The following is a 128,934-nucleotide window of genomic DNA, read 5'->3' as shown; positions in this document are numbered from 1 at the left end:
CACAGCAGTCACTTTATACTCAGCTCAGATGTCAAGTTCTCCGAAAGTGATGAAAGCTATATCTCTATATATAATTTTACCAGATAGGGTGCATAAAAATTCCCCACCGTTGAACTGCCATGGATGTGAGATCTATTTATGAATATTAAAACCATTCTTTGAGTAAATATGGGTATTGGGGGTTAAAAAAGATTGACTCACTTTTAAAGATGCCCCCTGGTGGTCATTTAATGAGCTGCAATTTCCCAACTTCCATAAATACGTCGGGCTCCGTGATCATAAACTAGTTTGCTAGGTTTGCAGGGTACAACTGTAATTCACATTTACATCAAATCATAAACGTAAATAAAACTGCAATGAGTACATTAGTTGAGTTACTGAAGTGGAACAGCAGCAAATGGCGGTAGAACTGGACGTACATCCTTTAGATGCACAAAAACACCTACGTTTTAGGATTGAGGCATGGACTGTTGCGTGAGCAGACGGGCCTGTCATCACAGCCAGGGACTGTATTAACTGAGCCCTGACTGAACTCCCAACACCCTGACCAGACACAGCCCCGTCACCTGTCGGAGTCAAGCTCTGCTTCCCGTCTGAACGTTAACCTTGACCCCGCCACCTGAGCGTTGTTCAGCTGTGCCAGGCAAACACCATTTCCTCCCCAAGCAGGTTTATGTTACAAGACACACTGATTCAATTACCCAGAGCCAAAGTAACCCTCTCCTCATTTCCTTTCAGCCAATCAGGAAGCTCCTTTACAGCTCCTTTCTAATCAGCAGGCTGCCCCTGAGCTTGTCCTGTCACACAGATTTTGGCTTAGTTGAATCTGTCAGGGTATTGGACAGATTCTCCCACACTGGAGGGAACAGGAAAGGGGGCGAGCGCCTGGAGGTCAAAGACACACAACTGTGAGCCAGACTGACTGGAAAACGGACACAGATCCCTTCAACCCTGATAAGAATTTAAGTGGGGGATAAAATCTTCTTTTTACTCAAAAGCTTAGCTTACAACATCCACTGCTTCCTTTTCACAGGCCAGTAGCTTGTGTTAGTTTGAATTAGCTGTGAATTTGAGTCAGCTTACACTTTGTTTGTTATTTCATCCAGGATGTTGATGTCTGAAAGCAAATAAAGGCAATCCATTGTATAGACGACAGACATATTTATCTGCAGGATGTTAAATTGTGGTTTGCAAGCATGAGTGTCATACATGAGTGCACATTAACCACAACGATATATCAGCCGTCCAAGCCTCAATAAGCATGCAGAAGGAAATCCACTGAATGCATTAATTACTGTTTAGCATTTCCTTACATATTTCCTAAAGCAGCCGTTCCCAGACTGGGGTCTCAACCCATGAAAGAGGATTAAAGATTACTTGCAAGGCTTTAACTGCACAGAGGTTGTTCAAATTATGTGCAACATTATAATGCATTTTCTGAAGTATGACATATCTGTGTGAGGATGAAACCTTCAGTCGCCGTTGTTCCACCCAGAGAGATGTAGCTCTGCACAAACAGCTGGCTGATGTGTTTTCAGTTAAAACAGCATAAGACGTGGTCACATTTCACCCTCGACAAACAGGCTGAGTTAAACATCACGGGGCGCAAAAGCATAAAAGCATAAACCGGACTACAGGGTTGGAAAAAATGTCAAACAAGAATAAACAAGGATAGGATAGTGCATGAGTCTTGTCCAACACGTTTAGGACGCATTGGGGTTTCCATTTATGTTCTTGGTGCTTCGTTCAGCTCTACCAACACGTCTACCTGTGAAATAATTTCCCTGCCAGTTGGTGGACGGCTCAAAAATGTATGAAACAATCTCTGCTGATGGATACTCAAGCTTGTCTCCAAGGAATACTTGATGTTGGCTCGTTGTGGGACGACCTGGCGCCCCACCAGCGTTGGTTGAATACTCAAAATCCTTTACTTTGCAAAACATTCCCTAGCGTCAGACCTCGCTGGACTTAGTTTAAACGTACTGCTGGACAGAAATAAAAGACATTTCTGTGTGTCATTATAAAGCTCAGATGACCGACCCACACCGCTTCACCACTGTGCCTGACGAGGTGCTGTTATGTCCAAGCACTCCCACTTTGGTCTCATCTGTCCGGTCTTTGACTTTGGTTTGTTCAGATGCACACTTTAGCCCTGTTGGCATAATCTTTTTAAAGAGCAGAGACCTTCCCTTAGCAACCTTTCCAAACAAACTGAACCAGACTGTCATGAACTTTCAGATTTAGCTTTCTCACTGAGGCTTGTAATATAAAACCGAGGAGTTTAAGCTCAGACATTACGATTCTTTAAGTCAACTTTTATATTTTCCACTTGTGAATATCTACATCATTGTAAACTGATGGACTCCAGATTCTTTTTTGAAATGGCCTTATAATCATAATCATAATCATTTGCTGGTGTAGACTCTGAGCCATCGTCATGGTAACTATTAAAGGATTAAAACAAGGCAACTGGATTTCCTTTTCTTTTGTTCTTGAAGACATTTCACCTTTTATCCTGAACACTGTCAGCTGAAAATAAAGTCTTCAGGATAAAAGGTGAAACGTGTTCAATAACAAAGGAAAAGGAAGCCCAGCTACCTTGTTTCAAGCAGTTTAGGGCCTTATAGCCTTTAAAGAGCAGACTGCAGGTTGGAGACCCCTGTGAATCAATGTGTAGGAAAATAATGTAGGAACTGAATTTTCATTGAAATACGCATAAATATATACTACAGTGACCTCCGGAGTTGTTTTTGTGAGAGTATTTTACTTCTGCATCTGAAAAAGCTGAACCGGAAGTAACGTATCGGGAGGGAGTGCGGTGAATTTCAACAATAGGAAAAATAATGGATCTTAATGTTAGTTGTGACACTGAAGAGGTTGTGAATGTGTATTCACACCAATATGACGGGCCACAGCCTTATAATTACGAACCCGTTAGGGCCCCCACGTTCTTTTGATTGACAGCTGAAACTTGCTTTTTAAAAGGCTGATTTATGGGTCCGCGTTACACCAACGCAGACCCTACGGCGTAGGTTATGCGGCGCACGCACCGAACGCTGCGTGCGCCGCGTAACCTACGCCGTAGGCTACGCCGTCGTTTTTACGCGGAACCATAAATCAGCCTTTATTCACCGCAGCACCCGCCCGTGCGCTCCTGAAAGAAACTCTGAAAATAACTCCTAAAAGATGGGTGAGTACTTGTAATCTGTCTACGTTTGTACTTTCTAAACAGAAAACAAGCGTATTATTTGGTGGAATAAGTGGGGAAAAAACCGAACAATTAATAACGGCGTGTGATTGCACAATCAAACAGCGAACAGCGTGAGTGAGGGGCGTGTGGTGTTAAATGCAGCAAACATGTCAGCATGTCAGATCATTACTGGGATGTGGGGAAAAAGCAGAGGACACGAGAAATGATCCAGGCTGAGTATGACGCGGTGTTCGAAAAAAAAGCGGTTTTAGGAGCTTTGCTAAAATCAGCCACTTTTTCCTCTGAATACGTGCCCTTATGTCTTGTAAAACATATTAAATCCTACATTAACTTCTCACATAGTCATTTTCACATAAGGTCAGGTATAATTTTTGAAAAAACCCTAACCTGCAATCTGCTCTTTAACAGATTGATGGACAGCAGCTGTTTCTCTAAAATCATTGCTGATGTCTTTCCTTCTCAGCAGTGTATTAAAACGTACATCTGAAAGCTCCCAACAAAAAAAGGACATAACTTCTGTTTTTATAGAGATGCTCACACTTGCTGATGATCAAGTAATCAAGTTACCATCATAATTCCTATAGATGTTTTCTGAGTTTTTACAGTATAAATAACGTTTATTACTGCAGTAATGTGAGCAGAATGTTATTTGGGTTATCCTTTCACAAGCCCTTCTTAATTGCGAGATGACTCTTTGAAGGGGACCCAACCCACAGCAAGGTTTAATTAACAAAAGCAGATAAAAATAGCTCGGCCTCAGGGAGTTTTGTTGCTGCCGGTAAAACTTCACCACTTTTGTGCTTTTCCGTGAAAGGTGAAACTATTTCAACAAGGAACCTTTTAACAAGACATGACTGATTTACACAAGCTTCAGTCTCATTCCCATGTACTGCTTATTTCTACAACCCCTTTATCTGTTTAAACCAGACTATCTTTATTTGTCTTGATCCCTAACAATCTCATTTGCGTGCGTGCGTGCGTGCGTGCGTGCGTGCGTGCGTGCGTGCGTGCGTGCGTGCGTGCGTGCGTGCGTGCGTGCGTGCGTGCGTGCGTGCGTGTGTTCTCTCTGTTTATCGCGCTTGCTCTTCCCGACTCCACAGTCAGGGGGTTGCATGGCCATAAAAGTTAAAAGGTACGCTCGAGCTTGCTGGAGCTTACTGGAGACAGTCTGCAAATGTAACCTTGAAAACCTTTGGGGATTTCTGCACAAATGATTCTAGTTACTCAGCACCAACAAAGATGAAAAAAAAAAAAGTAAAACTTGTATAGCAGAATCAAAGATAATGAGACTGACTTCTTAAAGGAGATAGCAGGCGCACACAGCAGTGCAGCTGAGCAAGGAGAGGTCCAATACGGGTCCCTGAGAGGGGAGGGGGCGATGAAGAAGTGGAGACAGAGATGTGGAAGGGAGGCTGTGCCACACAAGTTGCCCCTGGGGCCTGAGTGGTCGTGTTGGCTTGACAGGAAGTGGGAGGAAGCACGGAGGCAGAGGAGGAGTGTTGCATGTGTGGGAGAGGGGCCGTTCAGGGCAGATTTTGGTGCCACGTTTGCACCACAGAACTGAGATTCCTTTCACCTTAGAGTAGAGCCGAGCTGGAGCAGGGGCTGCTTCACTTCTCGTGTGACCTGCGTCAGCCCGCGGCCACCCACTGATACACAGAGCAACGAGTTAACAAAGGGCTGTCATTAGTTTTTATTATTGCAGTTTTATAGCCGTTACATGTGCTTTTTTTTATTTATTAAGTTCCAGATTTTTAATGATAGCTATCAAGCATTCTTTGATTGAATGCCAGTAATACCCCTTTTCCACCAAACCGGTTCCAGGGCTGGTTCAGAGCCAGTGTTGGTGCTGGTTCACAGCTCGTTCAAATTGCAGCCAGCTGAGAACCCGGTTTGCTTTTCCACAGCTCGGGGTGCCATTACGTCACTGCAAACGTCAGTTACGTCGCTGTAAATGTCAGTTACGTCGCTGCGTTTGCATTGGCGCGAACATCGAAGCAACAACAACTATGGACGACCTTGTGATTGTGCAGCTGCTGCTTCTGGCTTTACGCTGCTTCATTAGGATAGGAAAAACGGCAGATTCGATGTCTTTGTCATCATTGACAGGTTTTCAGTGCAGAGCGCTTATTTGAAAATGGCACTGCTATTGCCATTGGTCTTAACAACTCCGCCCCCCGGCTTAAATAAGCAGTTCTTTCCTCTAGCCAAGCAAAGAGTTGGTGCTACCCTGGAACCTGTTTTTCTGGCCAGTTCTGGCCAGAGCCAGTTCTTTCTCAGTGGAAACAGAAAGCCTGGTTCCAAACTAAGCACTGGCCCAGAACCAGCCTTGGAACCAATTTGGTGGAAAAGGGGTATGAGTGACCAGTGGAAGCCAGTATTGACATTTAAATGATCCAGCTGTACTTAGCAGAGAAAAATTCCACTGAGTTTTCAGAGGCAACTGGACAGGCCATATTACACACGGTGATACTTGACCTGGGGCACAACTTAGCAAACACTGCTACTGTACTTAGCAATGTGAGGCTACAATAACACTCAAACAGCAGCAGCAATGGGGAATATGAGACTTGTTCTACTGCACGTGTCTCATGGAAACAAACAGGTATAAACTTTATTTTTTTATATTTAATTGTTCTTACAGAGGTTGTTACCCGGGGCTCTCACTTTGGTGGCAGACAGTATCAGACACTAGCTGTGACAGAGGCCAAGCCACCTTTGAAGCCATGTTGAGCAGCAGGACAGCTGGCTAGCCGATCCCGCTCTGCTGGGACACTCGCTGCACTGGGAGAGTTAGCCAACCAAGGTTGAGACCTTCGCCCTCCGAAGATGGCGACCTGACTGAGCTCTGGACCCAGACTCTGCAGGGACAGTTAGTCATGTGAGTGACCACAGGTCTCTACAAAGCTCAGCTGGAGCTCCGGCAATCCTTGTTTTAGCTTCCACCGTTCTGTACAAACATCTGAAATTAGCATGAGTGGAATAAGTGCAAGGTACCATTAGTAGGCGTCATAGATTACGCAAATTAAAAATATAACTCGTGAATGGTAACTGAAGTGGGCATGTTCCAACAAACATGGGACATGTTTGTTCTCTTCATTAGCTCAATTTTGGATTAAATAGGGTTTGGTGAAGTTGGCTCCTACTTATGTAGTCTGGGCCACGCCCCAAAAACTAGCATATGAACACACTCTTCACAATAGGCTACCTATGGTAGACATCACAGAGTTCATTTTATATAATAATATATGTCCTATACAAATAAAAAAGAAACTGATCTAGACTTATGAATCAATAAAACTGTAAAAGAAATTATAAATTAGTAAAAGAAATACAATTTTTGCACTTTTATAATAACAAACTTGCACTCCCACACTTTAAATGGAGCACAAAACCCGTGGTAACAGTAAGCTCAGCCATCTAACCAGCTAGCACAGTTTACAGAAATGTGAGCCAGCCGTGGTCTTCTAGGGAAGTTGTGACACTCAGGGGCTTTCCAAAATCCCCCACATCATCAGTGTTGGAAAAATACTGAAGAGCAACAAATATTTTGCTCAGAATTTATGCAAATTACCTGCATTTGAGGCCTGTCCCTGAGAAGTTTGCATGCTTTCTCTGGGTATTCTGGCCTTCTCCCACTTTCAGCCATACACCCTCTGTCATTATTCCGATTGCGTATCATGAAATTAGTCTTCAGCAGTCTTTTTAGATGTAATGTGATGCACAGTATTAAGAAAAGCCCCATGTGGAAGTATCTGCTGGATCAAGACCAGTGAATCGTAATAAATAAAACCACCAACGTGCTTACAGGACAGCTTTCTGAATTTCCAGCCTGGTGTTTGCACTCCGAACCATTACCATGGATACCAAGGGCATCAAAATACGGGCACAATGACAAATACCAACATCTGTGTGTGTGTGTGTGTGTGTGTGTGTGTGTGTGTGTGTGTGTGTGTGTGTGTGTGTGTGTGTGTGTGTGTGTGTGTGTGTGTGTGTGTGGTCAGTGAGGTTCAGTCTGGGCGGTAATGTGAGACCAAGATGAGACACTCAACCATCAGCACATTCCTACAGGCCTCGGTTTCTTCTGCCTAAAGAAAGACAAAGAAAAGCAGGCAAGAAAGAAAGCAAGCGGGAAAGACATAGATGCAAACAGATGTAAACATGCCATCGTTTCTAGATGATACAGTTGTGCCCAAGGTCATTTACAGCAGTCATAATTATGCAACAATAACCCCTCCATCCCTCATCAGAACTGTATATACAGTGGTGAAAAGTATGTTATTATAGATTTTATATAATAATATGTTTCGTAAAGCTTTTACAGAAATGTGTCTTCAACTTTGTCTCCTTCCTGGTTGTTGACTGGAGAAACTAACTTCCCACAAATTCTCTGAATATTTGCAAACCAGAACAGAAAGAGGGAGCTACAACTCAAAAATAATTGTTGTGGTGTGAGACTGCAGGACCAATATGCAGACATTTATGTCCGTGTGCTGCAAGACTTTTGATTCTTACTTCATTTTGGCTGTCAGTTTAACTTTGGGAGGAAAGGGGCGGGGGGTTTATAGAGGTCACAAAGTTTGACGAGTGCATTGTTGTAATCTGTACACAGATTCTCATGTAAAATTTAGGCAAAACCCTTTATAGCCCAGTTTATATTCTGTATGGGTTCATTAATTTAGATTATTGCACCATGCAAACATGTTATGTCCCATGATGACCAGGGGCCTCATTTATAAAAGAGTGCGTAGGATTCATACTAAAAGTGTACGTGCGCTTAAAAGCCGAAAATGGCGTGTGCACAAAAAAATCTGGATTTATAAAACCGTGTGCACGCACATTTGCACGCAATGTTCGCTTTATAAATCACAGTCCATCTGGAAGGTTGCGCACGTGAATTCGCCTCATACCCTGCCCTCTGCACGCCCACTTCATGCCATGTATGGGCAATGCAAACTACTTGATGACTGTATTTGCATGTAAATGAGCCTGCTGAGCATGCGCAGCGGCTTCCTGCAGCCTGTTTCTGCTGTGCATCAGGATGAATGAGACGTGTCGAGCCAGCGTGCCACTATTTTTCATGGAGACTGAGATCGAGATGTTGTGGATGAGGTGGAGGCCAGGAAAACAACATTATTTGGTGGTCACAGTAGTGGCATCACTAACAAAGATAAAGCGAGTGAGTGGCAGCAGGTCGTTGCTGCTGTAAACGCTGTTAGTGCCACGGACAGATCTGTGGCAGAAATAAAAAAGAAGTGGTGTGATTTGAAGGTGGAGGCCAAGAGAAGAGTGGCCCGGTGTCGTACAACAGGTGTCGTGCCAAAAAGTGACCAGAAATCCAGAATCTGATTTCTGGCCGCGGGAGCGCGCACAGCAGCCCGTTGAGCGATAGCGCTAAAACGTCAGATTTTCAGATTATGAAGCTCAAGAATGAGATCAAGTCATATTTAGGTACAAACAACCTTTCATTAATTGTATTTGGCCTTCAATCAATTTTTGGCAGGTAAAAAGACCCATTTTCAGGGGAGAAATCAGATTCTGGCAGGCAATCACTTTTTGGCACGTCACCGGCACGGCGTGTCCTGCACCGCGGCTGCAGCAGCAGCAGCACCAGAGCAATCCAAGCGCATGGCGCAGCTGGAAGTGGCCGCGTCCTGACTGACGCTTTGCTTCAAACACAGAGGGACACGATCAGCGCTATTATATTACAAGTCTGATATGTGATGACATTAAAAGTATGACATGAATCTGGCTTCATTTTACCACCTCACCGTCTGCGTCGCCAGTTCCCTATATCTTCAAAATGTTTGTGCGCTAGGATCAAAGTTTGCATAAAGATACGCACATTTTCCCGTTAGTTTTTTTTTCTTCTAAATCCCAACCTTTGCGTAGAAGGTGGCGTGCACATCTTTCAAGCCCTGTTTTGTGCGCACGCAAGCTTTATAAATGAGGCCACAGGCCGCTAACCTGGGCAGCCATCCTAATTCTTTTTTTCTTTGATACAAAAGGAAAGGCTTTCTGTTGACCAGTTGCTCTAGGTTCCTACCCTGAGCTACGGTCACGAGCTGTGAGTAGTGACTGAAAGAATAAGATTGTGGATGCAAGCTGGCAGAATGAGTTTCTCCGTAGGGTGGCGGGACTCTCCCTTAAAGATAGGGAGAGAAGTTCAGTCAAACAGGAGAGACTCGAGGTAGAGTCAATGCTCCTCCACATCGAGAGGAAAGACAGAAAAGGTGGTTCGGGCCCTGGATGCTTCCTTCGGGAGGTGTTTTGGGTATGTCCAACTGGGAGGAGGTCCCAGGCAAGACCCAGGACATACTGGAGAGATAATACACTCCTTGGCTGCTCTGGAGGAGATGGCTGCAGAGAGGGAGGCCTTGGCCTGTCCGCTGAGACGGCTTCCCCCCGCGACCCAACCTTGGATAAGCAGAAGTTAATGGATGCATGGATGAATGAATACAAAGAATTAATTTGGTTCCTCTAGACTTGTGACTTTGATTTCCAGAAGCCCAATTATAGACTGAGGTTGTGTCACGAAGGACATCCGACTATGTCAAACTACAACTGCAAATTACGAGACCCATAAACCCCACACCATATCAGTTGAGGCCTGGCTTTATGTAAAATCAATTCTGCTTTATTTTTATGGTGCAAAATCACAACAAATATCATCTTAAGGCACTTTAACAGTACAGTCAAACTCATTCCAAATGAGACCAATTAATACAGATTATCAATAATAATAATTATTTCTTTGTTAAGGAAACCAACAGATTGCATCAAAACTTTTCTCCGACACAATCTTAAGCAAGCACCAGGTGATTTTGGAAAGAAAACATCCCCTTGAACATTGAGAAACCTTTGGCGGGTCTATTTTGACCAGTTGGGGGCTGACAACGACCAACATTGGTGATGTTCACCGACAGGGTGCTGATGGAAATGCATTACAATTGGTCAAAGGAGAAGAGGAAGACGTGTCCGTAGGAAGACCTAAGAGGAGATTTATGGATGTAATGAAAGAGTACATGAAGTTATTCACTTTGATGAACCGAATGGAACAATCAAAGGGAAAAGAAGAAGAAGCCTATCAACCATAGACTGTATAATTACCGGATAAATCTTCTGTGACATCAACAGGTTCTCTGAACAGTGCTTTTGAAGCCTTTTTTTCCTCGTACCGCACAGTGCCATGTTGCAAATGAATAGGTCTAGGAAGTCAACTGCAGCACTCTCAACTTATGTCAGTCCGAGTTAGCCATTTTAGCTCGGCTGACTTAGGTTGTGCTAACTGCGATACTAAAAAATATAATTTTACATTCATTGTTATCAAATCTTAACCAGAGCCAGCGCTCAAATGAGGAATAGCAGAGCTCCACCTGGACACATTCTCTGTGAAGTCTTTTTTTTAAAGCCCAGAAGCTACTCCAGCGGCGGGCCCGTGTGAGAAACAGACGCCAGCTGAAATCTGGTTGGTTCCTGAAGTGTTGGCCTTTGCTTTATACAAGAACAACAATCAGATTTTAGGTGGATGTAATGTCATGGCTGAACAGTTAATGGCACCATTTACTGGTATGTCCACTGTCAATAAAGCTTACGGAAGAAAAAGAAAGGTTTGAAAGATTACCACAACAAAAGGAGAATTGGACACTAACCTACATTTGAACATTTAAACACTAATCATTAAATGGAAAACCCAATGAATGTTTTGTGGCATTTCTCATTGAATTGTTGATACCTATGTTGGGTGCCATTAATCTATGAAGGATCATTTTGAACTGGTGTCACTCAAACATTAAATCAGGGCACAGCAGCTAGAGCTAGCTATTTTGTCACATTAGGGAGAATTGAGGGAGAAATAACGGACAATCTTATCTTATCTTATCTTATCTTAACTTATTAACTGACTTGTGTTGCAGCATTAACATTAAAATGTTGCCATCGCGAATAAAGCTAATGCTTATCCAGGTAAAACCTATATTTGATACTAAAGCATGTCACTGGGTATGACATACAACCAACCAGAGAAATGAATCAAATGATGTGACAAAAGAAATAAAAAATGCTGTACAATGGAGTCAAAATGCAAGTGAATGACTGTTTGTTGGTTTGGCAGTAAAAACCTGTTGATACCCTCAGTTTGTGAACTTAGACAGTTCGGTTGTTGTACATTTGACCATTTTTCAGTTCAGTGGAACTTTGAGCTCAAATCACATGAATGTTAAATTAAAGCAAAAGACGGCGGAGTCACTGCAGGGACTGTAAAGGTGATGGGACATAGGGAGAGTCCCAGCTGCTGTTTTTCTGGCTTTTTTCTTTCTTAAGCTCCCTCCCTCATGTCTGCTCATAGGACTGACTGCCTCATTTTCTCCATTCTTTTCTCCATTTTTTTCTGATCCAGCCAACCCCTTTCAACATCCCACATCCTCCTCGGCAGAGGGGAAAAAACGCAGACTCCACAGTAATTATCATGCTGGAGCTGCTCTTTGGGGCTATTCTGGCTGTATCGAATTCATTACCAATCAGAGAAACAGATTTTGAACTCTCCCTGAGATCAGAATGTGTTCTCATGCACACTAACATACTAATGGGACACCCTTATTTGCTTGCTGCAGACTGGCATCCCGGGAACACATCGTGAGACTCACGAGTTCAGGTCTGGAAGTAGATGTAAAAAAAAAATAATCATTGGAAAACATTTTGCTGGTTCTGCCTTCCATAACAGGCGGACTTAACTTGCTGTAGTTTAGATCATGTAGTCCTAAAGCCAAACATAGTGTGCAACAATTTTCCAGTTCAACTATTAATTTTTTCAAGAATTCAATATCCTTATTCACCTTATTCTTGGTAGCGTTGTTGTACAACTGCTAATGTGTGCAACTTCTGGTGTGAGAGCAGAAGTAACAGTGAGCTAGCACTCAGTGGCTAAGCGTTATATTGTTAATTGTTATATAAAAGCAAATCTATATTGTTTAATCTAACGGTATAGCTATGCTATAACATTATAAAATGTCCTTGTAAAGTGTTGGCTCTTGTTACGTTGTTCACTTAAAGGAGCTTGAGGCAGGATTGAGGCAGGATTTATGAAAAAAATCTGTATACGTTTTAAGTTTTCTAGTAATAATGTCAGATGAAGCGTTCCAAACCCAAAAGAATGAGCCCTCTAGTGTATCTCTCCTTTGCCTTGAACAGGCTGTGTGCTGCAAAATGTGCTGCAATTCGGGCCCAAATTTCCCGCACTGCGCTGTGGATGTGACGTCACATGACGCTGCATGCGCATTCTCCCCGTTCTCCCCGTTCTCCCGTGCCGGCTTCGCTGTTGGCTGCAGTACCCCCGATGGCCGTCGTGGTGAAGGGTGGCGCTAGAGAGTCTCATTTCTTAAAAGGAGCCTCATGCTCCTTTAACTTTCTGTAGCAACTGAGTCTATTAAGTTGTTAACTATGCTAATATAAGTTATCTGAGGCAATTTCTTTAGGTCGTAGTCCCAATCCTTAACAGTATAGAGAGGTATGGACTAATTTTCTCATTGAGGTGTAACTGGGGATGCTCCCACACATTTTGTTTGCCAATCAATCCAAACTCTGTTACGAGCCACAGGTAGTAGACGCTGCACAGCTTTGCATATTAAGAGGCGGTTAATATGTATCTTTTTTTGCTTCATTTTCTTGTTGAGATAGCTTAAAAAACAGAGGTATTACTCATTTCCTTGGTCTCTAATCTTCCACAAACGCCTCAGTTTATCTAAGTATATTGATACAAAATATACCATGTAAATGGCCTGTTTTTGGTAATTAGGAGACTCTGGTACAGCATCAGGTTAAAATCAATTACTTAAACTAAACCAGATTTAGTTAGTGCAAAAAGCCTAGTATACACTGTTTAACTAGTTTTAATTGTTTATGCTGCAGGGATGTAACTACTAAATGATAATAACATAGGTATTTACATTGAAGAAAAAAAAAATCACAGATCTCCAGTAGAAGCTTAGGAGTCAACTTTTATTGATATAAAAAAAAAGTAATGTCAGCCAACATTAAAAAAAATCAAATGTCTTTTATATGTGCTTCAGTACTGCTTTGTATACTGTTCATGTAAAAATAACAAAGAAAAACAAAACAAAGCAAACTGAATAACGTAGCATACCTAATATACCAACATTGAAGAAGTTCCCTTCAAACTCTGTTTTAGCATCTACACTGAATGTCTTTTGTATTATACTCTTGATGTCAATTACCATAATGTCAAATTGTACCTCTTGACCGATGGTGCACCATTTAAAACACAATATAACTGTGCTTTTGAGTTGTGAAATCTGAAGACGAGGTGATTTCTTTAAGGGAAACAGTTCAAATATTACAGCAGGTACAGAATGTAAAACCCAAGTTTTTAAAGTTTGCAGGGGTTTTTGTTTTACAATCAAAAACAAATGCTGACTGCATAGTGAGATTACCATAAACACCCCACAAAAATCATTATCAGGAAAGAAAAGGAGTTTTTCTTCGATATTTGGCAACAATGATAAGTTGGATTCAGGCAGTTAGAAGCAAAATGTGGTGTCCGGTTGTTGTCCGGTTTGGTTACGGTGATACATTAAAAATTACAGATAATTTGATGATTTCTATATGTAGCACATTACAGTTTTGGTAACAAAAGTGACTTTTCAGAGGTCGATAGTGAATGTATGATGTTGCACAATGGTACAAGATTGATGTACATTACAAAAAAAACTACAAAAAAAAACATTAACTGGATAAGAAAATTTGAGAAGTCACTGAATATATAAGGAAAACCAGTGATTTCAACCTCTACATTACAAAGTCAAAATGTCATTATGGGATTTAGTGGCTTATGTTTGATCACTTTTAATTAGCCACTGCTAAAAAAAACTTCTGTTTGCTAAGGTGCTAACATATGTAATGTATGATATAAAATGTGGCGGGATCTCTTTATTTTTGAAATGATTGACTGAAATGTAAAATTGGTATGTCTTGCATGACTTTTAAATGGATCTTATTAGCTTCTTCTTAGACACAGAGGCTTGTTGCCTTTTTTTTTAACCCCTCCTAACAAACTAATTTCTTGTTAGCTGTGCCTTCTTATAGGCTAATAGAGGAGCCATATGTAAACGACATACTATGAACCTGAATCTCTTTAGTTCTTAGTAAAATGTTTTGTAGTGTTACTGAGGTGTCAAGAAATGCTGGTATGCCTTTTATATGACTTTTAGTTGGTTAGCTGTTTTGTTTCTAAACAGTGTCCATTTCGGTGGTGGGACACCTTGTCAATATTTAAGTACTCTCCTGCATTTCTGTCAGGGAGTAAAATAAATTAAATGCTCTCTGAACTGCCCTGCAGTTGCGATGTGACCGGTGATGATATAACTGAAGACATAAAATACATAAAATGCTACCAAAGTACAGTATCAAGATCAAGATTGTGTTTAAAAAAAAAAAAAAAAAAGGCATGAGAAGAGACCCGAACCTGATTTCTTGCTTAAGTTTCATATTCCTGATGCTAACAAAAACAAATGAACAAAAATGAAAAAAAGAGAAAAGAATAAAAACAGACAGTAAAAATCCAAGCAGATAAAAACTGATAAAAAAAAACAGCGAATCTAAACAAAAAAAAAGTTTGGCTATCAAAAGAAGAAAAACGTGAAAGGTTAAGTAGAAAAAAACAAAGCCTCAAAAACATCTTCCAACAAAGCACTGAAAAAATGTCGAACATACAACAAAAAAACATACCCTCCATAAAACCTCCATACCCGTCTCTGTCCTCCAAGGTTGTCTCCAATAACTGTGTTTAATGGTTACAATAAAAAAAGGACTAATCTTTCAAAAATGTTACATTTTTTATCTGTTATTGAACACCAAGTGGACATTCTTTGAAATTAATTTCCAAAAACCATCCATTCACCAAAAAGCAGTGGAGACATAAGCCAATCTCTTTTGTTAAACTTTAAACATAATTATCATGTTTTAGCTAATTCTCACTTAAGTTTTTGAAAAACAATGGCCTAACTCAGTAGTTAATAAAGCCAACAGAGAAATTTCATCCTTTGCAGAGTTCTTCTGTGGACTTCCTTTTCCTACATACTTTGCTGTCCAGCAACAATCCCCCCTGATCTGACAAACACCAACACTGAGTGAACATCCCCCCAAAATCACCCCATTTAGTCTGCATGGGACACAGTTTTAATAATCAAACCGCAACTAACTAAAACCAAACATATTTTTCTAGTTCACTGATACCCTGCAGAAAAGTCAACTTTCTTATCTTTACTTTACTCTTATGTTTGGTCATGTACACAATTATAGAAGGCACTGATGTCCAGAAAAAAAAATCATATAAAGGCATGCAAACACTTTCTTCCTCTTATTGATCATGTGGATGACAATACATGTAACCAGAATAATTTTGTGAGGTTCCAAGTTTAGTTCACACTATCCCAAACAAGAAGATGAACGTACGTCTGATCTTTGGCTTATGGCAGGAGCATCTTTGGCAGCGAGGACCATGGCCTTCAAACTGAAAGAACTGGTCAAGAGGGCGATAATATCAATGTGATATCAAAGCGTTTGCTTGGGAGGGTGGGAGGAGTTTGTCTTTGGGATTCAGGGTCTCAGGCTTGGTGGAGGACGAGATGGTGGTGGACAGGGGACCCCCGGGGGCGTGCGGGCTGGTGGTGGTCCCTGGGGCATTTGGACTGTTGGGGGTGATCTAGCAGGAGGGCTTGTGGAAGTTGGAGGTGGGGGGGTGCTGAGAGGGACGGGGCGGTAGTCTGGAGGTGGCGACGAAGGCTTGTGGATCGGGGTGCGTGGTTGCGCTTTGGCTGCCGCTGCCTCATCTTTTACTCTTGTGAAGTTGATGCATCGACCCTAGAAAGAGAGAAACAAACATGATTGTCAGTGTCAAAGACACAGTTGTCTTGAAGTCATGATGGTGAGTTCACATTATATGACTGAGTGGAGACACAGATTTCCCTTTCCTACCTCATGCCGTAACCTTGTACAAGAATTCACTTTAATTTATTAATCTTTGTACATTGCCACATTTGGACATTGCTCTTAATCTCTGCTGCACACTAATTTACTTAAATGTATATGATGTAAATATGTATAGACATTTTTAGATTTTATTTTGAGCTTGTTACTGTCTGCTCCTGGTATGTTATGCTGCTGCTGACCAATCATTTCCCAATCCTGGGATCAATAAAGTACATCTTATCTTATCTTAAGTAAATCCCCCCTTGTGTGGTATAAAAAAAATGGTTTTCTTCTCCATAACACTGCCAATTAACTTGGGGTCTGAAAAACGGGCTTCAAAACCCCCTTTCAGAAACATATAGGTGACCACACAGAGGGTTTACCCACTTCTCTTTATACAGTCTGTGGTTCTAGCTCCTAGAGATCCCTCACTCACCAGCTTCTCTCCTACCTGTCTTCCAGTCAGGTTTTAGACAGCACCACAGCACTGAGACTGCTCTGACCAATGTGTTTAAAGACATATGCTTGAATATAGACGGTGGGAAAGGTCAGTCTTAGTTTTACTGGGTCTCAGCACTGCATTTGATACAGTTGACCACAATAGATAACTCAAATGACTGGAGAACCGGGTCTTTCCGAACTGTACTAAACTGGTTCAAAGCGTACTTAGAGAACAGGAAGTACTTTGTGTTAATAGGTAACTTTACATCTAAGCAGACATGAATCACATGTGGAGTTCCCCAAGGTTCCATCCTAGGACCTCTTCTGTTTAACAACTACATGCTCCCACTGGCACAGATTAGAAAGAACAACAACATAAGTTACCATAGCTACGCAGATGACATGCAGATCAAAATGTCACCAGGAGACCGACGCCCTGTACAGACTCTTAGCAAATGCATTGAGAAGATTAATGAGTAGATATGCCATAACTTTCTCCAGCTAAACAAACACAAAACTGAGGTAATTGTCTTTGGAGCCAAAGAGAAACGATATCAGGTCACCACAGAGCTTCAATCTATACACCTAAAAACTACCAACCGGCCAGAACTTTGTTGGAAATTTGGAAAAACACATCAATGGAATAACAAGGTCAGCCAACTATCACCTTAAGAATATATCAAAAATAAAAGATCTGAAGTCTTAGCAGGACCTGGAAAAACATTTTTACAGGTTTACCTAAAAAGTCAGTTATACAACTGCAGCTCATTCAGAATTATGCTGCTTGAGTCCTCACTAAGACCAAAAAATTGGACCACATCAGTATACCTGTCCGTCAGGTGATAGACTTTAAAGGGGACCTATTATGAAAAACAAATTTTTTCTTGCTTTAACATGTATAAAGTGGTCTCCCCTCAGCCTGCCAACTCAGAGAAGGAGGAAAGCAACCAAATTCTGCAGTGTCTGTACAGCCGCCTGGATTAGCCATCCAGTGATGATGTGTGTGATGTGGCTTCTACGAACCGTTCAGATTCTGCTCCCGTCGTTACGTAACGACGGGAGCGATTTACATTCACTGATGCGTGAAACCACGCCCACAACTAACTCTGGCCGGAACAACAACAACAACAACTCTGCCGGCCGGAGCTTCCGCCATTTTTCCGTAGCGGTGTATCGTGATGGCGTCTGTTCGAGCTAGACGTGCAAATTGCTCTGTTGTTGTTGTTGTTGCGATGCTTTGTGCCCTCCCATGCTATGCGCTTCCGTCAGTCTGCCCCAGGGCAGCTGTGGCTACAAACGTAGTTTACCATCACCAGTGAGGATGTGTATGAATAAATAATGATCTCTGTAAAGCGCTCTGGGTGCCTTGAAGGGCGCTATATAAATCCAAGTTGTTATGCGTCATAATCAGCCCAGTGCCTCATCATCATAGCCTCCCCGCCCACTCAGAATCCCACATAGATAATGCGGTTAGAGAATGGGATGCTAAAGACATGGTTTAGATGCTGAATTTCTAATTTATTTAGCAAAAAAAAATCAAAAGCTTGTTTTTAAGACATTCAAGGCCTGTTTAAAATAGGTATTAGATGCCATAATAGGTCCCCTTTAAATTTCTAATGCTGCTCTATTAAGCTCTGAATGGTCTAGGACTAAAATACATCAGTGCCCTCCTGACCCAGTATGAACTTTCCAGACCCCCAGGTCATCAAGATCCAGTTTTTTATCAGTTCCTAGAGTCAGAACGAGATATTGAGAAGCTGCGTTCAGCTTCTATGTTTCACGTGTCTGGAACAAACTCCCAGAAAGTCCCAGATCAGCTGAAACACTCAATTTATTTAAATCTAGGTTGAAGACACACCTGTTCTCAGCTGCCTTTGTAAAGTTCCAAATCTGCCCTGATACTTTTAAGCTTGAGTTACAAATGTTTTCTACAGCCAAGAAAATCACTGGATCTGTTTAGTCTTGGCACCAAGTGTAAGGTCTTTTATTTTGCCCCCTGTCTGTCCCTAATATGAAGACCTAATTATTTAAAAAAATCAGACATCTAGGCCAATATGAGACATGCAAACAAAGGTGACTAATCTTGTGTACATCTGAGAAAAGAAGTCAGTTGATCTCAGGTCATGGTACAGTCACTGCTTTTTGTGTGTTCGCACAGCCAGCTGGTGTACCGGATTACATGTAAATCCTCACTTTAATGCCCCCATTCCAAATGATCCCAGCTAGGGAAATGTTCTGTACCAAGATCAGCGACTTGCTTAACAACATTACCATTACTCGTGAAAAAGATGGAGAAACATAATTGGGGTTAAAGGCCAGCGCTGTTGTGTGAATGCAGTTGAGGTTCAACATTTTGGCAATGGAATAAACTGTAAACCAAATGAATGTATTCACTTTCGAGCATTTCAAATCAACTAAAAGCTTGAGCAGGTTCACTGAGGTTGATGATGTATAGAAACTCAGCCAGCTCTGTAGCTGCATGTGGTTGGTAGCCAACATGGAGAGAAGTAATGCTAATCTGCTAATAAGCAGTGTGGGTGATTTGAGCCACAGAGCCATGGTTTTACAAAGTGGAAAATTGAAAACCGGGGTTTTAAGTCACTTATAAAGCTGTGTGGAATGACGACATCTGAGAAGATATTGTTTTGGGATCAATATTGTTCATATATTCCAGGGTTCAAGCAGATAAAGCCCTATAAGTACACTTATTAGTGGGGCAAACAACTAAACTTGTGCCTTCTTCTCATGGAGAGCCTCTCTTTTCTTTTCATATTTAGCGGAGATCCCTTTCTAACACTAATACATCAGATGAGAAGAATGTAAGACTGAAGGAGGAGCAGTAAGTTAAATATCTAAAAATGACCAGAAGCAGACTGAATTTCCTTCTGTAGCACACAGATGGTTAGATGTTGGAAGGAATTGGGAAGAGAAACAAAAAAACTGTGAAAAGAATCCATGAGGTTTCTGAATCACAAAATAGTTTATCTTAAATTATTTGACCTGTTTTTGTGCCTCATGGAAACATTTGTTGTGAAATGCATGTAGATTTTCTCCGGACTAGTGCTGCGCCGAGGCTCCATCCCAGACAGGTTTTATTGAGAAACAAATAATCTGTTTTGTACTGAGCTGATGGAGTTTACAGCTGAATTATGCAACTAGTTGAAACCAATAAAACTCTCATTTAGTCCCTCAGACCAGCTTCTCATTCGTATTATGCATTAAAGGCTTTGCCAGGAAACTAACATTTTTGAGGACATTTTGTGGACAAATTCAAATTTTATGATTTCAAAGAATTATAACGCATTATATAATATTAAAAAAAGAAAATGTGACCTAGAAGATGTTACTTTTGTGCCCTGCTTAGTTGCAGATCGTAGTTTTTCAAATGCTAGAGCAACATATATAATCTTTGGTTCATAGGTATTATTTTGTTCACTGCATTGTGGGCCTCTTAACATTTTCCTGCAGTAAAAATAAGAAGCCACACTGGCTTGTTCGTTCTCATTGACTTCCTCCACTGCCTGCAATCTTACCAAAGTCATAAAATTGTCTAGGTCTGGGCAAAATGTTTGTCTGGGTGCGTAACACTCAGTTGGTCAGTTAGTGGAGACAGGCCTGGCAGTTGCCTGCCATAGGTATTACCTCATGTCCTATAGCTAAGTGTCTCTCTGGGGATGCTCGTGTTTATGTGAATGAGAGGGGAACTGAGGCACCAGCTCTGCTGCAGGCTACACTCTGACATCAGTGTCACGGATGTGGTTTGGTGACACACAGTGTCATAGAGGCTAACGTCTTTGTCAAATGCAGACACTGTGATCCTTAACTCTTCTGCAGTATATCGAACTAGTATGCTGCAAATATAGAGCGACTCATATAACTGAGAACTCGCTTGTCAGCATGAATCTACTTTAAGATCCCTCATCCTGACCCAGCTTAGCACAAAAAAGAAAAAAAAAAAAGGGAAAAGGCTACTTTTCCTTCCACCAATCCAACCATCTACCCATCCATTTCCTGGTTCTGGTTGCAGGGCAGCAGCTAAAGCAAAGACAGCCAGACCTCCCTCTCCCCAGCTACCACCTGCAGGAATATCAAGGCCTTCCCAAGGCAGCCAAGAAATGTAATCTCTTCCAAATGCTGGAGCCCCTTAGCCTATCTCTAAGGGGTGATCCATATCCCCTTTGGAGGAAACTAATTTCATCTCCTTGTCTCAAGAGCCCTCATTCTTTTGGTGACTAACTACAGTTCATGACCGCAGATGACAGTAGGAAAATAAATCAGCCGGTAAATAGAAACCATTTCCTTTCGGCTCAACTCTCTTCACCACAACAGACTGGTCCACATTACTGCAGAGACGCTGCACCAATCCACCTGTTGACCTGCTGCTCCATTTTTCCCTCACCTTTAAATGAGACCCTGAGACCCTACGTAAAATCCTCCACTTGAGGAAACAAGTCATACCAAAGCCGGAGAGGGCATTCCACCCTTTTCCAGCTGAGAACTCAATGGAGCCAACATGACCTCCATCATCTGCAGAAAGCAGAGGTGAAACCCTCCGGCTACCTAACCCAACCCCTTCTACACCTAAAAATACTGTCCATAAAAGTTATGAACAGAGTCGTGACAAAACGCAGCCATGACAGAGTCCAAATCCCACTCACTCACTACTGGCAATGCAGAACGAACTCTACTTACAAAAGTAAGTACCAAAGCAAAAAAAACAAAACAAAAAAATTTGCTGTATGGAACCTTAAAGGAGCTGTATGTAAGAGCAATAATAAAACTAATCATAAAATGACCCCGATATGTCAACAGACATTTAAAAATCATGTTCATTTCAAATACTTATGTCACTGACAACAGCACTCAAGCCAGGATATTCCAGTTTAAAAAGAGGAGTTGCAGCCCTCAACTGATGTTTATGTTGTCATTTTTTGTTTTGGCCTGAAGCTCCACCCTCCACCTATCTCCCAATCACCAAGTCAGTATTGTTTCTGAAGCTCCACCCTCCACCATCTCCCAATCACCAAGTCAGTATTGTTTCTGAAGCTCCACCCTCCACCTATCTCCCAATCACCAAGTCAGTATTGTTTCGGCATCCGGGTTGCCAGCTCGGCTCTAATTATCGCAGCCATGGCAGCCTACGTTCCTGCTGCATTCTGCAGCCTACCTGGCAACCTCTGGTCGGGGGGAGGAGGGGGAGGGTACACGCCGCTCAACAATATTTTGAAAGTGACTGCAGTACCAGTTTTGGCCATTTCTTACAGATGGCTCCTTTAAATTTTATTTTCCTTAAAAAAAGAAAAAATGAATGAATAATGAATGTGTTTACACAGGACTTGATTATTTAATGTATTATTCATTTTTGTTCTAGTATTGATAGACGTATGTTAAATAATTTTGAATGATGTAATCTATTGACCATATGAGGGAGGGAAGGGGAGAGGGTGTGCTGTTGTTTTTTATTTTTATTTACTTTTTATTTTTATTATTATTATTATTATTATTATTATTATTATTATTATTATTATAATTATTATTATTATTATTTATTTATTTTGGTTTATTCTGGTTTAATTAATGTTATGAAAAGTAAAAAAAAGGGGGGAAAATATTGATAATTATATTATATATATATATATATATATATATATATATATATATATATATATATATATATATATATATATATATATATATATAATTTCTTTTTTTTAATGCCCTCAATAACATCTATACAAAAAAATGTCATGGTTCTTCATTCCGTCGTGGTTTTTGTTTTTAGGTTCATGTTTTATTTTGAAAACCCATGACCTTGTATTTAAGTTTTGTCTTGACTTCCCCTTCTGCCCTGATTGCTTGCACCTGTGTCTCATCAAGTCCTCTGTGTACGTCTTGTCTTGTCTTTCAGCTGCTCACTGCTGATTCATACTGTTCTTATCTTGGTGTGTCTCATCATGTTTAGTTCTGATTTATCAAGTTTGGGGTTTTAGTTTTGTTTTGTATCCTGTTCAGCTGTGCTTTTGTTGGATTAAACCACATTTGTCTTGGAACTCCAGCTGCATCTGGGTCCTACACGCCCAGCTCACACAAATCACTTCAGTTAAAAAAGTCATGTCAGATTTTACTGGTGTTGAATTAAAACGTTTGTTTGAAATCACAAGATCCTCAATTCCATCTATCTGTCACTCAGTGTCTTGTGGTTGAATTGCTTAAAACAATCACTCAAAAAATGTATTGTCTCTCGTGCCAAACAAACAAACAAACAAACTTACAAACAAAGCAAAAGCCCTCAGCTGAAATCTATAATTGCACATATGGAAGTGTTTCTCAAGTGAGACGTTCAGTTGTTGCATTAGCAGTCAGAAAAACTTAAACTCCATCAACAATCCTGGCTAAATGTATTTCTGTCCTCGTTATCTTGGAATTTATGGAGGATTTTTTGTGCCAAAATTAAATAAATAAATACATCATTAATTAATTAAAATGGGAATGAAATATATCATTAATTAATTAAATGTGTCATTAATTAATTAAAATTAGAAATAAATATGTCATTAATTAATCAAAATACAATTCATTTTAAGTAAAAATATATATTTATTATTTCAGCATTTAATTAATTAATGACACATTGTGACACATTATCATAGGAATTTGGATCAACTGCAATACAATGCCTCACCCCATTTTCCACTCTTTTCTCTTTAAAGGGGACCTATTATGGCATCTAATACCTATTTTAAACAGGCCTTGAATGTCTTAAAAACAAGCTTTAGATTTTTTTTTGCTAATTAAATTAGAAATTTAGCCTCTGAGCCATGTCTGCAGCTTCCCTTTCTCTAACCTCATTATCTATGCAGGATTCTGAGTGGGCGGGGCTATGATAATGAGGCTCTGTGCTGATTGGCTGCCTGAATGACGCGATACACCGCTACGAATAAATGGCGGAAGCTCCGGCCGGCAGAGTTAGTTGTGGGCGTGGTTTCACGCATCGGAGGCCAACCTTTGTGACTCGCATTTTGGTTACGTAACGAAAGGGAGCAGAATCTGAACGGCTCGTAGAAGCCACATCAGACTGGACGGCTCATCCGGGCGGCTGTACAGACACTGCACAATTTGGTTGCTTTCCTCCTTCTCTGAGTTGGCAGGCTGAGGGGAGACCACTTTATACATGTTAAAGCAAGAAAAAACGTGTTTTTCATAATAGGTCCCCTTTAAAATAAAACATTACACTGCCTGGAAGTGAGACGGCCCGCTGGCCCGTAAGACTCTGCTGTCTTCCTACAAACCGCAAATGACTTGAAGACGTCATTTAAGTGGAGAGAGGGCCGGGATGTCAGGAAAAGAGTATTTGCGCTGTGTAGCACTCAAGCAAGCGGCAATACTGTAAACTCCAAATTCTGTCTATGGTCCTCAAGTATCAATAACACCCTCTTAAATGTGTCATTTCTGTTACAAAACGTCATTGGTAATTTTCTGGCAATATTGCGAAAAGAAGAGGGGAGGTGTTGAAACTCCATCTAGAAAGATACCAGATGGAGAAACGGCACGTCACTAATGATGTAAACTGAAAACCCCATGAGGAGTAGTGGAGCTGGAAGTTACCAAAAACATATTAATTAAATAAAATGAAAATCTCCCTGAGGTATTTATGAGATCCCAGGAGAGCTTTGCAGCAACCTTCCTCACACATTCAGCCCCAACTGGTATTTTGTATTTTTTTGTGAGAGGCTCTGGGCATTAAAACGGAACCATATGGTTCATCTGTAAAGACGTGAGGGGAGGAAAACGCCCCCGCTGAGCTGCGAGGATGTGAACTGTGGTTCTGGTTTATATTTGATTCATGCTGTCTAATGTGAAGCAGGTGTGAGAGCAGGACCTTGCAGAGGGATGGATGGAGTGCTGGAACAAACACCCATGTCCATTTTAATTTACTCGATGGGGCATGGCCTGCCCCAAAGTCTTTATTAAGTAAATTTATTATAAAATAAACTACATCTAAACCGACACGACTGTCAGAGGCTTTATTAAGAGTTGGAGTAGAAAGTGAAGCATGGTCACACTGCAAAAACAGCCCCTCTAGATATAAGTCTATTATTTCATATTTAGACAAAATAGTGCTATTTTAAAATATATTTGCCAAGAAAAATGGTCTTAACTAGAATTCTTAAAACTAGCAATATAGTACAAAATAATTCTTTACATTTTCTCCAAAGGTTTGTTTTTTACTTTCTTAGACATGAGTCTTTGGTGTGCAGAAGAAAAGATAAAGACACAACAATGATAGAGCGACACTGAGCCACAGCCAGCTGTTCTTGTGCAGGGAACAACAAGCAAGGAACAGAAGCTGAAGTAAAAGCCTAAGGCACAAACAAAAAAAAGAAACATAAAATAGATAAAGAACAGAGCTCAGCTGGGGAACTGAAACATGTTTAAAGCAGCAAAAAGGACTGTTTTTATGTCAAAATATCAGCTTCATTTGGGTGGTATTTGTTTATCTCACATGTGCTGTCCCTATGATCTGCAAAAAGTTACTCATTTAATGTGACAACTGCATCACAGGACTACTTCACACACAAAGAAGACAGGATGTATGAGTCTGGGACTGATCAAGCGACCAAACGTCAGTAAATCTGACAGTATTGTAAAAGCGATGAGGTCTAGGCGCCTATAGGGGGACCCGCTAAGCTAAAAACTGCAAAAGTTCTTTGTACCGAAAGAAAAAAGATCCTGGGTGGTAGCATCTGAAATGGATAAAAAGGACAAGAGTATAAAATGTTGTGCTGTTTGGAGGCCATTACTCTATCTGGCTTGAAAATGCTTATTGTTTAAGTGTGCTGACATAATGTTGGATAAAACCAAATGTTGTATTAGTCCAGCTGAAATTGTAGTTATCTTTTTTTTCCCCTTGTCTGCATATATATTAATGGTTAATTCCAAGTTTGGTAAAATCTAAAGCATATATATGCACTTTAATCTTCAAATAAAGGTTGTTTTTTGGTGTGTGTGTGTGTGTGTTTCCTTCATCAGCCTTCTTGGCAAACTACTATATTTTATTGTTTTTCCCTCAAGTAACGGGGGGAGTGAAAAAGGAATTGGAAAAAAAAAGTCTGCCAGAGATGACTAAGATTGAAATCATAGTTATGAAATTCTTGTAAACATCTTAGTCTGTTTGATGTTGTATACAGCAAATATCTCATAGTTGGACTAAGATTAACGTTGAGCTAATCCCTGCATGTAAACGCTCAACTGGACGGAAACTGGATTCCCCAGTTTCCTCCCTGACCTGTAAGTACTGGAAAAATCTGATCCAGAGAAGGAAAAACAAAAGCATACAGAACGTATGAAGCTATGATGTTCTTTTCACCAGTTGTCATTGTCAATTAAGCCAAATTTAAGGTTTATTGTGTGTGTGTGTGGTGTAATTGGTCATCTGGAGAGTCCAATGCTAAAAAGTGTTGGAGTCTGACATACTTTGGTTGGTATATCGATTCCCAGTGTATTCATGTATAATGGGACGAAGAAAGGAGTTCAGTGAAACAGTTAAGCTCTATCCACTGGTCAACGAAAACATATCGAGTGTGATCACATCAAGCCAAAATTGCGTGAACATCTTCCAAGTTGGAGGAGCATTTCGGAAACTGGTTTCGGAAAAGGTTTCTTCCAGTTGTTATGCAGTTCCTTCAGCCCAAAACACTCCACGAGCCCCCAGACTGCTGCGAGTGACTCAATAATCCATCTCAAGATCCCCAAAGTTCCTTTTGTGTTTGGAGATCACATGTCCAGTTTTCCAGGTGACTGCAGTAGCGCCTAATGCCCTCTTGCAGAAAGATATGGATTCTGCACACCGTATAAGGTTGAGTATGGTGTAGGGATGGGCGGTATGGACTAAAAAATGTATCACGATAATTTCTGGCATTTATCCCGATAACGATAAAAATGACGATAAAAAATACCAATTCAACTCCACCTTTTTAACTATAAATCTATCACCACATTCAGTCTTTGGAGCCCCCAAAACACTGCTCACTAAATACTACTAAACTACACCAACGTATCAACGGGAATTTATCCTTCTTTCTTTCTTTCTTTCTTTCTTTCTTTCTTTCTTTCTTTCTTTCTTTCTTTCTTTCTTTCTTTCTTTCTTTCTTTCTTTCTTTCCTTCCTCCTTTCCTCCTGCTCTTTCCTTCCTTCTTCCCTTCCTCTTTTCTCCCTTCCTTCCTCCTTTCCTTGTTTTCTCCCTTCCTTCTCCCCTTTCCTTCCTTCCTTCCTTCCTTCCTTCCTTCCTTCCTTCCTTTCTTTCTTTCTTTCTTTCTTTCTTTCTTTCTTTCTTTCTTTCTTTCTTTCTTTCTTTCTTTCTTTCTTTCTTTCTTTCTTTCTTTCTTTCTTTCTGGCTCATTTCTCTTTCTTTCTTTCTTTCTTTCTGGCTCATTTCTCTTTCTTTCTTTCTTTCTTTCTTTCTTTCTTTCTGGCTCATTTCTCTTTCTTTCTTTCTTTCTTTCTTTCTTTCTTTCTTTCTTTCTTTCTTTCTTTCTTTCTTTCTTTCTTTCTTTCTTTCTTTCATTCTGGCTCATTTCTTCCTTCCTTCCGTCATCAATGGGAATTTATCATTTTTACAGCGAGATGAAAAATTCTTACCGTGGAGAATTTTTTTGACGGTATATCGTGAACGGTAAAATATCACCCATTCCTAGTATGGTGTTTGGAGAATAGATGTATAAAATGGTGGGCCTTGATTCCTCACCGAGGCCCCTGGAAGAGCGAGGAGGACGTATATGATGGTGGAACACAAGCAAGCTCACTTAATGCTGACCAGTCTTTCCAAACCGTGCAAGAGTGCTACATCACTGAAGTATTTAATTCTCCCCTTGAGCTTAAAAGTGGGGATAATTCCACATGGGAAATCTTAAATGCCTCCCAGTGTATGAAGGTGCCAGAAAACTGACAAACGGGAAGAATTTCAAGAGAGGGACTCCGAGCCGTAAACACGCTCTGCCAATTCTATAACTTTGAAGAGGAAGACAAATTGCAGACAGAAACTCAGGTCTTTCAAAGCGCAGAGTCATGTGCTCCACCAGTCACTGTAACAGCTGTTCTTGTAGTGGCTAAGCAAAACAATGTGTCTGGGTTTTTTTTTCAAGCGACTGAGCTGCATCATGTTCCACGTATACGGCCAACTTCCGCTGTCCTATGGAACACTTGTCCCTAAAGCCTAAATATAGTGTAAATCAAACTTTGTAGCCTTTTTATAAAGAGTAAGAGTTGTCAAACCTACTTTTATTGGTGCCCACAGAACAAAGGGAAACACAGCCCTCCCCCATCTCCCATTTTCAATGACCAGATGCAATACCAGAATATGATGCAGTTTTTACGCTGAAGAGTCCATGTCATCTGTTTGATCATAGGTTTCTCTTATTCAGTCATTTATAACCTAAATTATATTGGTGCATTAAAGCAAGAGGCCCTTTCTTAACTTTAGTCCCTCTAAACGTGTCTGAGCTTCCCTGTGTGAGAGAGAGATTGGTCCAGCAGCAGGGACTGGGGTAAGTGAGATGTTATCGAGCTCAATAATGCCACAACCAAATGAAGCGGAATGATAATGGAGGTAGAGAGGGAACAATGCGTAACTAGTACAAATTACGGAAGCACTTTTAGTGCTGTGGGCAGCACACGGGAGCTTTAAAACTGTGGCATTTTCCAACATAATGTTGTATTTCACCCTAAACTGGATGTCTAACTGTTTAGGAATTCTACCATTAAATCACAAATGTTGACATTTACCCAAAAAATAAGTTTGCTAAGCCCCTACAAGAACGGGGATACTTTAGACGGCTGATCATGGAGTAAAAGTTTGAAGGTGATCTTTAAATTTTTGTATTTTTAGACTTTCTACAAACAGAAGCATAATAAACTGGTGTTTATTGCATGTTTATATTCTCTAAAGTTGGTAACAAGATAACTTTATTCACTGCTGTGCAATAAACTGGTGTTAAACTAAACCAGTTCAGGATTGTGTGTGCATGAATCACCCAAAGCTGTAAACTGTGAGGTTCAGCTTGGTGTTGATCCCAGCCACCAACCCAAGTCCCTCAAATCCTGGTGTTTTTAGCCTTTTTGGCCACGTTTTTGTTTGGTAGGAGGACCATACCAGACTTTGCCACGTCTTTTTGAGGGTCTCGGTCTGACTGCTTTGGTCCTCACCTGAGTGCAATTAATGAACTGCAACAAGCGGGAAAATGACTTGGGTTTTAAGTGGATTAAAGGGGACCTATTATGAAAAACCCGTTTTTTCTTGCTTTAACATATATAAAGAGGTCTCCCCTCACCCTGCCAACTCAGAGAAGGAGGAAAGCAACCAAATGCTGCAGTGTCTGTACAGCCGCCCGGATGAGACATCCAGTGTGATGTGACTTTTACGAGCCGTTCAGATTCTGCTCCTGTCCTTACGTAACGACGGGAGCGATTTCCATAGGTCGGCCTCCGCTGCGTGAAACCACGCCAGCCATAGCGTCCGCCATTTTTCCGAAGCGGTGTATCGTGTGACTGTTTCAACAACGAGGGACGGTAAAAATCAGGTTTTGCATCGAAACTTACCCTCATAAAAGGATCAGTACCAACAGTACGGACCCGGCAACTGCACACGAGTCAGCGGTAAGCGATGTAAATTTTTTATGTTATTTATATTTGTCTACGGGTAACACCGGAGCTCCGATGAGTGGCTCCGGTGTTACCTAACGGAGCCACTCACTCGTTAGGTAACACCGGAACTCTATAAGTAATACACAGGGGTGGAAAGTAACAAATTACATTTACTCACGTTACTGTAATTGAGTACTTTTTAGGAGTAATTTGTAATTTTCTAAGTAGTTTTTGAAATATGTAATTTTTACTTTTACTCGAGTACATTTTGACCCAAGTATTTTACTTTGCTACATTTGAACCCCCTCACGTTACTGAGTACAAAATGGTGAAAAAATTAAATGCGGGCAGAAACCAGCCACAAAAACAACAAAAACCCTTGGCCAAACTTGGAAGACTTATTCGCGTTCAAACGCACAAAAGGCAACAACATTATAATGCAGTGTAAAATGTGCCTGCCCGGCAGAGCGGAGCTTTCAGCCTTCAAGACATCAACATCTAAAAAAATGTACTCGAACAAGTGTGGATGTGTACTTTAATATGCCTCGAAGTTGATTAATTTGATTCGTGACTCATCCTTTTTTTTGCATTAAATAACTGAAAGTAACTTTTACTCAAATTACATTTTAAATGAAGTACTTTTTTACTTTTACTCGAGTAAATTTTTAGATGAGTACTTTTACTTTTACTTTGAGTAGGATTTAAGCAAAGTAAAGATACTTTTACTCAATTACAATTTTTCAGTACTTTTTCCACCTCTGGTAATACATTTTTTTATGTCTATGGTTTCAGATCTTCCAAGCAATGCACCTGAAACTGTTCAACGACACCTTCAGAAGATGCACGGTCCTTCCTTGAGCCAGCAGTAGTGCATAAATGTCATTTATACACAACTTGGTGTATATAAACAGTGTGTGGTGTATATAAGTGGTGCATATAATGTGTACAAATGTTATTTTATTTTTTTCAACAATAAAGTTGCCATTTGTGAACATTCAGTGTTGTGATTTCTTTACAGTTAACATGATTCATTTGTCTTGTAACATAAGAAATGAAATTATGAGGAATTGGAGTAAATAACTGTGGTGTACCTGTTTAGAATTCAATTAAAACCTGTGTGAATTAGTGTGAAGATGAGGTGACCCGGATCCCTCTTCAGGGAACTAAAGGCTGATTTATGGTTCCGCGTTTCACCAACGCAGAGCCTACGGCGTAGGGTACGCATCGATTTAACGCAGAACCGTAATTCAGGCTTTAAGATCCGTTTACACCGTGTCATAAATGCATGCGAGCGTCCGACTATCACGTCGAGCTGCGTGACATCGGACGCTCTCTGTCCACACTGAAACCGTTAAACTCGCGGCCAGTTAGGACAGTCTAATAGAAAATAAAGCAATGGAATTGATTTTGTCGCTGACGCTCACTCGCATGGGACACGCTTTAATAGTGTCCCATGCTGCTCTTCTAACCCAGAGCGAGGCTTTGTGCCCTCCCCTGCTACACGTCCTTCAGGCAGCCAATCAGCACAGAGCCTCATTATCATAGCCTCCCCTCACCTCAGAATCCCTCATAGAGAAGGTTAGAAGCGGTAAAAATAAAGACATGGCCCAGAGGCTGAATTTCTCATTTATGTAGAAAAAACAAGCTTTTGATTGTTTTTAAGACATTCAAGGCCTGTTTAAAATATACATTAAATGCCATAATAGGTCCCCTTTAAAGCCTGTATGTGTGAAATCATCTCAAGTTTCTCAGTGACTAAACAAACAAAGCTTTAAAGGAAATACACATTACATGTCAGAATATAAAAAGCTAGTGAGAAAAACGGATAAACCTCTGCTGTGAGGACGAGCTGGAGAGACTTACATGATCACCTGGCTGGGGTCTCATCAGAGATACCTGGTCGTATCCACGGCGAAACAGAGCCCAGATAGCATCCAGCTTACCCTGAACAGGGAAGGAGAGAGAAGAGACATCTATCAGCTTTACATGTTACAATTTACTTTATTTTTTCCTGTATTTTGTTATGATTCCAGAGGTTCGTTTACTTGATCTTGTTTTACTGTAAGGATTTCTCTTGTACTTGTTTTGACTTCCCACCCCGTCTGCCTCTTCCTCCTGGTATTGTTTAGCAATAAAAGGTAGCTGCAGCAAATGTTGTTTATCTCAACCGCTCTCGTGAGTTTAGATAGTCTTGTTTTTATCCTGTCAGTTTTAATTCAGTTCGCCACCCTGTTGTGCTTCCTGTTCTGGTTCTCTGTCCTACTTGCCTTTTGTTGTGAATTAGCTGTTGATCTCTTTTGGCGGGAAATCCTGCTGGTTGCAGAACATTTGGTTCATACTTCTGTCTCCAAGTCTATTTACAGTAAATCAGATTCTGTATCTTAGTGCACACTAAACTTGTCCACATCACAATCTATAACGTCATGAAACCTTGTTGAGTCTGATCTGTCCGTACTTGCAACATTTGGCCTTTCATCCTTCTATCAAGTTTGCAGGTTTGAATCCTGATGAACTTACAGCCCAATTCTACTCATTACAGCTTTTGTCGGTTTTGTTTCCACCTGCCTGCGGTCCGTATGAATAATTAAACATCCCCCCCCGGTGTTAAATGAAAGGGCAGCATAGTTTATTTTATTAACATTTTATTAACATTTTATTATGGGTTGGCTCAATGCTAATGCTAATGTTGCACCTGCAGAAATGTTTAATGAATGCAAAGGAAATCATGAAAAACATCAGCTGGAGTTTTTCAACCACGTCAGCGATATCAGAGGTATAATGTATAATAATGTGTAATAAATGGACTTCCAGATGGATCAAACGACAGCACGGAAGCAAGTGAAAATCAGGCGTTACTCACTGGTTGGTCTTTGGTTAAGACATGAACCCTTCAGCCTTTTCCAAAGTAAGATTGTCTTACATTGAAGGGGTCTTCTAATAGCTCTATTCTTGTACAAGTTAGGCCTGTACTCAACTTTTTACAGCACTTCAGGACAGTTTTTTAGTTTTGAACCTGGATCTGCTTAAATAAATGAATTAGGAAGGTTTTTTTTTTCTATTTGACATGTGGCGATATAGAGGTTCATTGGATATGAATAAAAACACAGACAAAATCTTTAGCTGTAATGGCACATGGTTGAACAGCACAACTGAACTTTGGCATTGCAAATTTGTTGAAAAGAATTAGTACACGAAAGGACCTTCAGGTGAAGAGAAACAGAGAGAACCTGCTTTCCTGCATACTTGAGAGTATTCACTGCGTAGCTACTGCACGTAGGTTTGGGTCAGTGTGTGCATTCCTCTTTTTTTCTCATGTATGAACAGAGTAAAACTTCACTGTGAATCAATGGGGCGTCTCTCTCTGAAGCAGTAATATTTAAAATACAAACCTTGACAGCTTCGAGATACAGTACCAGTTTGTGCGGACAACAGTACTGCTTCTGTGTGAAGAGCTGTGCTGCTGGGTATGATCTAAGAGCAAACTGTGCTGGCGACTGGTTAATAATGTCTCACTGTCTGCAGTACATGGTAAATTACTTTGTTTGTAGTGCTTAAGCCACTGAATATACATATACCGAGCCAGAATGGGCTTTTTTTGTGAACTGTGACTCCATTTGTGGGATTTTTTCATTTTACCCTCCATTCAAGGGTCTCAACTACCCCGTGGGTTGGAAAGCTTCAGCTACCCCTTCTGAAAACTGGTGGGTCAGACTTCAATAGTGGTCAAACTGTAAACAAGGCAGATTCGTTGGTGTCTAAACGTCTTGAAAGCAAAGATGGATTCTTGACTGAATCATTTTCTTCCCATGGGCAGACTGAATTATTAAATATACAATATGTATTAGGAATAACAAAGGCTTTTAAATGCTGAGCCAGTGTTAAAGGCAGCTGTATTTACCCGGATGGGTGTGTACCACTTCCGGTTTTGAGGCGCCTTTTTGTTCTGAGGTTTCTTAGGTTTGGGCTCGAAGGGTTCGTACTCCTGCTCCGGCATTTTCACCACTGCATTCTTCGGCTTCTCCAGCTTGGCCCCCTCCTCAGTGGAGCCCTTCCCTCCCCAGCGCACCTGCAGACAGCAGACGGTTCAAGATCATCCAACAAAAATGGGGAAAAGGCACCGAAATCTGTAGAAATCATTGCGACTGCCTGCTGGTATCATTTTGTTCTGGCTTGTCACCTCCATCCTCTTGATTCCTCCGATTCCTCTTCCTCCATAATACGAGGCATCCACAGTGGGCCACTTCTTCTTGGGGAGGCCGTCTTCCTCATCTGACTCCTAGAAAACACACAAACACACTCATTTTAACTTCTTCCTCTCTTATACTGCAGACTTCGAGATACTAATGACATTTCACAATTACATGGTAAGCTTTATGTTTGAGTGATAAATCTGCTAGTCAACAAACCTTTTCTTTTGTCACAAAGACATTTTACAACTCATTGGTCCATACTTAAATAATGCAGATAATTTATGAAGTATAGGGTCTGGGATCCTGTCAACACACCACCTTGCACTCTGCCTTACGTGTTGTTCTGTACATCACTAATAATGGAGAGATGCCGTACATGTTGCTCTGTCAAGGGGGGGGTGACATACTGTTGTGTTAAGTGTAGAAGTTCTTCACATTGATGTACTTTAACACAAAAAAGAGGCCATTTATGTCAAAGGTGACAAAAACTAAGCAGTGACTGTACTGGGCTCTTTTAGAGCCCCCAGTGGTCTGTCGAGGAGCTGCAAATGTTCTTAGTTCTGTAGTTGCTACACCCTGAAGTCGGGATGTTGATGCTTGGTCTCAACAGAGGTAGCAGGTGGGCTCAAAGGTGCAGTCTTCTGTTGATCTAAACTTTTCAAAAGCCAGTCTTCTCCAAATGATGCTATGTTGCTTTGGTTGATAACTAGTACTCGCTTCTTCCTATTCAGGGTAACGGCGGTCTTCTGGAGATGATCTCAGCTCCCTTTGGATGAAGAGCAGGAGCTCCAGTCCATCACAGAGCCCTGTTTCCTTTTTTTCTTCTGCTTCTTGTAACTCTTCTTGTCTCACTTTCATGCTCACCATCCATTTCTGTACCTTTCCAACAAGGCCACCACATCCCATAATGCAATGGGTGTTCCCAATCCTTATTGGTTGCACTTTGGAGCTTGTTGGCCCTTTTTCTTTTTTTAAATACAAATTTAATTTGCAACTGACTCAAGTCATTCAGCCATATTTTTATTAGTATTACTTTGTTAGTGTGTATTTGTGTGTATTTGCATGTGTTTTTACTCACAGGCTCAGGAGGAGGTGGGGGAAGCGGCTCCTTGATCACCTGTTGATACATGGGAAATATGATCATGGGAGACGCCAACTCCGAGGAACTGCTAATAATAAAATGTAGTCGGTTCTTACCACAGTGCAGCAGAGAGGCCAGAACCACCACAGGAACAGGAGGGCCAGCAAGAGGAACAACACCAGCAGGGTGACGAGGAGGATGGTGCCATCAAACTGCAACGGCAGAGCGTTACTACTACTCGGCTCGATGGAGGTTTTGATTGAAGATGAACAGGACAGAACACACCAGTAACGGCACCAGAAGTGGCGCCGACAGCATTAACAGTTGTAGTGGAAAGACAGATTTAGGGGAAGACAGGGATAAGGTTCTGGAGAGCGACCCAATCTCACATTTGTCACAGCAGTATTTGTGCTTTTGTCTCAGAGACAGTGGTTGATGTATGTTGTGTGCGTGGTCCCTGAATGCATCCATCTGTTAACATCGCTGTCTTGAAGCGAGGCAGGCGTGCATGAGCCAAACATGGTTCCCATTACAGACCACAGATGAGGATCACATATGGTTAGACTTTCCCCTATCTATCTTGAGGGTACACTCTGCAAATCCCGAGAACCAAATGATTATTTCTCTGAAATCTTCCCGTTGTGTTTGCCTGTAAGAATAACTGACAGGTCACAGAGTGTGCAACCTAAGGTAAACGTATAACAAACAACTCTGACTACGGCAATCAGAACCACATCTGGATCTGTATGCGTTCTCTCAGAAATATGGTATTATTTAGCAGGCTGAAACCACCCAGACCTTTTGATAGAAGTTGGGATTGTTGTATCCTCTGTGTTTGTTTTCAACTTTGATCCATAGATTACGACGTGCGTGTTTACTGAACCAGGTTTGCCCATCGGTTCTGCTTTAATCGCGGTGTGACTCCACCCTACTGTGTACAGATGAGTGCCAACATGTCCAACTGAGGCCTACATATCATGCACCACAACAGAGCAGGTTTGAATTAGCGGCATCTTCGTGAAAATGTTATCACACGATCGGCTTCAAAAGAGTGACTCGTCTCGGCTGGATGGGGGTCCGCTGCGGTTTCGCTCCATCAATCCACTAAACGTCTTCTGTTAAATTGCTTGCAATTACAAAGCAGCACATCCACAAGGACGCTCCACCCGTCTTCCGACCAACAAAGCTTCACACATTCGCACACCGACAAAAGCTAGATTGTCCACAAGTGGCGCCATTAGCAGTTACGCCTCGGGGATAAAGGCATTTGCTAATGGATGCGTCTGGATCATTCCCTTCACGCTCCTGAACGTGCTTCTGTAACTTTTTGCGTTCCCATGCTCTGGGGGATTGGGTCTTTTATTCTGGGGTGAATCACTGCTACCAACCACAGCGGTTTGGCTCCCAGAAGAGGGGAAAGAAGCCGAGAAGTGGAAGATGAATTGGATAAAGGGGTCACTGCACAGCGTGAAAAACAGCCTTCTAGGAAAAGAGGGGAGGGGGATGAGAAGCAAGAAGAGTGGAAACCACACATGACACAAGAAGAAATGGAAATCTTTTCTTTGAACATGGTGACCTCTGAAAAGAAAAGGTCATTTTAAAGAAGGGAACCTTCCACTTACACACTCCGTGGTGGTGATGTGAACGTTGCTGCTGATGAAGGACAGACCGTCGTTCATGCTCACTTGAAGAAATATCACCCTGGAACAGACACATGCAGACCATGTGAACCGGGTGTAACATTACACCCAAAGTGATCAGTTTATTTAGTCTTGAACGTTTCCCTCTGAAGTGTTTTGAGTTTGTTTGAAAGAATGATGTCATCTGAACCTGGGTTCACACATAACGTCACCTTGCTGCCCGTGATGATGTGACGCTGTAATTTTAACCATAATTTACGGGAAGCAACCACCAAATACAGAGGGGTTATGGGTAGAAGCAGACACATTCGTAAACTAGCATCTACTTCTGAGTCCGGTGTGGACGGTCTGATATTTCAGAATCTGGGTTATTGTTGCGGCCGCCAAGACGTGTCTAATACATAAGCTAAACGGTGAGTCACATGATGTATTTACAAACCACATCTTGCTCTTAAGTTGAGCAATCTGAACCCAAATGAGACAAATACAAAGGTTTTCCAAAGTGGTTAAAGGAAAAAAAACCAACACCAACCAAACAATAACTATCAATTATGGTTTTGGACAAAATGCGTATTCTTCTAAGAGATTACATCATGCTAGTTGGACTCTGCAGAATGCTTTCATGCTTTCATGCCCCCTGGTAACTGCAGGCCTTGATCTCAATTTTATGCTACAACATAATCTTTTAGGTCTTGAAACATGCAGTAAAATGAGTTTTTTCTTCCCTCAAACATTGGGCCATGGCCACTCCCATTAGCTAATCCATGGGGTTTCTTCTGTTTCTTAATGTTTTTTTGTCTTCGTGGTCTGTTTTTATTGTTTTTTTTCTTTTATCGTTGCATCTCCACTGTAGGAGATTCACTCAAATTCCATTGTACATCTGTCCAATGACAATAAAGGCATTTGATAAATTAAATCAAAACTAAACACGATTTTGGTCTCCAAAGGCAAGGGAAGTTTATTTGTGGAGCGTATTACAGCGACAAGGCAGATTAAGATGAAAATGAAATGATGAAATGAAAACATGAAAGGTAAAGAGTGAGAAAGAGAGATTATGAGTTGCATAATAAAGAAAAGTTAGACTTAAGTTAGGGTTACAGTTCAGCATTCCTGCAGTTTTCTGGATTGGTTGGTTCCACATCCGTGGAGCCATAGCCACATTTAGCCAAATTAAAGGGGGTTAATTTCTATGTAACACATTATATACAGTCAGGCACGATTACGTAAAGCCACTAATCTATGCACAATTAGGGGTGGGGTCTTTTGATTGACAGCCTCCTATAACCACTTAAGCTACTTGGCACTTTTGTTGAACTTGACGTCATGCGCTGTGAATAAAAACATAACGGAGCATGGCACTATTAGCCGCTGGGCTGCCTGGGCCACTGGGCGGGGTGACCCCGGGGCAGCTGGGTCAACGGCCTGCAGCCACATGCACCTGCACCTGGCGACGCGCCAGAGCCTGCGATCAGCCAACCTAGCTAGCTAGTTCACAACACCTCATTACAGCTCTGGCAACACTCATTTTAAATTTGAGGGACTGAACTGAGGTGGGCATGCTGCGTCCAGGCCTGCTCATAATGCCCATTCACCCATTTTTGCGTTAATTAGTTGGGCAGTGTCAATTTTCTCCTGAAATTGCACCTCGCAGACCAAAAAGAGGTCCCGAAAGTGCTCTCAAGAAAACCTGTGGGTGACATTTCAGGGGGGTCCAGTTCTTTTTATATAGTCTATGGAAACAACATGTTGCTGAAGCACAATTGAGATTGGAGTAAAATGAGGGGGGCCTCAGTCGTGCCGGGGAACAGCACAGTACAACTTGGCAAGTGTGCCCTAAATCACTAAAGTAAACTTCTGCCCATGCTCCATTTCAAACCTCATCCGTGTCAAAAGTGCCCCCACACAAACTCCCTCCACGCGCCCCCTCTGCCCTCCAGACTCAGAAAAACAATTCTGAGAATCTTTAAGTGAACCCTGATGACCTCTGTGGGGCCCGATGTGGTTAAAGTTCCTAAAAATGGGGATGTGAGGCACGCTTGGGTGTAATGGTGTCTGGAAAATGGAAAGCAGACCATTTGATGAATAAACCTGTATTTGATCTGACTCACAGACCCACGTGGGTCCAGAAGAGGAGGGCAGAGAGAGGGGAGCTCTGGGTCAGTGGATGATGCTTGTCTGACTGTGATGCAAACAAGTCGCTGGGAAGCATCAAGATAAAGGCAAGATGGTGGTGTCAGCCGGATACTTAGTTCAACACGCTTTATGTGCTGTTAGGGTGTTATCATATTCTGGTAAAGGTGGTGATAACAGGGGGTGTTATCGGGGGAAGACGTCAGTCTGCCGACTGCTGCAGTTTAAATGCTGGCGTTCAGGTCAGGGTGTAAAGTAATAAAGCGTAGCAAACGCTGCGGAGACGGACCGTGCAAAGGCAATTAATGAGGAGGAAAAATTCCCAGAGAGGGCGGAGGAAGAGAAAACCAACCGATGAGAATGTGATGATCAAAAACAAAGTGGAAATGTGGCGCACGGTCGCAGACAGCTGTTTAGCAAGGAAAGGAAATGGTCTACGCAGACACACACAAGTTCACAGTTTTCCTTGAGGCAACCTAGTTCTTCCCCCAAACCAGGACTCCAGAAATAACTTTTTGCCTCAATGATACCAGGCTTTGGTCCAGATGGTGTTTAATATCAAAAAAAGGTCCCAATTAGGGTGATTAAAAAAAAATGATATTAACAGCCACAGATGACTCCACTCCCAATGGAAGAAAAGGAGGATTCAACATGACAAAAGCTGTATTTTTAAGCCCTTAATTACAAAAATGGTCAAACATATTAAGAGTAAGCACTTTCAAGACTCGAATGAGTCCAGAACCTCCTCGTTTGAACGTTAGGTGTACTTGGAAAACCTGATCCTGAGGTTTTTCTTCCCTGCTGAGCACGCAAACACGTGTCCGCAGTTAAAAGAGCCGGGCTAGCTGCGACAGGGCTTTGATCAGCCAAAAACCAGACGTGAAGACAGCCGAAGGAGAATGGAAGACTGATCGGGGATGAAAGAAGGAGCCCACGTGAAACAGAGATAAATAAAAGACAGATACTGTGAGAAGAAATGAGCAGGCAGACGGAGAAGCCAAGGCTGGAAAACAACTAGCGAGTTGTTAAAAAAAAAAGGAGCCACCGTGGCACTGAAAGTAAAAGATGGAGGTAGAGAGAAGGGAGGAAACGATGATGAAGGGATTGGACGGTTGGGATGTAAAATGTTTAGACATGTAAAATTTACAAGCACAAAAGGTATTTAGACAGAACTACAAGTCCAGGACGATTAAATCACTCCACACTATAGTTTGAATCAAAATCTCTCTCTTAATAACACTCCTTCCCTTAATGTGATTTATACCTCCCATTGGAGGATAGAATGAAGAAACCTGTTTCCAGAGTATAAATACCTCTAGAGAAACAACAAAGACGGACTCACAGTTCTTGTCATCTCTTTATTTGTCTGCGTGTTAAGTTCTTTGTTTTTTTTTGTTTTCTTTATACCACCATCCAGTCAACCTTGTATTTCTGCGGCACCAAGCACTTTTCTTCCCATGAAGGTTTGGGTCGGAGAGGTTTGAGGGTTGTTGGTGTTGGAACACGGTTGAACTCTAAAAGGAGAAAGCTGCCGACTGATGAGGAGCAGCTCTGGCAACCGCCGGGGTTACTCTGACAATTTGTAGGACTGTTTAGCGGTGAATGTTTGTTTGTGTGGACGTTCAAGCTGTCCTCAAAAACCCGTCAGTGGCCTTTCTGAACACTGATAGACATGACCTGTTTATACCCAGATCAGTTTACCCCTCATCTATTTCAGTATAAATATGCAACTGTTAAGACAACACCCATGAATGTTTTGAAAAGTTGATAAAAGACCAACACAGAACTATTTTGACCAACAGCACAAACCTTTTTTGCAAGGAACGATTGTGAACTTCCACAGAGGTCAAAGATACAGGGTAGATTAGGGACATTCGGTTTCTCGCAAACCGTTTACATAGCAGTTTATAGTGCAGAGGATCCCCCCCGCACACCGGGAAGACATATGAGGAGGTGTACCTCAGTTTAATTTACTTCAAGTCCTTTTTAATGTTGAATATTTCTACGGGGTGTAGATGTTTTTTATTTGTGCCTTTTACGGTGAAGTCACACTAAGCAACCTGTACCGTGCTGAAAGTTGACTTTCCCTCTCGTGTATGGTTGTATTTTTGTCTCTGGGTCTATATTCTGCCCCCTAGTGGAGACTTTCGGTATAACGTCTGCTGGCTGCATGGCACTGAGGCTGGAAACGTTTACAACGCTGGTCGTGCACGCTAGCGGATGTAAACCCTTGGTTAGACAGCAAGCATATCGCAGGCCTAACGCAATCATGTAAGTCAGTGGTCCCCAACCTTTTCTGAACCGCGGACCGGTTTAATGTCTGACAATATTTTCACGGCCCAATCTAAAGGTGTAGTTGATAAAAACTAAATAAATGACAAGATCAGCATTAAAAACTGTGGTATTTTCTCTATAGTAATAATAATAATGAATAATAAAAAAACATAATTTTCGAAAAAATTTAATAAAATAATGGAAATTGTAAATTACGTTTAATATGAGTATTTCTATAAATGTGTTTTTATGTCTCATTAACGTTATTTAAAGCCAGGCTTTTATTTTATTTATTAAGGAGACCGATATTTAGTGCTTTTATTTTGAAGGCGTCTCGTCGAGACCTTGTAAACATCCGGCGCTTCGGACTTTAATGGTAAAAGTTTAACGGTAGTAGAAAGTTTGTCTGAAAGACTAAACTAGTGTCGGGAATGCTAAAGTGGTGGCCAACTGACACAAAAAGCACCTTCTGATAAGATTTGTTTTCTTTGCAAATGTTATGCCGTATTTATGTACATATTGAGTTTGGCTGTCATGGTTACCCATGTATTGTGGTTAGCGGTAGGCCTGATTTATGGTTCTGCGTTAAATCGACGGCGTAGCCTACGGCGTAGGTTGCGCGGCGACGCACATCCTACGCCGTAGGCTACGCGTAGGTGTAACGCGGAACCATAAATCAGCCTATAGCTGTTATTAGCGAGCGAGCGAGCAGCTGCGTCAGTCTGTATTTAAGTTAAATGAAACTTATATGAATGTAGAAAGACTAACTCTATTTTATTGTATTCCTTTATAGCTCTTACAGTGTGTTTGCAGTGTATTTACATCCAAGGAATAAAAACATTGTGAACCATCAGTTTGAGAGTCATCCATCATCAGGGGATGCTACAGAAATAATTTTTTCTCTCTGTGCGGCCCGGTACCAGATGACCCACGGCCCGGTAGCGGGCCGGGGCCCGGGGGTTGGGGACCACTGATTTTTCTTTTTTTTTATTTCTGACTTTTTAGTCTTTTTACCCCTCCCCTGCATGTTTGTGCTAAGTGTACTGCTGCCATCAAAAATAAGTTTCCCCACTGAGGGAGAAAATAAAGGATATCTTATCTTATCTTATCTTATCTTATCTTATCTTATCTTATCTTATCTTATGTAAGTCACTAACAGTTGGCTAGTCTGACACCGGAGCTCTCTCGTCGTATTTAGAGCTCGGCTCATTCACGCAGAAGCTTGTGCAGCATCTATCCCTGCCGCTCAATTTAAAGTTGACAGTTTTGGCGATTAAAATGTTTCCCCTAAAAGTAGCAGTGGAACTGCATAACGCTTGTTTACCACGCTGGACATGGAGAGGAATGAGCAAAGGACCACCTGGTTCATAGAAAATGTCTCTTTGGTAGAACTGAAGCTTGACTGAGGAGGAATTTGATACCCGCACAAGGCTTTGAGACAGCACACTACTACTATATATGCTCACCAGCCACTTCATTAGGTGCACCTGGTATGTGAGTGTATTTTCATACATACGGTTTTAGTGTACATATACAGAAACTGCATGTTTACATTAAACAGAGCAGTATTAGGTTTAATTTAACTGCTCTTAAGAGCCCCATCGAGCTCTGTGAAAACATCACCACACGTTCTCATTAAAGCACATTCATGTACTCGTTTCTGCGTGTGCCAATGCGTACGTGCCAGCTCATGCTCTAACTCAGGACAGAAGCAGGACAAACACACCAAGACTCCTCCCCTACATGTGCTGGCATGACCGCAGGGTTTCTTATTTTGCTGGGGTAAGCTGGTATCTAGAAAAGAGGAATGTACCTTTGGACAGGGATCACAAAAATCACCCAACATATGGCAAGTTTATGTTTGAATGTATGTGGACGTATCCACATGATGCAAAGGGGGTGCATCCATGTGTGTCTTTGACTTAAGGCAAAGCGTGTGATATACGATACACGTAAATGCTCCTTGGCTTGAAATACAGGCCTGAAGAGAAGTTGAAACCAGATCAATAAGGATGGATGAAATCATGGTAGGCAGAAAAAAAAGACACTTACTTTCCAACTTCATCAATGACAGGAGCTGGACACAGTAAGAAAGTGTCTTTTACACCAGCTGGCTTTTCGTCTAGGAGGTAAAATATGATACATGAAAATAAAAAGACTGATACATTCCTCTCGTATCGTCATAAACTTAAATTCTTTTAGCAGATAGTAGGCAGAGAAGAGTTTGATCAATATTATACAGCTATTTCTGCAACAAAAGTAACAACTCAGAACAGCTTTGTCTAAACGATACACCTGATACCACAGATGGTAATACACTTTGTTGGGCCATTTTCTTGATGCTAAACGACAAGAACGCTGAAGATGTACTCACTGATTGTGATGGTGTCGTTGATTTTGAAGCTGCAGAGCACCTGGTCGATGTTCCTAGCGTGGAGGAAACCATTCCCTCTCACCACCACTTGAAAAGACTCTGGTTGCACAACACACAAAAGCATTTTTACCTTCTAGACACTGCAGAAAATCTCTGCCAAACAAAACCACTACAGATACAGCAGTATTTAATTATATCTGAAGATACTTGATCTACTTGTTACGATGTTGTCTGCAGGGTTGATCAATTCCTGGAAAGTTTGAAACTTCCCAGGGTAATTAGGAACTGGACATTTGCTCAATTGCAATTACACCTATAAGAAGCTTAAACCAACACTGATGTTTCTACATTGAAAGGAATATTTAATGGTTTTAATGCCATCTACCTCTTACAGTCTTTGTCCCTACTAAGCAACTATTGACCTCCATCCCGGTCATTTGCTCGGAAGTTACTGCAGACTCGGCTGAGGCATCTGACTGTAGTACGCATAAAAAAAGCATCCTCAGTGTTGGCAAATTGAATTGCAAGTTGGTGAACTTTTGACACTTCATCGTGATTGTCAGCCAATCAAATTTCAGCATAATCATGCCTAAAAAGAATTACATTTAATGTTAATTCATTTGAATTTCTACCGTATGCACAGATGATTTCCAGAATTACGATGACATCCACTTGTGGAGTTTTTATATTTCTGTGGTAAATATCTTTTGCTTTTGATCTATGGTATCAAAGTTTGACAAATACAACGAAACCTAATTTAAGCCTTGTGGGTTGTGGGATTTCCACAGAGATCCTCACGTCCCATCAGTTCTTCCAGCAGAAGAACATGGCATTGTAACGAGATGAGCAGCGCTGGCTCGTGTTATCCGTCACTCGTCATTATGTTGTGGCTGATAAGCGTGATCTGTGCACGGCATTGCGTAGATAGGACACTAATCTCACACTACGGATCAATGACACATACACCACTTCATTCTAAATTGAAAAATCCCCCAGTTTAACACGTACATGTACATTTTCTGGCGTTGTGAGAAGAGGCTGAACTGTGCAGTGAATATTGTATCGAGGGAAATTTATTTTTGTTTATTCACTGAAGAGTGAAACTAATTTACTGCTTCATAAAAGTCAAAGGCAGACATGAAAAACTAAATCCTTTTGCTTCTGCCAGAAAGAAAAAAATCATCCACTGCTTTAATCTTTTCATTTGTGCCTTCTTAAATGTTAATTTATTGCTGTTTTTAGCTGTCCTAATCTTTCTTTTGGCAGGACACAAAAGGATGCCGTCCACTTCACACTCCATCTACAGTTAATCTAGCAGCAATCACTCTCTCACGGCTGCTCCGATGAAGGCGACCTTTTAATGACATTCCTTCTGCGATACAGCGTCCCAGCAGATTTCCTGCAAGTGACCTGGAGACCCAAATGTGGTCATCTCTATCATAAGACCCCCGTTAATAAAGATGGACACATTTCAAGACTAGATGGGATTCAAGCATTTGTTTCAGTGACTCAAGGTGAACGCGCGCGCGCGTGTGTGTGTGTGTGTGTGTGTGTGTGTGTGTGTGTGTGTGTGTGTGTGTGTGTGTGTGTGTGTGTGTGTGTGTGTGTGTGTGTGTGTGTGTGTGTGTGTGTGTGTGTGTGTGTGTGTGTGTGTGTGACTGTAAAAGTGTGGTTTTCTAGCTACCCACCTCCGGCACACACACTGGAGGGCTCAGCAGCCAAAATTTCAATGCAGGATTTCTTGATGATCTGGAAAAGAAACGCCAGCTGTGAGTTTTAGCTGCAGCTTTGATTCAAGTTAAGGGGGGGGGGGGGGGGGTTGCTGCACAGATAGAATGAAATAATCAAATTTAGAATGCTTTTCACTCTTTCGAAGAAATACTTTGGAGTGTTTGGTATCACAGGTCCTTTTGTCGAAGTCAAAATACTGAAGTGTTAGGTATATAGGGTCATGCACTCATCTCAGCCCCGACCCCTTTTTTGGGTGTCGTGCCTGTTGTGGTGTGCACAACCCACTTCAGAGGTAAATGCTACAAGATGTGAAAGTGGGAGGAGAGGAAGATGGGGAAAACTGGAAAATTCAACTGATGTCATTGTACCTCGCAAAGCAGAGCGGCTCACAGTGGGACACGTTTTCAGGCATTTTTGCCACAAAGGTTGTCCTTTGTCAAACTCTTTGAGTTGGTAGTTAATTGTGACTTTCAAATAGATTCTTTTTTAAAGAACATTACAAAGGTAAATCCACCAAGTGTTTTGTGTAAAACATAAAGTTTCAGTTGGTTTAACAAAAGGTTCATTCAGAAGAGAAAAACAATGTCACCAGGTCAGCTGGTGAAAGATTTGTCCTCATTTATCACTGTTGTGCAGTGATGGACTAAAGTCATTGTACAGTGCGGGTGACTCAATTACAGGAAATCATGATGATATTAATGAAATAAAATAACCAAAGCTGTTGTAACAAAATACTGGACATCATATCATATCATGTTTAGTTAGTATTTGTGAGAATATCATACATTTAAGATGGTCCTGTACCAGTTATTTCCCTACGCTGACTTTTATAACATGAGAAAAAAGATTAGTTTGACAGTCACGACTGACGTTTATGTTGCTTTGGTCGTGTTTCAGTGTCTGTTTCAAACAGGGCTGCTTTTGAACTTTGGGGAGCTGTTAATTCTGTTTGATCTATCTGATACCGTCTCTTCTCAGCTGAAGTGTGTGTGTGGGGTGAGAACAGAGTGGACTGTGTGAATCTTGCGCTTGCAAAAAGTTGGCAGACCGGTCACGTTTCCATGCGCTGACATTTTTATTTACTCCTCGTAATACACCAGTTCCACTGGTCTCTCTCTCTTTGCTGCTGCCAGAGGCTTACGAATGGCAAAATGTTGTGTGACTTATATGCCACGACCCTCGCACTGCTTCCTAATATATTAATTGCTGTGCGATTTGTACAAAAAAATAGCAACATCCTCTATATAGAATGTAAATATTTAAGAAAAGGCCCGTGTGAGAGTGAAAAGTATCTTGAAGGCCTACGAAAGTCCGGACTATTAAACAGCAAATAAGAATTTATCAGTTTTGAAAAAGCAGGGCTTAAAGGTAGGGTAAGTGATTTACGGGAGGACATCACATCCGTTCATATTTCAAAGAAAACCTCAATAAAACGCAGAGATGCTCGGCAAGGATTTTCTATGAAGACAGCGTATTTACTGAATGTGACAGTGTTTTGTGTCTTAAATCACATTTTACACCTTACTCTATCTTAATTAATTATTTTAGGATCAGTGTCGTCTTGATCCCTCTAAAGTAATGGCTTGGATACACAAAGTTTGTGCATCTTGTGTGTTAAAAGAGCTGGAACTACATTTACTGAATAACTTTTCAGTGAATTTGTTTTGCACAGACTTTACTAATGAAGTTAGCTTATAATTTTAAAACAATGAGCAAAACAGAAGGCATAAGTGACTTCAGTGTTGCAAGGCAGATCCATGTACATGAGACTGAATGTCCTGTTTGAGAGTCTATGATAAAAGAAAGGGGGTTCTGTACAGAAAAGACTGTAGTTACCGAATCGATGACGCCCCTGAGGGCATGGAAACCACCCAACACAGGAAACACGTGCTCGATGGTGTCTGCAATAGTAGCCAGCTGCACATGGACAAAGATATGCAGAAAAGAGAGAAGAGCAGAAGAATCAATCCACAATACGAGTACAATTCAGTGTGAGAGTCAGATCAGAAAGACTATTTCTGGAGCTGCTTGATGAACTGCTGCCAGTGTTGGAACCAGACGGCGTACGACTGGATTACCTGCGTTTCATTGAAGTCTTTGACACCAACGCAGTACACAATAGCTCCCAGGGATCGGGCTTCCTCTGCCTGGTTGAGCACACGATCGACACGTCAACTCAACAAATCTAAAGTCAACAGGGATGTCTATGAGATTGAGGAGTTGGTTTTTGTTTTTAACCTGTTGTTGTGCGTTGATGAGCTGGTGCTCTTGCAGCTCTCCGTCCGTCAGTGCGATAATTACACTGGCTGTGCCTGAAAAACCCACAAGAATAAGATATAACTTCCACTTGCAATCGAGCCTGAAATAAAAACCACTTTTAAACTACAGGTTTTATTTGATCCTTACCAAAGTTCTCTCTGCGAATCTGCTCATTTGCCTTTGAGAGCAAAGAGCAAAGTTTTAGGTTTAAGTCAGTGAGTAAATCAGCTCCATCTAACTAGTTGTAGTGACTTGTAGTAAAAAGTTATCATAAAATGAGCTTACACTCTGCAGCCCAAGGTGCATGAAGGTGTCTCCACCAGGAATCTCTTTCCTCAATGCGTTGAGACCCTTTTTGATGTTCACTCTGTAGAGCAGAAAAAGGGTTTTGATGAAGGTGTTCATGCTAGTTTGTGTTTCTACTACACAAACTCACAGAGGGAAATGATACCCTTTCATAAAAACCACATGTTTAGTTAGTATCTGTGTTTTTAGCGCTAAGAAAAGGGGGTCAAACAGGCTTAGGAGGAACTTCCCGTTCTACTGTGGGCCCAAGGTGGAACACAATAATAGCAAATACGTTTAGATCAAATAAATAGATACCATAAATGCTTTTTGCAAATGTTTGTTGCATCATCAAAACCAAATTCAGAATTCTTTGAAGACCTTCAGGGGGAACAAAAAGCAGGTAGCAGGATCTGATTCTCCTTCCTTAGTGGTTAGTCAAAAACTTTTAAAAATGAGCTTTTACATCTAAACACGATTAGAGAAAAATAGCTGCTTCCTGTTAGCTGGTAGCGACATCATGACGCAAAGCTGGAAAGCTTGTGAATGTGCACAGCCCGTTCAGTCAATGGCAGAATATGATCACATAAGGCAATTTCCAGCTAATGAATTAGTAGTTAGTTGAAGTCCTAAATTAAAGTCTTGCAACACTGAGTTGACTTAAATACGCTGCATTTTAATTTTGAATAGAAATGCTCCTCAATACATTTCTTTCTTTCGTTCAAGCTATGGTTTAAAGTTTGACAGGCATGACTGAAGATTAACGCTCTTGCAAGGCAAATTAAGTGCATCGTACGAGAACTACAGCTGATGAATGTTGACCGAAAGTAATTTTTACTAACATTGTAGCAGAAATCTTTATACATGCTTCTGAAAATGGCTGATGAAAACTATCTGGGGACTTGTGGTGAAAATTCCACTGCAAATGACCTACCGTATTTCAGGAAACACCAAGGTCATGAGATCATTTTAATCCTGTCTGAAAGCACGCCAGTAATTCGGTGATGTGCAGGCTGGAATCTTTTAAAAAAAGTTCCTCTGGTCGCTTTTCAGCGTAATTGTTTGCAGCACATAGCGTGATATTATATTGAAACTTCCACCACTTATAGTCATATAAGTGGTGGATAATAATGATAATCTTATAATTTCAGATGATAAACACACAGAAATAAATCATCAATAAGCTTCACACAGAGACAGTGAGATGATGACGCGTGTGGCTCCATCACGCATAAAGAAACTTTTTATCTGCAAGCTCTTTTAATAACCAAAAATATATTAAACAGTAACACTGTAAACGTTATAAGACCCAACTTCCTTCACCTGTTTTCTGTCAGTTTCATGATGGTGGACGATCTGGAGGAGAACGTTATGAAGGACATCCTCAGCATGGGACTAGAACAGGAAAGAAAAAAGCACAAACATCAAGACACAGAGACGGATACTAACAAGAGTAGAATCCATAGTTTGTCCGTTGGCTATAACAGAGAAGAGAAACACGTTGTTTTCACCAGAACCATGAAGGATCTTGAAGTAACTGTTATGAGCTCCAGCTTTAGCTCTTCTGGCAAAGCATCATTAATTCATGTTTGGTTTTTTTATTTACCAGAAATAGCTAATTGGACTCCTATCAAACTTTTATTTTGAAAAAAAAAAGTTCTAAACAAGCAAAACAATTGTTCACATGTATGACGACGACACGGTGTTGAGTCAAACGTCTCTGAATCCTTAGATGTGCATGACTGTTATTTATTTATGGATTCAGTTTAGGAGGGGTTTTCACACATGTTCACACATCTTCAGTGAAGCTTGTGCTGTTTTCAACAGGGGGTAAGTCAAGATGGGTCTGTGTTGTTTAAAACTCTCTCTTGTTTGTTTAAAACTGAAACTCGGAGAAAGAAGGGATCACGAAGCTCCAGGTGCTGTGGTGCCAGACAAAACAGCCACAGGACGGTTTATTTTCTACAAATTACAGTCAGTTGAACACATATGGGGGAATGAGATCACACAAATACAACATCACACAAGCATGAAGAGTTGATGGAGGTGTTTTTGTTCCTGTGTGTTTTTATTGAGATGCAAAGCAACTTTGAGTTATTGAAAACAAACCTTATTCAAGGGTGAAACTGTTAACCAGCTCACAAATGTGACACACATAATTAAAAGCCACTTTTGAATTGTGATGCACGAATGTGCGCCATTACGGTACATATTATTATTTTTACTTTTTAAAGGTTGACACTATTTCCCTTCTGCAACATCTGGGCATGCTTTTGGTGAAAATCCCACGGAGATACACTTCAATCACCCTTTTCAACCTTATCTTTACAGCCGGAAACTGGATGGAGTTAAAGATGAGGAGGCTGATCTGGATCTGTGATGTCAGTTTCCTCTCAAACATCCTTGCTGGTCAAGATTGTTTTAACGTTAAGTGGTGTTTATATACTTCAAAACAGCACAAGCATGTCCTCTAGTTTAAAGCTTATTTGATGTTTTTAAATGAGCTGTTTCCCTAAAATGACAAAGCAAGCTCAACACAGCATTTTATTTTTCCCTCCAGCTCTTCTTTGTTCTTTTATTGATTCATTTGTTCCTCTGACAGGAAAACCGCACATCAATTAAAAACTGGCATAAATGCACCAGAGGTGGTCAAGCGGCTCTTTCATTTTCAGGGCCTGGAAATCTGAGTAACATTTGGAGGAGGAAAACATATGAATTGGGACACGAGAGGCTTTGAAACCAAGAGCGCTCACACTCAGGATGATCTGGTGTTTAGTCGCTGACGATTACTCCCAACCATGCCAAACGCCGGCCCTGGTAACGCAGCCTGAGTGCATCACGAGGCTGCACCATGAGTGAATTTCCATGTGGTAAGTTGTAGCAGTGGGGATCGTTTTCTAACCTACGTCACTGGTTCAACAGCAGTGTAAAATGTGTTTTTCTCAAGTGATCTGTATCTGAGGGCTCCAGGAAGTCCAATCCGAGGTACCGAGGCTGCCTGAAGGCCTCTAACTGGGTTACCATGTGTTTCACTTTTGACGCATCCTTGGTGACTTGTTTTGCGTGTCTCCAGAGGTGTTTGTGAAGAGCTTCTTACCTTTTGAATTTCATAGCTAAATTCTCCACAAACTCGTAGATTTCGTTCCAGTGATCCTTCACGCTGCCAGACCTGAGGGATACGGATACAAGCAGAACCGCAAAATGTCAAGAATGGCGTTCAATCATGCAACTTATAATTTCTTAACTGTATGTCTGTGAGTTAAAGACGAGTTGTTCAGCAAGATCTCACCTCAGAAAATACCAGGGTTTAAGCTATCTAACAGACGCTGTGAGCTCCATGTGGCAGAGCATTCAAACGAGAAAATTACAACGTCTCTATCCAACAACAACAGGGGGTCAAAACATTAGCTGCATAACATGAACAACAGGCTGAAGAAATCCCAGATCGAATGCAACAGTTGTAACTTTTACTTTACTAAACTAAGAGTTTTTAGGTTTTTTTAAAAGAAAGCAAGTTAGTTTTACTCCTCAGTTACCTAAAATAGCAAAGAGGCAGTTAGTTAATGCATTTTGTAGCTGCCAATCCTGGAAATCAAGGCTAGTAAATCTGGATTTTTAGCAAGAACATGGAGCACAAACACAATTTTCAGAGCCACTTTGGTGCCAGTAAAATGCACTGGTGAGATAAAAGAGACTCCCAGTGGGCTCTGGGGCAGAACTGAACACAAACTGGTGTCCCGAAAGAGCCCCTGGAGGTTGTGTAAAAAGGCTCCGGTCTCCCCGGGGGAACGTCTACAAAACCAGACTCATAAAATCCCTTCATTTCTTCTGCCCAGCTTGTCTTAGTTAGTTGGCGGCCATTTCATTAAGTGCGAGCCTTAAGGGAGGGGGCTTCAGCCGCGAGTTGACCGGCCGGGAGATGGTGCACAAGCCGGAGAGATGACTCTTGGGAAATCAGCTAACAGACCCAGACTAGTGTAAAGATGACTCGGCATTAAAGGCTTTTCAGGTAGGACATGTGCTGCACTTGCTGCAGGGGTTGGGCGCACATGCTTATTTTACGTTGTTTGGTGTCACTTGATGACCAAAGAGGTTTTCTGATAACAACTAGTTTTTCTCCTTATGTCACACTCTAAATCAAGCTATTGGCAACAATCTAGCTAAGGATTAAACTGGTGTTTCCGAGAAATCCAGGCATAAATGCTCAAGAAGACAATCGATTATAGAGTGAGGTGAGTTTGACTCTGCGATGCTAGGTGGCGCCACATGCACTTTTGCGTTGGCGTTTTTCCTGTTAGTTCTTTGTTGTTCGTCTTTCTTCTTCTCCTACTGTGTTGATATTCTGGCTTTCACAGTGTTGTCACTTCTGAAAAGGGGAGTCACTAGCTTGGTTAAGCGTGGGTTGTGTATAAATGGTGGAATAACTTGAATTAGGACGCATTATCTGGCAATAATAGCTCGATCTCAAGAGCTTCAGTTCAGTTAGGTGTATACATGGTTTTTAAAAATTCGATATCGGTTGGATTAAGGCAACCATTTGACTTTCTGTTACTACATGTAAACGTACTGAGTTGGTATGTTTATGCTTCTGCCGTGCCTCGACTACGTTAACTCTACTCCCGTCATTGTCCCAGCTTACTACTTACTAAGAAGGCTACGAGAAATTAATTTAGTCATCATCTGCTGTGATAGGCAACATTAGTTCCCGCATTCAGCTTGTTAGCATTAATCTGGTCTATTACACCACGTACCAAAAAACACAAAAATCTTTACTATAGTTGGCTGCAGTCAATTGAAAAAACAAACAAACTGTGAATTGGACTTAAAGTTGTGTATATTCAATGTAGTTCTTAGTTACTTCTCACAATAGCTTTGCACTGGGTTCTTTCCGTACTTCCGGGTCAAGGCCCAGGCCTGGAACCGTGGGGCAGTTCAGCAATTAGCATGACTCTCATAGTCAGACTAATACTTGGGTGTATTAAGGTGCTTTCAGACCTGTGGCCCGTTTGTTTTGTTCCGATTCAGGGGCTAAATTGATACAGTTGTTTAGTTTTCGTTTGTGGCGTTTGTGTTCACAAGGCAACCGTCTGTAGCGGTTCAAAGCTGTTAACAAATGCCATGCGCGAACCAACTGTTCTCTCATTGGTCAGAACTGAACGCGGAAGGAGTTTCGTCTTCCGTACCCCGGGAAAAACAACAATGGTAATAAAGCGCCTTTCACAGAGAGGGCGCAAAGCGCAGACCGCTGCCGCCGATCCCATTCATTGTGTATGTGCTACCACGGCGCAAGAGCGGACCGCTCTGCCGCGCTTTGCGCCACGCCTGCCTGCCCGAATTGAACATTTTTTAATTTCACTGTGTCGCGCTGTGACGACATCTCGGCACGTCCAATAGGAGAGAAGGGAGAAGAGAGAAAGTTGTGTCCAATAGGACAGAAGGTGGTGGAGGCTGCGCCGACTCTTCTCCTTGCGCCGCGGAGCACATACACAATGAATGGAGTTGTGTCGGCTGCTGTGTTGATTATGTTCTCACTGCAAACTAACCGCTCCATGTCTGGAATGGAAGCGAGCCGAGACCACCTCTCCTAGGTGATCTCGGCTTGCTTGTTTTGTGCCGCATCCGAGCGCGATTGCTGTGTTCACATATACCAAACGAACCGATCTTTAGGGGGAAACGCTCCCTGTTTCGGAACAACTTCTCCAAACAGGACAGGTGTGAAAGCACCCTTAGTCTGACTATGAGTAGAAGTTTTGTCTGGGACAATTTAAAATCGACCAAGTTGTTAACTTGGAAAGGACGTATTCAGCACTTATGCAATAATGAATGTCGTTAAACTCGTATTGTACAGTTTAGGATGTCGCCACATTGAACTTGGACGGGTTGGACCTTTCTTAATCAAAATAATGACTTTGCAATCCACCTTTATTTTCTATCTGAATTTTTTTCCCAGCACATTAGAGACCTTGAAATTTTGTCTGCTTGTCTGTCCTCGTATCAGTTCCAGACATATTAAAAAGAAACTATTTCTTCCATCCGTAGGTTTTCCATTCTTTCAGCTCGTGAGAAAATGTTTGCATCCACTTTCAGTTCTAAGTATGACTTATTTGGGCTTTTCAGATAAAAAATAAAAACATAAAAAAGACATAAAAAAAGCCCCTTTCTGGACCAAAACAGCACAATTCATGCAAACAAGCTTTAAAAGGAAATGAAGTGTGGCATTTTACTGCAACCAAATGTAATGTTTTTGTGTTAGTTCTCAGAAATGGAGGTGAAATAATGTTATTTGGCCATTTTCTCAGGGGGAAGACAGAACAGGGGAATACCAGGGAATTTCCCATTTAACCATAGGCACTTAAAAGTGTTTTGATCCTGCCAAACTGGACTCCAGATCAGCATTAAATACTCCACACTGTGTTTGTTTGACTTGTGTTTTGTATCCATGTGGGTCAGGATTTACTGTTTCTAAAAGCCAGTAAAGCAGTTTTGGAAGTGATATCTTTAAATAAGTAGTTCTCTGTGCACTAATAACTCGAACGGATAAGGTTCGGGGTCCAAGAGGCCATCCATTCTGGAAGTACATGCAAGAAAAACATTTCGTCAATAACTTCATCTATGTTTAAGTGTTTTATTTCATCTACTGTGAAGAGATGTAAATGCTGACCAACTATTAACCACATGTGAGCCGTTGCTTTTATCTGTGGTCCTGCTTTTCTGATGATATAAGCTCTTCTCTGACTTTAAGGCTTAAATTCCAGTCAAGCTGATTGAGCAAAGACACAGGACAAGACCTTACAAGCTAAACACAATCCTCCCAAATGAAAAAGCTTGAGGTAAAGGAGAGTGCAGAGCTCAACAAAATGTGCAACGCAAACAGAAATAGTCACGAAAGGCTTGCGTGCACACACACGCACACACACACACACACACGCGCACATGCACACGCACACGCACACGCACACACACACGCACACACACACACACACACACACACACACACACACACACACACACACACACACACACACACACACACACACACACACACACACACACTCAAAGACATCCTCTGACCTGAAGGAATAGCTGGAGCCAATTTCTTGTGCAATTTGTTCCATTATAGCAACGGATGAGGGAGGAAAGAGCGCAGTGTTGGAGAGGCTGCAGCTAATGGTCTTGTAGAGGTGTGTTGATCATTTTTGAGTATTTATTTTACATTAGGTGAATCTGAGGACTCCCACTCTTGGTTTTCAGCTGCTTATCTTTGTTTCTGAACCATAGTGGCTTTTGTTTGCGTTGGAACGGCTTGATTGTCTGAGGTGACTTTGAGTCGTGGGACCGATGCCTAGCTTGCAGTTTCGCTCACCTGTCCAAACAATGTTGGGGGAGGAAGAGGGCCATTTCAGTCTACGAGTCTTGATGAAACCATTTAATTCTCCCCACAATCCCTTGATCTAATTTTAATGATCTGCGCTGAGCGCTGGAGTTCAGCGGTTTGAGGTTTGGAGGCAGAGAGTAAAGGTTCAGAGGAGTCAGGGGCGTCGGTGATCGCTTGCAAAGTCATTAAGCCCAACAGCAGAATGAGGTTATATGACATCAAATCATCAAAATAGAATGACATTGTTTTTTTTTTACTCAAGCAGAGAGAAGGAAACATGAGAAAAGAAAGGAAAGGTGAGGAATATTATCTGGGAAATGAATAATTACAGCAGTGGGAGTGAGATCATGTGAAAAATCTGCCGGCTCAACAGCTGGCGCGCGTCTGTCAGAGGAAACGTACTGATGATTCAATAGTTTTACCCGTAAGGCCGACGGGGTCAGGATGAACTTGACACAGTGACAGATCCTTTTTTTACAGAAAGAGATTGAGCCAATGTTGCCAAAATGGAGCAGATTTTAAAATCGGCAATCAGACCCTGCTCCACAAAAATTAGATTAGGGAGAAAGAAAAAATGAACCAGCCAAGAATGAACTAACAGATGAGACAGAGTTACTGATGCTCAGTATAATAGTTTAAAACAGACACAGCAGTGATGTTTTAAGGACAAAAATATATAATAAACGTACAGGAAGAGTGGCGATTAGGCTCATTAGCACGTCTAATTTCACTTGGCAGAGATTTCAAACTCAGTGCAAAAGAGCAATAAATGCTCCTGAATAATACACTTAAATCTAGAAAGGCCGACTGACATGAGAGCATTTCCTGCTCTGCGTAACAGGCGGCAGCGCCGGGGTAAGATTTTCCAACCAGATGCCATCAGCAGCGGCCGGCAAGCGTGCAGTTATTTAGAAAGAGTGCTACCAACCTAATAGCAAACGTTTTCATGCCTTTGGACCAAATGAATGAAAAACGTGGCAACCAAAGTGAATGGAAAAGCTCATGTAAGACTTACAAAAAGATAAACAGATTCTTTGTTTTTTTTAATCAACATCAATCATCATGCTGTGCACTGAATGATGATGATGGATGTTTTTAAGTTATCTAGAGTATGTGAGGATTCTTGCTTTTTTTGCCTCTTTCATCTCAGACTGTATCAGTCAAGATGAGAAATAAACGAGGAGTTTAAACGAGGAGTTTAGACAAGAAAAGAACTTTAAAAGGAATGAACTTCCACCGCATCCACTGTGGATTTTTATCAAAACAAACATGTAAATTGCTTTCAGCGCTTTTCCAATAGCATTCGTTGGCTCAGTTGAGGAAAATTAGGATGGCTAATGGTTCAAGATTATCGAATGCCTGTTAAATGAGCAAATCCAGATGATATGGAGCCATCTTGAGGGTTTCATTGAGGTTAACTTGGATCAGTTTTAGCTACGCTCAGACACAACCTCACAGCCAAAGTTAATATTTTCATTTCTTCATGGCCCAGGTATTCAAATGTCTGTCTAGAAATGTGTGGCGTCAGAGATTCTACATTAACCTTTTAGATGTCTTAATGTACTGCAACTGTGATATACTACTGTTTTTGGTGCAATATGTACACACGAGAGTCAATGCAGCGATACATTTTTTTTAAATAACTGCGCAAAGGGCTGCATGCATGATTACTGACCAGCGATGCTGAACAGACTGAAAGAAGGTAAGAAGTGAATCCTCTAGAGTTATTGTATGGAAACGAAAAGGACCTGAACTGTGCAAACAACTTAAATTCATTTTCAGTAATGGCTTATTTTGCTGACTTGGGGAGGCAGCAAAGAATGAATCAGACAGTTTGAAATTTAGAGAGGGGGCGTATTATGTGTCCGTTGAGGGAAAACACGAAGCTGAGCTGAAGGAAGGCAGGAAGTAGAAGAACAAGACAAAGGCAACAACAGGATTAAGGCACAAAAACAAGACAAACATTTATGTTGCATATTTATGTGCCTCATGTGCTTACTGACGACAGTGTCGACAATTTTCAAATACAAGCCTTACAGTTAAAAAGCTGCGGGTTTTTTTTATTTGTAAATTACTGGGAATTTACTGGTTTCTGAAAAAGAAAACATATTACAACTTTTTTTTTGTGGATAATGTACACATTTTTTCCTGAGGTTTTGATCTCAGGAAAAAAGAGCTTTGGTCAAAGTACCACAGGAATACCAGACTTTTCAACCACGTTTTCACATCTCTGTTCTTTATGTGCTGACTTTAGGCAACGACCAACATCCTGTTTTCCTCTTTGCAGGGAATCAGGAAGTGCAGTTCCTCAAATGGCCACTGGGTGCTCCAAACGATCCAACTCTTAACAACTCGGATCAAAACACCGTTTTGGTCTCTATAGCTAGATTTTACATCAACTACAGCTTTATGGGGGTGTTGATATTTTTATGTACCTCATCAGGTTAAAATAATACCAAACCACAATGGGGGGGTTGTTTTGAGTGACAGTTTGTGTAATTACATAGCTGTCACTTAAATTACTTGGCATCTTCGGTGAACTTAACTACTAAGCTGTGAATAAAGTGCCAACAGAGAGTGGTTGGTCTTATTTTAAAGATAAAACGGCTTGTTTTGGTGTTAAATGTACAAAGAGATTAAGATTATAACGATTGGTTCTGGATTGCCGGGGAAGGTTCTGGGTAGAAACTCTGTTGGGGTGTCTGTGTGTCATAAACGCTGTGCAGACTCTGAACTCTGTTTGTGTAATGAGTTATATCTTAAGTTTTAGTATATATTTGCTGCTGTTACATTATAGTCTTGTAAGATCAAGAATAACGAACTTCAAACGATGGAAACACGACAATACAACTACGTTTTACGGCCACGATGAAGCATCGCAATGTTACACAGCCAAAAAGTCGTGGTATTATTGTAATTATCGGTTCTGAAATAAAGAGAATCAGTGAGGAACACGTGTCCTCACTTTATAAAACATGGAAGTTGTTATGTAAGACATGGAGTTGTTCAACATGTGATCAAACGTACAAAACCGCTGCTATGTGCATTTAAACAGCAAATCACTTCTTATACTGTAGTTGTTTTGTTGAAACACATATTTCTTTAATTACAATCTACTCTCAGCTCCATAGTTTATGTCAGCTCTGCTATTTCATAATTAATCCTAGCTTGTTTTCAAAGTTTTATGCCATGCAACTTTAGAGCTTTGACTCAGTCTGTTATTTATTTATCTAGGTGAAATGATTTCATGTTTGTCTTCAAGCTGGCAGTTTGGTGAGTTTGCTTTAGTTGCCTCTTTAGCAGAAATTGTGTCTGAGTGTCTGGTATCCTGTAAGAAAATAACAGCTGAAATGTGTTTGTTTAATATGAATCATTTCCTAACCTCTCCCTCCGTGTTTTTGTTTTTTTCCTTTTTTAATTTTCTCATCATGTCTCCTTCGAACTCTCCAGCAGCCTCTTCTCTCCCGGGCTGATGGCATGTGGAGGAAAAAATGCTTCTCTGGTCTGAAAACATAGCTGCTCAGTGTCGTTTTCATGGTTAAAAGTGTCTAAAAAAGAAAAGAAAAAAATCCCAGCCCCCTCGAGGAGGCCGTCTGCCATTCCAGCTGAGCTTACCCACACCACCCCATCCTGCAACCAATGACGGTGCCCCAATTTAACTGAGTGGGCACAAGCATTTGTTTGTTTAAAACCGCTAACCTACTTTTACAGCAACTGCAGAAATCAAAGTCTTTACTACATGAGCGCTAAGCTAATGCCCTGCATCCATTCCAAAGCCGAGAGGACTTGAGAAAATTAGAGGACACGGGTTCACAGAGGGACATGTGCGAAGAGGTTTTGATTGTTCAGTTTTTATCTGACCATCCAACTGCCTGCTCTTCCATGTTCCTCCTGCATAAGTGAAGCCAGTTTTCAGATGGACAAAGACTGACGTGATTTCTCCAGACATGTCTTCCTGCCGGGAACACAAAAGCAACAGGCTGCAAGGGGCCGGCGGGCAAAACACAGCGGGGGTGTCATTCCACAGTGAGAGCATATTCCGACGTATCAAAAGTATTTACAGACTGCAGCTGCACTTTTGGTTTTTCCGCTGACTCGCTTGGATTCAGCCAACATGATTCAAGGTCTCATGGGAGTGCTAACTTGTGACTCCGTCGACAACAGAAACGTTTTGAAAAATAAAGACATGACTTCAAATTACCGTGATCTGACCGAGGTTTATTACCAAAGATTTGTGGGTTTTATTGATGACATCACTAAGCTGTCAGAAGTATGAGTTTCCGCAACGTTAATGCTGCAGTAACACCATGGAAGACCGACGGGATTATGGATTGAAGAGGCATTGAGGTGGAAAGAAAGTTAATGGAATGGGGTTGAAGCTAAAAAGAAAATGGAAAAAGAGGAAACTTTGGTAAGGCTGAGTACTTTTTGGTCACCCAGGATTATTTGTACTATAATAAAAGTTTACACAAAAATATATGTACTGCTCAGTTTCACAATTCACTGGAATTATTATTATATGCACCCGTGTTTGCTAATCTGAACCCACTCACCAAAAACAAACATATTAAAGGCAGCGTTCATGACGAAGTGGACACACATATGACCAGTCAATCTGTCGGTGGAGTTCTTTTTCTCCACAAACACACCCCAAACTATTCATCTGGAAATGTTTTCCATATGAAAACACTCTGAATCTGAAGATGAATATTCAAACCGAGGCGCAGGCTATGCAGCAATTGGTCACTGGAATTTAAAGCTACCCTATGTAGAAATATCCCTTCTCACCAAATGGGTGGGGGCAAAAACAAGAAAATGTATGTATCAGCCACTGGTTGAAAAATATAACCAGACCGTCCCCACTCATTATTTCAGTATTGACAGTGGCTTTTTTGTCAACACAGCAGATCTTCAGCAGATGTTCATCATCTGGGGAGCAGAGGTGCTCCCCCACAGCACCATGCCCAGGACTGCACCATCTGCTGAGGAAGAGCACCAGCATCACTTCCACCCCAACCCCTCTGAATTCCCCCCGTGCACCATGGTCCAGAACATGCTCCTGCAGCCATACCTCTGCCAGGATGTCCACTGCAGTTTCATTGATGCTGTAAAACGATATGCAGTTGTACCGCCGAGGACGGAAGCGCAAAGTTGCTTTGGGTGGTTTTTGCTGATAGCAGGGACGGAAGATCCCCTGCAGCTGGACAACCCTTAGTAAAAGTAAGTATATATTCCTTCTAGGGGTTGCCAAGGACCTCACGATAAAATACACATCACAATACTTGAGTCACGATACAGTACGATATTTCAATATCCAAATTTTGCGATATATTGGGATGTTATACATAGTTCGCTGAAAACTGTAAGAGGCATTATGCACCTTCAAATCTGAGTTGCATGTACATCAAATTATAGTAATAAAAACAATGTAATTCTCAATTTTTTTGTTATTAATTTTTTTTTGTTTTTTCTTCTTCCGGTTTTGATGTTTGTTGTTTGCTTTCATATTGTGGGTTGTTCCTTGGGTAAAATGTTAAAAACTATAGATAAAATATAAAAAAAAACAAAAAACAATGTAATTCAAATTATCCATGCTGTTTTATTGTAACTTTTCAAGCTAAAGTTACAACATATTTGCATATGTTTTTCATATTATTTAAATAATATGAAATTAACATTAACAATATTATGTATACAATAAAGTCGTACTGGTCTTACATTGGAAACATTATTTATTATGTCAAAAAAATTATACATATTTAAATTTTGAATATCGATATCGAATCAGCCAGAAAAGTATCGCGATATTGCCATATCGATATTTTTTTCCCACCCCTAATTCCTTTGAATAAAACAGAAATTGATTTAAAAAAAATTTTTTTATCACCAACAAGTCTTTTGTTCTGCTCTAACTCCTCCTCCTGGTTGACATGAAACTCAGCTGAGGAGCAAACCTATGCGTTCACTAGATTCAATGTCTTCAGTTTCAGTGCTTTCAACAACTAAATGTCCACTACGTTTATTCAATTTGCACTTTTTTGGCCTCTCGCCTCACTCGGCACTGTCACAACCTCACTTTCACAGCGTCTTGCATATAGCTCTGCGAGGCAAAAAAGCGGTTGACATGATGCCTCTCTCCAACACCCACATTTTCCGAACCATATCCCCAGATGTCCAAAACTCAGACTAGCAACCACACCTCCTCAGCCCGAACAAGGACGGCCCTGCATGTTTGAGCCATGGCATGACATCACCATCCCAAGTCCCCAATAAATACTTTAGGAGCTGAGTTTATGAGTCGCCACCTCAAACGGGTTTGTCATCCAACATCCAGCATTCTCACAGTACTAATGACAACTTCAGCCGTGCGTTGTCTTTAGTGCTAATTACAAAATGAGCGGGCTGGCTCTATGAACTAAGAAAGTAAACATGGTTATCCGCTAAACACCATCATGGTAACGTTGTCATAATGACAGTTCAACCAGTCTACCACAGTGGCTGAGTCGAGTCTCACAGAGGCACCAGCATGATTTAAGGTTTCAGAGTGATGAGAAACCAAAATATGTGACTCTGATTTGATTAACATCCTTTTTTGGACCAAATTTGTCTCCTCTGTAAGACGTGGAAATATTTCCATTAGCTCTTTGAAGGACCTAGTGACCTAGATCCTCTCACAACTTCCTCAAAATGATGTTTACACCCTCTAAACAGATAAACTAGAGCACCATGGTCATGCTGTGTCTCATAAACTGACTAAGACCTGAATAAGGAGAGCTGAGACACGCATCTAACCAGCTCCTCTTGTTTGAAGTCCAAAATTATGTCTTGTTAGTCACCCCTTCACAATAGGCACCAAAGCACGCAAGAGTGCTAATTATAACGTCTAGCAACGGGGAGGAAAGCAACCCCCCAGCCCCCCCGTTTTCTAGCATATGTCAGTGTTTGTTTACCTCATGCAGTCCTCCACATCTGTGGAGCAGCCCCATGTTTTGTGCTTTTTGGAATGAGACAGATTATATGGATCGATCCCTGTGTGTGTGTTGGGGGGGGGGGGGGGGGGGGGGGGGGGTTAATCTTTGGATAATGCTAAGTGTAAAGAAAGGATCACTGCTCTTTCTTTGTTACTTTCTCAGCTTCAGAGATGCAAAATCTGGTCTCTAAAAGGTGAGTGTGCAGCATTTTCCTCTCCAAATTAGGACCACATTTATTTCCAAAGATGCTGTTGCTTCCTGTGCTCCCTCGTTCCCCTCCTCCTTCTCCCCCCCCCTCCTCCTCCTCCTCTTCCTCCTCCTCCCCACTTCTGGCGTCGCTCCAGTGGCGTGAGAGGGAGGAGAAGAGCTGAGGTAGGGGTTTTCTTTAAATCCCAGCCATAATAAGTCCTACATAAAAAAAACTAAACAAAACAGGAGGCCAAAAGAAGAGAGAAGTAAAGTTTTCTGTTCTGATTTCCGTGCAGCGGCGTCCACCGTGAACCTGGATGCTGAAAGAAGATTTGAGGCTAGATGACTTCACAAATATTTCTGCAGCTGAGGGTGGTTATGCTCTATCATGTTGTATAAACAAAGAGTAACCCCTTAGTTTCCTGAGTATCTAAAGTTACTCTTATTCACTTCCATTTAGATCAAATCACAGTAGGTAACAAAAATGTTATATAATGTTATTTCTGAGTTGAGTTAAATGAAAAACAGGATTACACGTACTGATGTCTGCTCCATATTTCCATTTTATGTTGATGTTATTAGTTCATTCATCATTAACTACTTGCACTGGTGTAGATGATTGTATAATTACACCATCTTGTCAGTATTCATCTTGTTATAGCAGCCAGATCCTCTAGCAGGGCCAACATTCCCCCCTGGACCGTTCCAGGACCTTTCCAAAGTCAAATCACATTTTGCATTTGTTGAGGATTCTTTTCTACAAATGCACAAACTTGAATTGCTCAGGTTGGTGTCATTTAGTGTCTATTTAATTTAGTTCAGTTCAATTCAGCTTTATTTATATAACGCCAAGTCACGACAAATGTCATCTAAGGGCACTTCAACAATACAATTGCACCCTTTCCAAATAAGTCCAATCCATACAAGACCAAAACAAACTGCCTAAGGAAACCAGCCTGAGCACAAGGCGACTGTGGAAAGCAAAAAACGATCCAACAGGAAGAAAACTCTCTCAAAACTACCAACTCTAGGATTTGCTCCCAATAATTTGCAATCATATAATGTCATTATTATCCTGGGCAGAGTTCTGGGTAGGTGTGGGAGTTTGCCTGAGGGTTGGCCATAGCAAAGCTTGGGCTATGAGCAATTAAAAAGACTTCAAAGAATTCACCCCCTTTGTTCGGTTCATAAATGAGTGTCAACTAGTCGGCAATTTAACTGAACTCCATATAAAACGGTACATATGGATAGTTGCTGTGCTGTTTTTAATTAGCCGATTTGTAAGATCTGCCTCTCAAATGCAAATGAACTGTTGGTTGTTGAGTATTAGTTGCACAGGGTCATGAACTAGGACACCTGTTGCTTTCAGCTCCATAGAAAACTATTGTAAGATTATCAACTTTCATTTACTTTATGGAGTTTTTGTTTTTATGTATTTTTCACTTATCCCTCCATGGCATATTGAAGTCCAATGTGAATGGTAACATCTTGTCTAAGACATCTTGGGACAAGGTTTTCAGACAGGTATTCACCAATGTAAAACTGTAAACAGCACAAATAGCGAGTTAGCATCAGGTTTTTTGGATTAATGCTATATGATTATATATAAGCTTGTTTACAGGAATCATAGTGACTATTTCAGTCTTTAAAATGAATGTAAAGTGAGATGCAAGACGAAGCTGTATGTCAGAGGACAGAGAGGGAAGAGGGCAGGGACTCCAGAGGTTTCTCCTGGTTTTTCTCTGACATTTTATTTCTCTCCAGCTGCGGAAGTCCAGCACTAAGATGTCACATAACCACAGCATTTTCCTATGTGGGCGGACTGAGAGTGGAAATGAAATAGTGGACAGCGAGAAGTCACTGAGTTTAAAAAAATTAAAGAAAGAAAGAAAGAAAGAAAAGAAAAGTCAATTTAACATGGTCCATTTACCTCTTTTTAAAGAGGGATTTTCTTATCTTGCCACATAAATAAAAACAAATTGGTGACAGATGGGGTTTAAAACTTAGAGAAATTAACTGTTGCACCAAGATATTCCCACTTCTCTTTTTGCTTATTCAGCATTCACGCGCGCGATGCCAAACGATGCTGAAGTTCGCTTCCGATTCGACATTAAAGAAGGAATCTAATTACTCATTAAACACGTCATTATACTCTCAATGTCCTTACGGTTCATGACAAAGCGCGTCTTACATATTAGGCAGACCGCTCGCAAATGAAATCCGTATTAGAATAAACATCTGCCAAAAATGTTGTAAAGTTTTGTTTAATTTATTTAATTTTACCCGTAACAATCGAATCAAAAACTAACTTCGGCTTGTTAAAATTAGTCTACAGAATTCGAATTTCGTTTATTATTTACTTCAATGTGAACGTAAATTATTTCATTTTTATTCTATAAAAGCAAAACACATTAAAAAAAAAAAAAACCATAAAGCCGACGTTAGAAGCCCCATCACCAAACTTGAATGCAGATGTTCATTTATTTCGACATGTTTTGCATACTTGTTCTACGCTATACTCATGTCTTATTGCTATTGCTGGTGTCTTTGTGGACATAAACAAGGGCAGGCTGTTTTCACTTACTTATCGAGGACAAAGTAGAGGTCAAAGGCGCCCTGGCAGGAGCTCTCCTCCTCCTCCTCCTCCTCCTGCAGCTCCGGCTCCGCTCGGGATGATAGAGGAGAGAGCAGCAGTAATCCCAACAACGCCAGGACCAGCCTCGTGTTGCACAAAAACCTCGCCATGACCTGTCTTCGCTGGAAAAACCTTATTCCTTGGTGGGAAACGATCAAATAAAAACAACAACGTCGCTCCTAAGTGTTATTTCCTTTTCTACATCCCAGTGATAGATAGAAAAAGTGGGGATGCAGAGACTGAAACAAAGACAAAAGAGAGGATGCTCAGTTGAGAGTCACAGCTACCCGCATCCTGGTCACAATGCCAGCTGGAGAGTTACTTTGTCTTTCAGGGACTGATCAAGAGGGAAAAACGCGTTTTTGGATTGCTCTGACTCCACATGTAGGAAAAAAAACAAATCAGACAACAAACAAATCCGAAATCCGGTCAGCTGAGGACGTTATAAAATAGTGTGCTGGGTGGTTTGATGACAAAAATGTGAAACCTTCCCCCTGACAAAAATCTGAAAAGTGATGCAGTTCTGAAAAACGCTGAATAGATGTGTGTTTTGTGGAGCAGTGTTTGGCACTGGAGGAACTGGGAGCCTGGGGGACTGGCTTGACTGAAGCGGAGCAGGTTTCATATTTCATCTTGAGGAGGAGAGAGAGACCAAAACTGGGTCAGGAGCCCATTTTGCACCTCCCTCACGTGGCAGAGTGGCGCATTTCATGGGGAATAATGGGTCACACAGGATGGGATGATGACACAGGCTGTAATGAACATCATTGTATCTTTACGTCTTTACACCAAACATATTTGTTCATTTTTCTGTAGTACTTCCATTACAACTTTCTGGACCTCTCTCTTTTTTATACTGTTAGAAGTTGTAGACTAAAGGAACCAGTGTTGCCAACTCCTCAGTAAGGAAAGTAGCTATTGGCTGTCCCAAAAGTCGCTAGAAGTCGCTAAATGACGTCATCGCCTAATTTGCATAATTGGCAATTTGCATATAACTGTAATGGACGCTGTAGGAGAGAGGAATAACGTCGTGGGAGAGACAAAAGTGAGTAAAAAACACCCTGAATATGTTTAGAACTACAAATGTACAAAAATAATTTCAACATTAACAACATTTAATGATTTTAATGCTTTGTCTAGATCCACATTACACACATCAGTTTTGTCCTGTATTGTTAAATGTTATAACAGCAAATTTAATCAAAAGATTGTTATGTAGGGTGAAATTGCTAGCTCTACAACCAACCCTCCTCCTTTATCCGGTCTCGGGACCGGCAAAGTGACCCAAAAGAAAAAAGAAACGTTTACATTTACATCCCGCTCTGCAAGCCAGCGGCGGCTTTGCGCAAGCGCATTTCATTTGCAGTCTGGACGCGGATTGGTGAGGGTCTCCTCTCTGCTCTGCTCTGCCCACCAGATAAGCCTCCAATAACACCAGAAAAAGTCGCTAGATTTGTCGCTAGTCGCTTTTTTGAACAAAAAGTCGCTATGGGGTCTGAAAAGTCTAAATCTAGCGACAAAGTCGCTAAGTTGGCAACACTGAAAGGAACTGGACAAACTCTTCTATGATGACGCCTATATAGTTTTCTAATGATTGGTCAACTGGGCTTCAATTAGTAAGACCCGCCCCTCACACACAGATGAGCCAATGGCTTGTGAGATGTAGCTTTCAGCTCCATAGTAAAACAATGGAAGATCTTTAATTAGTTTTTTACACCAACAAACTTCAAACAATGCTTTTCTGTGATACTTTCATTTGACACCATAGAATATAACACAGTCCTAATTTGTGCTGTGATGTAGTTTTACCTGATGAGGTGCATTAAAAAAAGGTGCTGTTACTGTTGTCATGCATGTTAAATCTAGATATGGAGACCAAAAACTTCTTGATACCAGACTGTATGTTTATTTTCTGCTGTACAGTTGGATATTTTAACGTGATGATTAATAGAAAGTGACAGACTTTTGGAGCCAGCCCCCATTCCAGGAACTGTACCGGAGGTGGCCCTTTGTCTTTGTAAGCTTTCTCCGCTTCATAAACCATAAACCATAAACCATAAACCACCTTCATAAACGTTCAAATATGTAGTTTGGCACATCCACATTAACTGTTAGTCCACTTCTGAGGAGTCTGAATCGATACTGATTTTTTTTACAAGTGCTGCATTAAAATACTGGCCCTTGATACTCAAAAAATGAACATGAAACATGACAGTAATCATCAGACACTTTCCGGATGCATATGATTAAAGAAAAATGATGATGCACAGACAGAAAAAGAAAAAAGGGTAGAGATGAGACGTATTAAACTAATTAATTTAGTGGTCAATATACGGTCCCACACTCACCTATGGTCCTGAACTTTGGTTAATGACCGAAAGGACAAGATTGCGGAAACAAGAAACCGAGATGAGTTTCCTTTGCAGAGTGGCTGGACGCTCCTTTAGGGATGTGGTGAAGAGCTCGGAGTAGAACCGCTGCTCCTTCACATCGAGAGAAGCCAGCTGGGGTGGCTTGGGCATCTGTATCGGATGCTCCCTGGACGCCTCCTTAGAGCGGTGTTCTAGGCATGTTTTACCCCGGGGAAGACTCTCGGCTGGCCTGGAAATCCCCCCAGAAGAGCTGGAAGTGTCTGGGGAGAGGGAGGTTTGGGCATCTCTGCTCTGACTGCTGCCCCCATGACCCGGCCCCAGATAAGTGGATGAAGTTGGATGCATGGACATAGCTTAAGTTTTTTGTCATTCTGAGTTCTGATGTCCAGAACCTTGGTACGGTATTCTATATGTCAAATACCTCAAACCATTCACTAGTAAACTAGCTTATGGCCCCAACTATTCACTTCTCAAAAACACTCTCAGGTATCCCTCGCGTTCATACCAATTTCCACCTGTACATATCATACTGAACTAATTGCAGCGGTGCGGCTAGGGATGGGAATTGAGAACCGGTTCTAGTTCAGAACCAGTTCCCAGTGTTTCAATTCCTTGGAATTGTTCCCTTTTTGATCCCAGTGGGCATGAATGACATCATCACGCACGTTGTCTAGCTTATCCACGTTGCGTAGTAGTCGATAGTAAACATGGCGCCCAAGCGATACAAATTCTCGAAAGTCTGGTTACATTTCATTAAAAAAGACGGCAACAGGGCAACTTGCAATACTTGCCAACAGGATATTTTGTCAAAGGGAGGAAATACTACCAACATGCAAAAACATTTGCGTACACAGCATGCAACCTTAACCCTTGTTCCAAATGAGAATCGATAAAGAACCGAATCGTTAAGCAGAATCGAAAATGGAATTGGAATCGTAAAAATCTTATCAATTCCCATCCCTAGGTGCGGTGGGGTTTATACAGTAGTATCTGAGTGCCGCTACTCAAAACAACTAAGACAGATGCAGAATTGCTAATATCTCCATGGAGCTATACATGTTTTTCAGCATCACTATTTTGAATGTCTTCTGTTGATGGAGTTCATACATTTTAGGGTTGTTGCCCTGCTACTACTCACCTCCCTTCTCTGATTGGTTGTTTGCTTATCCACAGGAATTCAAAGACAGTTTGTTCTGCGTCTTTTGGTACTGGAAATAAATGTTGAATCCAAAGGAATTTGACTAATTCTCTGTATGAAAGAGCAGAGGAATTAATTCTTTGGGTCATTACCCTGCAACAAGATCCATTTCAGGTCCAACTGCAATGAAGACATTGTTTTTTCTACCATGTACTCTGAAATTAAAACAAATTTAGAGGTAAATCAATGTCTACCCTGCCTAAAAGACAACAAAGCAACCCTAAACCATAATATTTCCACCGCCACTGCTCTTAAACTGAGGTGGTCGGACTGGAAACTTCTTGACAAATTGGTGGTCCTTTGAAACTGGCTTCACTAGTGTTGCCGCTATTTCCCCAGAGTGCATGAGCAGCGATTCTCAGAGGAAGTTCTAACGATTTACACTGATGAGGGATTTGAAGTTACGTTTAAGCTAAAGCCAAATATTTGCCTAACTAATCTGGGATCTGCTCGTATGTCCCCTCTAATTTGTAAACTAACCAGAGAACCATATTCCTTGAAGCTTTGGAGCAAACTTGTCTTCACACTGTCAATACCACAAAGACAGATTTAGATCCAACGTCATCTACTACTCTTCACCCTTTATCCCCATTTAACACAATTTTAACCTTCACTGAAGTGATGCTTTCTGAACTTTGTAGTTTATATCAGAAACCTCAGCCTCTCATGAAGTCTCATGAAGTTCTTTATGTCACAGATTTAGATATACATGTCATCTGAAGCCATTCTGGCTAGATTTACATCCTGGGCAAAGATTGCGCCCTGGGCGCTCGCCCACATTGCCCATAGCAAAAATCAGCTCTGTATGTCATATATCAGTTTCTTGTTCTGCGTAAAACAGAGGCTCTAATTCCTCGATGCCTTAATCCACATCAGGTTATCAATTTCACAACCATTAGCTAGATGTTCTGCTTTGGGTTTGAATAGAAACTGTTTATTGGAGGCCACTGGGAAAACATCTTTAACCATGTTTCGGGGTATTATTTGAGGTATTTAATTGGATGCATCTGAAATGATGTAGATGGATTGTTTTAAATTCCTACCATGAAAAGTTTGAAAAAGACCTGGTATCTGTGCAATACCTATCAGGATAAAAAAAAAATGACACCAGCACCCTCTCAATTATATCTTTCAGTTGTCTTTTTATTTTTGTGTCTCACCACTGGAATTGATACAACCCAGGTAGGTCCACATGGCTTGAGCTTTACTGCATACAGATATAGCATTTTCCATCCACATTGCATGAGGTCATAACTGACTAACAAATTCTTTCATAGGCTGCTATTCTAAACATCCAGCATAACAAATGAGAAGCAAACCCCTGTTTGAAAATATATTTGTGTATGCTTCATTCTTATTTTATGTCTCTTTACCAAACTTTCTTCACAATCGAATTGTCTTAGCTTTTTAAATCAAAGTAACTCTTAACAGGCCCGAAGCTACAGAAAACAGAGTAAAATCTTTACTCTATGTTGCAAACATATTACAACGAGAAGGCTTAGGTAATAATAACAGATTACACTTTGTACTGAACCTATATTGTTCACTTCTTAAAGGAAGCCTATGAGACCCTCTGGCTGACAAAGCAAGTGTGAAAAGGCGTCTCCCCTGATTTGCTCAGGACATGATTTACTGGTTACCGACCAAGTGCTTGTTGAGCATGCCCTTGGCCGTGTCGAGGGCAGCGTCGGCTGGGACGGGAATGTGAGGTGCGATGCCGGCTCCCTCCCAGGCCGGCCCGGCTGTAATGTCCGAGTGGACCGTGGGGATGCTCAGGAAGACGTCACTCTCGCCGACCTGGAAGGTCGTTGGTGGGTGGGAAGACCCAGCAGTGGTCTCTCCAATGATCATAGCGCGGCCCAGCTTCTTCATGATGTAAACAAACTCCTCTGCAGCACCAGAGGTTGCTCCGCTGGTCAGGATGATGAGGCTTCTCTTGGAGCCGTACCTTGGGCCTGAACAGGAGGGTGAGATGAAGGAATCACAGGGTTGGGGAGGTGATTAGTGGATAATGTGAAAGACTCATGGATGATTGTATGATTACGTCAATGGATTATGTAAAAGAAAATCTTGAGTTGAAGCTGAGGTGCAATTCTGAACAATAGTCAGATTTATAATGAAAAAAAACTGCTTTCCACACAGAGAGACCTTTTAATAGTAACACAAAAGAATGTTAATACATCCAGAGAACTTTGAGCCAACTCACCAGGGCCAGTTGAGCAATTTATAAAAAAAAATAAACTCTGATAAACCTCTTCACTTCCGTCAGAGGGTTTTTGGAAGCTTATTATAGAGACAAACCAATTTGACTACTAATTTAAAGCAAATTAACTGGTTTCAAATAAAATACATGTATTGGCACAAAATCAATGAAACACAATGGTATTTTTTTTTCTTCTTACCTGTGAGCTCAGCTAGGCTGAGGAGCTCTATGGTGGTGCCAGACTGTCTGTCATAGAGCTTGTCCAGCAGAATCTCCTTGCCTCCATCGAAGAAGTAAGAGCAGAAGCCTGCGATGGCTGTCGTTGGCCCGCCGAGGTTGTTCCTGCAAATTCAAATGATAAACAGCAAGAAATTCAGCATCATGCTCTTTGATCAGCTAAATTCTCTACACTTAGTTATGGACAATGGGAACTAATGAGCTTTAGAAGCTTCATGCTTTATAAACCAAAGTGGACATGGGGTTTTGAATCAACACTGACTCCCAGTGTGAATATGATTACCGACCTGAGGTCAATGATCAAAGCGTCTGTGTTGAGCACTTTGTTCCAGACATGCTCAACAATGATCTGGGCAATGGGCTTCACTTCTTCAAAGTCGCCAAACATGTCGAAACGCAGGTAGCCGATGTTGTTTTCAAAGACATCGGTGTGGAAGGAGATTTTGATCAGCTCCACGTACATCTCCGGAGTATAATCCTGCAGAGGAGAGTGAACACTTGTTCAGCATTTGTACTGGCCTCTCATGTGCAGTCATAGGAAATTTAGAGATTCATGATATTTCCTGCATGAACTATGCTTCTTCGCCTCTTCATTTTTTAAATTTGTGATGTGCAAGATAAAAGGCAATGATCTTACCACATCAGAAAGTGTCTTACCATTGGAGGTAGGCCTTGGGTAGTGCTGCCGACTTTCAGGCTCTTGTCTCCAGAGAGCTTCATGAGTTCGGCTGTGAGCTTCGTCTCCAGATCCTCCTTGGACACAACCATGTTGAACTCACCATTTGCCAGGGTCTCTTTCAGCTTTTCTGCGACATCGATCCCAATACTCTCAAAGGCGTAGTTGTTGGCGATGAGGGTCGCCGACTCCTCAACGATGGCTGGAACCTCGGCACGTAGGCTGACGATCTTGACGGCAGTGGTGAGGGCATCCTCTGCGTCGACTTCCACGTGCGGTGACACGCCCGTGACCTCCCAGCTGGAGCCCGTTATAGGGTTGATGGACTTTGCAGTCGGCACGGTGACGTAGAAGTCAGTGTCGCCTACTTTGATTTTATCGAGTTTCAGTGAACTCCCAGCGGTTTTCTCACCCACGAGTGTGGCTCTCTTCAGGTTCTTGAGGCAGTAGGCAACATCTTCGGCGACGCCCTTGGTGTTTTGGCTGATGAGGAGGATCAAAGGCTTGATCACGCCGTACCTCTGGCCCAGCAGTGTCGGCATAGACATCAACTTAGTGGTGGTGTTTGAGGGACGGTCGTAAACGCTGTCGATGTGAATGAGAGGCTCGGCTTCGGTGAAGTACGAAACGATGTACGGGATACCTGAGATGTCCCCACTGCCGGTGTAACGCAAGTCAAAGATCAGAGCTGAGGTGGGCAGGAGCTTATTCCAGACCAGGTCTAAAAGCAAAGGGCCAACCTTTTCAGCGACATGCTCCCCGAGGATGTGGTCAATTCTCAGGTAGCCAATGTTGCCCTCCAGGATGTCTAGTTTAATGGAGCTCTGGAGGACGGCGACGAGCTGCTCAGGAGGAAGAGGAGGCAACTGCTGGGGAACCGCAGGAACATAGTTTGGTTCATAGGAGACCTTCACGCGTGGATCACTGACTGTGGTCCCAACTTCTTCACTTAAAATGCTGGCGAGTTCGTCGGCATCTGGCATGTTGAGGACTTCTGTGTTTGAGTGAGCCTCTCCAATATCCTCCTTCATCCCTGCCAGTTTCTCTGGTGAGCAATAATTGTCCATGACGATTTTTGCCAGGTCACTAATAATGCTGGGGGGAAATGAGGCGTGCAAAAAGGAAACATCCCCCAGAATTAGCAGAGATGCCACCAGAAAGAGAGCCTTTGCCATTTTTGTCAATTTTACAGCAGTTAGATTGGAAGTAGGAGCGAGCGAGCCGAACCTCCTTCTTCCAAAAGGCTCTTTGACAAATGGCACTGTTTTTGGCAGCAAGGCTGCTGTTAATGCATTCGTAAGAGGATTAGCGCCACAATAAACCTCTAATCGTATTACCTGAATGCTTCTGTAAGACAAATAACAAGCCGGCACCGTAGGTGTAGTTACAAGAAGGAGATTCAGGGCTTAAATTTACAGAAAAGTAGTCTGGACAGCTACCTGTCTGAGAGCAGTTTTATAACGAGGACATATCCAGACAGGGATTAGGTACGAGGAAAAGATTCACTGCTCCTGGGTAAAATCCAGATTATTGGTGTCTTTATACATATTGGGGATATAAATGAATTTCAGACCACATTGAATGTATTATTTATTTTTTATTAAACTTTTATTCATCAGGCAAGAATAGGTTCTTATTTACAAATGCGGCCTGAGGCCAAAGAGCAAAGGCTCCTTGAGGGGGAAACGGAGAGGGGGTCCCTAGAACATAAAACAAGTTACAATAACAGACAAAAATTAAAAGTAAATTCAATACAATAAAACATTAAACAATGAGGCACAGCAAGTAGGCATGTTCAACAGGTGCAGGAGTCGACAATAATGTGTAACAAATTTTTTTTTAAATCAAGGAAAGAGAAGACAGTGAGTTTGAGAGTGTTTTTGTAAATTGTTCTAATCATCGGCTACAGCAAAACGGTCCCAAGCTGGTACGGACTTTGGGGACAGCAAATTTGACAAATTTGCTAGATCGTTGGTTGAAAACGGAGTGAGAGATGTGCAGATGGGAAGAAAGATAAGAGGGTGTTAAGCCAAGTATGGATTTGTATAAGAGTCAGATGTGGAGGGATGTCCAGTTCACCAGTTTATACAGGTTGAAGTGGTGGGATGTGAAAGGAGCACCTGTAGCAAAACGGATGGCTGAATGGTGGGGAGTGTCCAGTTGTGGTGCCATCCTGTCGATGGTGTCGCCATAGTCAAATATGGGCAGGATGGTCTACTGAAGATGAAATTAGAAATAAAATGCTATAGTGGAACTCATCAGTTTTTGAAAAGAAACTGAGTTAACATGATTTTTCAAAGTCAAACAAGAATATTTTCATTAATAAGATCCCAGAAACTGAATTCTTTTTTAAAATTTCATACATTTCTTAACAGGTTTGGAGGGAGATGATCTGGAGGAGCCATTTAGGTTTGTTTGGTACTTGCGCCCTCTGCTGGTAAATCCTGTTAAGTTTAAAAAACAAAAAACAACCTCTGCCATCAATGACAGCGACCTCAAAAGTAGACAGGAACTACCTAAAAACACTTACAAGGACTCCACATGACAGTCAACGGGACATGTTCTCAAATACACGACGTTTGGAATGCAATTACACTGGGAATCACACAGAGACACAGCAAGTAAAACCTTTACATGTCAATAAATAAATAAAGCTTAATGTTTGATAGGATTTGACTGTTTTAAAGTGTATTTCAAAGTGTTTCTGTACATTTCCTTTTTCTTCTTTATTTATTTATTTTGCTAGTTTGAATGTCAGTTTAGAGATCATAGGACAATATCCACAGTCAAATGTTGGGAGGGAGAAATCTTTAGGTAAAATAGCAAAAAAGACAAAAGCTTCAGAAAAGATCTCTCACACAATCTTTGAATTCCCTTCAGCAATAGGATTCAGTGCATTAGTAGTATTTTAGAATTACATTTGTATTTAGAAATAAGAAAAGACTTGTAAATAGTACTAGTAAATAAGAGTAATGGTCTGCAATTATTCTTTTTTCTTACGTAATCAAAGGAAAACGATTGGATGCCCAGGCTCTTAAAAAAGAGTTAGTCTGGCTCATCTGGGTTTCACTTTGATTTCCAGGAACCAGCACCAAAAGGACACAGACAGAACTGCTCCTGGACACTATTGGATAAGCATACAACCAGTCTGAGAGACAAAGGTGTAGTCGGGGCTCTTGGATACTCCAGTACGAGTCATCGCCTGCCTTGTTGTGATTGGTTTGGTATGTTTTGTACCAGTGGAAGTCATTCCTGATGAGAAAGATACCAGACCCATTTCATGACAGAGAACTTTCACAAAGTGGGTGGTCACGGCTGATACTAAAATTCAAAACCACACTGACAGCAAATGACTGATGTGTTGACATTTCTGTGACACAAAGGATCGAGACCACACATAAACTTTTACAGTGAGGTGGAAAATGATCGAATCAGTTTGAAGTTAAATTAGCATACCATGCTATTTGCTTTGCTCTTTCCCCAACAGCCTCGCTGCTATGATTCTTTGTGCTGCTGGGAGAGCATAATTCGCCTGGGCAAAGACATGAGGTTCAACTCCAGAAAAACCCCACACTTTTCCAGTGATGGCACTGATGACAACTTGGTTAGGTATGGAAGCGTACAGAACACTGTCCTCGATCTGGTATGTCCCACTGGACAAAGAGCCTCCAATTGTTGGCTCCCCAACAACTGTGGCCCTTTTCAGTTCCTGCATAGTGTGAGTGAAGACTTCTGCTGCTGACCCAGTCATGTGACTGGTGAGGATAAAGAGGTCCTTAGAGGATCCATATCTTTGACCTCTTATGTGGGGCAGTGTCATAACTTCAATCAAGGTGTCTGTTGTGCGGTCGAAAACGTTGTAAAGATTACGCAAAGGTTCAGCATCAAAGAAGTAAGTACACAAGAGGGGAATCGCTGTTGAATATCCCCCAGTGTTGTACCTCATGTCAATTATGAGGGAATCCGTATTCACTATCTTGTTCCACACTGATGTTATGAGCTGAGGCCCGATGGCTTTTATGACTTCTACGTCCGCCATCATGTCGAACCTTAAATAGCCGATGTTGCCTGGCAAAAGTTCAACTTTAAACAGAGCATCGATTATAAATCCAACCTCTTCTGCCGTGGGGATCTTGGGGACGTTGTGACGTGGCTCAGGCTCGACATCGCAGTAGAAGACGTGGAGCCGGTGATCACCAGAATTCTCATGGAGATCTGCTGTCAGCTGAGACGCCAACGATTCAAAGTCAACCACTGAGCGGTATAATCCCTCCTCCCATTTCCTGAACAGCACCTTGCTTACCCGTAGAGCAACTTCACGGATTGCGTAGTATTTTTCCAGCAGTTCCCCGATTCCCCCGATGAGGGACTTGAGCCCTCTGTGGAAGTCAGCAATTTCGTGCACGTGGTCCACGGCTTCTTCAGCTAACACAATGGCATCGGGAACCACGCCGCCTCCCAGCCAGTATTCACCATTGTTGTCTATAAAGTTTATGAAGGGAACAGTTACAGCAACCTTAGTTCCTTCCAGCTGAAATGTCGTTGAGTGCATCAGGGTACCAGATGTAATTTCTCCAATGACCGTGCCACGATTTAAGGACTGTATCAGGTAAGCGAACTCTTCCCCTGCGCTCGCAGTGTAGTAGCTCGTTAACACGTACACTCCACGCTTCGATCCATAGGTTGGGCCGGTCATTTTGGGCAGAGAGTCGTGTTCTGTTGTCGTGTTCTGGATCCGATCATAAATTGTAAAAAAGTGATGCTTTTGGGAAGAGTCATACAAATAAGAGAGTATAAATTCAAGAGAATCAGAGGATGCTCCAGTGTTATAGCGTAGGTCAATAATCAGATTATCTGTATCTTTGAGGGGTTCCCATACCATTTGAGCCATGAGTTCTTCTAGTTTAGCCACTGCAGATGTCTCAACTAACTTGTCAAAGCGAAGATAACCAGTATTATTTGGTAAAATTTCCACTTTAAACACTTTATCAATGTGTGCCTTTAATAATCCCACATCGTCTGGTACTTTATTAAGCTTTGCGTCCTCCTCTGCGATGGCAGAACTGTCCTGCATGTATTTAATCACCAGTCGAGGGTCTTCGGACAAAGTCTGGAGGTTCTGGTTGAGTCTGAAGGCTAGATCTTCCTCAGATACGACGGAGAATAAATCTGCTGACTGCAAATGTTCCAAAAGTGCTGGGACCCTGTCGGTGAAAGCATAAAACCCTTTTATTATGTCGGAGATACTTTGCACAACCTTTGGAATGGCGTGTCTCACAGCCAACAGAGATCTGGCTTTCGTGAGAGCTTCCTTGGATACGACGTGGACTGTCGGAGAAACGCCACTCACTTCCCAGCTCTGGCCCGTTACTGGACTGACAGATCTTGCAACAGGAAGTGTTATGTAAAAGTTGGACTGAGCTATTTTAATCTTTTGAACTTTCACTGACCCACCCGCAGACCTTTCTCCGACAGTGATTGCCCTCTTAAGGTTTTTCAGTGTATAAGCAACTGCCTCAGCAGCCCCAATGGTGCGCCTGCTCGTCAAAATGACCACATCCTTCTTCTGTCCATATCGTTCCCCCATTATTGTCGGCACAGTCCACAGCTCCGTGGTTGTATTCAAAGGCCTGTCATATACGGTGTCAATATGGATGAGGGTCCCAGGATCTGAGAAATAGGAAACGATGAAAGGAACTCCAGAGAGCGCTCCCGCTGTACTGTACCTCAGGTCAAAGATTAATGAGGATGTCCACGCAATTCTGTCCCAGATGTTTTCCTGCAGCAGGGATCCAAGCTCTGCAGCCGTCTCTTGCCCGATAATCTGGTCTATTCGTAAATAACCAATGTTGTTTTCCAATATGTCCACCTTGAAAGAGTTTCTCACCAGCCGGATCAGTTGGTCTTTCGGGAGCAATGGCAGGATCGGTGGCATGACTGGGACAAAATTGGGTTCATATGACACAGTCAGCCGTGGATCATTGAGGGCTCCTTGCACTCCAACTGTGAGCACAGCTGCCAGGTTCTTCTCGTCGGAAATCTGCTGGATTTCCCCGCTGTTGATGGCTTGTTGGATGGCTTCTTGCATCCCAACCAAGTTTTCAGGGAAGCAGTAGTTCTCCAAAAGAATCTCGGCCATTTCTAATACCAGTGCCGGCTGGAACGACGAGTTTACGTAAAAAGTACACAAGATAAGCACCCAAGGTAGCGGTGAGGCGTGTGGCGCCATCACAGAAGTCTTGATCCACTCTTCCTGATGGAGAAGCACTATCTTATTGCTCCCTTTCTCCCGGCTGCGCTAGTTCATGCGTCTGTGTCGAGAATTGGAGGATTTTCGTTGGGGGGAAAACATCATTGTCCTCGGTTTTTCGGACAGCAACATCAGTATAAGAGGCTTTCATCCTCAATAAACCTTTAATCGCATTAAGTTTACTGCTTCAGACATCAGACAAAAGCGTACAACATAAAATTTGTAAATGGATGTGCAGAGAAAAAGCCTTGTACTTTATGTAAAAATGCAACTGATACAGATCGGTGTTACACAAAATTACACTTTAACCTCGTTTAGGCTGGATGTGCCGTGTGCATAATTTGCCAAAGTGTTAAAATACACCATCTCAGTTTTTGATTTATATTCAGAGCTTGAAGGCAGACAGAAACTTTCACTTCACTTCTCCCTCCTCTAACTTCCTTGCCTGTTATGAAAGCTTCTGGTGGTGTATTCTGGTGTTCTCGGTGGCTTTAGGGGTCATGTCTGGGTCGCTCCACGGGTGACATGATTACACAGTGTGTGGAAAAGCAGCAAAGCCTTCTTAAAATACAGGCAGGATCAGATTGGGGTGAAAAAGAGGGAAAGCACGTCGGCTTTCTGAGTGCAGGAACAAGAGGTTTTACGCTACTTTGTTTTTTTTTTTCTTTTTATCTGGATTTAATGGTGAATAAGCTGCCTTCTTCTCTGTTTCTATGACAACTTTCTTGATAGCCTAACATAGAAAATCTGTGTTTGCTTATGAATTAGAGCAGATCTGTTTATTGGCCAAGAACTGGACACGAGTACGGACTTTAGCATGAGACCCAGAAAGATCCTGAGCAACGCAGTTTTGCAGCTCAGACAAGCTGCGTGGTGCTTAGTTACTCTTAACGTCTTAACTTTTAATACGACTTCATGCCTTACGTAATACAATCCTTTCTGCACCAACTCACAAGATGTTATAATCGACACTGAATTCCATCAGCATTTGCCCGAGTGTGAAAATGTACAATGTAAAAACTCTCTCCGTAGATTAAAAATACAGTATATTACTTTAACGATTTACATGCCTTCAGCTTTAACTGCCTTCAACTGTAATCCATGGACAGGTTTGATGACTGAATGAGAAATCTTGTGTCAGTCCATAGGACAACAGATTAGATTAGATTAGATTAGATTATCCTTATTTCTCCCTCAATGGGGAAACTCACTTTCAGGTTTCACAATAAAAGGTCCAAAAACTGTAAAATGATTAAGGTTGTTTTCAAAATACATGCCACAGTGCAAGTGTGTACTGATTTTGCAAAAATTTAGTTGGCAAAAAATCTGCAATATACAAAAAAATTGCTGAAACCTTCGGAAAAGGTTTCCAGTGACTGGCCACTTTGCCTCATATACTGCAAACTTTTCTCTTTTTTTCACTTTACGGAATCGTAAACAGGTGATGAGTGTTACAGTATCCAACAAACTAGATCAAAGTTTCGGTTCCATACTTACAACTATAAACCATTAACACTGTATGCAGTCTGCAGTACGCGCTGTGTAAACTGTGTACCATGTCCAACACAAGGTATACACATTCCAAAATAGCCACGTATTTAGTTAATAACCCATAGATTATTACTATCATAACAGCACTAGTGCATACTGATTTTGTTAAGACTTAAACACACGCACAAAGCAGGGTGTGGTCAATCTGCAAAATGCTAAAAACACTCAGGAGGTTATGGGAACATTTCCACTAAGTCATCTCATCAGTCTACCTCACCTTGTGCCATCACAATGTGTTGGTCACGTAAGTAGTTTCAGAAATTAAAACCCCTTCAGGTTGGGCTGAAGCGTGATTGCTTTTATGGTTGAATACTTCGTAGTATCAACGACCACCAGACTAGTATGCAGAACCCTACTACAACTAAACATTATGTAGTTTTAAAAGAAAATGCAGTTTCTGTTTTATGTCTTAGTACACAACGACTTTAATGCGTGACATGTTGACGTAATGTTCATATACAACGTCTCGCTTTATGGCAATATAAACAGTTTTAGTTCCTCGAGTGGCCACTAGGAGCTGCCTCCAAAAGCAAGTCGATCCCCGTTGACCCCCATATTAAAATGTCCAACTTTGAGGCAGAAATAAACATATTTACAGCCGTATACAAAAACACATAACACGTCAAAGATATGTAGATATCTTACAATTTCTCAATACTGTTGTGAGCAAACCTACCTATTACCTGCTTTCTGGTGAGACCATACTTAGTAGATCTGGTTGTGATCTTTGATGATCCAGTTAGTATTACAAAATAAATTGAGGATATTAGAAGAATATCAACAATTAGATAAATCAATAAAAAAACAGCGTATATTGGAGTCACTTGTATGATTGTTTATGATTGAGGGAGTGGAATATTAAAGGGCAAAAGCCAAATTAATCTATTCCTTCTCTTTATCACCAGAAAACGTGAAAATGACTTAGTGGCCCTGGTATTGGTGCGTTACCCACGCAAGACATGCAAGTGTTTGTACAAACATTCCCTCACTTTTCAAAAGTTCAGCTCTGATAAACTAATGTCATTGACTTCAAATATTTACAAACCTAAAAGTATGCACAACTGTACAATGAAAACTGGGGCACTCATTGACAGTGTCACTTCATGGTGGTATTATTTAAATAGAGTTTTAAATTGACCCCCCCCCCCCCCCACAATTCTGATTCATATTTGCCGTCTTTCATCATATAAGCCATCTCCCTAAACCACATGCTGCAGACTGTCCTTATGAATAAGTATATTTATTTCTCTTTATTTCACTGCATCACTGTTTACAACAGCAAAAATTATTTGCTGTCATACTCCAGATTGTATACTGATCAGTTTCAGAGAGTCGTTATTTCACGACTACCACTGATTCTTTCATTGCTCATATTCTGGATACTGTGTACAACATTTTCACAAAATCAGAACACACTAATAGTATTGTTTCCAAAACCGCTATACAGACTAAATCATGCTTAACAGTAAAAAGCATTTGTTGACATAATCCAGCTGCATACTACAAGAAACTTAAATAGTCTGTACTGTAGCAGCCAGGTACACAAGGCCACCAAGATAAGTAAATCTATAAACTTTCCTGTTGAGAAAAATGAAACTAATCCATAAATCTGCACAATCCTAAGAAGATCTGTAAACAAAATCGTAAAAAAAAAAAGTCTTATATTTATAATAAGCAAATGTACCTTCTCAGTCTCGCCTGAACCAAAACTTGCCAAAACAGCAATATTGGGACTTGAGTTATGAAGGTGCAAAAGATCAGTTATCAAAGAAGTGTATTGCCTGATATAAAATCTCCTGGCATGGTACAAACCATTCTAAATCTAAAATGATTGATTTATGGCTTCAAAAATAAGGAGACATAAAATAAAGTACAGACTAATAAAAGCAGTGATACACTATTTACACTATTTAATTAGAAGAGAGGCAGAATAAAACTTTTTTCTTTATCCACCAAATAACTTTATTGAAGTAATCATGAAGAAAGATTTCAGAGTTTATTTCACGATTTCAGATTTCAGATTATCAGAGATCAGTGTTTTTGTTAATATAATGCCCCTCATAGTGGATTAATTTCAGAAATACCACATAAATATATATTATATACATACACATGCATACATATGTATATATACAGCAAAGTATTTAAGTATGTGTTGCTTTACAGGGTAATACATGTATATTTATGCAAGGACAATGTACTCTTAATAATGATATACAATTTTACTTTAGTATAATATAAAAAAATGAGCAGTGAATATTATTCAGATAGTGCTTTATCAGTATATCATCTGTTAGAACTTTTACAGAAATATAATATGTACATTTTGTCCACATATTTGTGATTAAAGATGTTCACTTCTTAATAAAATGGACAAAACCAGAATTCCCTTTTTCTTGTACACGCTTATTGTTGTTCTGTTTCATATAATGTATTTTAAATAAATATTGATTTATTATTTTTCTTAAGAGTTAAAAAAACAAAAACCCAATAAAACAAGACACTGCATTTACTGTAAGAATTAAATACAACATGCAAAAAGTGCTTGTGTCCATTTGTTGCCCATCGACTAGTGTCATCATTTGAAGTCCTATTAAAAATAATTAAAAACAAAACAATTTCACCAAAAGGCAACAAAATCAAATAAAAGGGGGATATGGGATGAAAAAAATACTATCTAGCATTCCAAGTGCAACCCCAAAATTATTCCTCAAAACGTATGTTATGATGTGAAATGGAAAGAATGGTTGGATTTCGTCTTTCCTAAAGGAGATAATCAAGGAGGTACTAAGAGCTCCTTCAATTTGCACTTCAGCGAATTCAACCTCATCTTGTCATGGTTACAACCTAAAGTGTGATTCATGCTTCTGTGTCTAACTAACAACGTACATCCACTGCAGCTGGCGACTCTGCATAATTCCCTGAGCCACCTCCCCAGAAATGCAACAACGCTTTGGGTAGACGTGGGCAATGCAACAGGTCCACTTGCATTCACTCATTCCTCCTCATCATTTTTGAACCTCATATAGAAAATTGCTGTAATCTCAGTAAAGGTTACTTTACTTAAAGCTCCTTAACTTGCTTAAGATATGCCTCATTTGTTCTGTTGTTTGTGCTATCTGCATCAAGAAGGTAAACAAAAGGAAGCTCAGCATGGCAGAAATAAACCCTCACAACCCCACATCTAGTGTTTGATGGTGTAATTACAGAGCAAAACAACAAAGAACCAGTTTAAGTTTAAATAGCATCTAAAACATAGGCGAGTTATGTAGATGCAACGTAGAAACACAAATCGAGCCTTGAGAGGCTTCTTTGAACAGAAGGGGATTAATCTATGGTAATTCTGGAGTTTTGGGTTTGGCAGTTTGGCCATCTCGGTCTTATCATGTAGTCTAGAAAGATGTTTGACCAAAAGTATACATCTTTCCGGTAGAACTGACATGTTAGTTAGACACTGATGCAGGATTAGTGTTCAAACTGTAAAAAATTATCACAACATGGTTATTTGAGCACTGGATTGTATCATTAGCCATCAGGGAGACAGGGTGTTGGTTGATACAGGAGGGAGGGTGTTTCTGATAATATTCATGTATAAAACACTACGACTGACTTAAAAAAGGGTAAACTCAGTGTTGACAAGGGTTCACCCTGGACAGGTCCCCAGTCCATCGCAGGGCCACACACACAACCAGACATACTCACACTCACGGGCAATTTAGAATAATCAATTAACCTACTATGCATGTTTTTGGACTGTGGGAGGAAGCCGGAGTACCCGGAGGGAACCCACGTAAGCACGGGGAGAACATGCAAACTCCACACAGAAAGACCCCGCCGGGCCAGGGAGTTGAACCAGGAACCTGTGAGGCAACAACAGTGCTAACCACCAAGCCACCGTGCTGCCCACTAGCTACATCCATTCTGTGCTAAATAAATATAGAGATAAATATGATGGTGAATGCTTTAATAATGAATGCTATTTTGATTGGTTTAAGGAGAATAGTCAATAGTGAAAAACCCAGTTTGTATATCTAAAGAAAACAGGAGAAGAATAGCTGAACAGTGCTACAGTCTTTATTCATAGCTAACCTTGTTTCTACAGTCAGTTTCACTTCAATAACCACATCACTCTTGTTTTTCCCCCTCTCTATCTCATACTCAAACATACACTGAACTGATAACAACTATATGAAATTAATGTCACAAAAAATTACTGTTGATGGTGAATATTTTTTTTTTAAATGCTAGGTTTCCTTATTAATCCTTTTTTTTTTACTTGAACATCTTTCTTTTTTATTTTTGCAGCCTTGCTTTGAGGGTGTTATATAACCTCACCCTTTTTTTCTTTTCTTTTTAAACCTCCACCCTGTCCTGCTACCTGCAACCACACTCGGCCACCTTCATCTCCTCATAAAGGTATCTTATAGTGAGGCGTCCATTTTCCTGATACATGACTGTGATGGGGTCCAGTTTAATGGGGACGCAGCAAGCCATGTTGGCTCTCTTGGGGTCCCGGATGTTCATCAGAGTCTGGATGAGGGCGTGCTTTGATGGGGTCGATTCGTCCGTCAGTGGGTGGTAACACAGGCCTCGACATTCGAAGGCATCGTATTCGGGAGGCGCCACGATCCAGCTGTCCCATCCGATGTCTTTAAAGACGACTCTGAGCGAGGTCCGGCGGCAGTATTCCCTTTCTACTTTTCTTTTTGTTCTCCGCGGGTGCTGAGCGTCAGGGATTTCATTTGGAAGTTGATATCCTCTCTGCCAGTCAGCCCCCGAGTGGAGGAGGGTTTCTTCTTCATGACGGATCATTTCTTTTAGCTCCATAGTTGCCTCCTTCCTCCTGCTCCCGAAGTCATCGGAGAAGACTATTAAAGCAGCAGATGTATTGTCTCCTATAGATGTGCCCATATTTAAGCAGCTGGATCCCTCATCTCCTCTATCAGAGGCACCACAATCGTTCTTATCCACCACCACATCAAAGACAATCCCTTTTTGGCCCAGTTTAATCCAGCTCTGAACCGCTGTGGTCACATCGAATGTCGCCCATGTGTTCGTCGAACCTGAAACCTCTTTGCCAAGCAGTAGTTGCGTCGATGACATGATATCGCCGTCATCGGCTTCATAGACCTTGGCGGTCGCTTTAAAACTTTGGGAGGCGACCTCCGACATCTCATCTGGGAAGAAGAAAAGCTGTAGTTCGGCAGTGGTGATCTTTTCGTGGTTGGGAATGCTGACGTTGAACTGCAGCCTGTGCTTTGGCTTTGTGCTGTTTCTCGCAGACGGAGTAATATCTGTTGGAGACAAAAGATCAGATCACCCATCTGGAAGAAAACTGATCACGTCGCCAGGGTTTGAACACAGACACCATTTCTATTCAAAAAGACACAGGCCGTATAAGTTGGGAAAACTTTAGTAGGTTTACTGCTTTACAAAATATTTGTTCACAAAGACTCCACCACCGCATTCAAAACACTAACAGATGTGCACGGAAAATGCTGATGTTGGTCGTTCAAATTTTTTCCTCCCGCAGTCATGAAAAACAACATATGTCATGTATAATATAGACGATAGAGAGCCATGAAACAGCTGCATGAATGAGATTAAACTAAAGTTTGCATTTGCAAGGAGAGGTCGTTCTTAATGAGCTCTAATCTTTATTACCCCGAAAAGTCTCCTCCCATCTGCTATATGGATTACGTCAGTACTTCATACTCAAATGCAGTTAAACATTTCATGTACCTTGAACGGTGAAGCTTCGTATAACGTCGGACTGAGGGACTGTCGACATGTCTGAGGCGTACTTGTTGTATAGCTCCACCATGAACTGAGGGGGTGAGATCTTGTGTTGCTCCTGCGGAACATCTGACAGATTGAGTTGCCTGAGAAAACCCTCCTTCATGGTTCCCAAGAGGTTCTCCATTCTTGACTCTGCGTTTTCCTCCTCCAGAATATCGTCCGACAACTGTGAGTAGAAATCCTCCGTTTCCTGACTTTGGACGTCATTGTTGAGAGGCTTACAGGTGCAGGAGCCCATAAAAGCCACCAAACCCAAACACAGAGGGATGAGGGAAGTTCTCGAGCTCTTCATCTTGAAATAAAGCTCGGAAACTAGGAGCAAGGGGGAACTTTACTTTCTTCCCGGGTTGAAAAACAGACTTTGCGGTGGCAAAGTTTGAAGATGGAGATCCCCAGTGCAAGAATTACGGTCCTGATGTCCGCTCCCATGCTCTCAGAGTAAACAGGGGGACTTTGTGTCAACCAAAATAGTAGCTTGGCCATCGTTATCACAAGTGTCGATGCCTTTTTTGAAAGCTGTGTTATCATGAGAAGGGTGGCTGCTAATGAAGACACTGTAAACACTTCACGGCAATAATGAGGGAGGCCCTGGAAAATGTGAGGTTACTGACAAGCAGACATTTCCACAGACTGCCTGTTCCCAGCTGAGAGTGAAACCTTGGCCTCATAGCTGCAACGGCCGGACAAAGACATCGGCTGGGTGAAATATAAACAGGCCTATGTTACTAAAAATACTCTGTAATCTTAAACTAAGTGTCGCCAGCAAGTGATAGTGAGACTCTCAGAGTGATAAAGGATGCAATGGCCGACATGAAACCAACTCTGCTGTAATTTGAATGCAAGACATTATTGCTGCAGCTTTCACCCAAATATACAACCATGACAGGATGTAGACAAGACGGGCTGTGCTTTTATTGCGCTGCTTAAATTATATTTTTGCAGGTAATTCCAGCACATCATCAGCATCTGTTATTTGTGACAACGGGGAAGTTGTCTACATTTGGGAGCAGAAAAGCTGAAGAGGACACATAAAGGAGTCAAGACAGGAGTAAAATGGGACCTTCGTCATGGAGAATTTAAGATTACTAGGACATTACATTGAAGAACCTGGAGAAGAGGGAATTTGGGACAGTTGAGAGTTAAATCAATGTCACAATATCAGTCTCATCCTTTCATCTGAAGGAGTATTTCATTGTTTTTATGAAATGTCTTCATGTTCTTGGGGTCTTCCATCCATTATTTTAAGTCTTAAGTATTATTTTACTTTACCATGTTTCCATAGGGGGCGGTGCGCAAATGAATGCTGTCCAATTTAAAACTGATATTGTGCTGTTATCTTAAAAATGACAGACTACAGTAATCCTTCGCTATAATGCGGTTCACCTTTCACGGTCTCGCTGCTTCACGGATTTGCATTGTGCATTGTGTTCTGATTGGCTAAACAGTCTCCCCGCTACAGTTATCAAATATAATCGATGGTAGGATGTCGGTTTATAAGAATCTTTTTGCCCAGAAGAAAAAAGGGGGGCAAAAACTACCCATAACCATGTTCTTCTCTCGAAAAAACACACAAAGAAAAAGACGCTACAGAGCGAGTCATGATGCAGCGGCAGTCAGAAGAGCAGTGAAATACGCGCAAGTCACAATTTGTCCTACTGTACTTATTGTATTTTTTTTCATATTCATTTTTCATTTTCTCCCGTTCAAATCCAATTATTGGGTCTCGGTGGGGCGGTGCTGATCATCGCAATTTGAAGCCTTGTATAATAATTGTAAAAAAAATAAAGGTTACCACTTCACGGATTTCACCTATCACGGGTTCTTTTTGGAACGTAACCCCCGTGAAAAATGAGGGATTACTGTACTGCCATTTTACTGCCAAGATTTGACTTTTTGTCGATCACAAATTTTTAACAAGATTAACCCAAATTTCCTTGCCTCACGTCTAATTTCTCCCCTTTTTAAAGAGACTAAAAATGCGCTGTTCTTGGTGACGAAGGAGGACCACTGGCCTCCTTAACCAAAAACTTAGCATTCTACTCTTTTCTGACCATTTTGTAGAAATGTCTCTACACCCCAGATACTAAATACATGGACATAAGTTTCTGTTTCTGTTGTCTACTGAGATATTTCCCCTTACCTGCCTGTTCTGCGTTGTGACATAATTGTCTTTGAAGCACAAGGATTTCACCCAAGCTGCTTTCTCTGCTATATGTCCTACTTTTCAACACTTTGATCACTTATTTATTTCTTTATTTTTCCCTATTGCAATGAATAAAGTATTTTTAAATTTAATAATTTAAATTTAAATCAGTTTGATCCCATCACATCACCTCATGTGGGTAAACCAAGCTTCTAACCTAAAAAAAAAGAGAACTTTCATTGCATGTCATGATTTTACTGAACAAAGACCAACCACAACACAGACTGTTCTGAAAAAAAAAGAGTGGGAAAAAAAGAGGGAATATCAATAAACTGGTTTATAGTGGGATTCTATATGACTGAGAGGAGAGATCGTCATCTGCATTCCTCTTAGGGGTTTTGAGTTCAGACCACAAGCCTGCGTCTACGAATACGGGCTTATATAGGACTTTCTTTCTTTCACTCGGGTATTCACTTAGTATTTAATTCATGCTGGGTTTCATAAAAATGCTTTCAGTGTGGCCTTTCATGCTTTTCAAGAGTCCCTCTCTTTGGAGTCATTCAGTGATGCCAGGAGACAACAAAATGGGAAAATATGTATGAAAACAAACACAGAGGGAAAAACTGGTGACGTTGGACAGTCTCCGGTCTGATTATGGAGTTAAGAAATATGTTGCAAAAACATATTAAGCCATATCAGGATTTTTCCATTAGCATGACTGATAATCAATATTAAAATACTAGAGCGCCAATGTTTTGACATAAAATGAAGGAGTATACAACAGCTTAGAAACAGTGGCTGTTTCTTGTGTATATTTGTGTTTCTGCGTATTTGTGAGGTGTCAGTCACCACCGAAGTACTGTCCCAATCCAAAGTCTGCGTCAAGTAACGTCAACATGTTCCTGCTCCACCCATTTCGTTGAGGATACATCCCAGAATCCATTTCACATCATGAAAGTACAGCATTTATATACTGGAATATAGTTTTAAGATATTTTCATGTGAGAATATTTAGCTTCTCACTGCAACCTTGTGGTTGATATATCAAGTTAGAATTTACCTGAAAATTTATTTTGGCTTTTAGCTTCTAGCTAAGCTCAACGACATGAAGTACGGTGCTGGTAAAAAAACAGAAAAAACAAACTGTGTCCTCCCGCCGTCTAAACCATGTTTTCCCTAGGGCGAACTTGTTAAGTCGGAACCAACAAGTATATAAGACAAAATTTGGGATACATTGGGATACGCTGTTGAGACCCTGCTTACATCAGTAGCGTGGCCGATTATATCCATTCACTTTGCAAAGATTCTCTCTTGTGATATGGATCTGGTTCCTCTCCCATTCCCACCCATTTTCCTCCGGTACATATCGTATTGAACCGGTCAGAATTGACCAAACAAGATGGCTACAGAATTGCTAGCAACACCTTTTTGTTTAAACCTTGTTTAAGTTTAACTGCAAAACGGTCAACAGTCATTCAGCAGTGTCCCTATGCTGCTATGGCCTCCTGGAAATCAAAGTAAAATCCAGAGGAAGAAAACAACTTCTCTGTATAGAAAGGTACAGATTTAGGATGGCTGGCTAGGCTACCACATCTATGGCTGGCTAGGCTACCACATCTAAACAAGTATAATAAAAATGGATGTGTTCTTGCTCAAGGATGCGTTTAGAGGGTACTTATGCACACTTAAGGGCAAAATTTAAGTATCCCAGAAATTTTGCATCAACAACCAGAGGTAATGGAGGAGTGCTTAGTTCTGTTCTCATTAGTTAGCTATTTTAGTTGGGCTTAGCTCATAACCTGTTATGCTAACTGATATTTTATCTGTTCATTCATACTGGTTTTGAATGTCACCAACAAAATAACATCCAAAATATGCTCCACCAGAGCTGAAACAAGGGCAGACTGATTCCTGATCAGCATTTGGACCCTCTACTAGCCAATGCTCGGCTAGCTAACTGAGGCTAACAGGAAGCAGGGAAAAGTAAGTCGGACTGAACGGGTGGAGGCTAAACAAGATTTGGCTGGAGTAGGCGACTGTGGCTAGTGCCATGCAGGTGGCCAGTTTCTTAGCTGCGGGCGACGGCGGTTATAGCCTGCTGCTTTGATAAACTTCCAGGCCAAGAAGGAGTGACAATCTGTTAAAACAATGAATGGCACAATAAAACATTATCTTTAATACGAATGATCATGCGTTGTTGAGCCCTGTTAGCCAGAGGTTACGTCAAGACATCACTAGGCATTGACCATCGCCAGCTATCACTCAAAAATACAAGCCCCCAATTACGCTTAAATGTGTGGCTTTATGTAATTTAACCTGAGGTACGTAAAAATTCACCCCTGATACAGATGCAAAAAAGACCCCACTGCGTCCTATTGTACTTTAAAGTACGCTCTCTTCAGTCAAACTTGCCATATGAACTACTAAGTATACAAGTCCAAACTTCTCGTACATGGTAGCTACTGGGAAACAGACAGAACTTTTCTTGCTGACATTGCTAACATGTCATCAGCTAGTGTTAATTTATCAGGTGTTTGCTGTTGGAAATCTCATGTAAAATAATTACTATAGTATTTTTTACAGCCTTGAAAAACTTGCTAAGACTCACATGAAATCAAAACGACAAAACACCTAAAAGTTACTGAATTGTTCAATAGACTACGCTTCATTTGGGAATATAGGAAGCTTTTGTTACATGACATATCCTGATTCTGTGTCAACATAAAAAACATTCCGTCAAAGTTTACAGATTTATATTGCATTGCTTCTTTCATATAAAGAAACAAAACGTAAATGCATCATATTTCATTACAGATTTGCCAGACTTCAGTTTGAATATTTGTTCAGATGAAAAACACTACCAGGATTCTGAGACACTTGACCATCCAGAGTTTGTAATTTAATACAATAAAAAAAAAAAAAACATGAATAATGTTAAACATCAAATTACAAACATACCAGCCTTGCTGTTTTACTGTTTTGTAAAATAAAATTCAACTATTTTCTTTGACTGTATGTACAATTTCTCCCATATTAATCAAATAATACAATCTGATAAAGCACACATCTTATTACTATTTAATTGCACTTTATAGGAATATGGTTATTACACTTGATACATACAAACATACACGTCCCTTTTACTTACTGTAGAAATATACTGCTGTTCCTGTACATATAACTAACTGTACATGTCATATTATAGGCAAAGTTTATCTGCTGAAAGTAAGTAGCCTACAGGAAGTATGGTACTGTACGTGTTTCATCCCATGTTCTGAAGTCACTTTAACTTTCACAAACTACTCAGCAGATGGCAGCAGCGAGCTTCTTTTTACCCTGTTGTAGAGCGGACTTACCACACAAAGATTTACATGCTTGAACACTTAAGTGTACAAGACATAAAAAAAAAGTCATGACTGAAATTGAGTTTGAGGAGGATATGACCTCTTGTGCACAATAAAACACTCCCTATGCCACTCAGAGTCCCATTACAGTACAATATTTACATGAAAGCGGATGGTTAGTTTTGCAGAAAGTAAACATACTGCGGCCTCTGAAAGGCTCTCATTACTTCTTGTTTCTGAAAGTCTTCTTGAGGGCACAGCTTGGCAGTCTGACCAAACTACAGCTCTGAACATGGAAGATGTAGGCAAACTGAGGAAACTGCATAAATGGGTTGCAGGTCAGTAGAGGTTCCTGCATAGGCGGTTTTTTTTTTTTAAAGTCTGTATATCCCAAAGTTGGATCCACTTGAAACTAAATCCAACCTGGAAGTGACAAAAATCCCTTTCAATAAAAATCACTTCATACTTTCTCAAAATGTAAAACTGGTACAACAACGGACTGATAAAAGGTTTTTCAACAAAAGAAAGGTTAATTGCTTGAGCTAGTCCTCACAGAGAATTACCAATCACATTTTCTTTAAGGGCACCTCCTTGACCATTCTTTGAAAGGTGGAAGAGAATAAATACAAACACACCAAGCAATAAAAGATACATATAATTAGTTAGACGGGAAGGTAAAACATAGAGAAATGTCTATTTGTGTCAGAAACCAAACAAAACTCAAGGATCTAGAAAAAGAAAGCTTTTGAGAGACTTTCCCAGCTGTCCTCACTGTGTCCCGCCACACCTGTCCTGTCTCTGACGAATGCCCTCCTGCTCCTCCTGAGTCTGCATTATTGTCTTCATCGCTGTCACTCGTCTTCATTCAACACAGCTTCCATTTCCCCGGATCCCCCTACCGGCAGGCGCACGTGTCCACTGACATGCCAGGGTAGACCTTCAGCACCATGTTCCTGTCCGTGTCCAGGAAAAGAACGCTGAGGGGGTTGGTTTTGTCTGGAACGCAGCACGGCTCGGGGACGCCGGGGACGATTCCCACGGCTCTGACGATGCTCTGGATGGTTGCGTGATTGGACGGACGCGCCACCTGAAGAAATAACGAGTGGATAAAGAGGCAATCATTCATAATTATTAGTACATCAGTTGTGCAATAAAACAACTTATATTTTACATATTTAAAAAGATTGTTACTACTTGATGTATCTCCTGCCTCATCTACTAATCTGCATACATGGTTACAACTCTGATAATCCCATCGAGCCACCACCCACATGTTCATTGTAGAAAATAAGACTCTAGAGTCATCAAGACAAAAGTTAAGTCTCACTTTAGATATGGGGAATCCACAGGTCCCAGCGCAGTAGTAGGCGTCAAAGGACTTGGGTGCCAGTACCCACTCACTCCAGCCAATGTCAGCAAAGTCCACCTTGAGATAGCGTCTGGAGCAAACCCTGGGCTCACTCCACTGTCTCCTTCTCGCCTTCTTCATCGTCCTCTCGTCGAAGCTCAGCATCTGGGGCTCAGTGATGCCCTCGTTGCTTATCTGGCCTAGCTTCTTCCCTGTTTTGCCTTTGGCTTTAGCGGGAAAATATGTGTTCTGCCAAAGTTCATGGTTTTTCAAGGTGCTGAAATGCATCTCTGGTATGTTGTTGGTTTGGAGCTGAAGCTGGAGCTCCCTACGGATCCTTGAAGGTGATGTTGAGGAAGATGCGTCCTCCCCGACTGGAAGAGGCCCGTATCTCTGAAGTGACATAGCCACGCTGTTTGGTTCGTCTATAGCTTTATCATCAGCGTACACCAAGATGTATGGCCGGTTGGCTGGAGTGAGGCGCTCCTGGCCGTGAGGACTTCTCTGCTGCACTCGTGCTGCCTCAAGCCCCAGATCAAACTCCACTGCAATCACGGGCTCTTTGATATCCCTTGCCTGTTTCACGATTGCAGTTACATCCTTTGCTTGCCAAGAGCCTTTCTTGAAAGAGGCAAGAGTTACGTTTCCGAGTGGCTTTGCAAAAGCCGAGTTTGGGGAGGATCCATAGAAAAGGAGCTGCACGGAGGGAGGATGGAGGTCGGTGGATGGGTGGCGAGGCTTTCGGACACGCCACAGTCTCTGTTGGTGCCGGGGCCGCTTGTGGAGGAAGTGAAAAGTGGCAAAGAGGATGCTCTCAGAGATTTGGAGGGAGGACAAATTAAACTGGAACACATCTTTGCCATGTGAGACCCCTGAAAGGAATTAGAAGACAAATTAAAAATGATGGCTAGAAAAAATACGCTGTCATCTCTACAGTGATTTTCTTAATTTATCTATCAGCCTTAATGTACGCTTTCAATTTCAATCAAGCAGATATTTTGTTAAACAGACGCTAAAACATCAGACAAGCGAACGGATCCCATTTCTGCCTTGAACCTGTTCTTCTCATCTTTTTTACTCCTTCATCATCCTCTTCTGTCAGGTTTGACTCAAATGATTTACAGCGTCCAATACATCATGCACGACATGTTGCTCAACACATCTGACCGACATAAGCAGCAGCAGCATGGAAAGAATTAAGCGCTGCACAGTTAAGCGCCTGTCTAATGCATGACTAAAAAGCTCATTGCAGATAGCTATACTCTTGAAGTTCAGCCTCAACTCCCGTGCTTCCACCACAGCCTGAAAGACAAACATGGGGTCGGTCCAGTAGGTCTGTCGCAGGCATATGGAAGTGCTTATTGGAGAAAGAGCTCCTCTGAGGATTTTTTTTTTTTTTTTTGCTTTGCAGCCGGTGTCTGGCTGTGATAATAGGCTCTTGTCTAACACCTAGGCTGTTACAGCTACCGGGGAACTAAAAGCGTTTGACTCTTTAAGTCCCCCAGTTTAGTAAATCACAGCACTAACGGAGCACAGAGGGGAAGAGTTTAACCCAAAGGAAAGCCAAGCCGATTGACAAAACACCTGCACTTAAAGGCTGTTAAGGATGATGAAATAATAAAGCTTTTTCTTTCAAACTATTATTTTTGACATGATTTAGAATTATTAAAGTCTCACGTGCATGTTCAAATTCAACAGGTGACCAAATGGTGCCATGAAATCCTTAAATCTGTTGAGAATGACACAAGATCATCCATTAACTTCATTTTCTATTTGGATATGTGTATACAAATAGTTTTCTACTATTCATTTATTCATTGCATGTAGTAAAAGTTTATTGCAGACTCGTGGTCCATACAAAAACATAACATAGGACAAAATACATACAATACATAAAACCTGTCCAGCAGGGAGAATTACAAATGCAGGCTTTTAAGCCAATGTCTCCTGAGACAAGAGGAGTATCTGACACAGCTCTTCCCAGGGTCATTTATATTAACAATGATGCCATTCACAGACTCATCCAAACGGCACATGAAACTGTGCATTACATTTCTAAGAACTGCTTGGAGAGTATTGACTCTTGCAGCTACAAACATCTCACTTGCACTGCACCATCTAGGCCTTTTGAGTAAGATTCTCATAGCATCATTATATGCAACTTGAAGTTTGTGGAAGCTTACTTTTTTATAGCTTTTTATATTTTATTTTTATATTATTATTTTTTTATAGCTAATTATTAATTGTGATGATTAGAGAAGGATATCAGCTCAGAAATTGTTACCTGAATAAGTGAAGAGGCCTTTGTAAACTCTATTTGACATGAACCGAATTAACGTTAACTAGTTAATAAGTCATTATCCTGACATGTGGGATCGATATTCAGCCATGAGGATGAACCGGTCCCCTTTCTCCCAGTCAACTTTGGCAGTGGAAGAGAAAAAGAGCTATTGGTCACTCACTCGGGACAGCTTTGAAACTTCTCACGGTGTTTCCCTCCCGCGGGCTCTGCGGGTCTTCGCTGTATTTCTCGTAGAGCCTCAGCATGTCCACGGAGAGCGCGTCCCGCGCCGCCCGGTGCTGCGTAAATACGCGCGGATCCGCAGCCGGAGCGGAGCCGGAGCCGTGACGCGCAGCTCCATCCAGGAGAGCCCCGCCGGACCCGAGGATCAGCAGCAGGTTCAGGACGGGGAGCAGCCGGCTCGGCATGGAGGAGGATGGTCTGCGAGTAGGATTCCGATAAAAAAGAAAAGAAAGTGAAGTGACGGACGCGGAAACACGGAGATGCTCACTCTCTCCTCTGCTGCTGCTCGGTGTCCTCTCAGACTCCAGGACCTGCACGGATCTCGGTTCTACAGCTGTCTCTGGGAGGGGAGGAGACCCCGGGGTGATGCTGCTGGATGACACATGGTGACGCGTCCAAACGCTGCGTCCAACGAGCGCTTTAGGTGAACTCCTGATATCTATTGACCGACTCCAAAGTTCAGCTCTCAGGACTGTAACCATATCTATTTATGCTGAAGTTAACGTGATCTCTCCGATTGTTCTGTTACATCACGGTGTTATTGTGAGTGCGTCATGTGTCTCTCTAATGAGGAGACCCTGTAAATGTTTTTGAAGTGCAATGTGTCATTATTAATACATACATGTATCATAGTGTTGATAATTTATGCCAAAATCATCCAAATGTACCAAATCAGCTGTAAGTGAAGTACTGACAGCCAACGTGAGGCTTGCTTGGAAAATAATTTAGTAAAATTTAGTAAAAAGATCAGTGGCGTCAATTCAGTGGAAGCTAAGGTATGGCAAGGTTAGAGTCACAGAACTTAACTAGAGTATCAATCAACACGTCCAGCAAATATTCATCACAGAGGTCTGCTATGTAGCTTATCTGTGTCAAGAAAATTTGAACTTTTTCACTGCAAAAACTCAAAATCTTACCAGGAATATTTGTCTTATTTCTAGTTAAAATGTCTAATTTTTAGTCATCACCAGAAAAATAACTTGTTATTTGACCATTTTCACCTGTTTAAAGTAAATTTTCACTTGAAATAAGTAGGAAAATCTGCCAGTGGAACAAGATTTATCTTCTCATTACAAGCAAAAAAATCTTGTTCCACTGGCAGATTTTTCCACTTATTTTAAGTGAAAATCTACTTGAAACAGGTGAAAATTGTTGTTTTTGAGTCTTGTGTCTAAATGTAATGAGATTTTTTTTTACTAAAAATGAGACATTTTAACCAGAAATAAGACAAATATTCTTGAGATTTTTAGTTTTTGCAGTGTAAACTAGCTAGTGAAATCGATCATTTTCTGATTTGCATTTGTAGTTATTCTATATGTATTAAGTAATAGAATAATCAATAGAAATAAACACAGAGTAATTCCATAAATGTATTTAAAAAACAAACATTTACATTTTCCCTTGAAGCCAAGGTGTGGCGGCTGCCGTACCTTGCCATACCCAATTGACACCCCTGAAAAAGATGCCAAGTTTTTTGTCACTTTTATAGTTTATTACGGCACATCTGCTGTAGTCTCACATCTGGATAGTTTACAGCTGTGCTGGATTTCAGTAGGAGAACCATAGGGTTTATATTCATTTACACAATTTACCAGCATGTTACAGTTTATTTGCAAAGGGTCACAAAACCTAATGCTTTTTAATGTCATTTCATGCATTTGACAAAACAGAAATATTAGAACAAACAGAACAACCAAGATATGCTCAATAAGTGGCAGCGAATATGTGCATTACTCACTTAAAATCTGCTTAATTTATTTACAACTTCTTTTTTATTGCATTCAACATTTGTGACAGTATGAAGCCAACCAGAGTCTCGATAGATTATTTGACAGCTAAATCAGATGACTCTAATCATGGCCTGCATCCTGTTTAAGAGCTTATTTATTTGTGATGAACAACACAAATCCATCTTCATTTTCTCCACTACCTACATTAAAACATAAAATATCTGTTTGAATCATTAAGATCCACACATAGACACCAGGTTATTATTGTCTGGATTCCCTCCAATCACTGCTGTGACCGCGGGTCCAGCCTCACACATAGCTGACATGCCTGACTCACATGACCGAATCAAATCACAAATGTGATTACTGTCAGTTCAGCATCAGTTTTCGTTGCTTGAATAGTATTTCAGACGGTCTCTGGAGTCATTTCCAACGTGACACAAGCGACTACGTCTGCCAGAGGGATGGAAGTGACGGGCGATCCCTCTGTTAGTTAGTCTTAGTTGACAGCTAACCGGTCTGGACCGTACATCCTGCTGCGCGGACGTGCAGGCGGAGACAGCTGCCTCATATAAACTAACACACTGAAGCACACAGAGTGGATCTGATCACTTCCAGGCACTCAATATATCATGTAAATAGTTGCTCAGGAGGATTGAATTTATGCCGAAAATTGGATTTGGGCCGGGAGTGTGAACATAGGCCAAGTTAACGCATCCGGTTCATTTTGTCCTCTCCAACCAGGCATGTTTGCAAACTTTAATTTGACCCAAATGTGCTCACCACGGGGATCACTATCAATCCAGCAGCCTTGTGCGGGGTAGTGACAGAGCCCCGCCGCTCTAACTCGAGGTAATTAAAGCAACACCCTGAACAACTGAGCTGTCACGGGTGGCAGGCTTTTATGGATCCACAGCCTTGAGTTATCATGTGTGTGATCATTACGTTTGTACATAAAGTATCTATTTACATGTGATGGATTGATATTTAACTATTATTAAGACATAGTGTGGGATACTGCTGCAAATCCACAGCAGTTGTGTGAACTGCCCCAGAAGTGTCAAGAGATCTTTTTGGGGAGTAGGATTTCAACCAATTTTACCTCAAACCTCAAACATGAAGCGACAGACCAGCACTATTCCACTGTTTATACAAACAAACGTCTTTCTTTCAGAAAAGGCCGGGCCGACTTGTGCCGTCTGTGTTTCTGATGCAGCACAAAGGCCTCCCTGTGAGAGACATGGCGGCAGGCTTCCGACAGCCATTAAAATACCTCCTACCGGTGCAGAGGGGGATCACAAGGCGCTCTTTGACACCACCGTGTCCTACATCAGAGATAAAGGCCTCTGCCGGGACTGGGATCTCCTTCAGTAAAACAGTGGCTTGTTAAGAGGTCACGCTGTTTCAACAAAAGAGCGAGATAGCATCGGTCTCCACCCGGGGAGTAATCAGAACCTGTTATCACTCAACGTGAGGATGTCTAATTGATTTTAACGGGATAAGAAAAACAAATATTTCTCTTGTAAGTCTTCTTTTGATGGTCTCGGTTTTCTTCCTTTTGGTCACAGTTTCAAAGCAAATTGACGAGACATTGGAAAAGCTTTGTTAAACCAAAATGACTGTCAATATATTGTTGCAATGATCACCTGATAAGGCACTTTAAACGAGCAAAGTCCTGTGATCCTGCGGTTAAAGCCTCTTTTCTGTCCGAAACGAAGCTGGAAGCAGGCAAAGCTGGATTACTGAGCAGCCTCTGAAGAGCTGGTGCCGTGAAAGTAGTTTGATGTTATTACGCCACAAAACTTCCAAAGAAGGACGTCTGTGAACATGAAGGGAGGCACAAAGGGCATGACACAGATGTTGGAGGGCTCTCTTTTTTTTTTTTTTTTTTTACAAGTAACCTTAACTTCTTCTCCGTTTTAACCTGGCGGCTTTATTTTCGTAAACTGAGGAGTGAAACAAAAAGAGTAAATCGACAATAATCTATAATTAGAGATCACTTTTCAACCGTCTTCACAGACACATTTGGTGGATTTTAAGGTGAAATAATAAAATATAAGATAAGAAGTCTTCTCACTAAACCAAAGTAGTCCATAAAGAGGGACCGGATCACTTATACATATCAGTAAACTGCATTTTTTGTAGTTTTGGTGTAACAACTTGAAGAGTTTTATTTAAAACACTTGCTGTGAGACCATTGGCCACACAGGGACAGGACTGCCAGGGCTGCCCTGGAAGATTTCCTCAGCTGATTTCTTCCCGCTTCAGTCACCGTTTTAGGCCTGGTCACTCCAAGAGCGTGCCAACTGTAAAGCTTCTCTACATTTATGAAATGATGCACAATAACCCAAAGAGATGAAGCTATACTGATGATTTTCTCTCTGCTTTCATGCACGTCATCACATCATCCAATGTTTTTCTTCCTGCTGCCTTTGAAGTTATGATAGATGGCTACTCACGCCGAGCGCAGAAAGTGAAAGAAGTCTTTTCTCATTTCTTCTGAACATTTGTCGTTGATGTTTGGACATTTCCTATAATCAGACTCCACTGGCAGCTCAAAGAAACCGAGCTCCATTGTTGGCTTCTCGCCACCCAGCCGCCACTGCTTCACCTCCGTGATTAGCCACCACTTCAAAGGAAACTTTAACCCTCTTGACTATTTATCACACCAGCAGCAAACTTTGTAAAAGCCCTCTCTTTATAGCTTGTCAAGCGCAGTGGAAGCAGAGGAAAATGTCTTGAGAGGGCATTTTAATAGACGCAGTCATAAATAATTGGAGTGAAAACTGTTGTATCCAATGATCCTAAAGTCACCTCATTATTGTAGATTTGGTACCAGAGATCAAGACTGTGGCCCACACAAGTCAAACTGGTTAGCATTCGTGATGTTAAACAATAAAGAGAGATATTTCAATGAATACTTCAGTTTTTTGTGGGTTTTTAAAGTACTTGTGAGTAGTTGCTCTCTTACCTGCAGTAGATGGTGGTCACAGCGCTCTCCATTTAAACCATCCTTGAGGTTTTTATGTCGGGGAACTGGGCTAATGGCTACAGAGATTAAGGCCTCAGAGGAGGAAATCTTTTACCATCTAAAACAATCCTCATCGATCTATTAGAGGTTGAAGGAAACTCTGTATTAGCTATATTTACCCCATGCCCTGTTGCACCAGATAAAAGTAGTGGCCTATTCGTATTATGACAGGATGCATCATGTTTTGATAAAACACATGCTGTGGCATTCTCTTCGTCAAAATGACAACAAGCCATTATTTAATCTCTCATTTACTTATTTATTTTATCGTTTATTCAATTTATTGTCAGTGAAACATTAGACTCAGACAGAGTAAATCTGCTCTGGACCAGATTATAGCTTTCTAGTTAATTTACATCTCCGGTTCCTGTGGCGGTCAATGTTAGGAGGGTAAAAGAAGATGTAAGAAAATGACTAAAAGAAAAGAGAGGGGGAAGAGAAGAGAAGGGAATTGGTTATAGCCTGAAAGATGGACAGGTTGTGTACCGGCTAAGCCTAAAACTTAAAGCAACGGAGGGGCTGCATAGACAGGCTAAATTTAATTGACGCGCTTGCTGCTGCGCTGAACTTTGTGTCTAGTGAGACAAATGACTTTTAAGCTTCACTTCTTTTGTGATGTTCTTTTATTTATCACCTTTTCACCACTACCAAATAGGGGTGTAACGATACACTAATCTCACGATACGGTACGATACACGATATTGAGGTCACGATAACGATACGATATTATAGCAGTATTTTTTAACAGCCTTGATAGAGGAATGTATGACTGGAAAAAATTGTCTTTTATTTGAAAGACACATAATACAAAACAATGCTGTGCGTTTTCCCTATTGTTACAGTTTGTAATGCTTTATAACTGTTTAAGTTTTAAAGAGAAAGCCAGGACAACCATTTTCCACAAACTGAACTAAAAGTAAATGTCAGGTTTGCATTATGCATCTTCAGTTTCATACAAGTACAAATATTTTGCCACAAACTGAATAGTTTCTCTCATGTATGATTTGACTTTTTTCTTTTCCAGAAATTTAACAACTAAAATTGAATAAATAAATACAAGTAAATAAATACATACAATTTTACATCATAAAAAAGATTGATTCATGCTCACCTTATAAGTGTAAGAGGAGATTTATTTTTGTTAAGAAGGTTATTTTGGTAATTCAGGGTTCATTATTTTATAAATATATTCTTTATATTCTGTAAATCAGGGACTATAATTACACTAGTCAGTATATCAGTTGTTAATATGTTTTAGATTGGGCGGAGTGATACAGCACTAGGTGTTGTGTTGATGTTCTGAAATCCTACGCTGTTGAGCGGACATTGAAGTACACGCAAACTCACGCAGAAGTTGTCCCGTGTTTATCCTACTCACGACCCCAAAAAGGTTTAATTTAATAAGGTAAGGCTTAACTCTACACCAGACTTACATCAGTAAAGGTTCAGAGCTCAAAACAGGACCGCAAAACGGGACTACTTTCTTCTGAGCGGAGTAAGATTTTGGTCCGCGCGGTCGCGGCTGCGGCCGCGGCTGCGGCCGCGGTCGGATGCGCGTTACTAGTCAACACAATAGATTAATATTAATAACCCAATATCGTGATACAGTTTGTCACCTCCACGACACGTATCGTGACGTTTTTGTATCGTGAAATTTCGTGGCACGATATATTGTTACACCCCTACTACCAAACAAAGTGACAGAGCGGAGCGGAGCAGAGCGTAACGTAGCGGTCAAAAAACTATATGCTCCTCCATCTAGCAACACCTGCCAGCTGATTGCAAGCTCTCACCTTTATACTAATTACAATTGACAGTGAGGACACCTACTGGCCCAATTTGGTACCATACACAAACACACACCCACATAGAAATGGCTCCTACAGGTTGTATAAAGATACTGTAAACTGGTCAAACACTCCTTTAATCTTACATCCATTTTGATTAAATGGGTTTTAGGGTCTTAATTCACAGCTCAGATGTTGTATTCATCTGAAAGTCTGACTATGGAGTAGTTAAAGTAATGTCACATAACTGCTAATATGGCAAACTTCAATGCAGCTGTCATTATAAAAGACCACACTCCTAATTATGCATTGACCAGCTTTTTTATTTTTTTGGGCTGCAAGGTTTAACACCGAGGTCAAAGCAAACTGACTCGCTTTTGGCGGCTGACCCAATTCAGACCTGTAAGCTTGATGAAGCCGCCCCAATATGACTCCCGACACTTATAGATATTTGCATTGCTCAGATTTCCATCTGGTCGCTAGAGACTAGCTGCAAAAGTGATTCAATCCGCTTTGAACTCCATGTTAAAATGTGCAACTTTAGAACAGAACTAAACATATTTACAGCCTGGTTTTAAAAAAAAAAAAAGATTTGGTCTCAATCGTTTGATTTTATATCCATGTCAACTCTGAGGGGGGTGATTTTTTTTTTTTAACCACACCAGGAAAGTTTATATCAAGTAATAGATTTCTAATATAATTGATGGATGGCAGCAAGCTCAGCCAATCGCTAGCCGTGACCACTTCCTCATCTGTAATCGTCATGCTATCGCGCTTAGCAAAGCAATCAGCCGTTTGTATGAACCCAGCGACACCTAAACGCGACGGTCATTTTTGATTTTACCGCAGAGTTAACATGTTAAATGGTATATCCCGCTGTAAATGTCTGATACCTGCTCTGCAGATATTTCAGAGTTCGGTAGAAGGTGCTGGATACAAAGCTAACATTGATTGACATGCAGTGGGCGTGCTCCCGTCTTCAGAAATCAACGGTTCATTTGCCCGAATGCTTTATCCATTGTTATGTACATGTCTATGGTTTGCACCCCCAACGCCTCTCAGCATGGTTGGCATGCAAGTAGGACACCTTCTAAGCCAGTGGTGTTTTCAATGGCTCTTTCATCACAAAACAGTTATTTTTTTGATACACTCATATCCCTTAATTCATTTAGTCTATTGTTAAATATTTTACATTTAAATTCTTAAGCTTGCACCATTAATAGACAGGACTTTTTTTTAAGTGTTGATTCAGACTATTTAAGCAGAGCAAACCAACTGCAAGTTACCTCTGTGTTTGATATATGCCTGTGGATAAGAGTTTGCTGTCAGTCTTATTTTGTCCTGCTGCGAAAACACCAGGGAAAAGTTCATGTTTTCTTAATCATTATTTACTTGTGAAATATTGTTACAGTTTGCATGCTAACGAGTCTCTCAGGAGTTTACCATAGGAAGTAATTAAACCGTAAGAGAACTAACAGACCCACACGTGTGCCAATATTCACATTCTCTATTACACATCCAGACTAATTCAACATTTTTCATTTGTATGACATCATGGATGAGTCACCTCTCTGCCACCTCCGCCTCCTTCTTCTCCTCTGCACGGTGAAATTGAAGTTTAACTCCCCAAATATGCTCTCATTTAGAGAGTATTTGCCTGGGGTCCTCATCGGGACAGAGGAGTAGGACAGACAAGCTCCCCATGTTTCTTTTGGCGTGAGACCCCATCCTTCATCCTCCCCTATTTCCTTCTTTTGACTTGTTTTCATACTCTTGGCTGCAGCTGAATGACCATTCATGCTCACTGATGCTGGATGTGGATGTTTATGTTTGAGTGTGTGAGGGGTATGACATCCCTTCATTTCATGTCTGCCAAAGACAGACCCCACTCACACACCCCTCCACGCACCCACCCAAGCACAAGGGATAAATACTCGGCATACCCCAAATTCAGTCTTGATTCTAGGCATTACCTCCCTCATGAAGCACTGCAACGGTGCCAATAGCACACACACACACACACACACACACACACACACACACACACACACACACACACACACACACACACACACACACACACACACACACACCGCTGGGCTCTCTCCGGGGAGATATCCGGTTGTCTCGTGTGTTAGTGTTTTAACCATCAGCAGCAGTGCCAGTGTCTGCTAGTGTCAGAGAAGAAAATATGCACATGACAAATTTATGGCTGCTAATCCCAGCAATTTGCCAAATTTCGTGAAAAAAAAACAAAAAAAACAGCTGGGTATTTTATATTTCTACGTTTTTACAGCGCCTGGGCAGCATGGTGACAGAAGAGTCTTCTCCAAAATACGTGTGACGGATGATTAGAAAGTGTGTTCCTCCCTTGGGATGACCCAGAAAATATGTTTAATACATACCAGGGACAACCATGAAATATGACAGTGTCTGTTTTCAGTCAGAGCATGAAATTTTAGAGGTCTCCGTCAATGTAAATATACAATTAGCAAGAAAAGTTCAGACATTAGATCCAACCCACATTTGGAAGTTGTTTGAAATGCAGGTCTTTCTTGATTTCTTCGTCTTTTTTTATTTTGGTAGTATCTATGCGGGCGTCAGAGGATAACCACAACATGTAGACCTTGACTGGGCCAAACCATGGATGTGATGTGACCCACAGGTTTTTCTAAAGAGTGCTTTTCTTACCGTGTGGCGCCATGCTGCAAATAGGTGGAACAAACGGGCCGGGAACCACCTCAGTTTCTCCAAGTTAGGTATTTGAGCTTGGCTCAGCTAATGGTAACCTGTTAAGCTAATTAATGTTACTTTATATTCATTCAGGTCAAATTTGTCAATGCATCCTCATTTCTGATGTTTTTACCAAAATAAAACAATGAGCCTAGTCCTGCTCAAGGTTTCTTCCCTCCTAAAGGGGAATTTTTCCTTGCCACTGTTTGGCTTAAGGCTTTTCTCCCACTAGGGGAGTTTTTACCTGCCATTGTTTATGTAATAATTGCTCGGGGGTTATGTTCTGGGTCTCTGGAAAGCATCTAGAGACAACATCTGTTGTATTCAACGCTATACAAATAAAATTGGATTGAATTGAATTGAATTAAAACAAGGGCTGATGGAAAACCTTTGCCAGGCTGATACTAAATGATTGGAGCATTGCTGTTTTCCCTGAAGCTTTGTCACAGTTGGCTCCTGGCTCCTTCAGTAGCGCTTGGTGGGGGAGCTGTAAAGCTCCCAGTGGAGGTCCACAGTAGGAGCTCATGTTTCAAGTGCTGTTTTGGTAGCAATATCAGAAATGAGGCAGCCCTGCAACCTCATGGTCTCATCACAGCTGGGCCTTGGCAGAGGTTCGAGGAGAGTTAGCCAGCCTCAGGGTCGCCCAGTTCTGCTCCTTCAGAGCCACTGTCCGCCATGTTTTAGAGGTTTCCCTGCATCAACCCACCTGTTTGTAATCAATGTGTCATAAACAGACTAGTGTGGACCTTCATGACAAGTCGATGATCCATTCAGACTGAAAAAATAGTTTCCCTGGAGCGATTTTTCGACTTGAAAAAAATGACAATGACAGTTTACGCTTTCAACAATGGTCACTTTCATAATATAAAGATGCATTGAAGATTCCCCCCTTCACTTTGCCTCCACTCTCCAGATGTACATTAGTGCTTGGTGATTATGACCTAATGTCAACATCACGATTAATTGAACAATTTACCTCGATCAAGATTAATGAATGATTACTTTATGTTTAATCTAGTGTCTAGCCAATTAACTTGTACACGCAAGCTGCTCAACAAAGAAAGCAGGATGGGTCACAGGAAGCTCACCATTCTGGCTGCTGAATGGGTTCTTCCCCAATACTCTACTTTCTCTATTTGTATGTTCAGCCTCCTTTTTATGTTGCAACCCAACAAGTCAGGTTGCAACATAAAACTTGGGGGACACAATATAAGAAAAAAAATGTAACTCCTGATCCCCAAACCCGTTCAATTTATGTTACAACCTGTCTGGTTGGGGGTTTACGTCCCAGAGTACGCCCAAGTTACTACTATTACTACTGTCATTTAGCAGATGCTTTTATCCAAAGAGACTTACATCTGAGAGAACAACACAAGCACAAAGTTGGCAAAGTTTGTAATGCAATCATTTTATCTGGTTTCTGCCTCTCTGACAGCTGTGGTCAAAAACCTAGTTGTTTTTTTTCACACAATGTCTTTGGCTTTCTTGTCAATTGACCCTATTGCTAGGTCGGACAAAACTGTCCTCTATCCCGTCCACTCCATTTGTAAAAACGGGGTTTTACATCACTTTATGTCGAATTATTGTACCAAAGAAACACTTCCGGTACCGTGTGGTTAATTTCAAAAACTGAGCTTTTCGGCAAAAACGAGATCTTTTGATTAATTTAGCTGATAGCACGGTGGGACGGTTGAACTGCGAGTCTGCCCGTCCACATAGCTTTATCCAAAGCAGACATTTTTTCCTAATTTACTGTTGGTTTTGGGATGAAATGTATTCCTGTCATTCTCTCTGGTTAGCGGGTGTCACTTTTACAAGTGCCCAAAGCACACCGCTTTACCATTTTAAGATAAATAAATAAAACGCTTTTGCGGTTGTAGCCTGCTGCCGAGCCAAGTTTGTTTTGGTAGTACGGATCGGATTTCTGCCAGTTTGGGGATAAAAAATAAGTTGCACCCTTACTACACTGTATGCAGTGCGTTCCAAAGTGTTCCTTTTTACTAATACAAAGTTTAAAAAGAAATAATCCAATGATTTAAATTTTGATAAAAGACAAATAAAAACTACGCTTTTTCCATTGATGTGAACGAGAGAGACGCTGTTTTGTCCAACTGGATATTCTGCCCCGAAGTAGCAACGGAGAATGATTTTTCTGATTGGTCAGTCAGGGACCAATCAGAAGGCTGACAAAGGGTCAATTGGCTCGATTTTCTGACAGCAGGCTTGAACACTGCTGTCATGGGGGCGTCTCTCTCCATCTCCATGATGGACTGATTTCATTCTCTTCACTGAGTTTGCAGCCATTCACATGTCCTTGTTACACCCTTCTGCCATTGTGGAGCCACATAGTTCACCCCGTTACACCTCAGTCACTGCCTCCCAAGGTAGAGTAGAGGCAGAAAGGCTACGGAGCAAAGGTTTCATGCTCATTTGGTCTCATTCACTTGTAAGGAGAAAGAAAGTCCATCCATCCATCCATTTTCATCCGCTTATCTGGGACTGTGTCGCGGGGGCAGCAGTCTGAGCCGAGATGCCCAGACTTCCCTCACCCAGACACTTCCTCCAGCTCTCCTCCCGGTGGGACATGCCTGAAAGAAGGAAGTCTTCGAGACATTAGTTTGCTGTCTCCTATGCCGAGGAACTTAACTCAACACCTGTTCAACACAAAAGTCTCTACTGTACTTTCTTCTCAATTTATGCTTTCGCTCTGGGATGTATATATATATATATATATATATATATATATATATATATATATATATATATATATATATATATATATATATATATATATATATATATATATTCAATTTTGGTATCACAATAAGCAACAATTTAAAATGCCTGTTGAGGCTAAAACCTAAAAATGCAGGGTTAAGGTTATAAACATACAAAAGGGCTTCATATTTTACACAAAACAACAACCTTCATTGCCAACTGAATATTTCTGACCATGGATTGAGCCAACACTGATTTTCAGATGTTTTCTGGTAACAATGGGCTTTAAAACGAATCTTCTAAGATGAAGCGATATATAGTTGGACAGGCAAAATTGTAACTTGAAAGATCAGATGCCAACTTCCAAGTGCCAGAACCTGCCCAACAAACCAAACTATTGCCTTTGCATGTGGGTGATCTGCACAATATTCAACACCTTTGAGATAATAGGTGTAATTTTAATATACATCATATACTGTACAGAGTATATATTGTCAAAGCATAATCATTTAGCCTTTTTCCTTTAACAGTCTCACAGGTTCATATACTTATGGTTTCTTCTTTTACGACCTCCATGCTTGCACCCTGCGATGGCTGTCAGCTTGCTCCTGTGCCACGGGGCTGTCAGAGCCACACAAGAGAACTTTCTCATTTATCACCCTGCTGCAGAAAACAAGGCTGATGACTAACCTCCATGATGAGTTGCTCTCAGCTCTGCGAAAACATCCCTCCTGAGATCCAACTAGCATGTGCAGAAATCTAAACTGCAAGAACCCCAACGAACCCCACACTGCATTACCCCTATGTGGCTGAGCGCAGACAAGGCCAGCAATCAGCCTGATGGATTTCAGCCTTGACACGCTTTACTCAAGCGGGCCAATTAGGAAAATACTTCTGTGGCGGGTTTTTTTTTCCTTGACATAGCTGCGTTCTCATTGTGTCTCGCTGTCTGATCCTGCGGTTGATGTACAGTACTTGAGTGGGGGCCAGAAGATGGATTGGCTTTAAAGAGTAAATTGTGTTTCTCTATAGTTAGGAATAAAGGGTTGGGGGAAATCCCTTTGCACAAAAGGAAAGTGAGAAGCAAGATCTTAGGTTAAGTTCTGAACTCAAAAACTAAAGACACACAGATGCAGCAAAAAGGCTTGAAAAGAGGCAGACACATACATTTGAACAAGACGTTTGGTATTTTATGCAACAACAGATTTCTTCTGAGAAGTGTAAAGGACTTTATTTTCATGACTCCTAAGAAAACTAGTCACGAATAGCCATAATAGCTTAAGTCCCAGCCATACAAGCTTAGTCTAAACCAGGGGTCGGCAACCCAAAATGTTGAAAGAGCCATATTGGACCAAAACACAAAAAACAAATATGTCTGGAGCCGCAAAAAATGAAAAGTCTTGTATAAGCCTTAGAATGAAGGAAAATGGTGAAAGGTGAAATGCCGAGAAAAAAGACGAAATGTCGAGAAAAAAGTCAAAATTCCGAGAAAAAAGTTGAAATGTCGAGGAAATAGTAAAAATTTCGAGAAAAAAGTCGAAATGTTGAGAAGAAATTCGAAATGTCGAGAAAAAAGTCGAAAATTTGAGAAAATAGTCGAAATGTCGAGAAAAAAGTCAAAATTTCGAGAAAAAAGTTGAAATGTCGAGATTAATGTTAAAGTACAATTTCGAGAAAAAGTCGAAATGTCGAGATTAAAAAGGAAAGGAAAAGGGAAGAAGAAAAAGAGAAAAAAAGGAAAAAAGAAAAAGAAAAAAAAGAAGAAAAAAAAAGGGTCAAACATTTTTGAAAAAGCTCCAGGAGCCACTAGGGCGACGCTAAAGAGCCGCATGTGGCTCCAGAGCCGCGGGTTGCCGACTCCTGGTCTAAACCAAGTGACGGTGTGAAGGATGGGTATGAACGAGACCATGACATGACAGTTCATTCAAGGGTGAACGGGGGTCTCTCTTCCCTAGTGATATCAGGGTTGTGGAGTTTCTCTGAAACTGTTATTTTGGCAAGTCTTCCCCACCAGGCTGAGAACATTCATCCACAACATGTTTGTCAGTTACATGAAATATAAATATCGATCCCAGATTGCACCTATTTTTCATTCTTTGGGCTTCTGGAGCAGCTGTGTTTTAAAAGCCAGCCATGATTGTACTACTTTCTTTGCCAGTGGAAATGACTTGCAGTACAAGTAGATTTCACAATCACACTTGGCTTCACCTTGTGAGTCACCTCCACGCTATCCTGTAATTTGGAGTTTGTGAGGCAGGTAGCATGCAAACTTTAGTCTAGATGCTTATTTTCTGTATGACAATAACTGTCTCTATATATTCCATTAAATATACTGTTAAATAATTAGACCATTTAAATATGGAAGGATATGTGATATCAATAACCACTGTCGAGAATGGCGGGGGAGAAATCTGTAAATGTTTTTCGTAACCTAGTAACAATAGCTAAACACGTGCTTGAGAGAAAAACTTGAAACAGGCTTTCAAGGATTTAGTCACCGAGATGATTAAAAATTTAATGGAAAATAACAAATGTGTGGATACCAAATGAAAGATCTGTACAATTATTTATGTTTACACGCAAACTTCTAAATCACGTCCTTGTACTTGCAGAGGTACCTGCTTCCAACTGCTTCCAACTGAATCCAAGCAGCTGTTTTGTGTAATCTACATTGCATTAACGTGAAGGCGTTTTCACGCATTCGAGAATGGCTGAAATTCATCTTTGTACACAATCTTCCATCCTAAATACATAAAAGAAGTACGAGCTCTTTAACATTTTATTTCAACAAATGTGTCCCTGCGTTGTAATGTTTTGAAATTATGAGCCGGCGACCATGGAAACAAGGACAATATTGACTCACTTAGCAGAGTTGTCGAAGTATATTTTTCTTCAAGTGAGAAAATATTGAGTCCAACAAAATCGGCTTCACAGAGAAAGTGGGGAACGTGGTGGTGTGCGAGTGGTTCAAGATCTCCATCTATTTCTGGAGTGGAAACATTGTTTGTGCACCCCTTTCTTTAAGTTTGTTGTGATTATTGTTATTTTGGGGATTTTCTTTTTTTAATTGCTGCTTCGTTAGGTTTAAGCAAAACCTACTTGGTTAGGTTAAGGCAACACAGATTAGGAACATTTTGGGCAGCGTTTGGGCAAACACATTATATGCCATTTTTATTTTGCTAGGAAACATACTGGAATCTAAGTTAAATGAAGAAACTCTATTAACTTCCATTCTGCCACATCTGGTCAACTTGTACGCAAGGCAATGACAAAATGACCCTATGCTATACTTTTCACAATCTTTCTTCACCGAGCACTGTCCTTTTGCAATTATGGGAAAAATTATTAAAAAAAATTAGAAATACTTTATCAATTACCGAAGGGAAAAAAAAAAAAAAATTCAGCTATTAAGGCAATTTGGTAATACCCATTGTATACCCATTCACTTATCACATATCACATATCATGGTGCCAACAGTATATTTATAGTATTTTTAATAATTCAATTCACAGAATATCTTTGTCTTTTATAGTATAGCAATTTTTTTAAGTAATTTTAATATAATTTATCATGTACTGAATTTGGATTACATTTAATTGGTAACATATTTACAATTCGTCCAAAAAGAACTAGACGGCTCCAGCAGACTCCTGTGACCCTGCATTAGATTAAGCAGGTATAGGTAACGGCTGGATGGATAAATGAACGTTATATTCCTTCAGCATAGTTTATGACTGTACAGAAGAACAGGACCATGTGGTTAAAACAGGAAGCAACAACACTTTTTCTGACCGTAGTGCGTCAAGTGAACATCATGTGGCCATTTCCAGCCATTTTTGCCTAATGTAGTGTATTTCTACATTAGCTTCACACCCGCCATACATTGTAGTCACTTTACAACAAAAAATACATTATAAATAATAAAACATAACTTTCCTTGAAAATCAGATGCAGTTGTCTCAAGGGTTTTCTGATTGTCTGATTTCCGTAAGCCTACGGTGAGGAGCAGGGGTGTATGATGAACGTCCACAATACGCACGGAGCTCCACATCAAGGTACAACAAAACATTACTTCCAGCCACATTTGTCCAATCCAGAATCAGAACCGGACCATGAAAATCGCTCTTGCCGTTGACACTGACGTCTCTGCTTGGGACGGCTGGGATAGCGATCCGGGCTAAAGCTGGAAAATGTTTGTAGCATTCTCGTATGTTGCAGTTCGTCGACACACGTTTCAATGAACTGCAACTTTTCTGATTTCCTTTCTTCCACAGCACTGAAGCTCAGACGGAGCATTGTCCCGTATGAGAAGCTAGGGGTACGATCTAGGTATGAATACAATCAACAATAGTGGCTCTTGAGCAGCATCTGTTTCCATGCGCATCTGCTTGGTTTATCTGACTGGTTATAGCTCATTTGTAACTTTAAGAGACACGCGGTTCACCTTGTAACATTAGGGAGTATATTGTTAACAGCGTGCACTGAACCGACCTTAGTGTGGTGATGTTTTTATATTAGGACTGAGGCACTTTTTAAAAGATGCTAAAAGACGACTGTGAAGTTTGGAGAGTACATTAATACAGTTTGGCTTTGTATTATGAAAGTGCTGTCTCTTCACAGAAAGGCTCCCTGTTGTTTATGTCTGTGATGAGTTGGGGAAGAGGGAGCGCTGCACTCTGTTCTCACTACTATACATCACTTCAAGGACTACCCTGCAGGCAAGGGCCATTTTCCCATCATCCCTCAGTCAGTGAGACTGTTACTCTCCACATTAATGGAGCAAATGGACTGATGACTGGCACCAACAGCCCTCCGCCTTTTTTATTCATACTCACTTTATTACTCTGTGTACATTTTTTTTTCTTTTATTGCCTTTTCCCGGTTTGCCTATGTCTTTTTTTTTTTCTTGGCTCTGTTGTCCATAAATCCCTTTCATATCACAGTGACGTATTCTGGCCCTTGCTGAGGCAGCCTGTGGTGTGATTTAGACCCGAGTTGATTTTTCGTGCAGAATGATACTTTGACTGTCAGTTCTTCTGTCAGTCATGCACAATTCGGACACAGCGAGTTATGCAGACAGCTCAGAAACTTTTTATTCTCTCTTCATGCGAGAGAATGGAATTAAGTCGGTGCATTACTGACTGCAGCTTTGCTGGCCAGGCGCATTGTTTTCCTTGGCTGCTGCACTTAAAGTCTGTTGAAACAGGCCTTTTTCTCATGCCTATAAATGGGCTCTTTTCATGAATCCACGAGGGAACACTTGGTTTTTGAATGGTTTGAGAGGATGGAGCGCTGTATGCAGTCAGGAGCCCAAGATTTGTGTTCCTTATTCACACATTCCATCATGTTATTGCTGATATGCTATGGCGAGTTTGTTGCATATAAAATGTCATGGTATTTATCAAAGTTTCTCGCCAGTGTGTTTGAGAGAGGAACAACTGGAATGGTGATGAGAGGGGTCAGTGGATTGTTTCCTTTCTCTAAGGGCTGGTGAGTGAAAATGAGGAGGCGGCAGCAGGCATCCAGAGCACAGATCTGAAAATCTAGACGTCTCCCAAACACAAATACGATATGTCTTAAAGGAATACTTTCACAATGTCTAGTCCCATTCACACAGCCAGTTCATTCTACCTCTGTAACACCTTTATTCTGCCCTGCTGTGCCGTGTGAAACATCGATGTTTCCTTTCCAGATGTGCAAGCTTCCCATTCCCCTGGTTCCTATACTCCCCCATACCATTAGAGATGCAGGCTTTTGAAATGAGTGGCTCTGATCTTTGGTTCGGAGGACAGTGTCCATGGTTTCTAAAAAGGAATTTCAAATGTCAATTGGTCTCACCACAGGACAGCTTTTTCTCTTTTCCCCAGTCCATTTTTGTCCAAGTTTTGACCCAGAGAAAATGGCGATGTTTCTGGATCATGTTCACATTGTAAAGCGAAAAAAAAAAAAAGAAGCATAACTGAGAGATCATTTACTATTATTCTTTGTATGACAAAGCTTTAACCTGCATGTGTGTTCTGTGAGAGTGATTCACAGTGGAGTTCCTGGGCCCATGCAGTGATTCCCCATTAAAGAGTGATGCTGGTTTTCTCCGGATTCAAGTCAAGAGGGACATTTTTCTGAAATTGTTTTTACATTTTCAAGATGCAGTGCTTCAAAAATTGGCGAACCTCTGCCCAGCTTGACTTCAGAGACACTTTGCCTCTCTAAAGGCGTGTTTCCACTAGCAGGAGTTCAGGGTAAACCTGCCAGACAGGAACTTCTAACAGGGCCGACCGTCTCCTCAGCCCTTTCAGCCGGCGTGTCTCCACGTAGTGCAACACAACAACTGATGACTGAAAGAATAAAACAGCTGACTACCTGATGGTGGTAGTGTGGTTGCAGCAAAAGAAGAAAGTGAAGAAGAAACAGATAAACAAGGGATGCTACTTGCGTTTTTGTTTTGTTTTTGGTGGTAGCGACGGAGATGAAAAAAAACAACAAAAAAACCCCGGTGGACCCCTACTTTAGCGTAATATGCCAACAAGCCCTGAACTGACTCATCTATTGCTTTTTCTTGTAATCTCCAACCTCATCAAATGTACTTGCAGCAAAAAGTTTCTGTTCCAAATGGTTTAAATGAGTTATGTTCACATGATTTGTGTTCATTTGAGAGTGCTGAGTCCTCCTGTTGGCCAAGCAGAGTATCTCTCCTACTACAGGGACGTTATTCGCCCCGTAAAGTTTCCTGAAGGCCGCTTGTGCAGTCCCGTTTCCAGTATTGGAGACACGTGTCAATGATCCGGCCCCAAAAAAATCTACCCGAAACTCACTAGTGGAAAAGATGCTCCTTTTTTTACACCAAATAAATTTAGTAGCAAGATGTTCCTGCTTTTATCGCCCTTTTTTTTTGTTCTTTCCAAACTAGGTTTTTATTTCATGACATGGTGAAATGTCTCACTTTCAAGTTCTGGTGTGTTTTTCTATGTTCTGTTTAGACCAGGGGTTTCAGAGATTTTTTTTAAACCTTTTTTGGGCTCTAGTGGCCCTTTTTTTCAAGTTGCAGACAGGAAGGGGGTAGAGAAAGAGAATGGGGAAGACATGCAGCAAAGGTGCGCAGGCCGGGACTCGAACCTGCGACCAGTGCAGGAGGACTGTAGCCTCAGTATATGAGCCGCTTGCTTAACCCACTGCGCCACCGAGCGGCCCAGAGATTTTAGTTTTTTACTTATCGTCCGCAGCTCATGCAGCCTTTTAAGTCAAAACAGTAGAAGTGTTCAATCTTGATTTTTAAACCTTTTTGTGAGGATTTTTCCATCCATCATCTATACCGGCATTTTCCAGTGCAGGGTCACTATCCTAGCAGTCTTTGGGTGAAAGGCAGGGTCCACTGCAGTGCCACATATAGACACACACTTTAGAATCATCAATCAACTTAACATACATGTTTTTGGACTCTCATGCTTGGAGAAAACCCAAGTTCGGGAGAACATACACAGGAACGCTCTTGCCAGGAGTCGAGCCAGGAACCTTATTGCTTTGAAGCAACAGTGCTGACCACTGAGTCGTCGTGCCGTCCTCTTGATTTATAATTGCAATAATTGACTTTGGGTTGCTTAAACCTGTTAGCTGTGAACATGCCTTCAGTGTGAACGTATAGCGGAGAAAACCTGGAAAGAACAAAGAAACAACTGACTGAAAATATTAAAAACTATTAAAAACAAATAGACATTTTCACATCATGAGTGCTAGAAATTATTATTAGAAGGATACGTCATAGTGTATATCATTTTGCAAAAGCTTTATGTAACCTAACATGGCTTTAGGTTGCAGGTAACTAGAGTCTGTTCAATCTGGTCAGAAATGTATGTAAATAATCACCATTGTGGTTAGCTGCTTATACCCTCCAACTGGAAATTTGCAGGATCCATTTCCAGAACCATCATGTTCTTGAGGAAGACCACAACCGTTGAATAGTAACAATCCTCCCTGGTTGGAGGGATACAGCTGGTCCCACTGTCCCGGGGGAAGGGGGGTGGGGATCTGGGACCATCTGACGTGACAAGGATGTGGATGGCAGTAACCAATGATGATAATAACTACCATTGTTATTGTCAGAATTATCACTGGAATCATTACTAATATTATTTTTGGTCCTTTTTTCCCATCGCTATCACTATTATATGGGGCTCTTGTTTCTTTGTGTGTGTGTGTGTGTGTGTGTGTGTGTGTGTGTGTGTGTGTGTGTGTGTGTGTGTGTGTGCCCATGCATATGCTCATGCAAATATGTACAGTCTGTATGTATGTATGTATGCATGCATGCATGCATGCATATAAACTTTGCACAAAAAGTAAGGACGTTTGTGTTTGGTAGATAATTTCTTTGTTGTAAAAATTCTTCTTGGCAATAAATCTTATATCGTTGGAAAGCCTGTTTATTTCTCTTTTAAATGGTGCCACATTTGTAAGGAAGAGGCATTTGTGGGATGAGTACCAGAGCTGAGTATGTGGGTTGCACCCATAAAAAATGTGCCCAATCTTCTCTGCCAAAGCCAAAAAGCCTATTTTGTTGTTGCTATTGGGCTTATTGTACCCCCAAATTGGCACCTGACGACACTCAGAGAAGACATGTATGTATAGTTATCTGTATAGTACATACTTTATATAGTGTATGATACACTATTTTTGAGGCATGCTTTCTTTTTCATGTAAAATTAAGACGTATACAAAAAGGCAGGCCTAGTGGCCCAAGTAAACTCTTTCCTTTTGTCATGATTGCTGCATCACAAATGTCGTGGTTAATGGTAAATGGTCTGCATTTACAGCCCCTTTTGACCCCGTTTAATGTTTACAAAGCAGTTCGCAATGTGTTTTTCATTCATCTGTTCACATAAACACATACTGGACTCTTATTTGCCACATATGCAACATGTATGTCCATGGAATGCTGAGTAAGAAGATATGATAAATGGTTTTGGTTGGTGTTTTGCCTTTTGTGGTGAGAGTGGCTGTCTTGATGTCTTTGTGTGGCTCTCATGTAAATAGTGGTCAACATCACTGGTGTAACGGGAAATGTTTGAAGGGCAGCAGCTTTTCATTTTAGCAACATGGCCTTTCCGACAGTACTGGTGCTCTCATGTAAATGTAGGTAAAAAAGCAAAATCCATTCAGTTCAATGACAAAGGTTGGATAGATCTTTTTCTGAAGCTTATTTATTTATTTACTTGCTGTACTACATAAAATCCTCCTTAAGAACCAACAGAAAAGAAGTAATTAAATGCTGTCATGTCCAATAAACACCATTAAATCACTGAGGACTGTTGGCTATTCCGTCTAGTACTGAACATTTAAAGGCAGGGTAAGGCAATTATGGTTGTGGTCACGTCTGCCAGTATTTGAACCAAAACATCAACCAAACACGAAGAAGTACCTCCTCCTCCCTCCATCCCCCACACCTCAAGATGATTTTACATCTTGATAAGATATTTCCCCGGTTGTGTCTGCGTAGTGACATTTTCTCTTTTATTCATTATTTATTTATTTATTCATTACATTTCTTAAGATCTACCTTTTCTTACGTTGATATAAAGATTGTATCTACACTGTTCCCCATAAAGTTGGAATCATTTTGCTCTTAGAAAAACCCTCCGCTTTCTTATTCCTTTCTTTTTTACATTTACAATCATTTTACGAGATTTATAAATGTTTGATTTCAACTTAATGGACAACTGATTTTTAAATTTAACTGGTTATCTCCGCTTTTATTATGCTTTTCAAAACAAAAATATGATCATGTTTAATGGGAAACAGTTCCTCTCCACCAGATTTTTTACTATCCTTCAGAACATTTTAATTGTCGTGTCCAAAACTTGCTTTGGACAGTTTTAGTAATTAGAGTCAGTTAGGTCAAAACTGCAGAAAACAAACTCTGGAATCAGATGACCATTTGGAGCCATTTTTGTTGTCTTATCTGGGGTACTTCCACATGGGCTTCACAGCCATCATACCTCCTAGCAATTCATGTTTTTTTATAACGATATTGAAAAACATCACTCCATCAATCCAACTTCTTTGGATCAGAGATGTTGTCTTAAGTGTTTTTTGCAGCAAAATGTTTCTGGTCCAAATTTTTTTTTAAGTGTCAAACTTCTGCCATCTCTCTGTCGAAGGGTGTCATGAGAGATGATTAACTTTGTACAACATCGCTCCAAACTAAGCTATGATAAACGTAGCTATAACACAGGACTTATGTTTTCAGCAATAACTCCAGAAATCAAAAACATACGTGTTTAGGCCAGAATCGGATCCAGACTGTGAAAGTGGCCAACTGGAGGGACTGCTGTAAAGCCAACTAAGGCTGGACTCTTTCTCTGTAAACAACAGGTGACTCACACATACACATTACTGAGTCCCCGTGCCAACTTTTGACGTTGTGTACTCAATGATAGCACTAAAATACATCCACAGACCCATCATGTCTACAAGACGGACATATGAAACACCAGAACGAGTCTTCACGAGCGGTTCAACCTCAGGCTACATGACAGTCCAGCGTCGCAGTGCCATGTTCACAAGTGATTATCTGTGAAGTGTTGCTGTTGCTGGTCCCAAACGACAAACAACATCCACTGCTCACTGGTTTCTTTTTCTTTAGGGGAAATGGAAAATGTTTGTGTCCTCACAACCAAATTTATTCCAAGATACGATGGAATAAAAACCCAAAAGTGTCTGCAAAAAGGAGAAGCTGGTCACTCCTGTCCTAGCGTGCAAGTGACAACTTTAACGTTTAAAATACAGTGTTCATATATATCTAAATAGTATCTCCCAGTCGCTGGGAACACATTATGATGCATATCAAGAAGCTGACATTTTTAATGTTCATGGCTCCTTTAGTCTAGAATCTGATAAACCAAAGCAACCCCATTTCATCACACAGTTAGTCTTGCACCTTAAGGTTTACGCAGTGTCAGCTGTCCCACACTGGCTGGACTGGTGGCATCATCGGTAAAATCTGTCCTCTTGAACACACACAGCCCCATTAGTCTAGTCTGACTAATCTACCATGGCAGAGTTTGTGATATCTGGATTAGAGATGTTCTGATATCTGTGTTTTGGGTATCAGCAATGAGTACCGCCCTGATACCAGAGCTATTTTTATTTAAAAGACAAATGATTTTTGCTTAATATCAGATAAATAATAACTTTTAAATACATAAATATTCTAAAGTTGTATTTCTGAATGAACAGTTCTGTCCATCACTGTTCTTGTTTTAAGTCTGTAAAAGTCAACCCTCTAAAAACCACATTATACATGTTATTAAATGCAAATATTGACAAATGTAGATACCGTTAGTTTTGGCAGTATCTGCGAGTATTTCTGATACTGGTATTGGTATCGGAACAACTCTAATCTGGATACACTGTTTTGCATAGACATGCATAGTTTGTTTTATAATAGATGCTATTTAAATAAAATATAAATCATATTGAATTGAAATCGAACATCTCAGACATCTTTCTCTCTCTCTCTCTCTCTCTCTCTCTCTCTCTCTCTCTCTCTCTCTCTCTCTCTCTCTCTCTCGTTTCCCCTTAAAACAACATCTAAGGCAAGAATTCATCATTCCAACTCTTTAGATAATTCCAAAAACACGGAAAACCGTGTATATATATCAGTTTTAACTGAAACTTACTTTCACTTACTGGTATTTTTCATCATCCTGACAGACCAAAACACATTGACCCTTCAAGGTATAAGAGCTATGAAGGGAAATTCTTATGCATTTTTTTTTTATATTACTACATTTCTCAACAATCGCTAATGCTAATGTTAGTAAACCATCAGGAACACACACATTGTGTCATTAAACCAGACTTGATTTCGACTGCATTGTTTCCGTAATCATAATCTTCCATCACACACACACACACACACACACACTGCTGTTACACTCGATCAGATTAACGACCACATGACCCGGCCCTGAACCTTTCAGCATCCATAACTCAGAGCGCTGCACTGCAGAACTGAAAAACCTCTGCATTTATCAAACTGTGGTGAACTCCTCATCTGTCCGTTTCCTCTCCTTCTGTGTTTTACACCTTCCTTGTCTTTCACATTTCCTGTCTGTCAGTCTGTTTTTCTGAGCTCCAGGTCTGTTTAGAAGTGAGGTCAGCCCAACGCTTTCTGCCAAACACTTCTAATAAAGACATTTGATATTGCTAGCTCACTGCAGGAGAGGCTTGGCCTAATGTGCCATTTCATAATTAGAGTTAACATGCATGCTTTTAAACTACTATTGTAGGTTTTCTGGTGAGGTCATGGTGCTCAAATAATGATTTTTTCTTAGACTTATATTGGCGTTTCAGCTTTCAAATATGACCAACCAGTGCTTGGAAATAAAAGCAGCAACAGTGTCCAAAATGACTGAATAATAAGGCACCTACATCTACATATAAACAACTCCACATGGGACTTCAATCTCATTTATTTGCACACACATCCTATTTTTACAGAGCACAACCCTTCTGCTTCCAAAAAATGACCTTTGAAATGATGTTGCCTCACACACAGCAGAGAAATCCAAGATAAAAAAACTGACATTTCAGTTACACTGGTCTGAAAATGCAGAAATATTAAAAACATAACAGTCTTCTACATCATGTAATCTGGCATAAAGAAGCTGTTATCATTTTACAGCAATTTACCTTTCTCAAACTAAATCCATCCATCCACCTTCTTATGTTTATCTGGGGTTGGGCGGTAGCCTAAGCAGGGAAGCCCAGATTTCCCCCTCTATGGCCATTTTGCCCTGCTCATCTGGGGGAATCCCAAAGTATTTTCCAAAATAATCCCCTCAGCTATTTCCTGGGTCTTCCTCTGGGTTGTCTCCCAGTGGGACCTACCTGGACGCCTCACTAGGGAGGCATGAGGCATCCAAACAGATGCCCAGACCCAACTCATCTGGCTCCTCTCAATGCGGAGGAGCAGCGGTTCGACTCTGAGCGCCTCCCGGATGACTGAGCTTCTCCAAGGGCGATCCTGGACACCCTAGAGAAGAAACTAATTTCGGCCGCTTGTATCTGCCACCTTGTTTTAGTCACATCTCGTGACCATTGGTAAGTGGGAACATGGAACGTAAATCAAGAGCTTCCCCTTTCGGCTCAGCTCCTTCTTCACCACAACGGACTGATGCAGCCTCACTGATCCACTTGATCTCCCGCTCCATTCTTCCCTGACTTTTTGCCCCCCTAAACATGCCCCAAAAGTCACCAAATTTTGCACGCAAGCCAGGCCTGGTGAAAAATCTGATATTTAATAGTTTGCATTAATGGGCGTGGCCTAATGGCTCAACAGTGCCCCCTAGAAAACTTCGTGCCTCAAGCCCCACAATACAGTTTGACATACATGCACGAAAATCGGTAAACACAGTATCATGTCGCAAATTAAAAGTCTCTTGGCGCCATGGCCGAAACCGAACAGGAAGTCGCCCATTTTTAATTAATCGTGTAATTTTGGCGCAATTTATGCCATTTCTTCGGCCGCTTCAGAGCCCGAACCGTAACGTGCACCCAGGTGTGTTATACATCAAAATGTGCGTCTCCATCCTGCGACGACGCGCATTACTTTTCTCTTTCAAAAGCATTACCGTGGCAACGCTAGACGCCAAAAAGCGCGCCCACCCTTCATCTGATTGGTTCAGACAGAAAAAACTTTGTGCCTCAAGCCCGACAATACGGTTTGACGTACATGCACGAAAATCGGTACACACCTGTATCATGTCGCAACTTAAAGAAAAGTCTCTTGGCGCCATGGCCGAAACCGAACAGGAAGTCGGCCATTTTGAACATTTTGAATTAATCCTCGTCATTTTGGCGAAATTTATGCCATTTCTTCAGCCGCTTCAGAGCCCGAACCGTAACGTGCACCCAGGTGTGTTATACATCAAAATGTGCGTCTCCATCCTGTGACTATGCACATTACTTTTCTCTTTCAAAAGTGTTACCGTGGCGACGCTAGACACAAAAAAGCGCACCCCCCCTTCATCTGATTGGTCCATATTTGATAGTTCCCCAAAAGTCACCAAAGTTTGCCAGGCCTGGCGATAAATTTGATATTTCATGGTTTGCATTAATGGGCGTGGCCTAATGGCTCAACAGCGCACCCTAGAATACTTTTCTCTGCCATAACTTTTGAACGGGTTGTGATAAAGACATGTGGGTGGTGTCATCGGACTCGGTATTGAGTCCTTGACCTTCATTTGCCTGAATTAGCCCCGCCCCTTCTTCTGATTGGTTGTCCCTATTTTCTGCTATAACTTTTGAATGGTTTGACATAAAGAGTCGTGGGTGGTGTCATCGGACTTAGTTTTGAGTCCTTGACCTTAATTGGTGCAAATTGCACGTGTGAGGACCCGTTCATCGCTGCTTGCAGCTTTAATTTCTGCTTATATTTGTAGCACGGGGACAGAACTTCAGTCTCCACATCATAGAATGTGAAACTGGTGGTGCAAAACACACCAGTGGTCGCCATTGTCTGCCACGGCCGATCCCCTGCTTATCTTTATTCATGAGGACAGGGAGAGAAGGCTTACAATAGGAAGAAATGAGAAAGATTAGCCAAGATGAATCAGCTTCATTTTTTAGTTTATTGCAGAGTCCAGAGAGAGACTCGGTTACTGTAGACATACCTGCTCCCGGTCAGGTTTCCCAGCCAATCACGTTCCAGTTTGCAACATGGCGTAGGCTTCTTATTGGGTCTCATGATGACAACGGTGGGGAATGAGTTGCATGATTCGTTGGAAAGGTTTCTACAAAGATGCCGAAAAGAATTAAAAAATAAATGCAAAATTACTTTTATTTCTACAAAGAGAAAGAAAAGTACTTTAAATGTAAAACATGGTGTAAACCTCTGCCCATAGGCATCAAGTCTCACGAGTTTAAGTAAATCCCTTCACGGTTCTAAAAGAATTTCTCGAAAATGGCCATTTCTTTGCAAGAAGTTAACATTTTGAGGATTTCTGTGATAAATGTCCTGGAAAACTTTTTCAGGAAAACTATTAGAAATGAAAAATGAAATTCTTCAACAGGACTAGGAGCAGACATGCAGCTTTTTGTCGTAGCTCTGCAAGCAACATAACAGAGAAAGCAGACTCAGGCCACGGTTCGGCTAAAAAGAAAAAAAGGTTTATTTACAGGAGTGGGGAGACCAGGACTTATGAGTTCAGGAGGCGGGAAATTATCGACAGCACACGGATTGTTTTTGAATTCCAGAGAGTCTTTTCCAAGAGGTGTGAGTAATGATCGGATTTCCAGAGTCGGATGGGGTCGGCAGGTGGAGAGTGAGCAGGCAGAATAACAGGTAGTTACTTCCAACACAACTGGAGGCAAACAAGTGACGGCTCGCTGGTTCAGCTGGAGGTTTTCACAGGTACAGGGGAGTGAGTTCAACAAGCAACTCTGCAGATAACTTCTCTATCTCAAAACAACAACAATCAGGCGTGGAACGGTTTCAACCTCCAGCCTTGTACACCCGACCTCGACCTGAGCAGAGGAGACGCCTGCACAGCAGGGACTCCGCCCCAGACCAGCCTGCCCACTTCTGCACCTGAGACTCCAAAACAAACAGGTTAGAAACAAGAGAACACGTCCCACCAGCTGCTCCATGACACTTTCCCCCAATTTTAAATGTTTATCTGGAGCTTTAACTGGTGGCTTTTCGATTTCGTTTTTATAGTATTTTATAATAAATATGAAATAAAACACTGTCTGTGTAGCCTACTCGTGCTACTGGGGTCAGCCGACAGGAAAGAGGACACAGGGTTAGTGGAGAAATTCTTGGCTTTTATTGTCACCCAGACATAGACGTGTATCGGCACACTCTACAGCCGTCGTCTCTCACTCGGCAGCTCTGTGTCATCCCTCTGAGCGCCCTGCTGCACCCAGGCAGGGTAGAGAGATTGATTGGGGACAGGTGTGCCCAATCAGCTGAACCAGTCCCGCGCCACCTGTGTGCTGCTCCCCTGCAGACCACGCCCAATCCTCCACCCTGCCACACTCTGGGCCGGGCCGACCGGCCAGAAGGCCATTCTCGGGACTGGGCCGAGGGTGGCCTCGGGGCAGACGGAATCCGCGGCGCGCCCACCTCGGGAGCCGGCGTGTCCAGGACCGCCTCGGGAGATGGCGCGTCCACCTCAGGAACAGGCGCGACCGGGACCACCGAGGACCGCCCCAGACGGTCCAGCACCTCTCGCCTCACATCCAGGTAGGTGAAGAAGAAGGGCCTGGCCTCCGCGAACAGAGTAGGCGGGCAACCCCCCCGCCTGCTGCTGCGCTGCCAGCGTCTCCAGCGCTGCGGACCGCTGCTCCGCCTCCCTCCCGAGCAGGGCTGCCAGTTACGCCAGCCCCTGCGCCAGCGATGCTACCGCCTCGATGGTCCGATACCTGCATACCTCAGTCATCCTGCCTCAGCCCCACGTTGGGCGCCACTGTAGCCAACTCGTGCTACTGGGGTCAGCCGACAGGAAAGAGGACACGGGGTTTAGTGGAGAAATTCTTAGCTTTTATTGTCACCCAGACACCCACGTGTATCAGCACACTCTGTCGTCGTCGTCGTCGTCGTCGTCGCACTCGGCAGCTCTGTGTCATCCCTCTGAGCGCCCTGCTGGTGTGCAGCCGCGCTTTAAGTACCCAGGCAGAGTGGACAGATTGATCGGGCACAGGTGTGCCCAATCAGCTGAACCAGGCCCGTGCCACCTGTGTGCTGCTCTCCCGCAGACCACGCCAAATCCTCCACCCTGCCACAGTCTGCTTTGAAAACGTAATTATATATTGTCAAAAACATGTAAAACTTATCCTTAGACCTTATCAGGACAAGTTCAAGTCCAGGCAGGGACCTCAGATTTGTTTTTAATTTGATTTTTGCAAGGATTTTTAGAGAACCACTTAGTGTCGAACAACTTTAAAGCTAAACAGAATGAAATGATTACTTTCAAAGACTCAATTTAGCCATCTCAGTACTATACTGCCATGTAAAGCTAGTAAAAGAGGCATGATGGGGACAAAACAAATGCTGTGTGCATTGCCAGTGTTGAAAAAGGTATATTGGGTTGCGAGGATGGCTGCAAACTCTGCACAGAAGATTAAATCAGCCCGTTATGAGGATGGTGAGAGACTTGTCTGACAGCAACATTCAAACCTGTCGTCAGGACTCCCTGCCAAATGAGAGCAAACTAAAGATGCAGCCAAAAAGAAAATACCAGCGGGTTTTCAGCCACCGCGTTGATTCATTTAAAACATCTATTTAGATGTGTCAACTGGTGCTTGTGTTCGTTGGTGAGTCTCCAGGAATACGCCGCAAAACATCACGTGAGGAGGCAGCACGGGGAGGTTAGCAGCCCTGGGCATGTCTACCTCTCGCCTCAAAAATATAAAGAGGAGAGGAGATGAAGAAGGGTTTACCAATCAAAGTGGCTTTCAGAAAATCAAGGACAGCTTTGGGGGACATTTTAAGGTGAAAGGGATTACAAAGTTGCAGAAAGAAAATACTGAAACTGACCACATACTTACGGCAACCGTCTTTGTGCTGAACGTGTTTAGCTTGTCAGCCGACCTTTGACAGTCAGCAAATGCAGATTGCCGGTGACGGTAATCCGTCCATGGGAGATCCTTCTGGCTTCACTCATGACCCCTCATGACCCCGCTCACACCGCGGTTGTCGGGTTGCCCGTATTCAACCAATCAAAAAACACACTTCAGCCAAATCTGGTGGTCTGTTTTTCAGGAAGATCCTCTTTTAAAAAAATACTTTAATACAGATTATAGCAGAGTTATTGTAACATTCAGTAAACAAAATATTTCAAATAAAAGACAGGTTGTCTCCTCTTTATATATAATAATGGTCCCACTTTCTCCAGAAAGCACCACCCTTGTCCTTTTGCAATCTCAGATTGAAGGTCAACCGCTCCATATTTTGAATGTTGCTTATTATATTTGTCCTTTCGTTGACAGTAGGAGGTTCCTTACGAAGCAAACGCCTTGTTATGGCCTTTTTGCTTGCTGCCATAAAGACTTTTAGTAGATATCTGTCCTCCTTAGATATTTCCAGGTCCATGTTCCCCAGGTCAAAGGCAAACTGGTAAATTCAGGCTTTTAGAGTTGTATTGGGTGCAAAGATAGTCTAGACATACCAGATATTAATATTAGATGGCTGAGTATAATGTGGTCACACATGCTTTCATGGTCTTGAGCACTGAAATATGATGGTTTCCTTTAAATCAGTTAATCTCAAACTGCTATCCCTTTCTGCGTACACTTGTATTGCAGGGACACAAGTTCAATCCCCACTTCATCAAATGTGAAACTGCGTCACAAAACTCAAGATGCGTGAAATACATTTGGTGCGAGTATCACCAGCGGTCATCATTGTCTGCTGCCACTGATCCACCACTTGTCTTTATTCATGAAAGGTAGCGGGGGCCTAGAAAAATATCAGAAGTGACAGAATCTAATATCAGATAGCAGCACTGACGCAGAGCTCTGCAAGCAAAACCAACATCTGCATGGAAATAACGTAAGAACGTCTTCATCAGATGGCCAGCCCAAATATCCGAACGTGTGTGTGTGTGTGTGTGTGTGTGAGAGTGTGTGAGAGAGAGAGTGTGTTTATGTGGTGGGAGAAAAACAATTAAAAGAATGATAAAGGTAACAGAGATCTTTCAGGATTGATTTTCAGGCGTTCATGCCAGTTAAACATTTTGGTAATTGAGTTTAATGAAGGGAAATGAAGGAAAGGAACCAAGTCATACAAGATAGGGGGAAAAAAGGGGAAGAAATAAAGAGAGGAAAGGGGAGAAAAAACAAGCAAAAAGACAAATACAGGCAACGATAGAAACAGACAAGAAGCCCTACGTCATCTCATGTCAGACAGGTTTGTGAGGGTTTCAGCCAAACGACCAAAAGAAGCCTCCCCATTTTCACATCCTCTCTCTGTTTTATTTCATCGTGAAGCGTGGAAAAACAAGATGCAGAGCCGAGCAGCTCAATGGTTGAAAGCAAAGATGAAAAAAGAAAAAATCCTGTGAGACAAAAGGGGTCTGTTGTGTCTAAATCGATGTGAATTCTGAAGCTGGTGAACCCCTGCCTCAAGGAAACCTGCGGTACAGAAAATGAGTCAGGCTGTTTAATTCACAATCGCCATCTGAGGTCCACGGTTGTTTTTTATGCAAACCTTGTGGTTAAGGCTCAAAGTTTTGGATTTCACCTCACCCCCCCACGCGCACCCTCAAACCCTCCCAAACCAAATGACTTTTCAGCCAACGGGGAATGAATACGGTGATGGCAATAAACCAAGAGCGTGCACGTCAACGTGGAACCTTTATCCTGCAGTAGTCCTTTTGGAAACTTTGCTCTTCAGTGCCATACAAACAGATAATTTTGAGCTCAAATTCTCATGTCTCTCAAGTGCAAAAGTACAGTAAAAGGTCGGATTTGTTCAACGACAGAAGATTAAACTTTATAGTTCTCAGTGGGTGTCGCAGCAAGAGAAATAACAGAAGACAGAGCAGAGAGAAAACCCAAGTGATGAAAGTAAGATATAAAGTGTGCAGAATAAGTGCACTAAACTGAAGGTCAGAAGGTTTGAAGAGTCTTCAGCAAGCTTGACAAAGATAAGGTTTGAAGTATATTTTTCAGACAGTAGCTGATGTCATCTTTCAACAAAAACCAGTGTATTTGGTTGTATTAGATTTCTTTTTGCGAGCTTAACATGTGACCATGCTACAGGAAGCTGCAGATCTCATCAGAAAATAGCAGTGATGTAAGAGCCTTTTATTGCTAATGGATTATGCTATCGATTGGTGTCTGAACCCATTAAATGATTGATTTCTTTATGTGTAGAACCCATTTGGTTAGACAAGCATCTTATCTTGTGTTCAGAAGTTTGCCACCATTTCATATCAATTTAAACATACATACATTTTGTACTTTCTGCACCAATGTACGTAATTTGATGAGGCTTTGGAGAATTCAGCATCAGTGTAGAGACAGCTGGTAAACAGTATTAAACAATGCATTCCTTTAAAATTTTTCATTCATTTTCCATCACAAAAAAATCAACACGAATCAAAAGGAATTTTCCTGTTAAAAACATTTTAATGCGATTCTTTGCGATTTCAAACACTTGAAATTACTTTTTGTCACAATCAGTGAATATCTCCTCCTCTGCTAGCAGCCTCACATGAGCACACTGTTGGGAAGGAGAGGAATTTTGGAGACTCTTCTTCCTCATGGTGTGCAGCACCAGGGCCGCCGCAAGGGGTGTGCGAACCGTGCGACCGCACAGGGCCTCGCGCCCCAAGGGGCCTCGCGCCATGGGCGTTTTTTTGGGGGTTTTTTTCAAATTTTTTTTTTTTTCAAATTATTTTTTTTTTTTTCGTTTTTTTTCTTCGTTTTTTCCCTTATAAATATCAACAGTCACGTTCCATTACAGACCTAAATGTGTACTAGTCTGTGCATATCAATAAATATATGTGTAAATATATGTTCAATACAACTGCGTCAGACCAAGCGCATTGACACAAGCTGCTCTGATCCAGACGGTGGAGTTGGAACAAACTGTCACAGAATGTCGAGAGAACGAGACAGATTCAGGAAATTTCCATCAGAAAAAAGAAAAAAAACTAAGAAAATGGAAGAGTTTAATGATTCTCTGAAAGGCTTGTTTGTTAAATTTGTTACAAAAATCACCGATCCGACCGGGTCTCAAGCAGCCGTGGGGCCCCTCGTCGAGGCAAGTCAAATGATGATGAGGCAGAGGAAGGTATCCAGTATTTTGCTAATTGGAGAGTTAAAATTGCGTGTATAGACACCCGATCCGACCCGAAAAACCCAAAAACTTCGCGCGCGCGCGCCACGCTCAAGCACGAGGGCCCCCCCAGCCATTTCGCACAGGGCCTCGCAAATCTCCCAGACGGCTCTGTGCAGCACCATATGTGGCAAACAAGCAAAACCATAGATTTCTCCATATTGACTCAATCCAGAAGTAAGAAGTGATCAGGGATAAGCTGGAACCACCCACCTCATTTCAGTCACCACATGGTTAGCTACTTTAGTTTGGCTTACTTAGCTTATGCTAACCTATGATGCTAATTAATATAATTTTGTATTCATTCTGATCAAATTTGTCCAAACATCCTCGCTACCAAAACGTCATCTGAAATAAGTGCTGTCTGATTTGAAACAATGAGCTAGCAAAACTCTGCTGCAACTAGCTATCGCCCAGCCTGCTGGTATGTTGCAGTCGCTTGGCTTGGGGCCGCAAATTGCAGGATGGTTGACTGCAAGTTCCAGCAGACCTGCACATTGACTGCGTTTACATGCAGTCAATAACCCTTTTAAAACCTGAATATTGGCAATAACCCGAATTTGCACGGCCATGTAAACACCAATAACCCCTTTGAATAACCCGAATTTGCTCATATTCCGGTTTTTAAAAACCCGAATATGATTCCTGGGTTACTCCTTTTAAAACCCGAATATTCGGTCATGTAAACGCCAAACGGGATATCCCGATCAAACGGAACATGAATTTGTTTTCTGCGCATGCTCTGTTTGCAAGGAATCTTGGTCTTTTGAGTCAAGGACGTACTTCTAAACACGGAGAAACGCACGACCACGCCACACTTTTGGAGAGAGGAGGAGACTAATCACTTCATAAATGTAATGAAGGATATGAACATTTTGGCATTTGTAGACAGTAGAAAGTACCGGGATAGCGAGATTTACAAGAAGGTGAGCGAAAAGTTGTGCGAAGCAGCATTTGTTTTGAATTTGGATACAGGAAGAAGAAGCGGAAATGTCTCTAATTGCGTCATCACGTTCTCCGCGTGTCGCTGGTTTGATCGGGATATCCCGAATGATTAATTACCATGTATACAGGGATAACCATGTTTGCTCACGTATGTAAACGGAATATTCCGAATGTTTCAGTAACCGGAATATTAGTAATAACCCGAATTTTGACTGCATGTAAACGTAGTCATTGAAGGATCCTTGAAATGACCTGGCTGTAGGAGCTGCAGAACTGCTGGTGGATGTCCGGAGTGGGACATCTTGTTTCAAATGCTACTTCGGTGGCAACGTCCAAAACAATTCTTCTGTTTGTTTGACGCAGCTGATGTTTGCACAAGTTGCCTGCTGCCCCTAGGACCCTCCCATGTCACCTCGGTCAAGACCAGGCTCTGTGGTCTTTCAGTGTAATTAACAGCACAACAAAACATTCTCTTCAAAAAATGAATGACCAGGCTCTGTCAGGTCTTTATTCATATCTCTAAGTAGGAACAATTGTGCCAGCTAGGCACAATTCAAGGGACCATATATAATCAAAGGGCCACACCCCCTAGTTATGCATAAATTAGTTGCTTTATATAATTTTGATGGGAAACAACAAATGTTTCCCCTCATACAGCTGTCACGGATGTCAAATCTACATTTGGAGAACCAGGCTGTTACATGTACAGTATAATGTTTATTTCTGCTGCTATTTCTGCTGCAGAGACGTTTAAACATGGGGGATAACTGAGATTGACTCGCTTTTGCAGCAAGCACCCAGTGGTCAGTTGAGGAACTGTAACATATTACACTTTTGCATTGAACCAAGCCCAAAAGAACACTTGTTAACCCCCAGAGTTCACCCACAGCCCTGTGCTGTAAACTGTAAATGGGGATGGTTTGTGCTCGTGCACTCAAGGGAAGCTGAATATAATAAAAATGAAGTGTGAAACAACTCCACTGTTTTACAGAGCAGCCAGAGGAAAACAAATAGGCACGGAAATGAAATGAAATAGCTTGAATAGAGTTCAATATTTTGCCCCATATTCATTCCTGCACGTTTTTATGGGCCAGAG

The 128,934-nt window shown here is 41.4% G+C and overlaps 5 protein-coding genes across 6 annotated transcripts; all 5 read right to left on the bottom strand.

The window, feature by feature from the left end:
• Positions 1–13,188: 13,188 nt before the first annotated feature.
• Positions 13,189–64,969, bottom strand: antxr1c (ANTXR cell adhesion molecule 1c). Its single transcript, XM_061707965.1, has 18 exons — positions 64,359–64,969; positions 50,337–50,408; positions 48,563–48,634; positions 47,240–47,321; positions 47,102–47,132; positions 46,934–47,007; positions 46,774–46,842; positions 46,532–46,612; positions 44,653–44,713; positions 42,965–43,063; positions 42,643–42,712; positions 36,169–36,247; positions 34,663–34,758; positions 34,544–34,582; positions 33,453–33,551; positions 33,174–33,341; positions 31,139–31,219; positions 13,189–16,087 (listed from the first exon to the last, which is right to left on the bottom strand). Exons 1-18 carry the CDS (start codon positions 64,517–64,519, stop codon positions 15,824–15,826), a joined length of 1,698 nt encoding a protein of 565 aa, XP_061563949.1. The 5' UTR covers positions 64,520–64,969; the 3' UTR covers positions 13,189–15,823.
• Positions 64,970–69,119: 4,150 nt separating this feature from the next.
• Positions 69,120–72,367, bottom strand: LOC133419280 (retinol-binding protein 3-like). Its single transcript, XM_061708357.1, has 4 exons — positions 71,077–72,367; positions 70,707–70,897; positions 70,382–70,524; positions 69,120–69,934 (listed from the first exon to the last, which is right to left on the bottom strand). The coding sequence occupies exons 1-4, from the start codon at positions 72,268–72,270 to the stop codon at positions 69,609–69,611; spliced, it is 1,854 nt and encodes a 617-aa protein (XP_061564341.1). The 5' UTR covers positions 72,271–72,367; the 3' UTR covers positions 69,120–69,608.
• A 348-nt stretch (positions 72,368–72,715) lies between these two features.
• Positions 72,716–77,399, bottom strand: LOC133419279 (retinol-binding protein 3-like). The gene has a single exon (XM_061708355.1). It carries the CDS (start codon positions 77,322–77,324, stop codon positions 74,556–74,558), a length of 2,769 nt encoding a protein of 922 aa, XP_061564339.1. The 5' UTR covers positions 77,325–77,399; the 3' UTR covers positions 72,716–74,555.
• A 5,624-nt stretch (positions 77,400–83,023) lies between these two features.
• gdf2 (growth differentiation factor 2) lies at positions 83,024–85,124 on the bottom strand. 2 transcript variants are annotated; one of them, XM_061708504.1, is made up of 3 exons: positions 85,032–85,124; positions 84,639–84,957; positions 83,024–84,190 (listed from the first exon to the last, which is right to left on the bottom strand). In XM_061708504.1, exons 1-3 carry the CDS (start codon positions 85,122–85,124, stop codon positions 83,271–83,273), a joined length of 1,332 nt encoding a protein of 443 aa, XP_061564488.1. In that variant the 3' UTR covers positions 83,024–83,270. The 2 variants fall into 2 exon arrangements, with proteins under 2 accessions (XP_061564488.1, XP_061564489.1); XM_061708505.1 differs by having other exon boundaries at positions 84,639–85,115.
• Positions 85,125–89,037: 3,913 nt separating this feature from the next.
• Positions 89,038–94,379, bottom strand: LOC133419368 (growth/differentiation factor 10-like). The gene is made up of 3 exons (XM_061708503.1): positions 93,993–94,379; positions 91,510–92,402; positions 89,038–91,269 (listed from the first exon to the last, which is right to left on the bottom strand). Exons 1-3 carry the CDS (start codon positions 94,237–94,239, stop codon positions 91,078–91,080), a joined length of 1,332 nt encoding a protein of 443 aa, XP_061564487.1. The 5' UTR covers positions 94,240–94,379; the 3' UTR covers positions 89,038–91,077.
• Positions 94,380–128,934: the final 34,555 nt, after the last annotated feature.

Source organism: Cololabis saira, chromosome 19, assembly GCF_033807715.1.
Source record: "Cololabis saira isolate AMF1-May2022 chromosome 19, fColSai1.1, whole genome shotgun sequence".
In the NCBI taxonomy this organism is placed as follows: Eukaryota; Metazoa; Chordata; class Actinopteri; order Beloniformes; family Belonidae; genus Cololabis; species Cololabis saira.
This window is presented reverse-complemented; position numbering and strand designations above follow the sequence as displayed.

Bases quoted from the DNA above. Each gene is read 5' to 3' on its own strand.
- gdf2 (XM_061708504.1), bottom strand. From the start codon at position 85,124: ATGGGAGCGGACATCAGGACCGTAATTCTTGCACTGGGGATCTCCATC. The intron at 84,958-85,031 runs AGTAAAGTTCCC...TCCCTCATCCCT, and splicing joins GTTTTTCAACCCGGGAAGAA to CTGTGTTTGGGTTTGGTGGC. The intron at 84,191-84,638 runs GTACATGAAATG...TGTCTCCAACAG, and splicing joins ACGAAGCTTCACCGTTCAAG to ATATTACTCCGTCTGCGAGA.
- LOC133419280 (XM_061708357.1), bottom strand. From the start codon at position 72,270: ATGGCAAAGGCTCTCTTTCTGGTGGCATCTCTGCTAATTCTGGGGGAT. The intron at 70,525-70,706 runs GTCGGTAATCAT...TTGAATTTGCAG, and splicing joins GCTTTGATCATTGACCTCAG to GAACAACCTCGGCGGGCCAA. The intron at 69,935-70,381 runs GTAAGAAGAAAA...CCTCCTGTTCAG, and splicing joins CAGCCTAGCTGAGCTCACAG to GCCCAAGGTACGGCTCCAAG.
- LOC133419279 (XM_061708355.1), bottom strand. From the start codon at position 77,324: ATGGCGCCACACGCCTCACCGCTACCTTGGGTGCTTATCTTGTGTACT.
- LOC133419368 (XM_061708503.1), bottom strand. From the start codon at position 94,239: ATGCCGAGCCGGCTGCTCCCCGTCCTGAACCTGCTGCTGATCCTCGGG. The intron at 92,403-93,992 runs GTGAGTGACCAA...AATTCCTTTCAG, and splicing joins AAGTTTCAAAGCTGTCCCGA to GGGTCTCACATGGCAAAGAT. The intron at 91,270-91,509 runs GTGAGACTTAAC...TTATTTCTTCAG, and splicing joins GTGGATTCCCCATATCTAAA to GTGGCGCGTCCGTCCAATCA.
- antxr1c (XM_061707965.1), bottom strand. From the start codon at position 64,519: ATGGCGAGGTTTTTGTGCAACACGAGGCTGGTCCTGGCGTTGTTGGGA. The intron at 44,714-46,531 runs GTAACTACAGTC...TTTCTTTTCCAG, and splicing joins TCAGGGGCGTCATCGATTCG to ATCATCAAGAAATCCTGCAT. The intron at 33,552-34,543 runs GTGAGTAAAAAC...TGTGTTTTCTAG, and splicing joins CCCCACCTCCTCCTGAGCCT to GAGTCAGATGAGGAAGACGG.